A 144,179-nucleotide genomic window follows, 5' to 3' on the forward strand; every position below is an offset into this window, starting at 1 on the left:
TCCATAGGTGGAGAGGACTCGAACGGATGATCGAGATGGAGAGGTCCAGCAGGAGCGAGCTGGATCGAGGACTGATATCAGTGTTGCCCTACGCAAGCCCAAGAGGACCATCAGGCAATCAGACCGATATGGCTTCGAGGAGACACTGTCATATGCCCTGGTGATAGCGAATGGAGACCCATATATGTATCACGAGGCTATTGAGAGCTAGGACAGAGAGCGATGGATCCAGGCGATGTCCGAGGAGATGCAGTCTCTCCACCAGAACCAGACGTAGTGATTGGTGCAGTTTCCACAGGGGAAGAGGCCCATTGGCTGCAAATGGGTCTACAGTCGCAAGGAAGGGCCTTCAGAGCAGGGAGGTATCAGATTCAAGGTGAGGTTAGTGGCCAAGGGATACTCTCAGAAGGAAGGCATCAACTTCAGCGAGGTCTTCTCTTCCGTTGTCAGACATACTTCCATCAGAGTATTGCTGAGCATTGTAACAGCTCAAGATTTAGAGCTGGAGCAGATGGATGTCAAGACGGTGTTCCTCCATGGGCATTTGGAGGAGAGGATTTATATGGAGCAGCCACCTGGTTTCAGGGATCCAGGATCAGAGGGAAAGGTTTGTTTGTTACAGAAGTCATTGTACGGGCTGAAGCAGTCGCCGAGGCAATGGTACAAGCGGTTCGACTCCTATGTGCGCAGCATTGGACTTTCCAGGTGCAAGTTTGATCTCTGTCTTTATGTTCAATCTCTTGAGGATAGTTTTAGGATGTTCCTACTCTTGTATGTGGATGACATGCTTATAGCATGCAAGAGTAGGAAGGTTGTGCAGGATCTGAAGGCATCATTATCTCGAAAGTTTGAGATGAAGGATTTGGGCCCTGCAAGGAAGATCCTAGGCATGGAGATTTTCAGAGACCGAGCCCGGAGGGTGCTGCATCTATCTCAAGGGGGCTACATATAGAAGGTCTTAGAGAGGTTCGGGATGAAGGGAGCAAAGCCGGCGGAGCTGCCACTTGCCGGTCACTTCAGACTCTCGAAGACCATGGTGCCACAGACTGAGGTGGAGGCTCAGGAGATGGAGACGGTTCCTTATGCTTCAGGAGTTGGGATCTTGATGTATGCGATGGTCTGTTGTAGACCAAACATCGCTCATGCAGTGAGTCAGGTTAGCAGGTTCATGGTGCAGCCTAGCAGGGAGCACTGGAGAGCTCTAAAGTGGATATTTAGATACCTGGCGGGTTCAGTTGGAGTTGGCATCTGCTACGGACAGCGAGGAGGTGCAGTGGGATACTCTGACACATCCAGGGAGGCTTAGGGGCTGATTGGCGGTTATGTAGATGCAGACTTCGGTGGAGATGTGGATACCTGGAGGTCTACGACAGGCTTCATCTTTAGCCTGTATGGAGGTCCTATTTCTTGGAGATCGAGTCTGCAGTCTATCACAGCCCTATCCACTACAGAGGCAGAATACATCGGGCTGACAGAAGCAGCTAAGGAGGCAATTTGACTGAAAGATTTGTTGACGGAGATGGGCCTTACTCAGGAGGCCATTAGAGTGCACTGTGACAGCCAGAGTGTACTTATATTAGCACAGAACTCAGTCTATCATGCAAGGACAAAGCACATCGACATTTGGTATCATCGGATCAGGGAGCTTGTGAAGAATGGCAAGGTGGAGCTGGTAAAGGTACACACCAAGGAGAACCCAGCTGATGCACTTATGAAGGTACTTCCACGGGACAGCTTTCAGAGATGTGTTGAGCTGATGCGGTTGATGGACAGAGTGAAGCTGGTTGAGGCCTTGGGACACCAAGGTGGAGATTGTTATGATCCAGGTGGTGTGCCCAAGGCCCAGGGGACCAAGGCTAAGGTCAAGGTCCATCATTCATGAGGTCTTCATGGAGGCTCTAGGGCTAGTTGGGCCCTAGGTTGAAAGGCTGTGGGCCTTTCGGGTTCTTGAGGTCTAGGTTATGTAGGCCTCAAGGGACCAACTCTTTATGGGCCAGGTTTGGACCCAGGATAGGTGAGATTAGGGCGAGTCATGGGTGTACATGGGCTTGGATTAACCTAATCTTTCATAGAGTTGGTCAAGGGAGTTTTGGGTTTGGGTCACTTGACCCGGTGTTTATATATACATATACTTGTATAGGTTTGAAAAAGCCAAGTAATAGATGACTCTTTCTCCCAAATCTCTCTCTCTCTTCTCCCTCTCTCTCCAGTCATCTTCCACACCCCAGGAGCAAGAAATCCTAGGGTTTCTTGCCGCCAGGTCCAGATAAGGAAAGAAAGAAGGGAGGTGCTAGCCCCTTCCTCCTTGTAGCCGCCAACCAGATTGCTCCCCTCCTCTGTTGTTGTCATCCAAACATCAGGTTTAGGACTTGAAATCTCTTGAGAAGAGGTTGGTACAAGTCCCTCTCAGATCTGAAGTTGATCTGAGGTTGTTTGAGGTGCGGGTGAGATCTCCATCAACAGATCTACAAGAAAGGCTGCAGTAGGACAGATCTGCAAGGTCTATTTCCATCTTCCTTCTTTCCTATCTAGAATGCCTCAATTCGAGATCTATGAATTGGAGGACCTCAATTCAGGTCTGATCTAGTTGGGTACCAGATCTTGGATTTTTTAGAGGTGATTTCAGAGGTGTCCTTCGTCTGGAATGAAAGGCTGACGAAGAAGACAGTAACCAGGCTGATTTCGTCAAGGGCCTTGGATCGTGTCCAGAAGTCTCCAGATTTGTTCGTTGCTGGTTCTGCTGCACCAAAGGTCCGTGAGAGGAGCCGAGATCATGCTCCAACATGCCATGCTATGTATCAGGCCTGATGTAGCTTATGCTTTGGGCATAGCTAGCAGTTTTCAGGCTGATCCAAGGGATGATCATTGAAAAGCAGATGATAGCAAGTCGATATCAGAATATGTATTTATCCTAAATGATGAGGCAGTGAGTTAGAATAGTTTCAAGCAGCAAATAGTATCTCACTCAATTACTGAGGTAAAGTATATCACTACTAGTGAAGCCATTAAGGAAGCTGTTTGGATGAAAAAAAAATTCATCATGGATTTAGGAGTTGTTCTTAAGAATAAAGGACCGGTGTCACTCTATTATGATAACACTGGGGCCATTATTCAAGCAAAGGAATTTTGATCTCATTATAGATCCAAGCACATCCTCAGACGGTTCCATCTCATTAGAGATAAGATGTAGTCCTTGAATGAGTAGACAGAAAGAACAATATAGCAGACCCATTCACTATGGCCATACCATAGCAGCTATATGATCGCCATTTTGATTGTATGAGATACAAAAGAGATTGGCTTTAGTGCAAGTGGAAGATTGAAAGAAGAGTATCCTATAAGTCAATCGCAAGTGTGTTGCGATGGGACTTTTCTTTATAATTTTCCAACTAATGAAATGACATTTATTATTTAAGGAATTGATTCATCATATTAGCTGCATCTTATTATATCTAAGATTATGATGAACCCCAAAGATCAGGACAATGAGTTTAGGAGACATGAATGGGTCATGCTAGTAAGACCTAAAATTCTAAAACCCTAATCTTAAACATTCTTAGTTGTAAGAGCATTGAGTTGGAGATCAATATTTCGGATAGACAGGCACATCCTATGTATGCTCGATGGAGAGGGTGGCAGATCTCACTAGCCACTTGTGTGGGACACTAATACAAGGATGTGGGTGCTCATTTGGGAAATGAGTCCACTGAATTGACTCGATGAAAGAGAATATCTTATGGAAGCCTTACTTGCATATCAAAGATGGTTCCCTAAGTGAGAGTTGTGCAAGTGATTCTTAGACCTGAGACCACCATGGTGTTAGATGTGTGCCCTAGATGCCAGATTGGCTGACACATTCCTGTACAAATGTAAGGGCAAATTTATGATTTTGACTATAAATAAATAAAAGGGTTATTCTACTATCACATTGTGTACATTGTGTCTGTGATACATCTTTTGAGTTAGTAGGAATGTTAATTCATATTTTCAAGAGTTGAAAATTTAAGGCATGAATTTACATAACTAACTCATAAACAGCTCCTGACCATAGGATCATCACGAGGATGGTGATCGATTCGGAAGGTTGGTGTACGATCGCTTCCTTAGGGTAGATGTATCTTGAGTCTACGATGTGGAGACATCAGAGTGAGAGTACAGGTATTTGTTGAGAATAAGAGTACTGAGCGTGACCACCTCGAGCAGTCATAAGGAAATCTACCTTCTCGTTGATGACTAGCTCGATGCTACAGCTGTGTGTCTAGTTCTTTGACCTGAGGTACATCGATAGTTCACCTTGAGTGTGTTATAGTTTGACTACACCATAACTCAGTCTCCTAACCATTTGAAACCCTGAGGTGTATGTTGGCTGTAGCATATTCATTGTAGGAACCAGATCGCACCAAGAAGGGATCTATCATCCTCGGTAGATAAGAGGAGTAGTCCTATGATGATCGAAAGATCGAGTCCTTAAGCCCATATCCATGGCAGAGTGAAATAATTGAAAAGAGTTTTCCATTGGAGTTTCACATCGGACTCGGATCGATCGATTGATTCATATGACTGATGTTGGGTTTGACGAGTTCACCTTAACCCTAATTCAGTTGGGACTCATGATAGAAGAACTCAATCACACAGGTAGCTACACCGAGAGGTTTGTCTTCATTTCTGATGGGTTGCCACCCTATACTGCTAAGTGTTACTGATAGATTTTGAGAGTAATTAGAATGATCTTGATGATCGATCATTCTAATTGTCTGAATCAGAAGAGTTTTGATCCATTGAAAAGAGTTTCGATGATGTCGATGATGAGATCACGACATGTCTCATTACCATATAAAAATGAACCTAACTAGATCACACAAATAAGAGTTAGGTTCTGGATGTCATCAATTGAGCTAGCCCAATTCGATTGATTTGGATTAAATCCAATTAGGTTCAAGGAAATCATGCTAGCATACGATTGAGCCTAACTTTCTCCTCGTGTAATCTTTTCTATCTCGACTGAGCCAAATATGATTTGACTCACCCAGAGAACCTTGAGAAAATTTTTCACAGTCTGACTAGAGCCAATCCAGCTCAAAAAGAATTTATCTTAATTCATGAGATAAATTTAAGACAACACCTGCTAATTCCTGTCACCTGCCATTTCTGTTTTAGGACATTGGTCAAACGTTGACCCATGGATCTTGGACTGAAGGCCACTTGGCAAGAGGTCATTGAAAATTTTTTATGGAGTGTCTACCTGCTAAATTGGGCCTCAAATTGGGCACCATATTCAGGTTGGGCGTGTGCCCCAAGTGGATAAGGATAGAGTCCCATGAGATGAGGACTCTGATCCCTTGATCAACTTGGACTGTGGGGCGTCAATCTCACTGTACTTATCTAGTGTTGGCACCAACAGTAGGAGGGATTATGGGAATTCTTATCTCATATGATCAAATGACATCACTCCACCAATCAAAATTTTTTCAAAATTAATTAGAATTTTCTGATTGATCGAATGATGTGGCACTGCATGGCGCAGCAGGGTCTATTTAAACCCTGTCTGCGCCTAGGGTTTATAGACTCTGCTCAATAACTAGCAAAAGCCTAAATCCTCTCCACTTCTCCATACCCCCTCTATTCCTTTCCCTCCTCTCTTCATGTCCAAGAGGTTGGGCATCCATCTGGTGCTTGTCCAAGGCATGGTGGCTTCCTGATTAGAAGGCTGCAGAGATTTATCAAGAAGCTGCTGCTCCAGCTTCAAAAGATCTTTTGAAGATCTTCCAGATCAGATCCAGATCTAATTTTTAGAGCAAAGATTTGTGAGGAGAAGACAATCCAGATCCTACTCGAGTGGATACTAGTAGAGGCCAGGCGACTGTGTGGCTATTTTAGAACCTAGGGCATTGCTGTGATCATCTACAAGGTAATCTAGTTACCCTAGAGGTATTTCTCTATTCTTCATGTTTTCAGATTTAATTTTAGATTTAATATTAGATAATAGAAATTATATCTAATAGATCTTAGATCTAAAATATCGTAGGATAATTTTTTGAAATATTCCACCCCAGATCTCATTAGATCTGGAAGATCCTACAAGGAAAAAGTTGATTTTTTCTTCAACTGGTATCAGAGCTAGGTTGATGGCTCTATTTCAGATCTAATTTAGATCTATTTTTTTTTTATTTATCTAATATTAATGTATTTTAGATATTACATCAGATATGATAGGATCTAAAATCAAAAAAAATTAAAATTAAATCTAAGTAGATCTAACATGTATGAGATGCATGACTAGACTAGGAGTAGTTTGATCTATGAATAGTCTTATAGTTTTATATTTTAATATGATTAAAATATAAATTAGATCTAATTTATTCTCTATTTTTTTGATGTTATAAATATTATATTCAGATCAGAAAATAGAAAATAAAATTTTAATTAATACATAAGATTGATCTGTTGCATGCCTAGACTAGTTGTAGAATTGTTCTAGTAACTGTCTAGAATAAATTTTATATTGAATAGTTTAATTTAAATTATATGTTTTAGATGTTATATGTGATGTATCAGATCTGAAAGCATGCTAATTAGATCAGATTTTAATACATGAGATGTATGCAAAGCATGTATAAGTTAGATCTGAAATTAGATATGTGATATGTAACTTAGATCTAACTAGTTTTGTAGTTAAATTAATATTTCTGATTAAGATGTTCCTCATGACCGTCCGATCATGAGAACAAAGTAGGGATTAAGACCCTCTCCTCCCATTCAATGGGGTGTTCTTATGGTGTGTAGGGGTGCTGCACGTTCATCCTTAATCAGAAATTAAAATTTACTTTTCTGTAAAACCCTAGATCCTGAAACCCTAGGATTTATTTACATATTTTATTTGAATTAAGCTTATGAAATCAAATTAGGTCTAAAATTAAGAATTTCAAATCTAAGTCATTTTCATAAAATTGAGTGCGGGCTTGGGTAGCTCAATTGGGTCTAGCGGTTGACAAACCGAATCAAAAGTTAATTAGGTAAGATCATGAAAGCTAATAATTGACCAGCCTAATAAGATTAAGTCTGGGTCAAGGTCGAATCATATTTAGATGTGACTCGATCAAATTAAGACCTAATTTGGGTCAGTGGTTAGAGCCTGGATTGTAGACTAACCCAATTGGTTCTGGTTTGACAATTTGGTGTCTAAGGTAAGTTGGGCAGATGCGACCGACTGATTTTTAATTGGGAGCTACTCGACTAGAATGCGTTCTTGTCAAATAAATGGCATATCCCTTCCATCGATCTCACTTACCTGGCCATATGTGTCGATCCAGTTCTGATTTGAGGTGGCAACAATTTGAGCTAACCTATGTCACTAGGTTAGTCATAATTGTTATGACTATGTCAAGTATAATGAGACCTAAATCAAATCTCTCTAAGAAAATATTAAGTCTAAGGTCTTCCACCATTGTGGATGTGCGGGTCCTTCCCGGAGTTGATTGTTCTCGGCTAGTTACAGTGGCTCAGTTGCACCAAGAAGATGCAACCATGTCCATTAGGCATTGGATGCTATGGATTAGAGGACGGGTTGTGCTCAATATTCCAGATACGATGAGGGACCCAATCAGGAATCTAATTCGTGCAAATGGTGGGTCTGACTTAACTAAGGATTGGAGCAATATTTCGGGCATGGTGAGCTTCATGAATTAGAGATCAAGTTTTGGGTGCACCATGATTAGAGAATTATTGAACAAGTGTTGTCCACTCATCGGTTGACCCATCACCAATAACTATTAGGTGAGGTGGTGAGCCAGTTGGTGAGACTGCACCATCCACTAGAAATCACTAATCACGGAGATTTTCACATCTCTACCTAGGGAGTGTAGGGATCTGAAAAAATAGTGGGAGCCTAATTTGTTTAAAAATAAAATGCCTAAATAAATTGGTTAAGTTTGATTACAAAATCTAACTAGAAACTTTTGACTCTCTATAGGAAACATGTCTGCGTCCAACCCCCTGACCAAAATACTAGACATCCATAGATTGACTGGACCTAATTTCAAAGACTGGTTGAGGAACTACAGAATTATTTTGAGTTTCGAGCAACTAACTCATGTCTTGGACTAGGACCGACCTGCCATACCAGCACGTCCGACTACTGAACAGAGAGCGTCTCTGAAAAAGTGGATGGATGACGATAACAAAGCCAGATACTACATGTTGGGTGCCATGTCTGATGACTTACAGTGCCAGCATGAGAATATTATGACTACCCGCCAAATATTGGCTCACCTACAAGAGTTGTTTGGTGAACAAAGTCGCACAGCCAAGTATCAAGTCTGCCAAAGACTTTTTAAGGCTAAAATGCATGATGGGCAGTCAGTCCAAGATCATTGTTTGTCAATGATCAAGGACATTGAGAAGCTTGAGAAGCTCGATGTCATCTTAGATAGGGATTTTCAGATTGATGTGATCCTTCAATCCTTGTCTGATGCATATGGTCAGTTCATCATGAACTTCCATATGCATAAGATGCAATGTACCTTGGCTGAGTTAATGAACATGTTGGTTACGGCTGAGCTTTCTTTGAAGGGTTCAAAAGGCTCAGTCCTTACTGTGGAGCGGACTTCTTTCAAGAGAAAGTCTTTTGGAAAGAAGAAGAAGTCTGCAAAAAAGTAGAAGGTAGATGGGAAGAAGAAGAAGACGGAATCAAAGAAGAAAGCTGCTGAAAAGGGATGAACTTCCATATGCATAAGATGCAGTGTACCTTGGTTGAGTTAATGAACATGTTGGTTACGGCTGAGCTTTCTTTGAAGGGTTCAAAAGGCTCAGTCCTTACTATGGAGTGGACTTCTTCCAAGAGAAAGTCTTTTGGAAAGAAGAAGAAGTCTGTAAAAAAGTAGAAGGTAGATGGGAAGAAGAAGAAGACGGAACCGAAGAAGAAGGCTGCTGAAAAGAAAAAATATTTCCACTGCAATTCAGACGGCCATTGAAAGTGAAACTATCCTCAGTACCTGGCCACCCTGAAGAACAAGAAGGATGGTCCTTCTGGAGGTATGCTCATTATAGAATCTAATCTTACAATTTTCTCTGCATCCAGTTGGATACTTGACTCTGGTTTTAGTACTCATTAGTGTACTTCTATGCAGGGTCTTGAGGAGAGCAGGAGGCTGAGAAATGGGGATATGATCCTATGCATCAGGAACGGAGCAAGAGTTGCTGCTGTGGCCATGGGAACCTACCTTCTGCAATTACCGTTAGGATTAGATTTAGTTCTTAGAGATTGTTATTATGTGCCTGCAGCAAGCAGAAATTTGATTTCTATTTCATGTTTAGCACAAGAAGGCTATGTGATTAGCTTTCATAAGAACCATTGTAATATATTTTATGAAAATAATAAAGTTGTAAATGGTTTTCTTATTAATGGTCTCTATCAGCAACATATTGATGTATCTGTATTTCATATCGAGCAAAATGTGAATGCCATGGGAATTAAAAGGCCTAGAGATAGTCTAAATGATAGGTATCTGTGGCACCTAAGGCTAGGTCATATAGTGGAAGACAGGGTTAACAAATTGGAAAAATTCGGGCTATTGAGTCCGTTGACTTTCGAGTCATATTTAGTTTGTGAATCATGTCTTCAAGGCAAAATGACCAAGCTCCCTTTTACAGGACATGGGGAAAGGGCCATAGACCTACTTGCCCTAGAACATACAGATGTGTGCGGCCCATTTGATGTGCCGGCTAGAGGCAACTATGTCTACTTCATTACCTTCACCGATGATATTTCTAGGTATGGGTATGTGTTTCTAATGAAACACAAGTTTGAAGCCTTTGAAAAGTTCAAAGAATTCAGACATGAGGTAGAAAAATAAACAGGAAAGCCCATTAAGGTTCTTCGATCAGATCGAGGAGGCGAATACCTTAGTCGGGAGTTTCTAGACTATCTTAAGGACAATGGCATAGTCTCTCAATGGACTCCATCTGAAACGTCACAACTCAACGGGATTTCAAAATGGAGAAATCAGACCCTATTAGATATGGTCCGTTCTATGATGAGCTTCACGGACCTCTCTGAGTTTCTTTAGGGACATTGTCTCATGACAGCAATATATGTATTGAATATGGTTCGCTCTAAAACTGTTCCTACCACATCATATGAGATATGGCATGGTAAGAAGCCAAGTCTGAGTCATCTCAGAATTTGAGGTTGTCCGACTCATGTCAAGAAACAGCAGGCGGATAAGTTAGAGTTGAGGTCTTTTAGAGCTCGGTTCATAGGATATCTTAAAAAGTCATTAGGATACTATTTCTATATTTCAGAAGATCACAATGTGATTGTGAATTGATATGCTATTTTTCTTGAAAAATAGTTTATTCAAGATGGTGGCATCGAAAGAATAATTAAACTCAAGGAGAATGTCTCCCAAGAGCAACGAGCTAAAGAACTTGAGGAACCCAATCAATTAGAACCAGTCCTAACACAACCTCTTCCACCTCATAGATCGACTAGGGTTTTCCATCCTCCTGAAAGGTACTTAGGTACTATACAAGAGGAAGTAGAGAAAATGTTCCTCATGAAAAATGGGGCTCATGGTGATGACCCCAAGACCTATGACGAGGTGATATCAGATATCAACTCCGAGAAATGGTTAGAGGCAAAGAGATCAGAAATTGACTCGATGCACTCAAACCAAGTCTGGACCTTGGTAGATCCACCTGAAGGTATTGTACCTATTAGGTGTAAATGGATCTTCAAGAGAAAGATAGGTGCAGATGAAAATATGGAGACATTCAAGGTTAGGCTTGTAGCGAAAGGTTATAGTCAGCGCGAAGGCATTGACTATTAGGATACCTTTTCATCCGTAGCCATGCTAAAATCTATCCATACATTGCTTGCTGTTGCAGCCTATTTCGATTATGAAATATGGCAGATGGATGTGAAAATGACATTCTTAGATGGATATCTTGAGGAAGATATCTATATGGAACAGTCGCTTGGTTGCACATCCAGTGATGATGATCACAAGATCTGCAAGCTACAAAGGTCCATTTATGGACTTAAGCAAACATCTCAGAGCTGGAATACTCATTTCTATGATGTGATCAAAATATTTGGTTTCATCAAGATCGAGGAGGAACCATGTGTGTTCAAGAAGGTCAGTGGGAGCACAGTTGTCTTTCTCATACTGTACGTAGATGACATCCTCCTGATTGGGAATGATATTTTCATGATGACCTCAATCAAAATATGGTTGTCTAAGGAGTTCTCTATGAAAGATCTAGGAGAGGCATCCTTTATATTGGGTATTAAGGTCTATAGAGATAGACCAAATAGGATGCTGGGATTTTCACAGAAGATGTACATAGAGAAGGTGCTAAAAAGGTTTAGCATAAAAAATTCCAAAAGAAGTTTAGTACCTTTTAGACATGGCATTCATCTCTCCAAGAAGATGTGCCCTAGCACACCTGAGGAGATTGAACGCATGAGCAAGATCCCTTATGCTTCGGCAATATGAAGCCTCATGTATGCCATGCTATGTACACGACCTAATATAGCCCATGCCGTGAGTGTCACAAGCAGATATCAGTCGAATCCAGGCGAAGAGCACTGGACTTCTGTGAAATGTATCCTTAAGTACTTGAGAAGGACTAAGGATATGTTTCTAGTCTTTGGGAATGGAGAACTCCAGGTTCAGGGATTTACAGACTCAAGACTTTATGTCTGATATAGATAATCGAAAGTCGACATCTGAGAGTCTGTTCATTTGCAATGGTGGTGCAGTTAGCTGGAAGAGTTCCAAGCAGACGGTGATTGCTAATTCCACCATGGAGGCAGAGTATATTGCTGCATCGAAAGCTGTGAAGGAGGCATTCTGGTACAAGAAATTTGCCGCAGAGCTTGGAGTGATGTCATTGGATGTCATCCCTCTTTACTACAACAATAATGGTGCCATAGCCCTAGCTAAGGAGCCAAGGTCTCACCAGAAGTCCAAGCATATCGAGTAGCGATTTCATCTAATCTGTGATTACCTCGAAAAAGGTTATGTCGAGGTTAAGAGAGTCGACTCCACAGATAATGTGGCAGATCCACTGACAAAGCCATTAGGCTAGCAGAAGATCGAAGCCCACCTTGAGAAGATGGGACTTAAATATGTAGCCAATTGGCATTAGGTCAAGTGGGAGTTTGTTAGATGTGTGCCCTAGATGCCAGATTGGCTGACACATTCCTGTACAAATGTAAAGGCAAATTTATGATTTTGACTATAAATAAATAAAAGGATTATTCTACTATCACATTGTGTATATTATGTCTGTGATACATCCTTTGAGTTAGTAGGAATATTAATTCATATTTTCAAGAGTTGAAAATTTAAGGCATGAATTTACATAACTAACTCATAAATAGCTCCTGACCATAGCATCATCATGAGGATGGTGATCGATCCGGAAGGTTGGTGTATGATCGCTTCCTTAGAGTAGATGTGTCTTAAGTCTACGGTGTGGAGACACCAGAGTGAGAGTACAGGTATTCATTGAGAACAAGAGTACTGAGCGTGACCACCTCGAGCAGTCATAAGAAAATCTACCTTCTCATCGATGACTAGCTCGATGCTGCAGCTGTGTGTCTAGTTCTTTGACCTGAGGTATATCGACAGTTCACCTTAAGTGTGTTATAGTTTGACTACACCATAACTCGATCTTCTAGCCATTCAAAATCCTAAGGTGTATGTTGGCTGTAGCATATTCATTGTAGGAACCAGATCGTACCAAGAAGGGATCTATCAACCTCGGTAGATAAGAGTAGTCCTATGATGATCGAAAGATTGAGTCCTTAAGCCCATGGCCATGGCAGAGTGAAATAATGGAAAAGAGTTTTCCATTGGAGTTTCACATCGGACTCGGATCGATCGATTGATTCATATGACTGATGTTGGGTTTGATGAGTTCACCTTAACCCTAATTCAGTCGGGACTCATGATAGAAGAACTCAATCACACAGGTAGCTGCACCGAGGGGTTCATCTTCATTTCTAATGGGTTACCACCATATACTACTAGGTATCACTGGTGGATTTTGGGAGCAATTAGAATGATCTTGATGATCGATCATTCTAATTGTCTGAATCAGAAGAGTTCTGGTCCATTGAAAGGAGTTTCGATGATGTCGATGATGAGATCACGACATGTCTCATTACTATACGAAAATGAACCTAACTGGGTCACACAAACAAGAGTTAGGGTCTGGATGTCATCAATTGAGCTAGCCCAGTTCGATTGATTTGGATCAGATCCAATTAGGTTCAAAGAAATCGTGCTAGCACACGATTGAGCCTAACTTTCTCCTCGTATAATCTTTTCTATCTCAACTGAGCCAAATGTAATTTAACTCATCCAGAGAACCTTGAGAAGGTTTCTCACAATCTGACTGGAGCCAGTCCAGCTCAAGATTTATTTTAATTCATGAGATGAATTTAAGACAACACCTGCTAATTCCTGTCACCTGTCATTTCCGTTTTAGGACATTAGTCAAACGTTGACCCATTGACCTTGGACTGAAGGCTACTTGGTAAGAGGTCATTGAAGATTTTTTGTGGAGTGTCTACCTGCTAAATTGGGCCTCAAATTGGGCACCATATTCAGATTGGGCGTGCGCCCCAAATGGATAAGGATAGAGTCCCATGAGATGAAGACTCTGATCCCTTGATCAACTTGGACTGTGGGGTGCCAATCTCACTGTGCTTATCCAGTGTTGGCACCAACAGTAGGAGGGATTGTGGGGATTTTTATCTGATATGATCAGATGACATCACTCCATCAATCAAAATTTTTCCAAAATTAATTTGAATTTTTTGATTGGTTGAATGATGTGGCACTGCATGGCGCAGCAGGGTCTATTTAAACCCTATCTGTGCTTAGGGTTTATAGACTCTACTCAATAACCAGCAAAAGTCTGAATCCTCTCTACTTCTTCATGCCCCCTCTACTCCTTTCCCTCCCCTCTTTATATCCAAGAGGTTGGGCATCCATCTGGTGCTTGTCCAAGGCATGGTGGCTTCCTGATTAGAAGGCTGCAGAGATTTGTCGAGAAGCTACTGCTCCAGCTTCAGAAGATCTTTTGAAGATCTTTCAGATTAGATCCAGATCTGATTTTTGGAGCAAAGATTCGTGAGGAGAAGATGATCCAGATCCTACTCGAGTGGATACTGGTAGAGGCTAGGTGACTGTGTGGCTATTTTAGAATCTTGGGCATTGCTGCGATCATCTACAGGGTAATCTAGTTACTCTAGAGGTATTTTTCTATTCCTCATATTTTTAGATTTAATTTTATATTTAATATTAGATAATAGGAATTATATCTAATAGATCTTAGATTTAAAATATCATTGGATAATTTTTTAAAATATTCCGCTCCAGATCTCATTAGATCTGGAAGATCCTACAAGGAAAAAGTCAATTTTTCCTTCACATGGAATCTTGTGCACATGAACCCATATTTTGGTTCATATTCAGGTATGGTATTAAGACATGTATGAGGTATTCTAGATATGGTGGAGTGTGTATGGAGGTTGTAAGTAGGTCAATATGGAATCGATCACTCCTAGTAAGAGGAGATCGCATCCTGTGTATTCTCAATCCTAGAATGACTTGAGAAAAGTCTTTTGGCCAAAAGCAGGAAGGAGATTAGAAAAAAAATTTAATGCTTCTTTATCAGAGTCATTATTGGTTAATTGAGAATCAATATGAATATGTATTTGAGTTTGATATGATTCTATACTCATGAACATATTCAGGATACAGGGATGATCGAAGGATTGAATTGTATGGTAACTTACCACTGAAGGATATATTTGATATTTTTATCAAATTCTACATCTTCTGGATAGTCATGATGTATTGCTAAATATCAATCTTGACTTGTAAGTTTTTGATCAAATTAAAGAGTTTAATTCGATCACCAATTAGAAAGGATTCAAATTGTTGAACTCGGGTTAGCTCGATTGGACCTAAATCGATTAGATTGAAATCTAATCAAATTTGGTCAACTTACACTCAAACCTACTGTCAGCTAGATGTGGAACCCAATGGGTTACATACATATGAAAATTGGCCAATGACCCTTTTGAAAAAGGTTGATTGGAATTTTGGATTCAATCAAGGCTCCGGTAAGCATACTAGTACGTGTGGAACCCTTGCTCTTTTGGAGATCAATTTGGTCTCATCCCTTGCTAATTAGCTAGCCAAATTTAGTGGGTATTTAGGTTAGGTTGTGCTACCTAGAACCAGCCCAAATTGGGGTGCCACATCCCATTTTAATGCCAATTATGAAGAGTCCAAGTTGTGAAGGACTCTTGGCGTAAAACAAGTTTTGCGTACAAGTATTGGCGTGGACAGAAGAAAAGAGTCCTTCTGGCATGGGATTAAGATGCATGTGGTAGCCCATATCACCCTCCATCCTCTGGTGCACATCTCAAAGCATGAGATGTATTTTTTCTTTAATTTTTGGGGTAGAGAAAAATTGAAAAAAGGAAGGAAGTCTTGCACGCGCGCAGAAGCATCACTTCTCTCCAAGATTTGGAGAGTCCTTCTCTTCATCAAATGCTTTCAAAATAGAACAATTTTTGGTAATAATATTTCACATTTGATATGATATTTTTTATAATTTTTTTAGAATTTTTTCAGACTTACCTAGATGCCAAACGGATGCCATAAGTTCCTCCTCATGCCTGCACGTGTGGTGATCAGACTTCACATGAAAAGATGTGAGGACACATCTATTTGTGAGAATTTTTATATATTTATTATATGTTCTGGAATCAAGATTGAATCCTCTATCCACAAATTTTTGAGGATTTTTTTGATTTGAGAAGGGATGTGAAAACATCCCTTCTCTGGTCACACGTGCAGAGCAGGGTGCTGATCGATGTATCATTGATAAGAATCCTTCTGTTTGAAGGAATTCTTATATCTGACAATCAGATCAGATAGGCCTCTTGGATGAGGCACATCCCTCTCTTTTGGCATCCCTCTAGTAGCTATAAATTGGTCGGGATACTGGATGTCCAAAGAATTTAGAAAGAGTTTTCAATTTTGTCTCTGTTGCTCTCTTTTCTTTCTTACAACCTATCTTAGTTTTAGGACAAGGTTTTGAAATTTAAGATAAAGCCTTATCTGGTCCTAACAAGGGTTATGAGGGTTCTAAAGAAGGGAGATCAGAAGTCCAGTGGAGATTCTGAGAAGGTAGAGTCGGTTTCTTGGAGAAACCTGACCGGTATGAGGCTAGTCGAGTTCTAGTGGCTAAAACTCTTGAAGCAAAGTGAAGAAGGAGCACTGTCCTTGATTTAGTTTCCGTATGGATCACCATTGGAGGATGGACACTTGGATGCCTTGTGAAAATTGAGATTAGCACTACAGGTATTCTTCTTATCCTAATTTATATTGATTGTACTTTGATTATTATAGTCAAGAGTTTTTAGGTATTGGGGTTTCAGGTGCATTGGATATTTTGAATGAAAATTTTAAATATCTAATCCTTCCGCTGTACCACCCGAACTCAATAAGATTGAATCCTATTTAATCTCATAATGCAAGTCCTACTTGCATTAGGATTTCTATTAACTTAAGTTATCCAACTTACATTAGGAAGCCCATTAGGCGCTAACAATTAGAGCATTTGCACCCATAATTAGATATCCCAAAACACACCCAAGAGATGCCCCATATGAAAACAAAAGGCCTTCTAATCAATGGACATGCCCAAATTGATCAAATCAAGGTGGCGTCCCATAATAACTATCAAGGAGATTCATAAGGGACTTGCACCTTTAATTTATGTCATCCATAACCTTAGACACCCAATAATTGAAGTCTCATGAATCTTATTCATGTAGGTTATTAGCAGATAATTAAGTTAAAATTAACTTATCAAATAAATAATCCTAACGAAAATAGAAATTGGGTCCAACTATGTGCTAGCAAGGTTATCATGAATTCAATAGATTTCTCTAAACCCAATTGACACTTCATAAGCTCAATTACTTATTTCAGACCTAATCCTTTTGTTGTGTGACCTCATAGATTCAATTCTGTTTGGTAGTGAGACCAATAATTATCTCTATCATAGTATCATTGAAACTCTTTTCAATGGATCGGAATAATTTCACTCTAACTAAACAAGGATAGTCGATCCAGAACAATCCTAGTGAGCTCTCACAATCCACTAGTGACACCTAGCAGTATTTAGTGACAACCCAATAGAACTGAAATGAACCTCTAGGTGTAGTTAATGTGTGATTCAGTTCCTTTATCGTGAGTCCCGACTAGATGGCAGATCATGGATAAATTGTCAAGCCTCAATATCGATCATATGACAGATTCAATCAGCTTAAGTCTATATGTGATTCTATAAAAAAATTTTTCCATCAATCACACTGTTATGGCCATAGACTTAAGGACTCAGTCTCTTAAATCTCATAGGACTACTCCCTTCTGCTAGGATCGATAGATCCCATCTTGATGCACACCCATCCTATAGTGAACCAACTATCACCAACATCCACTACAAGAGCTCCTTGAGACCCATGTTGATGTGTCAGTCAAACTCCAGCAACCTCACTATGAGTAGTAGTGTCATCTCAGGTCAAAAGACCAGTCATACAACAGCAGCATCGAGAAAGTCACTAACGAGTGAGCAGACATCCATGTGACTTTTCATGTTGATCACACTCAGTGCTAGTTATTCTCTAACAACCAAGTGTACTTTCACTTCAGTGTCTCTATACTGCAGACTCGAGATCCATCTATCCGAAGGAAGTGATCTGTGCACTGGTCTATCTGGTTCAATCACTATCTCCATGATGATCCTATAACCAGGAGCAATTTAGGAATCAACCATCAATGATATATGCCTCAAATTCTCAACTTTTTGAGAATATGTGTCATCATCTTGTTAATCTCTTGGATGATTCATGGACACATAGACATAAATGGTAATATAACTGCCCAATAAGTATAAAATTATATCCTAAAAATATAAAATATGTCAGCGAAGATTGGCTTCTAGGGCATACATTCAACACCATAGCCTGTTAGTGTAATGTACACGTCTGACTAGCGCCTTAAATTAGATAATGTCACTAAAGCCTGCCTTTGGCATAATTGATTTAGTCATCTTTTATTGGAAAGGGTGAATAAGCCAATGATGTTCTGAGTTTGGTACATATTGATGTATTTACACTCATGAATATTAGTACCAGAAGAGGGCTTTACTACTTCATTAAAATTTCTGACATCTTATCTTGATATGGGTGCATCTTGCTTATGAAGCACAAATTTAAATCGATTGAAATATTCAAATAATTCTGTAATAAGGTAGAAAAACAAACTGCAAAGAGTATTAGAATTCATCGGTTTGACCGATAAAGTGTATATCTTTACATTAAATTTTTGACATGTCTTGAAGAGAATTGGATTGTCTCTTAATAGACCTCTCCTGGGACATCATTTTTTTTAAAAAAGGGATGTCTAAAAGGAGGAATTGAATCTTTTTAGACATGATTCGGTCCACTGTGGGGTTTGCTAGTCTGCCTGAGGTTATGGTTTAAAGACTACTTGATATGTGCTCAAGAACAATCTGAGCAAATCGATCATCAAAACTTCATATGGGATATAGACTTGAATAATATGATACTCTCTTACTTTAACATTAAAGATATCAAACTTATGTAAAATATTCATAAACTGACTAGCTTGAATTTTAATCTGATAAATATTATATTAAGGATATTTTTTCTACCTTCCTAATGGATATGAGATGTTCATGAATCTTAAGATATTCTTTTTGAAAAAAAAAATTCTTGATGAAGGAACTGATGCCATTAAGACCAAGCTTGGTGAAGCTTGATAGGTAGAGGAATCGACTCTGACACAAACCAACAGAACTAGAGTTGATTAGATCAATTTTGGAGCCCGATGTAAAGGTATCATTGAGTAGATATGGTAGAGTACCGTATCAACTGAACAGATACTTCAGTTTCTAAGTTTGAGATGGAGATTTAATCTCCCATATGGATGCAATATAGGGATCTAACCTTGAGAAGTGGCTTGAAGCCATTTAAATCTGAAATGAAGTCCATGAAGATTGACGATGTATGAACATTCATTGATTCACCTGAAGGGATAAGACCCATAGGGTGTGAGTGGATTCTAGAAGGATTAGAGGTGCAGAAAAAAAGGTGGAGACCTATTAATTCTATCCAGTTGCCAAAGGATTTCATCAAAGTTATAGTATTGACTATGATAAGAAGTCTTTCTTGTGACAATCCTTAAGTCCATTCGGATTGAATCAAATTTCTCGAAGTTGAAATATACATTTTGAACGTATGGTTTCATTGAGAATGAAATAGAATCCTGTATATACAAATGGGCTAATAGTTCTATAAAAGTATTCTTTGTGTTGTTTGGATGAAATTCTTTTAATCGAGAATGACATCCCTACATTATAGGGAATAAAAGTTTGGCTGTCATCTCTGTTCTCCATAAAGGTTTGGAAGCTTATTAGAACCATCCTTAAGTATTTGTGAAATACTAAGGACCAATAACTCGTTTATGGAGAGTCTGACTTAAAATCTATGGAATATTGATTCCAGTTTCTAGTCGGATCGAAATGATAAAGTTTAGTCAGGTTATGTTTTTATCCTATAAAGGAAGAGCGATATGCTACAAAGGTTCATACAATAGGAAGTAGCCAATTTTATTTGCAATACGGAGTTCTTTACGGTATTTGATGCTGGTAAAGAAGTTGTTTGATTATGAAAGTTCATCAGCGAGCATGGAGTGGCACCCTCCATTGATGGTCCAGTCTTTCTGTATTGACAGTAGTACTAGAGCCATAGCTCAAGCTGATGAATTGATGTTCCATCTAAGAATCAAATATTTTTTGTATTGCAATCAACTTGTTCGATAAGATCGAAATAAAGTCGACCTTAGGAAGATCGATTGAAAGAAGAACTTGACCGACCCATTGACTAGAGCAATCAGATCTAAAGAGTTCAATGATCTAAAATGGAAGATGGGTATTTGATACCAATTTGATTGGCTTTAGTTCAAGTTAGAGTTATTGAGAAATATATCCTAAAGTCAATCATCTAGGTTGTAGATGATTGTACTCCATACAAATATATGAATTATAAAATGATAAATGTTATCTGACAGATTTATCATAAAGAATACATCTTCCTAAATAGAACTCATATGTTATGATGAAGTACTTAGAGCTACTTTCAAAATGATAAAAGAGGATTTATCATGTAGTTCTTAAATCCTGCTCACGATCAAATGATACAATTATTATAAGGATGATAATTGTATCAAGTGTAGGTCGTTGTATGCCATATTAGTTGGTTGTTTTCTTAACCAAGGCGTGTAGTGACACGGGTATGGCATATGGGTGAGCTGTAGGAGCATATTTCACTAAGCGTGACCACTTTCGGAGCACTCTGCTATCAAGAGTTGCTCTGATGGGATATGGTTATAAGTGTCCCTCAGACCTGAGGCTGTCTCGGTGACTTGCAAGCAACTCACTGTGCTTTGGTGCCGGACTATCTGAATTTCTAATTCAGTAACAGAAGATTTCTGCGTATAGTCAAGTACTTGTGAAGTCTGAGTACGAGTCAAGATTTGATTGATCACTCCAAATAAAATTGGAGATGATGCATCACTGTATTTCAATTTAGCAAAACTTTGGCCAAAATAGTCTTAGTGAGGAGTCATAGGTTTTTTAAGGTCAAGACACAATGTGGACCACTCATTCTGGATTGACAGTTTAACCCTTAGTCATCCTTGAGCATCAAATATCAGAGGGATGAATTAAATGATAACTATATCCACATGGGTTCTAGAGTGTTGCTGAGTATATATTCGGCCTATCTGGACATTGGATCCCATTGCTATATGGTTATATCGATTAGTACAGAAATTATTCTTATGCTACCAGCTTAGGTTTGAATATATGGAGTCACACACATAGAAGTATTTATCTGATCAAATGGCTGATCGATGATTATAAATCATTGAAGGATTTAATTATCAATTTGATTAATGATTAATCCTATACAAAGATTGCAATAAATTATTTACTAATGATTGATAAATTAAAAAAATAATTAATTAACAATATGATTGTTAATTGACTCAATTTGATTGAGCAATGGAGATAGATTAGATCTAATTGAATTGGATTCAATTAAATTGATTTTGGATTGATTGGATACATCCCTATTAAATAATAGAGTTTGTTCCAATTGATCTCAGAGATGCAAATCATATTTTAAATTGAATATAATTCAATTAGTTTTATATAAGCTTGGATTGGATCTAACCCTATTGGATAATAGGCTTGATTGGATCAAGCCCCAATATCAAATGAATTCCCTAATCTCCATTTAGAAATAATCCTTGGATCAATGGGGTTTTAATCTAACTAATTCTCAATTGGATTGGGACATAATTGGATTCATAATTGAACTAGGACCTAATTAGTTAGTTTGTTATAACTAATTTTTAAATTGGTTAGAATTGGATCCAAGAATTAGTTAGAATTTGATCAAGATCTTGAGTCCTATTTGGAATAGGACTTAACCAACTAAACCAACCCATGTGCTACTTATTCCCACACCCCGCACCTCTCTTAAATGAGAGATCCCATGCCCTAAAAGTTTATGCGCCCTCTCCTCACTTCTGTGAAGAAAAAGAGGCATCCCTCCCTTCTTTCTTGCCACCCAAAGAAAAGAAAAGAGAAGGGGGCGTCCAAGAGTTGGACGCTCCATATCCCATGCACCTTGTCTCTTCTCTTCTCCTCCCTTATTAAAAGAATTTTTGAGATCTTTTATTTCTAGTTCTTAAGAATCAAAGAGGGCTTCTTTTATTGATTTTATAGTAAAAAATTAGAGAAGAAAAGTTCTTCCCAATGAGAGAAGAAGAAGGAAGAAGAAGGGTTTTCTTTCTTGTGCGCATCCTTGAAGAAGGAGTTCTTCTTCTAAATTTTTTTTATATTTTTTTTAAGATAAAAATTATATTAGATCTAATTTTTAATATAAAAATTTAGAGAAAAAATAATAAAAAAATTTGATTGGGCATTTGGGGCTTCCTAAAGTTCTAGATCAAAGAAGAAGAATGATCTTCTTTCTTGTGCGCAGCCTTGAAGGAGTTCTTCTTCTAGATTTTTTTTCTTTTTTTTAGGATAAAAATTAAATTAGATCTAATTTTTAATATGAAAATTTAAAATAAAAATATCAAAAAATTTGGTTGGGCGTAAGGGGCTTCCTAGAGTTCTAGATCAAAGAAGAAAAAGGGAGAAGAAGAGAAAAGAACGGTTCTTCTCTTGGATCTCTCTTTTAGATTTTTTTAGAGTTCAAGATTTTATATAATTTTTAGCATAAAAAATCAGATTAGATCTAATTTTTATCATAAAAAATTAGAGAAGAAAAATTCTTTTTAAGGGTGTGAAATGAAAAGAGAAAGGTTCTCTCTGGTGCGTGAAAAATTGAGAAGAAAGAGTTCTTCTCTTGATCTCTATTGTAGAGATCATATGCATAGATCCAAGAAGAAAAGAAGAGGGTCTCCTTATTCTTTATTTTTATATTTCCTCTTAGATCAGCTAATGCATGGTGTCTTCGTGAGCTAGTACTTTCGGAGAGATCGATCAGCACAAGAACTTCGTGTGGATACCCATAGTGGCTGGATGCATGTGTGGCTATCAAGCATCATGAAGAACCAAGTACTATGAATTTTAGATACGATGATCTGCTATCTGCACTCAGGTATGAAATTTTAAATTTAATTAATATTTAAATATGATCTAAATATAAATTAGATATGATCTATACTTACTGAATTTTAGATTTCAGATGTGTATACATGCATATTAATTCATATCATAGATCCTGTATGATGATTTTAGATTTGATCTATGTGTGCATTGTAGATTAAATTATTTAATCTATGTATGTTTCACTGCAAATTTTTAAAATCCATGTGCATCACCCACCACGCTTTCCTTCACAAACTCTAAGATAAGAAAGTATCAGCTTATGCTTAGTCCATATCTCATATATAGTCATTGCAACTGATTAATTTAGAACCTAGTTTAGAACATGACAAGTAGTCTCAGGAGCATAACCCTAAAAGAAGACTAGTGTTAAATGTATGTCCTAGAAGTCAATATGGCTGACACATTGTAATTAATCTAGGACACAATTTTGTACTTAATATATTGATATGATCAATAAAAAGATAAATTCTTTTTCATTCAAGTGTAATGTACTCCTGAATCATCCATAGAATTAGTTTCGATACATATTCTCAAGGTGTTTAGAATTAGAGACATGTATTTAATTTCTAAAGGCTCCCGATCATAGGATCATCATGAAGACGGTGATATATCCGGATAGACTGGTGTACAAATCACTTCCTTCAAGATAGATGGATCTCTAATCTACTGTATAGAGATACAGGATGACAAGTGTGGGTGGTTGTTAGAGAACAACTAGCACTGAGCATGACAATACAAGAGATCACTTGAATTTCTATTCAATCGTCAGTGATTGTCTCGATGCTGTAGTTGTGTGATTAGTCTTTTGACTTGAGATAGTACTACTGCTCGTAGTGAGGCTATTGGAGTTTGATAGACACATAAACATGAATCTCAATGAGCCTTTATAGTAGATATTGGTAATAGTTGATCCACTGTAGGAGTAGGGTGCGTATCAAGATAGGATCTATCAACCTTGATAGAAAGGAGTAGCCCTATGGGATTTGAGAAGTTAAGTCTATGAATCTTTAGCCACAGTAGAGTGATTGATAGAAAAGTATTTCCACAGACATCATATTTGGACTTGAGCTAATCAATCTATCATATGATAGATGTTGAAATTTGATGATTTATCCATGACCTGCCATCTAGTCGGGACTCACGATAGAAAGACTGAATCATATGTTAACTATATCTAGAAGTTCATTTTAGTTCTACTGGATAGCCACTATATACTGTTAGGTGTCACTGGTGGATTGTGAGAGCTCACTAGGGTTATTTTGGATCAACAATCCTTGATTGAGTTAGAGTGGAACTGTTTCGATCCATTGAAAAGAGTTTCAATGATACAATGATAAAGATCATTGTATGTCTCACTACTAGATAGAATTGAATCTATGAGATCACACAACAAAGGAATCATGCCTGAAATTAGTAATTGAGCTTATGAAGTGTCAATTGGATTTAGAGAAATCCATTGGGTTCATGGTAACCTTGCTAGCACATGATTGGATCCAATTCCTCTTTCAGTTAGGATAACTTATTTGATAAGATCATTCTAACTTAATTATCTGCTGATTACCTATATAAAAAAGATTCATGAGACTCTAATTGTTGGGTGTCTAATGTTATGGATCACATAAATTAAGGATGCAAGTCTCTTATGAATCTCCTTGATAGTTATTATGGGACGTCACTTTGAATTGTTCAATTTGAGCATGTCCATTGATTAGAGAGCCTTTAGTTTTCATATGGGGTGTCTCCTGGGTGCAAAAAAGAGTGTTTATTTATGGGTGCAATGGCTCCAATAGTTGATGCCAATAAGGATTTCTAATATAAGTTGGATAACTTAAGAAAAGAGGAAACCCAATACAAGTAGGACTTGTACTTTGAGATTAAATATGATTCAATCTTTGTGCCTATAAAAGGAGACCTCTCCCAAGGTCCTAAGACCATCTAAGCTGCTCCCTCTCCATGCCCAAAGAGCTCCCCACGCCCCTCTTCCTTCTCCCTTTCTCTTCTTCTCCCTTGGGTGTCCCATATACGCCCCATACTTAGGACGCATGTCCCAAGTGTTGCACACACCCAAGGTGTTGGGCAGCCCTTCATCTACTGGTTGTTGGTCTCTTGTAGCACCACAAGGCAAGGAGAAAGGTTAGAGAGGAAGAGAAGATAAGGATCAAGGAGAAAGATCAAATATTGATCGCGATCCAGGCTTCGTTCAGATTCAGCAGGTTAAATTTTGGAGAATCAAATTTCAGATCTTAGAAGACTGTTCTAAACTAATTTTGAGTGGATACTTGTAGAGGTCGGATACTTGTGTGGCTAATAGAGGGCCTCATCTCTTTCAGATCCAGATTTGAAGAAAAAAATTACGAAATAGATATGTGATTTGATCACAATCTAAATTTCTGCATATATCAATTTCAGTATATGAAATAGATCCATATAGTTTTATATTTTTATGTATGTAAAATTTAGATTAAAATTATTTTAATCTTATTCTCCACTGTGGTATTTAGAAAATTAAGTTTTTGAAACACAAATGCATGCTTCAATCCCAAATTCCAACAATGGTATCAGAGTCACGGATTTTCATATGCTGAATTTTGAAATACATATTTTTGAAAAGATTTCAAAATCAATTTTTTCTTTGATACATAAAATATATGGATGGATCTTCAAATCTAAAATTTAATTTTAGATTTAGTTTTAGAACATATAGTTGATATGTTGTTGAATGCATAGATCTGAATTTTGATCTAGAAAGAGTTCTAGTTAATGTTCATGTGAAATATAGATGCATGCATGAAATCTGAAATTTTTTATGATCTAAATTTTGATTCATATATGTGATATATGATTATATATTTAGATTATAAATTTATTTTTAATCTCATTCATGACTACTATACGAGATATATGATATCATGTTTAGATCTAAAATTTTGTTTAGATCTAATTATACATGCATATATATGATATATGTTTGTATGTTAAAATCTAAAAATATTTTTATATTTTAAAACTTACTTTCATACAAATAATTTAGATCTGAAATATGATTTTAAAATCTAAAATTTATGTTGGTGCATGAGAGTTTTGATCATGAAAAAATCAAAAATTAGGTCATGTAATAGGATTACATCTAAAGTTTTTGATTTGAGTCATATGGGTCTAATTTGATTAAGTAATTGGTCAAATCAAGTCAAGTATTAAATTGAGTTAGATCAATTAAGTTAATGATCATACAATTATTGTTGATCAAGTCGATTGAGTCCCATATGTAGAATCAATTTACCTAAGGACCTAATTTGGCTCGTTGGTTTAAGCCCGATTCGCTTGAGCTAACCAATTCTGATCAATCGATCTATTAGTGTCTAAGGTAAGTTAATGAGATATGATTATTTAATTGGTTTCGTTAGCCGACCTGATCAATTTATTGGTGTCTAAGGAAGGCAACCGAGGGATCCCCACTGTTCTCCACTTATCTGGCCAATTTGGAAGATTGGGTCTTGAATTAGGTTGCTTAGCAGTTTGGTTTAACCCATGCCAGTTAGATCAGTCATATGATGACTAATTAGATAAGACATAAATCCAAACCTCCTTATAAATATTAAGTCCATAGGTCTTCCACCATTGTAGATGTGCGGGCGTGTTACCGACGTTGATTGTTCTCGACTGGTCACAGTGGTTCAGTTGTATCGGAAACATGCAACCAATCTATTAGCAAATAATTGCTCCAAGATAAGGATGGGATTGGGCCCAATAACTGTTAGGTGAGGATCCAATGACGGTCTTGCACCTGCTTGTGAACGGTGGGTCGAGCTTAACTAAGAAGTGTGGGCAATAACTATTAGGTGAGCCTACATGACTTAAAGACCAAGTGGCTGCAACATGCTTAGTGAAGCATCTAGGCAAAGAGTTGTCTACACATCGGTGTGCATGTTACCAATAACTGTTAGGTGAGGTGCATGTCATCGATGGGATCGTAGCATCCACTAGGAATCTTTTGTCACATTAGGATTTTTATTTCCTTCTCGGGGAGTGGAGGGATCCAAAAAATTAGTGGGAGTCATTATTTGCATCTTAAAATCTCTAGAAGTAAATTAAAAATTTAGTACAAAAGTCTAACTTGAATCTTTACTCTTGCAGTTAAACCATCATGTCAGCCTCAAACCCTCTAAATCGCATCCTTGAAACCAATCATTTGATCGATAATAATTTCAAAGACTGGCACAAAAACCTCAGGATTGTCCTGACTTCAAAAAAGTTAAGCCATGTTCTCGATCAGGATCCCGTCGTATTGCCAAACCATCCTACTGTTGAGTAGAGAGCTACTTTTGAGAAGTGGATGGATGAAGATAGTCGGATTAAGTGCTATATGCTGGAGTCTATATCAAACGAGTTGCAAAGCCAGCACAAGCATATGCCCAATTTTTGGGCCATGATTACTCACCTACAAGAGTTGTATGGTGAGCAGAGCCATACTGCACGCTTCGAAGTGTCCAAGAGACTCTTCAACCTGAAGATGCGCGAAGGACAGTCTGTCCATGAGCACTGTATGACAGTGATCAAGGACATTGAGGAGCTTGGGAAGCTCGGGCTAGATATGCAAAACGAATTATTGATGGATCTGATCCTTCAATCTCTTACCAGTTCATATAGTCAATTCATTGTGAATTTTCATATGAAGAAACTTGACTACACTATTCTCGAGCTTGTCAACATGTTGGTCACAACGGAGGGTACCTTAAAGAGTTCAAGGGGCCCTATTCTTGCTGTGGAGCGGACTTCTTCTTTCAAGAAAAAGTCTGTTGAAAGGAAGAAGGCTAAATCCGCAAAGAAGCAGAAGAGAGAGAGCAAGCCAAAGAAGGATGGTCCTACGGTGGCTGAAGCAAAGGGAAAGTGTTTCTATTGCATGTTGAAGGAACCTAGAGGAGGAACTATTCTAAATACTTGGAGAGCCTGAAGACCAAAAAGGATGATAAACCTTCTGAAGGTATGCTCGTAATAGAATCTAACCTTACGATTTCTTCTACTTCTAGTTGGATATTAGACTCTGGCTTAAGTGCTCATATATGCACCTCTATGCAAGGTCTGATAGAAAGTAAAAGGTTGAGAGAAGGTGATATGATCCTTCAGGTCGGTAATAGAGCAAAGATTATGCAGAGGCTGTTGACACTTACCCTCTTCGATTATTGTCTGGTATTAGATTAGATTTAAAAAACTGTTATTATGTTCCTGTAGCTAGTTGGAATTTAATTTTCATATCTATGCTAGCACAGGAAGATTTTGAATTAGTTTCAATAAAGATTTTTGTTTCATTTATTTGCAAAATAAATTGGTTGCATGAGATCTTTTAGTTGACAGTCTTTATCACTTGCATATTGATGCGAACATGAACCTAAACAAGCAAATAGTGAGTGTCATAGGTCAAAAGAGATCCAAAGATGAAATTAACTAGAAGTACTTGTGGCACCATAGACTAGGTCATATTGGAGACAACAGGATAAACAAACTAAAAAAAGATGGGATCCTTGGCTCTCTTTGCCCAGAGTCATATCCAGCTTGTGAATCTTGCCTTCAAGAAAAGATGGCTAACTTACCCTTTGTAGGATATGGGGAAAGGGCCACAGAGTTACTTGCCTTGGTACACACCGATGTGTGTGGGCCATTTGATGTTCACGCTAGGAGTGGTTATAGATACTTCATTATCTTTATTGATGATCTCTCACGGTATGGGTATGTGTATTTCATAAAACACAAGTCTGAGGGCTTTGAAAAGTTCAAAGAATTCAGACATGAAGTAGAAAAGTAGATAGACAAACCCATTAAGGTTCTTCAATCTGATCGAGGAGGTGAATACCTTAGTCAAAAATTTTTAGGATATCTTAAGGACAATGGCATAGTCTCTCAGTGGACCCCTCCTGGAACACCTCAGCTCAACGGGGTATCCAAAAGGAGGAATAGGACTCTATTGGATATGGTCCGATCTATGATGAGCTTCACTGATATACTCTTATTTTTTTGGGGACATGCCTTGTTAACTGTAATTCACTTGTTGAATAGGGTTCTATCAAAGTCTGTTCCTACCACACTGTATGAGACATGGTTCGGTAAGAAGCTGAGTTTGAGTTATCTTAAGACTTGGGGATGTCCGATCTATGTCAAGAGACAGATGGTAGAAAAGTTAGAGGATAGATCTATTATAGTTCATTTTATAGGATATCCAAAAGAATTCATGGGATACTACTACTTTTCATAAGATCACAATGTGATTGTGAGTCAAAATCTCATATTCTTAGAAAAATAGTTTATCCAGGATGGCGGCAGTGGGAGCTTAGTGGGGCTTGAAGAGAAGGTCTCTGAAGAGCCCAGAGCTATAGATCCTTAAGAACCTATGATTCATGAGCCAGTAGTTGATGTTCCTCTACCACCTCATAGATCTAGCAGGGTCTCCCAACCTCTTGAAAGGTACATAGGTATGCTTACGAAGGAAGTGAAGAAAATGTTCCTTATGAAAAATAAGGGTCATACTAATGACCCTAATATCTTTGATGAGGTGATATCTGACATCGATTTCAAGAAGTGGTTAGATGCAATGAAGTCAGAAATTGACTCGATGCACTCGAATCAAGTCTGAACTTTAGTGGATCCACCTGAGGGTATTGTACCTATTGGGTGTAAATGGATCTACAAAAGGAAGATAGATGCCGATGGTAAGATAGAGACCTATAAAGCTAGGCTTGTGGCTAAAGGTTATAGTCAGTGTGAAGGCATTGACTATCAGGAAACCTTCTCATCCGTAGTCATGCTGAAATCCACCGCACTCTGCTTGCTGTTGTAGCTTATTACGATTATATAAAATCTGGTAGATGGATGTGAAAATTGCCTTCCTGAATGGATATCTTAAAGAAGATATCTATATGGAGCAGCTTATGGGTTTCACGTCCGGTGATGGTAATCACAGAGTCTGCAAGCTGCAAAAGTCCATATACGGATTGAAGCAAGCTTCTCAGAGTTGTATCATCATTTTGATGAGGCAATCAAATCGTTTGATTTCATAAAAAATGAAGAGGAATTTTGTGTATACAAGAGGGTCAGTGGGATCTTGATCACCTTCTTCATATTATACGTAGATGATATTCTTCTTATTGGGAACGACATTCCTATGCTGACCATGGTCAAATGATGGTTGTCCAAGGAATTCTCCATCAAAGACCTAGGGAAAGTGTCCTATATTCTTAGAATAAAGGTCTATAGGGATAGACCTAGATGGATGCTTGGCCTGTCACAAAAGCTGTACATAGAGAAGGTGCTGAAGAGTTTCAGCATGAAAAACTCCAAGAGAGATCTTTTACCTCTCAGGCATGGTATTCGTCTCTCCAAGATAATGTGTCCGACCACATCTGAGGAGGTTCAGTGCATGAGTAGGATTCATTATGCTTCGACAATAGAGAGCCTCATGTATGCCATGCTATGTACTTGACCTGATATTGCCCTTGCTGTGAGTGTCACGAGCAGATATCAGTCGAATCCAGGCGAAGAGCACTGGACAGCTGTGAAGAACATCCTTAAGTACTTAAGAAGGACTAAGGATTTGTTCTTGATCTTTGGAGGAGACTCTGAGTTATGAGTTGAGGGGTATACTAATTCAGACTTCATGTCTGATCTTGATGATAGAAAGTCTATATCAAGATATGTGTTCATTTGCAATGGTGGTATAGTCAGTTTGAAGAGTTTCAAGCAATCCATCATAGCGGATTCGACCACGAAGGCTAAATATATTGCTACTTTGGATGCTGCGAAGGAAGACTTCTGGTTCAAAAAGTTCATTGCAGAACTTGTGATTATGATATCGGATGCCATACCACTATACTGCGACAACAATAGAGCCATAGCACTTGCTAAGGAGCCAAGGTCTCATCAAAAATCAAAGCACATTGAGCAACATTATCATATCATATGTGACTATCTTGATAAGAAATATGTCGAGATGTGAAGAGTAGACTCAGTGGATAACGTAGCAGACCCATTGACTAAGCAGTTGAGCCAACCGAAAATGAAAGTCCATCTTGAAAAGATGGGACTTAGATCTTTAGTCCAAGCGGTAGATTGTTAAATGTATGTCTTAGAAGCCAATATGGCTGACACATTGTAATTAATCTAGGATATAATTTTATACTTAATATATTAATATGATCAATAAAAAGATAAATTTCTTTTCATTCAAGTGTACTGTGTCCCTGAATCATCCACGAAATTAATTTCGATACATATTCTCAAGGTGTTGAGAATTAGAGACATGCATTTAATTTCTAAAGGCTCCTGATCATAGGATCATCATGAGGATGGTGATAAATTCAGATAGACTGACACACAAATCACTTCCTTTGGGATAGATGGGTCTCTAATCTACTGTGTAGAGACACAGAGTGATGAGTGTGGATGGTTGTTAGAGAACAACTAGCACTGAGCATGACCATACAAGAGATCACTTGGATTTCTATTCAATCATTAGTGATTGTCTCGATGCTGTAGTTGTGTGACTGATCCTTTGACTTGAGATGGTACTACTGCTCGCAGTGTGGCTACTGAAGTTTGATTGATACATAAACATGGGTCTCAATGAGCCTTTGTAGTATATATTGACGATAGTTGATCCACTGTAGGAGTAGAGTGTGTATCAAGATAGGATCTATCAACCTTGATAGAGAGGAGTAGTCCTATGGGATTTGAGAAGCTAAGTTCATGAATCTGTGGCCACAGTAGAGTGATTGATGGAAAACAGTTTTCATAGACATCATATATGGACTTGAGCTAATCAAATCTATCATATGACTAATGTTGAGGTTTGATAATTTATCCATGACCTGCCATCTAGTCGGGACTCACGATAGAGGAATTGAATCACATGTTAACTATACTTAAAAGTTTATTTCAGTTCTACTGGGTTGCCACTATATACTGCTAGGTGTCATTGGTGGATTGTGAGAGCTCACTAGGATTGTTTTGGATCAACAATCCTTGATTGAGTTAGAGTGGAATTATTTCGATCCATTGAAAAGAGTTTCAATGATACAATGATAGAGATCATTGTATGTCTCACTATCAGATAGAATTAAACTTATGAGGTCACACAACAAAGGGATCATGTCTGAAATTAGTAATTGAGCTTATGAAGTGTCAATTGGGTTTAAAAAAACCCATTGGGTTCATGATAACCTTGCTAGCACAAAATTGGACCTAATTTCTCTTTCATTTAGGATTACTTATTTGATAAGATAATTCTAACTTAATTATCTACTGATTATCTTTATGAATAAGATTTATGAGACTCTAATTGTTGGGTGTCTAAGGTTATGGATCACATAAATTAAGGGTGCAAGTCCCTTATGAATCTCCTTGATAGTTATTATAGGACGCCACTTTAAATTGTTCAACTTGGGCATGTCCATTGATTAGAGGGCCTTTAGTTCTCATATGGGGTGTCTCTTAGGTGCAAAAGAGGATGTTTATTTATGGGTGCAATGGCTCCAATAGTTGGCGCCGATAAGGGTTCCTAATATAAGTTGGATAACTTAAGAAAAGAGGAAATCCAATACAAGTAGGACTTGTACTTTGAAATTGAATATGATTCAATCTTTGTTTCTATAAAAGGAGACCTCCCCTAAGGTCCTAAGACCATCCAAGCCATCCCCTCTCAATTCCCAAAGAGCTCCCCACGCCCCTCTTCCTTCTCCCTTTCTCTTCTTCTTCCTTAGGCATCCCATATACGCCCCATACTTGGGATGCGTGTCCCAAGTGTTGCACATGCCCAAGGTGTTGGGTGGCCTTTCATCTGCTGGTTGTTGATCTCTTGTAGCACAACAAGGCAAGGAGAAAGGCTAGAGAAGAAGAGAAGGTAAGGATCAAGAAGAAAGATCAAACGCTAATCACGATCCAGGCTTCGTTTAGATTCAGCAGGCTGAATTTTGAAAAATCAAAATTTAGATCTTAGAGGACTATTCTAGACTGATCCCGAGTAGATACTCATAGAGATCGGATACTGGTGCAGCTAACAGAGAGCCTCGTCTCTTTCAGATTCAGATTTGAAGAAAGAAATTGTGAAACAGGTATGTGATTTGATCATAATCTAAATTTCAGCATATATCAATTTCAGCATATGAAATAGATTCATGTAGTTTTATATTTTTATGCATGCAAAATTTAGATTAAAATTATTTTAATCTTATTCTCCACTGTGGTATTTAGAAAATTAAGTTTTTGAAACACATATGCATGCTTCAATCCCAAATTCTAATAACTGACAGACTTGTAAACCCTATCAAGGATCGGATTATGTTTCACAAAGTTGATTCCAATAAGAGAGAATCTTATTCTCTTCTAGATTAGTCAAAAACTTATCAAAAAGATATTCTCCTCCATGGTCTGATCAAAAATTTTTAATACTCTTCTTAGTATGTTTCTCTACCTTATTAAAAAATTATTTAAATATTTTAAATAATCTAAATTTTTGGCAAACATATTCGTAGATCCATTACATCAGTATGTATCAGACTCAGAATATCATTAGCTCGTTCATCTTTTTCAGCAAAAGATGACTTGATCATCTTACTAAGTAGGATTGACAGATTGACAATGATTCACAATCATTGACTTCGAGAATTATCTCCTGTTGATCCTATTCTTGTTTATATGATCGAGCCTAAATTGCCAAACATAGGCTTTCATGACATTATCTACTCTAAGGAGTTTGTTTGTTGTGTACAGTATACTAACAGGTTATATAAATGTCACTTCTTAGTTGTTCACATAATTTTGACATCATTCATAATGATATCACAAAATTATTAGACAATAGTGACAATCAGTAAAATGACATTGTTAGAATTGAAAATAGGCTCGATGATTTCTAAAATCAAGATTGGAACATAACTTCCATCTCTAATATTCAGGATCCTCTTTCTATTTTCAAACTTTCTACTAACCTGAAGTCGTTGCGATAATTTGTATGGACTTCTGATATCCAATACCGAGGCAGTAGTGTCATAGATAGAGAAATCACAAGGCGTTATCACCAGCAATGATTGCTGATTTCTCTTCCTTAGCCTGTTCAGATCAAGGGACTCTATCATACTAGGTCAATCTTAGATTTTTTTGTTAGGTCAGACTCATTAGCCCAAGCATGACTCTTTTGTATCTTTTTTTTCTTTTCTTTCTCAAAGATTATTGCCCACCGAAGATACATCTTCAGAGGTGCAAAAGAACTCCTTCAATATTTGAAAGATTTTCTCCCACTGAGCATCATCAAATTTACAACTAAATTTGTATTCTTTACTGCTCTCAAAAAAAATACCACATGGTGATATGATCATTTGGCCACTTACGATAAGTGCCTTTGATTGCATCATGTATGTTGGATGTGGGAATATTAGGTGCTGGATCTATAATCATATTTAGGATCCATTCATACTCTAGAACTATTTACAACTTTCGATACCATCGATCGAAGTTGGATCCTATAAATAACTCACTGTCAAATAGTAAACAGAGCAACAAACATCTAGCTATAACTGAAAGGAAAACACAAGATTTCTATGTTTATGAATTGATCAAGCCTAAAAACTTAAACTTTAGTCTAAAGGTTCTCTCATTATTTTATATGAATTGGTAGCCTCTACCTCCAATTGAAGAAATTATTTTAATCCCTTAGCGACTATTAGAATCCACACAGACTGCATACAGGTCCGAAGATTGCTCGATCAACCCATATGCACCTATGGGTAGGTTCTCAACCATTTATTTTTTTAAATAATTTTTAGTAGTTAATTTAGCCTCAGAATTTATTTCAGTAGGCAATGGGCCTCCACTAAAAGTTTTGGTTAGATCAAACTATTAACATGAATCTACTCGGTGATTCTGACTAATGAATGATCAAATCCAAGGATGGCTCGATCAATCCAACCATCATCAGATAGTACAACAGAGTTATCATATGATAAATAAAAATTCTATCATTCAGAGAGAACACCAGACGGATGGTGCCTGCAATGTCAATCAGAAATAATAGACCCATTACCATTCACCTTAATGAGAGGTTATGATCCAGTTATCCTCATAACTAGCTCATTTTATGGACCTAATAATTTAAAAAATTTAAGAATTAGTTTAGAGAAGATATGAGAAGAGATCAATCAACAGACCATAATTCTCCCACTAACTTCACCAAGTCATTGAATCGGAATAGGGTCATGCTGATTGAAATGGCACCTAGATCAGTCACACTGATCAACCTTAATGGCATGGGTCAACTCGAATCACTTAGCGGTCTAATCAAGACATAATCCATCAAATTGGTCAGGTAGGTGAGATCGATGGGAGGATCTGCTAAGCTTGCCTTAGATACCATCGAAATGGTCAGGTAAGTTGCTTCCAATTAAAAATCATCGATCAAAATGCCAAACTTACCTTAGACACTAATTGTTAACTAGTTTCGATTTGACCAGCCTAATGATTCGGATTCAAGCACTAGCTACAATCAAGATCTATTTGGTCTAATCAAAGACATGGACTTGAGCATCTACAACTATTATATTGATTCTAAAAAAATCTTGATTTAATCTAATTCAATATTTGGTTAGATTTAATCAATTTTTCTATATAGTCCATTAACTCTTTGATTCTAACCTTAGGTCTAATCCAATTAAGGGGACCTGATTTGAGCTAACCCATGCCCCCATATTTTATGCAATATCATTAAATCTTAAATCATAATTCTAGATCTAATCGATTCTATACTTAATTCTTAATTAAATTTTTGCATCAACATAGGTTTAAGTTTAGGTTTGAAATAATTTTAATTTTTTATTTTGTAAATAATTTACAACAAATTTTATGTAAAGATTTTTTATTCTAAAATTGGATTGACTCAATCAACATTGAACTGGCTATATAAGGGGACTGGGTCAACTCAGTTCAAAACTGGATCAGCTTAGTAATTATGCAAGCACGTTTCAGATTTGAAAAATCTTATATAATCTTAAAATAAAATTAATCATAAATATCTTTTCAGATCATATCTAAACTTATTATGATCTAAAATTTTATTTTCTCTTGATTAAAATAATTTTAATCATATAGATTAGATATTTTATTTTTTCTACAATTTTGTATCACGTACTACAAACTTAGGGTTTCAAGATCTAAGATTTTGTAGAAAAATAAGTTTTTCCTTTCGCATTCTTTTTCATGAGATCTAATCACATGGCACCCCTACACACCATAAGAGCACCCCATCGAATGAAAAGAGGAGGTCTTTAAATCCTTCTTGCTTCTATGATCGGATGGCCTGGTGATCAACCTAACCAAGTACTTGCTAATCAGATCATCTAATCTAATCACATATCATATATGTTTGAATTTAGATCTAATCTAAATTATATTAGATCTGATCACAATCTTAGATCATATCTAAATCAGATTATAAACATTACATGCAACATAAAAAATTAGATTTTATCAATGATCAGCGTAAATTAAGATAACCTTTTCACTGTAAGGGGTAAACCTTACAGCAAGATAATCTTATATCAGTTTGTACGATCAGCCATTAATTAAATTCATATCTAAGATATCACATATCAAATTTAAATAAAATTAAAATTCAGATTTAATATGCACATATAACATGTCATAATGAACCTAGGCTCTGATACCACTATTGGTGAACATAGACGATTTCATGCATGTATTTCAAAATTTTTTTGAATAAATTATAATAAAAAGTAAATATATTAATCATATTAATCTAATATGCATATGATTTAATCATCAAATCAACCTACTCTAGGATCTATGATATGATATGTTACATATAAAATCTAAAAAATACTGAAGATAAAATTTACATGCATGGATGTAAGTGGTAGATCATATCTACACCTATCTGAGTTCAGAACTCGATACTTAAGCATAGATCGATGATCATCACTGTTGAGAGATATGATAGAGATGATCTTTATCGGTTGCTCATAGCCACACATGCATCCAGCCTCTACGAAAAGTTCACTCGAAGTCCCAATCTGATCGGTCTTCTCGAAAATGCTAGTTCACGCGAAGACCTTCTTCTTGGCTGATCTGGATCCTTTCTTCAAATCTCTGAAACTTTTGTGGAAGTTGAAGATGGACTTTTGGAGGAAATGAAGAAGAAGAAGAAAGATGAAGAAGAAAATAATTTTTCTCTAATTTATTCTCTCTTCCCAAACCCTTAGGACTAAAAAACTAGAATTTAGATTTTTGCGCACACCCAAAGAGAAAGGACTCTCTTTCTCTTTCCATGCTATGAACTCACACTTAAGGACTTCTCACCATGAAAGCCCTTTTCTTTAGCCTCTTACACACACAAAAGAGAAGAAATAGACCCTTTTTTATTGGCATGTAATAGGGTTGGGTGAAGAGTCCTAAGGATCTTGGACTCTTCAAGATATATCGCCCTTCCATAAATTCCACGCCCCAAAAGAAACAAGGGATGCCCCTTCTTTTATTTTTTGACATGCAATTAGATCCTAATCTGATTTTTCATGATAAAAATCCTACTCAAAGTGTCGCACACATAAGGAGAAAAAGTAAGTTGGCATGTGGAGTGATTTGGATAAGAACAGATTCTCTTGATAAGGAATGTTTTGAAATCTAATTTCACAATCTTCTTTTTATCAAAACCAAATCAGATTTGAATGTGAGAAAGGGAGAGAGAAGTCCTCTTTGACATGAAAAAATCTCATGCAAAAACCTCTTGAGCATGGAGAAAGTTGGCATCAAAGTGGGAGGTGCATGGGGAGGAAGAGTCCAATCTTATATGGACTCTAGGTTTCCTTATTTGAATCCAAATCAAATCACATCTGATTTAGCCCAAATAAAATGTATAAAATCTAATATAATTAGATTTATAAACTTTTAATTAAATTAGAAATTGATTGAACCAAAATTTTGATCAAATTAGGGACAACTCTTTCTTAGCGATTAGATCATCTCACAACCTAATCAGGTCAAACCTAATTGAATCTAATTCAATTATGTTGGGTATAAAATACCCCCAGCTGAAGTTCGCAAAGGGCCGACCCTTCCAGGGCTTTTCCAGCTTCCGACCTTGTGTGGCATCTTTCTGAACTCCCTCGACCGTCCGAGCTTCCATATTACCATCCGGACTTCTCCGATAATGAGCTCCTCCATACACGTACCGGGCTGCTCCAAATGCTCTTTGGGCTTCAATATCAGCCAATTTTCTGCAGTGATCGACTATTCTTCGAATCTCTTCCAGACTTCTTTCAGCCATGCTCAACTCTACTCCAAACTTCCTCCAGACTTCGTCAATAGCCGAACTTCCCCAACAGCAGGACTTCTACAGTAACCAAACTCCATCCAAGTTTCTACGACGGTCGACCACCTTCTGGATTTCACCCGAGCTCTCATGAGAGCCGGACCTCTACCCCAAATTTCTATTGCAGGTGGGCTTCATCCGAACTTCTACCAGGGTTGGGCTCCATCCGAACTTCTATAGTGGATGGATCACAGATGAACTTCTACGATGAACAGCATCCACCAGCAGGATCTCTACTCCGAACCTCTACTACAAGCAGTCTACTCTAAACTTCTACTACGAGCAGTCTATTTCGGATCTCTACTATAAGTGAATTCCATCTGAGCTTCTACTGTAAATGAATTCCTTCCGAACTCCTGTTACAGGCGGACTTCAACCGAGCTTCTTCAATAAGCGATCCCCATACGAACTTCAACAACACCAACCGGACTTCCATAAGACCCTTCAGACTCCTTCAGTAGACGAACCTCCACAACGCCATCAGAAGTCCACTGCCGGTCGACCCTCTGTCGGACTCCTCATGAAACCGGACTTCCCCAACAGAAAGTCTCCATCCGAGCTTCTACAGCAGATGGTTCTCGCTTGCAGCATCAGTGCACTAGGCACACGACAACAGTAGACCCGTCAGCAACCTCGAAAACATCCGAGCTTCTCCTAGATTGATGAGACAGAGAGCCATTCCGCTCCATCAGACGTCCCAACTGAACTTCAATCGACAGATCTGAACTCTCCGGCAAGTCACGACAATGGTCACTACTCTACTCCACTCTCTGTAATAGATTCCACGTGGCTCCACCACTCTCTGGCAAGTCGCGACAACGGACACCACTCCACTCTCTATAACAAACTCCACATGGCCCTGAATGGCCCCTGACGCCACTACTCTCCGTAACAAACTCCGTGTGGTCCTGAACGGTTCACTACCAGGCGGTTACAGACGTCGCTGTCAATCAGTTACGCTCTTCATCTATAAAAAGGGACCCCCAGATACGTTCTCTCTAAGCTCAAAATTCTATCTCGAAACTCTGCTAAAATTCTCATTCGAGCACTCCATTTCTGTTGAGATAGAGTACTGACTTGAGTATCGGAGGGTCTTGTCAGAGCACCCCCAACTTCGATTTAGACTTTTCTTGCAGGTCCGGACGGTGGATGCGACCCCTCGACTCCAGCTTCTCTGACATCGACAAAATTCTGCACCAACAGAATTGGCACTAAAGGAAGGGCCTATGTCTTCGCAGTACCCTTGTTCTTAAAAGAGTGCCCAACAGGACTATCTCCGATCACCTTCTCTGACATCTTCTTCTCCTTCTCATCGAATGAATCTGTCGAGCTGACCTCGTCTGATGAGCTCCTCGATCTCGTCTCAGAGCTGAATGCACTCCTCCGTGTCATGGCCGTGGTCATGATGATAGAGGCAGAACTTGTTAGGGTTGCACTTCTCGGGGTGTGTGCTCATTCTTTCCGGCCTTGGTAGCTGCTCCCTAACCTCCATCAGCACTTGAGTTTTCGATACGTTGAGAGGGGCGTAGCTATGGAATCTTCTCGGGGGAGAGCCCCACCAAACTCTGCGATCCAGGCTTCTCTGCTTACGAGCCCGGGGAGGAGTCTGGACACGCTTGTGTCTGGAGGGAGTTCGAGAACGTGGCCGAGTTTCACTCGATCTTTTTTCAACTGCGGGCTTGCTGGAGTCTCCCGCTTGCCACTCCTTTGCGGCCTCCTCATCCTTCATCTTGAAGGCTTCTTCTGCTTGAGCATATCCTTCAACCCGAGCCAGCAAATCAGCAAAGTCTCTGGGATACTTCTTTTCCAGAAAAAATAAAAGATCATTCTTTTGAAGACCGCACTTCAGGGCGGCCATCGCGACCGATTGGTCTAAGTTCTGGACCTCCAATGCGGCGACATTAAAACGGTTGATGTAAGCTCGGATGGATTCTCCCTCCTTTTGCTTGATGTTGATGAGGGACTCCGAACCTCTCCAGAAACATCGGCTGCTGACGAAATGAGCAACGAACTGGTGGCTCATCTGATCAAAAGAGAAGATAGTACCCGACTTCAGTGTCGAGTACCAGTTTCTTGCTGCTCCCTTCAAGGTAGATGAAAAAGCTCGACACAGAATGGCGTCTGGCATGCTATGGAGTAGCATCATTGTTCAAAAGGCCTTCAGGTGGTCAATCGGATCTGAGGTCCCGTCGTAGCTCTCGAATTGGGGGAGCTTAAAGTTCGGCGGGATTGGCTCCTGCATGATCATTTGAGAGAAAGGAGGGTCAATGCAGATGTCCTCACCGTAAGTAGTGGGAGCATGGTGGAGCTCTTCGATCTGCCAATTCATCTCCCAAAATCTTTGATCCAAGAGGTCCTCTCAACTGCGAGTCTCGAGGGTCTTCCGGTGGAATGGAGGTAGGGACTCTTCGGGGGTGGAATCATGATCGGATGGAGGGCTCTCCGCCTTCTGCTTCCCCTTTTGGGGAAGATAGGGTGACTGGCCCAAGTGGCCCATCCGATCGTCAGATTCTGAAACTTCGACGATGCTCTTTTCAGCCGCACTGATGCCTGCGGCTGCTGCGGCTACTGCTGCATGGCCTGCACTGCTTCGGTGAGGCCCCTGACCTGCTGAACCAGCAAGTCGAACTGCTCCATGCTGACTGCCGTTGCCGGAGGAGGAGGAGCCTAAAAAATTAGAGACGAAGTCAGAGTTTGCGGAGCTCGCTGAGATCTGGCTGCGGAGGCCGTGGATCGCCTGGTGGATGCCTTTCGGAGAGGCATCAAATTATATCTTATTTAATCCTCTTTGCTCAATCAAATTGAGCTAATCAATAATTTAATTACTAATTAATCTTCTATTAATTTACTAATACTTGGTGAATAAATTTATTATAACTTTTGCATAAGGTTAACCATAAATCAAATTGATGATTAAGCCCCTGAACGATTCTTAATCATTGATCAACCACATGATCAGTTAGAAATTTTTTTTTGAGTGTAACTCCATAGATTCAAACCTAAGTCGGTAGTATAAAAATAATTTTATAAACCAATCGATGTAACCATCTAGTAATGATGACTCGATGTCCGAATAGGTCGAATGATGATGAAGCAATATTCAAGAACCTATTGATGTATGATTACCGTATAATTCATCCCTTTGATCCTAATGCTCGAGGATGACCTAGAATTTAACTGTCAATCCTAGATAAATCATCCACATTATATTTCAATCTTTCAAATCCATCACATAAATTATCTGAGTCAAATTTTGTTAAATTGAAATATATTGATACATTAATTTTTACTAATTCGGAGGGGTCAATCTCATCTTGACTCACGTACTGACTTGACAAGTATTTGAATGCACCCAAAAATCTTTCATCACTGAATTAGAAACTCAGTTAGTCTAACATCAAAGTACAGTGAGTTGCTTGTAAGTCACTGTGGTGATCTCAGGTCGGAAGAATACTTATACCCATACCTTTCATAAGCTACTCTTGATAGCAGAGTGCTCTGCAGTTGGTCACGTTCAATGAGATGTACTCCTACATCTCACTTGCATGCCATACCAGTGTCTCCACACCATTTGGTTACAAAGACAACCAACGTATATGGCACACAACGACCTATACTTGATATTTCTATCATCCTAGTAATAACGTATCATTTGGTCATGAACCAATTTAAGGACTACGTGATAAATCCTCCTTTATCGATCAAAGTAGTCCTAAGAACTTCATCACAATATAGGAGTTTGTTAGAAGATGTAACCTTGTGATGCAAAAGACCAAATATTTTTTATTATTTATCAATTCATATACATTTATAATTAGCACAATCATCAAATGATTGGCTTTCGAATATATTTTCCAATAAGTTTTTCATGACCTCCATTAAATTGGGACTTATGATAGAAGAACTGAATCATACAATAACTATACCTAAGAGTTCATACATTCATTCTACTAGATTGCTAATACATACTGATAAATATCATTGATGGATTGTGGGACTCATCGAGCATCATCTTAATGATCGATAACCCTCAAAGGGTAGAGTTAGAATTATTCCAACCCATTAAAAAGAGTTTTGATGATATTGTGATGGAGATCACAATATATCTCACTACCAAATAGAATGAAATCTATGGGGTTACACATTAAGAGATTTAATATTAAATTTATCAATTGGACTTATGAAGTTCTAATTGGGTTAAAATTTATTGAAATCTTATTAGGTTAAAGAGAATTATACTAGCACATAGTTAAATCAAATTCTTCTCAGGACTTCGATTGGATCAAGTCTATTACATTGAACCTAATCTAAATCCATTAGAATTTAGCGGAGCACCTAATTGTGAGTCCAAGAGGATTGGATTGAGTCAATGAGTTGGCTAAATTATCTTTTCATTATCTCTTCATTATCTCCTCATTCTTCTCATTTATTTTCTGATATTATGTGTGGAATTAAGGGAAAGAAGAGATGGTGCCATGCATCTCTTTTGAAAAGTCCAAGGGGTGCCAACCATGGATTGGCGTGAGGAAGATAGAGGGCCCCACCCCTCTCTTGCATTGGCATGGAAGAGGAGAGAGAGAGGGGCTACGCCCCCTCTCTTGTGCATGAAAAGCCCTAAGGGGCGCCAAGTGTTGGCACCCCATCTACCTACCCTCTATTATTAGGGGCGCCTACTCAATCTGCCTTATCTGACTGGGGTGCCTCATATGCTTACCAAAAGAGATTGATATCCTATCAATTAAGTCTAATTTTAATAAAAAATAATCAGATTAAAAAGGTAGAAATCTTTATGAGATAAGGACTAGCCTTTTTAAGTTAATTGGTTCTTGATTTGGATCAAGGGTCTATATAAAGAGACAGTCTCTTAGGGTTTTAGAAGAATAGAATTTTATGAAATCAAAATTTTTCTCTCTCTCTTCCCCACACCACACCCTCTCTCCCTCTTCTCTTTCCCATGCCCAAGGGTTAGGTGTCCATCTTCCATGCACCAAGAAGAAGAAGAGTCTCTTCTACGGCAAGGAACAAGGAGAAGAAGGCTGCAGTTCAAGGGTTGAAGTTGCAGTCAAGATCATTTACTGATCAAGGCTCAAAGAGGTATAGATCTTTCTTAGAGAAGAAGGATCTACCATAAGAAAAAAAATTCAAGATTGATCTCAATGGATATCGGTAGAGGCTGGATACGTGTGCGGCTCCAGGACTTTCGAATCTGAGATCATCGGTAGCGATGAATTTCTACCCACACAAAGGTATTGAGATTTGATCTCATACTTATTTTAATTTTTAGATTATATGCATGTCTTTATTACTAGGCTTGGGTAGGATTAGATGAGATCTAATGCATGTAGGGTTAAAGGGTTTAATTCGATTCATTTTTTCGCTACTCTTGTAAAGATTTTTAATACTGTGCAAACCCGATTTTCTAATAGTGGTATCAAAGCCACTGATTTTTTAAAGACATATATAATCTGGTTTTTGTCTTAGATCTAAAAGTTTTGATGATTTAAAATTAATCTTGTGCTGGTATAAGGTTGTCCTAGTATAGGGTTTATCCTCTTTATTAAAAAGATTGTTCTAGCACAAGATTGATCAATTTTAAAAATTATTTTTGAAATGATTAAATCAATCTTTTGGATCTAAAAATTGGTGTATGTGATATATCTTATTTTATCTTTAGATCTAAAATTAGAATGTTAAATATTCACATCAAACTGGTATAAGGTTATCCTGCTATAAGGTTTACCCCCTATATTGAAAAGGTTGTCCTAGTTTGGTGCGAATTGATTTTTTGAAAAGTATTTTCAAAATTATTTTAGATCTAATTATACATATATTTGATATATGTAATTTTAATTTTAGATCTAAAATTTAATGTATATGTGATACATATTTTAGTTTAGATCTGAAACTACATATATGTGATATATGACATTAGGTTTAGATCTGAAACAGTTTCAAGATCATAAGCCACTAATGCATGCAATGAAATATAATCTAAAATTATTTTTGAATCTAAAAATAATATTATTGCATGTGGGTATGGGATGAACAAATTAGGTCAAGTGATCAAACTACAATTAGAGATAAATTGATTAGATCATGCTAGAATCCTTGTCGATTCTGAGCAGTTGATTGAACCTAATCAATGGTTGATTATGATTAGGTCAAAGGGGCTCAAAATCGAGTTTAGTTGTAGTTGGTTACATTGATTCATATTTTGATATGAATTGATTGACTCAAGATCAAAGTTGGCTCAGTGGTTTAGGCCCATTTCAATAGGTTAATCTGATCGATTCTAATCGATCAATTTGGTGTCTAAGGCAAGTATTTAGATGATGGTTATTTAATTAGTTCCATTGCCTGATCTGGCCAATTTGATTGGGGTCTAAAAAAAATAACAGGGGACCCCCACTCATCTTAACTTACCTAGCCATCTTAGGTAATTCAGTTTCTATTAGAAAATTAGATAGGCAGCATGTATATATTTTAAAACATTTTTGAACGTAGTGGAAAACAAAAAAGTTAAACCCTTTAACCCCACATGCATATGATCGAATCTAATCCTACCCAAGTCCATGAGAAGAACAAACACAAAATCTAAAATTTAAAAATAAATATGAGATCGAATCTCAATACTTTAGCACGGGTAGATATTCACTGCTACCGATGATCACAGATTCATAGATGATCGAGTCGCATACGTGTCCGACCTCTATGGATATCCATCGGTATCAATCTCGAACTGATCTCCTCGTAGTAGGTTCTTCTTCTCCAAGAAGAATCTTAGCCTTAGAACTTAGATCAACTTCTTGATCTAGAGTTGATCTAGACTGTGGGATCAACTCCTTAATCTGTAGCCTTTTTCTTCTCCTCGTTCTTCGCTGTAGATGGACAGCACCTCTACTATTGGCATGTAGAAATATGGGATGCCCAATCCTTGAGCGTGGAAGAGAAGAGAGGGAGGAGGGGAGACATGGAGAAGGGAGAGGGAGAGATTTTTCTCACAAAAATTCTATCACCTTTGAAATCATAGAAACATTCTCTTTATATAGACACTACTCTGACTCATAATAGGAATCCAATTATCTTAAAAAAGTATATTCTTATGTCATAAGAATCTTTCACCTTTTTAATCTGATTTTTTCTCAATAAAATCAGATATAATTGACTTTCAGCCCCTTAAGGTAGGTACAAGAGGCACCCATAAAATATAAGTCAGGTAGTTGTTAGCACCCCACATTAGGATTTTGATCAAGAGAGGAGGCATGGCCCCTCTCTCTCTCCTCCATTCCATGCCACATAAGTGGGGCGGGCCTCTCTTGCAATATCCTAGGATTTGATGCCCCATTTCTTGTCAAAATTGAAGGAAGGCGCCACCCATTCTTTCCTTTTATTCCACACACCACTTAGAGATAATTAGGATATAATGAAGAGATAATGTTAGGATAATTATGCCAACTAATTGACTTAATCAAATCTTCTTGGGCTCTCAATTAAGAGCCCAATTAAAATTCAAATAGATTTAAGTTAGGTTTCAGGCTATAGACTTGATCAAATCGAAGTCCCGAGAAATATTAAGTTTAACCATGTGCTAGCATAGTTCTTATAAACTTAATAGGATTTCAATAAACCCTAACCCAATTAGAACTTCATAAGTCTAATTGGCAAATTCGAGATTAAGTCTCTTAATGTGTGACCTCATATATTTCATTCTATCTGGTAGTGAGATATATTATGATCCCCATCATAATATCATTGAAACTCTTTTCAATGGATTGGAACATTTTCAATTCTACCCTTCGAGGGTTATCGATCATCAAGACGATGTCCGATGAGTCTCACAATCCACCAATGACATCCAGTAGCATATAGTGGCAATCTAATAGAATGAAAGTATGAATCTCTAGGTGTAGTTATCATATGATTCAGTACTTCTATCATGAGTCTCGACTTGACAGAGGTCGTGGAAAACTCGTCAGATTCCATTATCAGTCATATGCAAGATTAGCTCAACTCAAGTTCATTTGTGAATCTCATAGAAACTCCTTTCTGGTATTCACATTTGCTTTGGTCAAAAATTTTTGAAACTCAATCTCGCAAATCACATAGGACTTCACTTTTTCTACCAAAGTCAATAGATTCCTTCTAGGTGTATCCTACTCCAAACAGCGAACCTGAACCTACTAAAGCCAACATACACAACAAGGATCCGAATGGCTAGGGACCAAGAGAACGTCAGTCAAACTCAGTAGTCTCATTGTGAATAGCCAATGACACCGTAGGTCAAAAAACCACCCACACCACTGTAGCATCGAGAAGTCCACTGACGAGTGAGTAGACATCCATATGGTTCTCGTGTTGGTCACGCTCAGTGCATGTTGTTCTCTAACAACCACTCTTACCTTCATCCTAGTGTCTCTGCACCGCAGACTCGAGACTCATCTGCCCATAAGAAAGGTGAACTATACATCGATCTCAAATGGATTGATTACTATCCTCTATGACGATTCTTTGATCAAGACCATTTAGAAATTAACCACTAATTAATATAAGTCTCAAATTTTTAACTCTTTAAGAATATATAAAAATCATCTTTGTTAATTTCTAAGATAAATCATGGACACATAAAGATGATTGAAAAGAAAAAGGCCTTTATTGATAATAAAAAGATTATAAGTACAAATTTAAGCCATAAATTTATATAATGTGCCAGCCAACAATTGGCTTCTAGAGTACAAATCCAACAAACTCACACTTGACCTAAAGCCAATTGGCCATATACCTAAGACCCATCTTCTCAAGGTGAGCTTCAATCTTCTGTCGGTTGAGAGATTTGGTCAGTAGGTCCACCACATTCAGTACTAAGTCAACTTTCTGCACCTCGATGAACTTCTTCTCGAGGTATTCGTGTATGATGTAAAACAGCCGCTATATGTGCTTGGATTTCTGGTGAGACTTGAGCTCCTTAGCGAGGACTATTGCACCGTTGTTGTCACAATGCAATGCAATGGCATCTGATGGCATCACATCCAGCTCCACAATGAACTTTTTGAACCAAAAGGCTTCCTTAGCAGCTTCAGAAGCGGCGATGTACTCGGCTTTCATGATCGAATCTGTAATGATCAGCTGCTTGAAACTCTTCCAGCTAACCGCACCACCATTGCACAAGAAGATACACTCCGATGTAAATTTTCTATCATCAATATCAGTCATAAAGTCTGAATCGATGTATCCCTCAACTTTTAGCTCTGATCCTTCATTAAAGACCAACATCAAATCTTTAGTTTTTCTCAATTACTTAAGGATGTTTTTAACAATAATCCAGTATTCTTTATCTGGATTCGTCTGAAATCTGCTCATGACACTCACGGCAAGTACTATATCAGGACGTATACATAATATGACATACATGAGCCTCCCTATTATCGAAGCATAAGAGATCTTGCTCATGCACTGGATCTCCTCAAGTGTGTCAGGGAACATCTTCTTGGAGAGATGAATGCCATGTCTAAGGGGCAAAAGACCCCTCTTGGAGTTTTTCATGCTGAACCTTTTCAGTACCTCCTCTATGTACATTCGCTGTGAGAGTCCTATCATTCTCTTAGATCTATCTCTATAGACCTTTATATCAAGAATGTAGGATGCTTCTCCTAGGTCTTTCATGGTGAACTCTTTCGACAACTATGCTTTGACTGACATTAGCATGAAAATATCATTTTCAATCAAGAGGATGTCATCTATGTATAATATGAGGAATGTGACAGCGCTCCCACTGACCCTTTTGTACACGCATGGCTCCTCCTCATTTTTGATGAAATCAAACATTGAGATCACATCATTGAAGCGAGTGTTCCAACTCTGAGATGCTTGCTTGAGTCCATATATGGACCTTTGCAGCTTGTAGACCTTGTGATTACTATCACTGGATGTGAAACCTAGAGGCTGCTCCATATAGATATCTTCCTCAAGATATCCATTTAGGAAGATAGTTTTCACATCCATTTATCAAATTTTATAATCATAAAATACTGCTATCGCAAGCAGAGTATCGATGGATTTCAGCATGGCTACGGATGAAAAGATTTTATGATAGTCAATATCTTTATGTTGACTATAACCTTTCGTGACTAGTCTTACCTTATAGGTCTCTACCTTACCATCCGACCTAATTTTTTTTTATAAATCTATTTACACCCAATAGGTACAATACCTTCAGGTGAATCTGCTAAGGACCAAATCTGGTTGGAATGTATCGAGTCAATTTCTGACTTCAATGCTTCCATCCATTTCTCAGAGTCTATATCTAACATTGCCTCATCGTATGGTTTGGGATCATTCCTAATATCCCTATCTCTCACAAGGAATGCTTCCTCTAAATCCTCTGTAAGAATACTTAGGTATCTTTCAGGAGGACGGGAGATCCTACTTGATCTATGAGGTGGAGGAGGTATCACATCTACTGGTTCATTACTGGGTTCAGGTTCTTGGACTCGATACTCTTCAGAGACTTTCTCTTCGAACTTAATCTTTCTCGCACTACCTTCATCTTGGATAAACTCTTTTTCTAAGAAGATGGCATAACGGCTCACAATCACATTGTGATCCTCAAAAAGATAGAAGTAGTATCCCATGGTTTCCTTAGGATACCCTATAAAATGAGCCCTAAAGGACTTAGCCTCTAACTTGTCCACCTGCTGTCGCTTGACATGAGCCAGACATCTCCATATCTTGGGATACTCAAGAGTTTGCTTCTTACTATGCCATAACTCATATGGTATGGTAGGAATGGATTTAGAGAAAATTTGATTCAAAAGATGAATCATAGAAAGCAAAGTATGTTCTCAGAAAAAGATAGAAAGGTCTGTGAAGCTCATCATGGATCGGATCATATCTAATAAGATCCGATTCCTCCTTTCGGATACCTCATTGAGCTAAGATATCCCTGGAGGTGTCTACTATAAGATAATACCATTATCTTTAAGATAGGTCTGAAATTTTTCACCAAGGTATTCCCCTCCTTGATCTAATTGAAGAACCTTTATGGATTTTTCGGCCTGTTTTTCTGCTTCATGTCTGAATTCTATGAATTTTTTCAGACTTTTGATACATCAAATAAATAAACCCATACCATGAATAATCATTGGTAAAGGTTACGAAGTAGATATAGCCACCCCTAGCTTGTACATCAAATGGACGACCCACGTCAGTGTGTACCAGGGCAAATATCTCAGTAGCCCTTTCTTTTTGTCCCACAAAAGGTAGCTTGGATATTTTTTCTTGAAGACACGATTCATAAATCGAACAACACTCGAAAGTCAATGGTCTAAGAAAACCATCTTTCTCCAATTTGTTGAGTCTGTCCTCTCCAATATGGCGTAGCCTAAGGTGCCACAGATATTTTTAGCTAATTCTATCTCTAGGTCTCTTATTCTCTATGGCATTCACTATTTGCTTGTTAATATTTACACTCGCATCTGTATGCAAATGGTAAAGACCGTCAATCAAGAAAGCATGTGAAACAATTCTATTTTTGAAATAAATGGAACACATATCTTTATTGAAATAAAAATTATGGTTATCTTGTGCCAGCACAGAGATAGAAATCAAATTTCTACTAGCTATAGGTACATAATAACAGTCTTTTAAAAATAAACTAAGTCTTAATGGTAGTCGCAGAGGGTAGGTTCCGACGGCCACAGCAACATCCCTTGCTCCATTGCCGACTCAAAGAGTGATCTCACCTTCCCTCAGTCTCCTTATTTTTTTCAAGATCCTGCATAAAAGTGCACAAATAAGTACTTGAACCAGAATCTAGAACCCAACTAGAAGAAGAAAAAATTATTAGATTAGTTTTAATAACAAGCAATTCATATGTACCTTCAGAAGCCCCATCCTTCTTCCTACTTGTTGGTGCAGAAATCTGCCGGCATCGGAGAAGCTAGAGTCGAGGGAGTCGCGGTCGCCGTCGGGACCTACAAAGAAAGTCTAAACCGGAGTTGGGGGTGCTCCGGTAAGACCCTCCGATACTCAAGTCAGTTCTCTACTTCAATAAGAATGGAGTGCTCGAACGAAAATTTTAGCAGAGTTTCGAGATAGAAATTAGAGCTTAGAGAATAACGTATATGGGGTCCCTTTTTATAGGCAGAGGGTGCAACAGACTGACAGCGACGTTTGTAACCTCCTGGTAGTGGGCCGCTCGGGATCAGGAGGAGTTTGTTATGAAGAGTAGTGGAGTGGAGTCGTGGCTATCACCGTGGCCTGCCACGTGGAGCCTGTTGTGGGGAGTGGATCAGTGTCCGTTGTCGTGACTTGCCAGAGAGTGGTGGAGCCACGCAAAATCCATCGCAGGAAGTGGAGCAGAGTCGTGGCCATTACTGTGGCCGCAGAAAGTGGAGCGGAGTCGTGGCCATTACTGTGGCCGCAGAAAGTGGAGCGGAGTCATGGCCATTACTGTGGCCGCAGGAAGTGGAGCAGAGTCGTGGCCATTACTGTGGCCCGCCTAGGAGTCCAGGCCTGTCGGTCGAAGCTCGGTTGAGGTGTCTGGCAGAGAGAGGCAGCTATCCATCTGAGAGGAGCTCAGATGTTGCTGGCAAGCTTTCTACCGTTGGCTGCTTTGGGCGTTAATACTGCAGGCGAGGGTCATTTGCTGTAGGAGCTCGGTCAGAGGCTTTCCGTAGATGAAGTTCAGTTTCACACAGAATTCGACAGAGGGTCGACCGGCAGTGGGTGTCGGATGGCGCTGGAGAGGTTCATCTGCTGGAGGGGTCCGGTTGCTGGAGTCCATGCATCGTAGGAGTTCGTCCGGAATCTGTCCACTACAGAAGTTCGGTCGGAGTCCGATCTCCGTAGAAGTCTGAATGGGGATCATTTGTCGAGGAAGCTCAATCGAAGCCTGCAGTAGAAGCTCGGAGTAGATCGCTTGCAGTAGAAGCTCGGAGTAGATCGCTTGCAGTAGAAGCTCAGAGTCCGGCCCTTGTAGGAGTTCGGATAAGGTCTACCTGCAATAGGAGTTCAGGGCAGAAGTTCGGCTCCCGTAGGAGCTCGGATGAAGTCCACCTGCAATTGGAGAAGAAGTCCGACTCCCGTAGGAGCCCGGATGAAGTCTACCCGCAGTTGGAGAAGAAGTCTGGCTTCCGTAGGAGCTCGGATGAAGTCTACCCATAGTTGGAGAAGAAGTCCGACTCCCGTAGGAGCTCGGATGAAGTCTACCCGTAGTTGGAGAAGAAGTCCGGCTCCCGTAGGAGCTTGGATGAAGTCTACCTGCAGTTGGGGTTCGGGGAAGGAGTCCGACTCCCATAGGAGCCCGAATGGAGTCTAGAAAGTGGTCGACCACCACAGAAACTTAGATGGAGTCCGTCCATCACAGAGAATCCGGTCGACACTGATGGGGGTTTATCCGTCGGCAGAACTCGGGAACGTTGTGGAGGCTTGACCGTCGGAGAGGTTCGAAAAGATGTCATCGAAGGTCAGACGTCGGTAAAATCCCCGGAGGGTCACTCCTAACATGAACTTCGACTGGGGGGTATTTTATACCCAACACCAGTCTCCCTACTTCTGAGTTTGAGTTTCGAATGAAGAAAGTATAGAGAAATTTTTACAGCCGAAGTTGCCCCCTTGAATCCTGTGCACGACCGCCCTCAGAAATCCAGACATTTAATGCACGCGTGCTGGAGTCTTTTCAAATCAGGGCGATCCGAAGAGACCTTTCAAAATTTTCACTGGAGCGTTGCCCCAAGCACCACACCATAATGGTCCCGCCGGCAGTCAGCTCTACGCCACGGTGAGTGGGATGCGTGGTGGGCATTGGTTGACCTAGGGATTCTGCCACCATAACTGTGTCAGGCCCCGTCGCTTATTTAAGTCCCCTCCTTCCCTCCAGGGACTTCATTTCGCCTGAGAGTCCAGACGGCGCCTTTCTTCTGCCTGAGAGTTTAGCCACCCATCAGTGCCCTTTTCGACCCTAAGCATTCTTCGCGCCAATCTTCGCCATTTCTGCTGGCTCCCCGCCGCCTTCCGTCTTTCGAGCCCTTTCGAGGAATTCTCCCATCGGAGCTTCTGCGCCGGAGGTCAATCTCGAGAGGATGCTGTGGATCGAGAGGAGTAGGAGGGGGAAACAGTGGCCTGCAAGTTCAGCGGCTGTCGAACTGCCACCGAGGGCTCCCACAGCTTCGAAGGGGGCTCGAGGGAGAATTCCTTCAACAACAGAGATTTAATAACGGAACCAGTCAGTGAGCGCGTCCTACTCGAGAATTTTGAAGTAGTTGAACGGGACGACATCGGTCAAGGGGGTAGAGTTGCCGTCATAAGCTGTGGCGGGTTCCTTGACGTCGTCGGGGTCGAGGGACCAGAGGCGGTCGGTGCTGACGGCGGGACAGTAGAACTTGTTGCGGGGGTGGTGGAAGTAGCGCATGCCGACCTCGCCGAAGTACCTAGGATGGTGGTTGTCAGGGAGCACGCGGTGGTGGTGCATGCCTCTGGCGTCATCGCAGCCTCCGGGGTACTTTCGGTTCTTCTCGATACAGGTCGTCGCTGTCGTCGCCCCTTGAATTCTATCCCCCCTTTTCTCCCTAGGGTTGGGGTTTCGGCAATGGTGTGGAATGAGACGGGGGGCAAGAGCCGATGGATTCATCACACGTGCTGGGAGATACTGCTGAGAAGGATGGAACCAGAAGGAGAAGTTGAAAGCTTGGAGTGGTCTCTAATGTATTCTTTTCAAGTCTTGTAGTAATGTTCTTTTTTCCTTGGTCCTCAGGGCTTTGTAATGTACACCTTGTTAATCAAGAATGAAAAGGAGATTTTTGTTACCTTGTCCGCACTTTGCGTCAAATTGTCGCCTGCCGAACTTCTTTCATTCACTATTGTTATTGTTGTATTCCCCTCCCCTTTTTTTTTTTTTTGTTCGATGCCGATGTTGTCTGGAGGTTCCTGATCATTGCCACGTCGGCTTGTTTTTCTTGTCATCTTTCTTCTTCAGCCTCAAGGGCCCTGTAATGCATACTTAGTTAATGGCATGAGAAGAGAATTTTTTGTTACCTCTTTTACTCACGTGTTGAATTATCGTTTGCCGAGCTTCTGCGTGATATCGATGCCGTTCGAAGGTACCCGATCACTGTCGCATTAACCCATCCTTTTGTTTATGGCCGCATGTTTGTCCAAGACCATTCGAGTTTGATGCCTCCTTTCAGAGTTCGAGCTCGGAGGTCTGAGCTTCTCGTCGCCCCGAGGAAGCCATCTTATCCTTGGACTGTGTTGAGAGCTCTCTTGGAGATCGAAGATTTTGATAAGAACCCCAATCCTCGCTGGGATGAGGCTCCCTGTGTCTTTGATGTAATTTATTTGCCATTTATCGCTAATGTAGTTCGTCACTTTCCTTTTTAACCCCCCTCTCCTTTTTTTTTTTTTTTCTTGAGTGAGGGTTTTCCCTCTGCCCTTAGTGGTGTCGCGGGAGCATGGAGGGGCCATTGAGAAGGTTCCCTTTTTCTTATCTGGTCTTGAATGACCAGACCTTAATTGGTGTCAGGATGAGGTCCTTCCTCTATTTCTGATGTAATCGACTTCAGCTCAGGTTAGGACGAGGCTCTCCTTCTATTCCTAATTGGGCTGTGGGGGCACATATGGGCATTGCAGGACCTCTCCCCCCATCCGGTCTAAGGGTAACCGGGCATTCGCCTTTGCTCATGTTAGGGCGAGGTTCTCCTCCTGTCCCTAACAAGGCGGTGGGGGTACATATGAGCGTTGCAGGACCTCTCTCCCCATCCGGTCTAAGGGTAATCGGGCCTTCGACTTTGCTCATGTTAGGGCAAGGTTCTCCTCCTGTCCCTAACAGGGCTGTGGGGGCACATATGGGCACTGCAGGGCCTCTCCCCCCATTCGATCTAAGTGTAACCGGACCTTCGACCTTGCTCCTGTTAGGACGAGGTTCTCCTCCTGTCCCTAACAGGGCTGTGGGGGTGCATATGGGCGCTGTAGGGCCTCTCCCCCCATCCGATCTAAGTGTAACCGGACCTTCGACCTTGCTCCTGTTAGGGCGAGGTTCTCCTCCTATCCCTAACAGGGCTGTGGGGGTGCATATGGGCGCTGCAGGGCCTCTCCCCCCATCCGATCCAAAAATAATCGAGCCTTCAATTGTGTCGAGACGAGGTTCTCCTCCTGCTCCCGACACAGTTTGTTTTGATTGTCTTGTCGATATAGGCTCGTGCCAAGAGAGAAGACATGTGGATATAAAACTTTTATTTAAAGTAAAGTTATTGGTAATACATTCGTAAATTTTTTGAGCTCCATGATCGCGGGAGGTCTGCTTCTTCGAGCTCCTTGAGGTAGTAAGTTTCGGGCCAGACTAGCTCCTTGACTTCATATGGGCCTTCCCAATTTGAGGCAAGCTTTCCTCGATCCTGAGGTTGCGAGATAGTGGCTCGTCGAAGCACCAGGTCTCCTACTCTAAAGACTTAGTTTTTGACTCGGGAGTTGTAATAGTGGGCGACTTTCTGTCTGTAGGCTGCCATCCGAACTTGAGCTGCCTCCCACTTTTCTTCTAACAAGTCGAGGTGGGCTTTAAGGCCTTGCGAATTGTGATGTTCGTTGAATGCCACGACTCGTGCCGATGGGAGTTTGAGCTCAATTGGGATAACAGCCTCTGTTCCAAAGGCTAGAGCGAAGGGGGTTTCCCCCGTGGGCAACCTTTGGGTAGTTCGGTATGCCCACAACACATGATAAAGTTCGTCTTCCCAAGTTCCCTTAGCTTTTTCGAGCCTTGTCTTGATTCCTTACAGCAGAGTTCTATCGGTCACTTTGGCTTCACCGTTGGCCTGAGGATGGGCTATCGATGTGAAGTTGTGGGAGATGTTTAGGTCTTCATAAAATTCGATGAATCTCGCTCCCGTTAATTGCCACCCATTATCAGTAATTAGGGTTCTCGACAGGCCGAACCTGCAAATGATGGACTTCCAGATGAAGTCTTGGACTTTAGCTTCTGTGATTTTCGCCAGTGGTTCGGCTTCAACCCACTTGGTGAAATAGTCAATTGCTACCAGGAGGACTTCCTCTGCCCCGACGCCACGGGAAAGGGTCCAAGGATATCCATTCCCCATTGCGCAAATGGCCATGGGGCGCTCAAGGGTGTAAGCTCGGAGGTAGGCTGTCTCTGGATGTTGGCATATCTCTGACATCGGTCACACTTTCTGACGTATTCAATAGAGTCACGATACATTGTCGGCCAGTAATACCCTTGGCAGAGCAACTTATGGGATAAGGATCTAGCCCCCAGATGGCTTTCACAGATTCCTTCGTGCACCTCCCACAAGGCATAATCAGCTTTCGAAGGCCGGAGATATTTTAAAAGGGGCAAGGAGAATGATCTCTTGTACAACTTGTCCTCATAAAGGATGTATCGGGAGGCTTGATTTCTGAGCTTCTTAGCCTCTTTTGCATCGTGAGGGAGAACCCCGTCTCTGAGATATGCCACCAATGGGTCGATCCAACTAGGTTCATGGCTAATTTCCATCACGGGCCACGATTCTTCTATACTTGGGCACTTCAGAACCTCAAAGAGAACATCCTTGGGCAATTCAGTCGGAGCCAGCATAGCCAATTTGGAGAAAAGATCAGCCCTGGTATTTTTCGTTCTTGGAATCTGCCTGATGTTGAAGCTACTAAAGGCAGGGACGAACTCCTTTATCTTTTCAAGATATTTAGCCATGCTGTCCTCCCATGCTTCATAGTTTTCACTGACTTGTCCCACTACCAATTGGGAGTCGCTGTAAACTTGGAGCCGATCTACTCCTAATTCCTTGGCGATCCTCAATCCTGCGATCAGAGATTCGTATTCTACTCCATTATTCGTTATAGGAAATTCGAAGCGCAGTGCGTACTCCACGACGATCCCCTCCGGACTGATCAAAATCAGTCCCACACCTGCACCCGACATGTTGGAGGATCCGTCCATATAGAGGGCCCAAAAGCAATCAGGGGGGTCTGTTTCTTCTTCAGAGGAGTTCAGTCGGGACTTCAGGCCGTCAACTTCACCTTGTTCAGGTTCGGCCCCCTCCGAGATAGTGCATTCTACTATAAAATCTGCCAGTATCTGGGCTTTTAGTGTCGGCCTAGGTTGATAGTTGATATCGAATTCTGTGAGCTCGATCGCCCATTTTGCTATCCTCCTGGAAGCATCCGCCCGTGCAGAATCACCTTAATCGGCTGGTCGGTGAGCAACGTTACGGTGTGCCCTTAAAAGTAAGGTCGGAGCCTCCGGACTGCAATCAACAGGACGTAAGTTAGTTTCTCCAATTTAGTATACCTGGTTTTAGCATCTCTCAATGCGCGACTGATGTAGTAGATCGGCCATTGAATTTTTGCTTCTTTCTTGACAAGAACTGCTACGAGGGCCATAGGGGAGACCACCAGGTACAAGAACAACTCCTCCCTGAGTTCAGGCTTCGCCAATAGTGGAGGCGAGCCGAGGTAGCTCCTTAGTTCTTCGAACGCCTGTTGACACTCAGTGGTCCAACAGAAGTTCTTCGACCACTTGAGGGTTTAGAAGAAGGGTAAGCACCGTTCGACCAACCTCGCAATGAAGCGATTCAGGGCTGCCACCCTCCCTGTAATGCGCTGAACCTCTTTTATCGACTTCGGGGCGGCCATCTCCTGGATGGTGTGAATTTTCTCTAGATTGGCTTTAATCCCGTGCCCCGATACCATGAAGCCCAGGAACTTCCCCGAGGTCACTCCGAAAGCGCACTTAGTCGGGTTCAGCTTCATCTTATATTTTCGAAGGGCGACGAAGGTCTCCTCGAGGTCGGCGACATGGTTCGTTGAAGATTTGTTTTTTACGAGCATGTCATCCACGTAGACCTCCATGTTGCGGCCAATCTGCTTCTTAAAGATTTTATTCACCAACCACTGATAGGTCGCACCTGTATTTTTGAGACCGAAAGGCATGACCCTGTAACAGTAAAGACCATGGTTAGTAATGAAAGCAGTCTTTTCTTCATCTTCTGGTGCCATTCTGATTTGATTATAGCCGGAGAATGCATCCATGAAGGTGAGAAGCTCATGGCCCGAGGTTGCATCCACCAGTTGATCAATTCTGGGCAGAGGATAGCTGTCCTTTGGGTAGGCTTTGTTCAGCTTTTTGAAGTCTATACACATCCTCCATTTGCCGTTTGCCTTTTTGACTAGGATAATGTTGGAAATCCAGTCAGGATAATTGACCTCTCTAATGAACCCGGCTTTCAGGAGTTTACCCACTTCCTCGGCTATCACTTTTTGCCTTTCCAGTGCATGACCTCAAATTTTTTCTTTCATCGATCGATGCTTTGGATCAACGGCCAGACAATGTTCCATGACCTCTGTATCAATCCCCGGCATGTCTGCTGAAACCCAAGTGAAAACATCCGCATTCTTTCGTAGGAAATCAATGAGCTGCATCCGCACCTCTTCCCCTAAGTTGGAGCTGATCTTCACCACATGCTCTGTATTCCCATCATCCAAAGGGATCGAAACCAGATCTTCGATTGGCCCACCCCTTTCCTCAGCGAGTTCATCGCGGGCGTCCAATCCATCGACCATACAGAGGTCGGGTTGGTCACTTCTTTGCAAGGCTATGCTGTAGCAGTGTTTGGCCAGGGCTTGGTCTCCCTTGACTTCTCCGACCCCCTGCTTAGTAGGAAATTTCAATTTCAGATGATAGGTCGACACCACGGCCCGGAGGGCGTTGAGGCCAGGTCGGCCGAGGATTGCGTTGTAGGCTGACGGTGCCTTCACCACCAGGAAATCCATCAAAGCTCTGGATTGTCTTAGATATCGACCCGTAGCTACAGTCAAAGTTATAACTCCCTCCATCGGGATAGCATCGTCGGTAAATCCTACTAGAGGGGAGCTAATCGGCCCCAAGCGACCATCAGGGATGGACATTTTGGAGAAGGCATCGTAGAATAAAATATCGGCCGAGCTTTCATTATCGACAAGAATGCGGCGCACATCGTAATTAGCTATATTTAAAGAAACTACAACCGCATCATTGTGGGGGAATTGAACTCCCCGAGCATCTTCCTCGGTAAAGGTTATGGATTCCTCAATCCTTTGTCGCTTGGGAGGTCCGGCCAATACATCGGTTGTTCCCTGTCGGGATTCTCTCGAGATGATGTTGGTGAAATCGGTCGGAGGCTGATCATCGGACTGCTCCATGCCGACTGCTGTCGCCGGAGGAAGAGGAGCCTGGGAAACTGGAGATGGGGCCGGGGCTTGCGGAGCTAGCTGGGATTTGGCTGCGGAGGCCGTTGACCGCCTGGGGGATGCCCTTCGGGGAGGCATCAGGTGGAGATCAGGTAAGAAATCGGAGGAGAAGATATCGGAGAAGATGATCGGAGGCGGTCCCGCTGAGCGCTCCTTTAAGAACAAGGGCACTGTGAAGGTTCAACCCTTCCTCTAGCGCCAATCCTGTTGGTGCAAAAATCCACCGACGTCAAAGAAGCTGGAGTCGAGAGAGTCGCGGTCGCCCTCGGGACCTGCAAAGAAAGTCTAAACCAGAGTTGGGGGTGCACCAGCAAGACCCTCCGACGCTCAAGTCAGTTCTCTGCTTCAACAAGAATGGAGTGCTCGAACGAAAATTTTAGTAGAGTTTCGAGATAGAAATTAGAGCTTAGAGAATAATGTATCTGGAGTCCCCTTTTTATAGGTGGAGGGTGCAATAGACTGACAGCGACATTTGTAACCGCCTGGTAGTGGGCCGCTCGGGGCCAGGAGGAGTTTGTTATGAAGAGTAGTGGAGTGGAGTCGTGGCTATCACCGTGGCCTGCCACGTGGAGCCTGTTGTGGGGAGTGGATCAGTATCCATTATCGTGACTTGTCAGAGAGTGGTGGAGCCATACGGAATCCATCGCAGGAAGTGGAGCAGAGTTATGGCCATTACTGTGGCCGCAAGAAGTGGAGCGGAGTCGTGGCCATTACTGTGGCCGCAGGAAGTGGAGCAGAGTCGTGGCCATTACTGTGGCCCGCCAAGGAGTCCAGGCCTATTGGCCGAAGCTCGATTGAGGTGTCTGGCGGAGAGAGGTAGCTATCCATCTGAGAGGAGCTCGGATGTTGCTGGCGAGCTTTCTACCGTTGGGTGCTTTGGGCGTTAATACTGCAGGAGAGGGCCATTTGCTGTAGGAGCTCGGTCAGAGGCTTTCCGTAGATGAAGTTTGGTTTCACGCAGAATTCGACAGAGGGTCAACCGGCAGTGGGTGTCGGATGGCGCTGGAGAGGTTCATCTGCTGGAGGGGTCTGGCTGCTGGAGTCCATGTGTCATAGGAGTTCGTCCGAAATCTGTCCGCTACAGAAGTTTGGTCAGAGTCCGATCTCTGTAGAAGCCCAGATGGGGATCATTTGTCGAGGAAGCTCAGTCGAAGCCTGCAGTAGAAGCTCGGAGTAGATCGCTTGCAGTAGAAGCTCGGAGTAGATCGCTTGCAGTAGAAGCTCGGAGTCCAACCCTTGTAGGAGTTCGGATGAGGTCTACCTGCAACAGGAGTTCAGGACGGAAGTCTGGCTCCCGTAGGAGCTCGGATGAAGTCCACCTGCAGTTGGAGAAGAAGTTCGGCTCCCGTAGGAGCCCGAATGAAGTCTACCCACAGTTGGAGAAGAAGTCCGGCTCCCATAAAAGCTCGGATGAAGTCTACTCGCAGTTGGAGAAGAAGTCCAGCTCCCGTAGGAGCTCGGATGAAGTCTACCTGCAGTTGGAGAAGAAGTCTGGCTCCTGTAGGAGCTCGGATGAAGTCTACCTGCAGTTGGAGTTCGGGGAAGGAGTCCGACTCCTGTAGGAGCCCGGACGGAGTCTAGAAGGTGGTCGACCACCGCAGAAACTTAGATAGAGTCCGTCCGTCGTGAAGAATTCGATCGACACTGATGGGGGTTTATCCGTCGGCAGAACTCGAGAATGTTGCGGAGGCTCGGCCGTCGGAGAGGTTCAGAAAGATGTCACCGAAGGTCGGACATCGGTAAAATCTTCGGAGGGTCACTCCTGACATGAACTTCGGCTGGGGGGTATTTTATACCCAACACTACTCTTGACAGTCGTCAAGTAGGCCGGACAGTTTCTTCTCTAGTGGCCTTCGACGTTGCAATAGAAATATTTTTTATTATCGTCGGCCTTCTTTGGAACTTATTTTTTGGGCTTGGCCTTGTTCTTCTATTTCTTCGTAGGCTTCTTCTTCTTCTTAAAAGAAAATTTTCTTTTGGAGGAAGCCCGCTCCATAGCAAGAACTATGCCTCTTGAACTCTTCAAGGTGTCCTTTGCTGTTACCAGTATATTCAATAAGTCGAGCAAAGTGGCATCGATTTTATTCATATGGTAGTTCATGATGAACTATCCATATGAATTAGGAAGAGATTGGAGGATTAGATGCACCTATAATTCTTGGTCTATTTTCATCTCGAGCTTCTAATGCTCTTTTATATCCTTGATCATTGTCAAACAATGTCATTGACGGACTGCCCATCATGCATCTTCACTTTGAAAAGTCTTTGGGAGGCCTCAAAGCGAACTGTGTGACTCTATTCACTGTATAACTCTTGTAGGTGAACTAGCATCTCTCTGGCAGTCCTCATGTCTTCATACTATTGCTGAAGATCATTGGACATGGATGCTAAGATGTAATACTTTGCCTTGTTATCTTCATCCATCCACTTCTCAAGTGTGGCTTGTTGATCAGGGGATGGACGAGCAGGTAACATAGGTGCATCTTGGTCAAGGACATGGGTCAGCTTTTCGTAGTTGAGAATGATTCTTAGATTTTGAAGCCAGTCTTTATAATAAGTACCGATCAACCTGTTGGTATCGAGGATATGGGCTAAGGGGTTGATACTCGACATGATTATCTATAGAGAAAATAATTTCTAGTTACATATTTGTACTTATAAAATTATTTGTTTAAGAGACTTTAAAAATAAACAAAAGTGAATCTCTCACTATTTTCTCGAATCTCCCACACTCATCGGATGGAGAAATGAAAATCTATACACGATCGGTTTCAAATGGGTACTACGGTCCCATTAATCTATACATGTCTCACCTAACAATTATTGATGAGTACAGACCAATGAGTGGACAACACTTTGTCCATTACTTCACTAAGCAAGATACAATAGGCTTGGTCTTTAAGTCCTGTGGCCTCACCTAACAGTTATTGATATATTTCTTAGTTAAGTCAAACCCATCATTCACTAGCGGGCGCAAAGCCATCATTGAGACCCTCACCTAACAGTTATTGGACCCAACCCCATCTCTACCTCAGGATATCAAATGTCAATAAAGTGGTTGTACCTTTTCAATGCAATCGAACTACTGTAACCAGTTGAGAACAATCAATGCCAGGAAGGCACCCGCATCTTTACAATGATAGAAGACCTCTAGACTTAATATTTAGTGAGAAGATTTAGATTTATGTCTCTTCTAAATTAGTAGATCTGACATCTGACTGATTAAATTTAGGTTAGTGCATCAACATATCTGACCAGTCTAGTCGGCAAGGGTGAACTCGAGTCAACAAGTAACCTAACATAAAACTTAATCTCCCAAGATGGCCAGGTAAGTTAAGATGCGTGGGGGTCTCCCTGTTGCTTTCTTTAGACGTCAATCAAAATTGATCAGGTCAGATAACGGAATCAATTAAATAACCACATCTAAATACTTGCCTTAGACACTAAATAGGTCGACTAGAATCGATTAGGTTAACCTATTGAAATAGGTTCGAACCACTGAGACAAATTTGATCTTGAGTCAATCAACTCACATCAAAATGTGAGTCAATGCGACCAACTATAACTGAACTCAACTTTGAGCTCCTTTGATTTAATCTTAATTAACCATCGATTAGGTTCAATCAATTGCTCAAAATCGACAACAGATTCTAGCCTGATCTAATCAATTAGATTCTAATTGTAGTTTGATCACTTAAACCTAATTTGTTCAACCCATACCTACATGCAACAACATAATCTTAGATCTAAAATAGTTTTTAGATTATATTTCATTGCATGCATTAGTGGCTTATGATCTTGAAATTGTTTTAGATCTAAATCTAATGTCATATATCATATATATGTAGTTTCAGATCTAAATTAAATATGCATCACATATACATCAAATTTTAGATCTAAAATTAAAATTACACATATCAAATATATGTAAAATTAGATCTAAAATAATAATTAAAATATTTTAAAAATATCTTTTTAAAAAATCAATTTACGTCAAACTAGGAGAACCTTTACAATATAGAGAGTAAACATTATATCAGGACAACCTTATATCAGTTTGATGTGAATTTTTAATCATTCTAATTTTAGATCTAAATTTAAAATTAAATATATCAAATATGCTAATTTTTAGATCTAAAAGATTGATTTAATTACTTTGAAAATAATTTTTAAAATTGATCAAACTTTTGCTAGGATAATTTTTTTTAATATAGAGGGTAAATCCTACATCAGGACCACCTTATATCAGCATAAGATTAATTTTAAATCACTAAAACTTTTAGATCTAATAGAAAAACTAGATCATATATGTTTTTAAAACCCTGTAGGTCTGATACCACTGTTAGAAAATTAGATAGGCAGCATATGTATATTTCAAAATATTTTTGAACGTAACAAAAAATAAATGGGTTAAACCCTTTAACCCCACATGTATAAAAATAAATCTAATCCTACCCAAGCTCAAGAAAAATACAAACATATAAATTGGAACTTAAAAATAAGTATGAGATCAAATCTCAATATCTTAGCGTGGGTAGATATATTAACCACTTCCGATGATCATGGATTCATAGATGATCGAGCTGCACATGTATCTAACCTCTACGGATATCCATCGAGATCAATCTCGAACTGATCTCTCGTAGTAGGTTCTTTTTCTCCAAAAAGAATCTTAACCTTAGAATTTAGATCAACTCCTTGATCTAGATTGCGGGATCAACTCATTGATCTACAACTTTCTTCTTCTCCTCGTTCTTCGTGGTAGATGGACAGCACCTCTACTATTAGCGTGTGGAAATATGGGATGCCAAACCCTTGAGCATGGAAGAGAAGAGAGGGTGGAGAGGAGATGTGGAGATGGGAGAGAGAGAGAGAGATTTTTCTCACAAAAATTCTATCACCTTTGAAATCCTAGAGACATTCTCTTTATATAAACACTATCCTGACTCATAATAGGAATCCAATTATCTTAAAAAGATACATTCTTATCTCATAAGAATCCTTTACCTTTTCAATCTAATTTTTTTCTAATAAAACCAAATATAATAGGCAAATAATCAGCCCCTTAAGATAGGAACAAGAGGCATCCATGGAATATAAGTCAGGTAGTTAGGGCGCCAACTCTTGGCACCCCACATTAGGGTTTTGATCAAGAGAGGGGGTGTGGCCCCTCTCTCAAGTTGGCACCCCACATTAAGGTTTTGATCAAGAGAGGGGGTGTGGCCCCTCACGCCCCCTCTCTCTCCCCTCCATGCCATGCCACAGAAGAGGGGCGGGCCCCTCTTGCAATATCCTGAGATTTGGCACCCCATTTCCTACTAAAATTGAAGGAAGGTGCCACCCATTCTTCCCTTTTATTCCACACACCATTTAGAGATAATTAGGAGATAATGAAGAGATAATATTAGAATAATTATGCCAACTAATTGACTTAATCAAATTCTCTTGGGCTCTCAATTAAGAGCCCAATTAAAATCCAAATGGATTTAGGTTAGGTTCCAGGCTATGGACTTGATCAAATAGAAGTCTCGAGAAGAATTAGGTTTAAACATGTGCTAGCATGGTTCTCATAAATCTAATAAAATTTTAATAAATTCTAACCCAATTAGAACTTTATAAGTCCAATTAACAAATTCGAGATTAAATTCTTTAATATGTGACCCCATAGGTTTCATTCTATCTGGTAATAAGATATATTATGATCTTTATCACAATATCATTGAAACTCTTTTCGATGGATTGAAATATTTTTAATTCTATATTTCGAGGGTCATCGATCATCAAGATGATACCTAATGAGTCTCACAATCCACCAGTGACACCTAGCAGTATGTAGTGGAAACTCAGTAGAATGAAACTATGAACCCTTAGGTGTAGTTATCATATGATTCAGTTCTTCTATCATGAGTCCCGACTTGACAGAGGTCATGGAGAACTCGTCAGATCTTATTGTCAGTCATATGCAAGATTGACTCGACTTGAGTTTATTTATGAATTCGGTGGAAACTTCTTTTCGGTATTCACACTTATTTTGATCAAAGACTTTTTGAACTCAGTCTTGCAAATCACATAGGACTTCATCTTTTCTACCAAGATCGATAGATTCTTTCTAGGTGTATCCTACTCCAAACAGTGAATCTGAATCTACTGAAACCAACATATATAGTAAGGATCCGAATGACTAGGGACCAAGGAAATGTGTAGTCAAACTCAGTAGCCTCGTTGTGAATAGTCAATGACACCGTAGGTCAAAAGACCACTCACACCACTGCAGCATCGAGAAGACCACCGATGAGTGAGTAGACATCCATGTGATTCTCGTGTTGATCATGCTCAGTGCAAGTTCTTCTTTAATAACCACCCGCACCTTACTCCAGTATCTCTACACCGTAAACCCGAGACTTATCTACCCATATGGGAGGTGAACCATGCACCGATCTCAAATGGATTGATCACTGTCCTCCATGATGATTCTTTGATCGAAAGTATTTAGAAATTAATCACTAATTAATGTATGTCTCAAATTTTTAACACTTTAAGAATATACAAAAATTATTTTTGTTAATTTTTAGGACAAATCATGGATACATAAACATGATTGGAAAGAAAAAGCCCTTTATTGATAATAAAAAGATTACAAGTACCAATTTAAGTCCTGAATTTACATAATGTGTTAGCAACAATTGACTTCTAGAGTACAAATCCAACAGTTTCATGTTAAGTTACTTGTTGACTCGAGTTCGCCCATGCCGACTAGGCTAGTTAGACATGTGGATGTGCTAACTTGAATTTGATCAGTTGGATGTTATATCTACTGATTTAGATGAGACCTAAATCTAAATTTTTTTACTAAATATTAAGTCTAGAGATCTTCCATCATAGCAGAGATACAGGTGCCTTCCTGGCATTGATCATTCTCAGCTAGTTATAATGGTTCGATTGTATTGGGAAGGTACAATCACTCTATTGACATTTGATGTCTCGGGATAGAGATGAGGTTGGGTCCAATAACTGCTAGGTGAGGATCTCAATGATGGCTTTGCATCTGTTGGTAAACGATGGGTCTAACTTAACTAAAAAATATGCCAACAACTGTTAGATTAGGCCATAGGACTTAGAGACCATTCCCACTGTATTTTGCTTAGTGAAGCAATGGACAAAATATTGTCCACTTATTGGTCTGTGCTCACCAATAACTGTTAGGTGAGGTGTATATAGATTAATGAGATCGTAATACCCACTTAAAATCGATCATGTATATGTTTTCATTTCTCCATCCAAGGAGTGTGGGAGATTCGAAAAAATATTTGGAGTCTTTGTTTATTTTTAAAGTCTCTAGAATAAATATTTTTTATAAGTACAAACATCTAACTAGAAACTATTCTCTCTGCAGATAATCATGTCGAGTTTCAACCTCTTAACTCGTATCCTCGAAATCAATAGGTTGATCGGTACAAACTATAAAGACTAACTCTGAAATTTGAGAATCATTCTCAGTTCTGAGAAACTTACCTATGTCCTTGACTAGGATGCACCTGTGTTACCAGCTCATCCATCTCTTGATCAACGAGCCACACTTGAGAAGTGGATGGTGTAGGAACCAGATCTAGAGTTTCAGGGTTAGATCTTGAAACTTTTTCAAGATCATACAGCGGAAGACTAAAATAAATCAAAATTTATTTTTTAAAATCAGAGAATCTTTAGATCTAAGATCTTATTACATAATTATTACATAGTATTAAATCAAAAATTAAAATATATAAATATAGCATGAACTACATGTTGATCATATCAACATGTTTCTATACTACATCTAATGTATGTATTAAACAAAGATCAGATCTATTACCTTGCAAGTTAGACGTTCTAACCTCGTTGATCTGGGCTTGAGGATGATGTTGCAAGCCGCACATGCGTCCGGCCTCTAGGAGTCGTCCACACGAGCCCATGAATCTCGATCAGAAGTCCTGCTTCAGGAAATCAGCACAGTATGCTAGTACTGCGCTGATCCTTCTTTGATGGTTGATCAGGTGCCTCCTTCTTCTTGATTTGGACTCTTCCAAAGATGAAAAGTATAAGGAAGAGTTTCAGATCTGAGATGCTCTCAGGAAACTTAAGATGGAGGGAGGAAAGATATGAAAACAAATAACCCTAGAAGAAGACTCTCTTCTTCTTCTCGTTTTTCTCTCTAGACATCCTAACTTGTGTCTTTTATATCTCCACGACCCAAAAGTCTTTCCCTCTAATTTTTGAATGGCTCAAAGGTCTCTCAAATCTCTATCTTCAAAAATTTCATGAAGAAACTCATTTTACACAGAGAGATATGATAGAGTCCTTGTCTAGGTCAAATACCTAGTCAAGGCTTATCCAAACATGGCAAGATAAGGGGCGCCCAACTCTTGAGCACCTCCTCCTTATTTTCATGCATGGATTACTAGAAAAGGGTGCACAATGTATACCCTAAAATCCACAAAAATTTCAAAAAAAATTTGGATAAATTCGGTGCAAAATTGAAAGAGTTTTGGATTTCTAAAACTCTATCTCATAGAATTCGAAATCCAAACTTATTCCTTTTTGATTTGATCCAAACCACCTTCCATGTAAGAAAGAAGAGAGGAAACCTTTTGTGAACGTGGGAGAGGACTTTTGTCGCACAAAATAAGTGGAGATTGGCGTTGAATAAGAGAGAGGGCGTGGGGAAGGCTTATGTGGCGCAAGGTGGAATCCTAGTCTTACTAGGATTCTATCTTATGACTTGTTTTAATTTGATTTCTCAAACCAAATCAAACCAAAATTAGATCAACCTAATTAAAATAGGTCTTAACCTAATTAAAAACCTAATTTAATCAGATTAAATTAGATTTAAATCTGATTTAATTTTCTAATCAAATTAGAAATTAGATTGACCCAAGTCCTAGTTGAACTAGGACTAGTTTTTCCTTGCACTTGGCTTATCCAATAAATCAATTGGACTTGATCCAATCAAGCCCAAACCAAATCTAATTAAATTATATTTAATTAGACTTAATCTCAGCCCATTTTCTTAATCAAATTAAGCCAATTAGGAATCAAATTGCTAATCGATCCTCCTGTAACACTTGCACTGGGTTAAATGTCAATCGTATTGATCATTTAACCCTAGAACGATTCTTAATCATTGATCAACCATCCGATCGGATCATGAACTCTAATGTGTGTGACCTCATATATCCGAATCTAAGCTGGTAATACAGGAATAAATTTTTGTACCAATCAAAGTGACCATCTAGCAATGGTACCCGACGATCGGATAGGTCGAATGTGTAGAACAACATCCTTAGAACCCATGCGGATATAGTTTTCATATAATTCATCTCCTTGACCAAAATGATCATAGGACATCCCAGAGTTTAACTGTCAACTCTGATCAGGTCGTCCACATTGTATTTCAAAATATCAAATCCATCTGATGGATTACCCTGGCCAAGGTTTTGCTAAATTGAAATACAGTGACTCATTCTTCTCCAACTCTTGGAGTGGTAAATCCCATCTCGATCACACTCTGACTTTGTAAGTACTTGACTATGCCCAGAAGCCTTCCATCCCTGAATTAGAAATTCAGTTAGTCCAGTACCAAAGCACAGTGAGTTTCTTGCAAGTCACTGAGACGATCTTAGGTCTAAGGGACACTTATACCTATATCCCATCAGAGACATTCTCGACAGCAGAATACTCTGGAGTTGGTCACGTTCAATGATGATGTACCCTTACATCTCACCTGTATGCCATACCAGTGTCTCCACACTCTTTGGTTAAGAGGACAACCAACCCATATGGCCTACAGTGACCTATGCTTGATAGAAGCTGTCGTCCTTATTAACAGCCTATCATTTGGTCGTGAACAGTTTTAAGGACTAATCGATAAATCCTCTTTTTATCGAATCTAAATAGTCCTAAGGACTTCATCATAACAACGGAGTTCATTAGAAGATGAAAGCTTATGATGAAAATGCCAAATATATTTTATTTATTAACAAATCAATTACAATACTTGGTTGCTCAACCGTCAACAGCTTAACGATTGGCTTTTTTGGGACACATTTCCCAACAGATGGATGAGGATAACAAGGCAAAGTGTTATATTTTAGCATCCATGTCCAATGATCTTCAGTGATAACATAAAGACATGAGGACTGCCAAAGAGATGCTGACTCACCTACAAGTGTTGTACGATGAGTAGAGTCGCACAGCTCACTTTGAGATCTCTTGAAGACTATTTAGAAGGAAAATACATGATGAGCAGTCTATCAATGGTTATTGTTTGACAATAATTAAGGACATTAAGGAGCTTCAGAAGCTCGACCTGAATATGGACAAAGAATTATAGATAAATCTAATCCACCAGTCTCTTCTTGATTCATATGGACAGTTCATTATGAACTACCATATAAACAAAATTGATAACACCTTACCCAAGTTACTGAACATACTGGTAATAGTAGAAGGCACCTTGAAGAATTTAAGGGGTACAGTTTTGGTTGTGGAGCGGGCTTCTTCTAAGAGAAAGTCTTCTTTCAAGAAGAAGAAGAAGCCTGTGAAAAAATAAAAGAATGAGGCCAAGCCTAAGAAGTAGATTCTGAAGAAGACTGATGATAATAAAAATTATTTTCATTGCAACATCGAAGGCCACTGAAGGAGAAATTATCCGACTTACCTGACGACTGTCAAGAGCAGGAAGAAGGATAGGTCTTCTAAAGGTACGTCTGATATGCTCATTATTGAAACTAATCTAACGATTTGCTCTTCTTCTAGTTGGGTTCTTGATTCTGGTTCAAGTGCTCAATTGTGCACTTCTATGTAGGGTCTTGAAGAAGTGAGAGGGCTAAGGGAAGGCAAGATCACTCTTCGGATCGATAATAGAGCAAGAGTTGCTGCTGTGGCTATTGGGACCTACCCTCTGCGATTTTTGTTAGGAGTTAGTTTAATTCTTAAAGACTGCTATTATGTATCTGTAGCTACTAAAAATTTGATTTCCATATCTATGCTGGCACAGGATAATTATAATTTTTATTTTAATAAAAATATGTGTTGGTTTATTTCAAAAATACAGTTGTTGCACGTGTTTTCTTGATTGATGGTCTTTATCATTTGCATATGGATGTGAGTGTAAATATTAATAAGTAAATTATGAATTCCATAGAGTCTAAGAGACTTAGAGATAGAATTAGCTAAAAGTATCTGTGGCACCTTAGGCTAGGCCATATTGGAGAGGACAGACTCAACAAACTAGAGAAAGATGGTCTTCTCGGACCATTGACTTTCAAGTCTTATCCGATTTATGAATCGTATCTTCAAGAAAAAATGGCCAAGCTATCCTTTGTGGGATAAGGAGAAAGAGCCACTAAGATATTAGCTCGGATACACACTAACATGTGTGGTCCATTTGATGTACAAGCCAGGAGGTGGCTATGTCTACTTCGTAATATTTACCGATGATTATTCACGGTATGGATTTGCTTATTTGATGTACTATAAGTCTGAAGCCTTTGAAAAGTTCTTAGAGTTTAGACATGAAGTAGAAAACAGATTGAAAAATCCATAAAGGTTCTTCGATCAGATTGAGGAGAATACCTTAGTAAGAAATTTTAGACCTATCTCAAGGATAATGGCATAGTCTCATAGTGGACACCTCCAGTGATGCTTCAGCTCAACGAAATATCCGAAAGAAAGAATCAGACCCTATTAGATATGGTCTGATCTATGATGAGCTTCACAAACCTTCCTATCTATCTGTGGGGACATATATTACTTTCTGCGATTCATCTTTTGAATCGAGTTCCCTCTAAATCTGTTCCTACAACACTATATGAGTTATGGCATGGTAAAAAGCCAACTCTTGGGTGCCTTAAGATTTAAAAATGTCTAACCTATGTCAAACAACAGCAGGCGAATAAGTTAAAAGCTAGGTCCTTTAGGACTCACTTTATAGGGTATCCTAAGAAAATCATGGGATACTACTTCTATTTTTTTGAAGATCACAATGTGATTGTGAGCCATTATGTCATCTTCTTAGAAAAGAAGTTTATCTAAGATAGAGGTAGTGGGAGGAAGATTGAGCTCGAAGAGAAAGTCTCTGAAGAGCATTGAGTCCAAAAACTTGAACTCAGTAGTGAGCTAGTAGATGTGATACCTTCTCTACCTCATAGAATAAGTACGGTCTCCTATCCTCCTAAAAGGTACTTAGGTATTCTTACAAAAGATTTAGAAGAAGCATTCCTTATGGGAGATAGGGACATTAGGAATGATCCCAAGACCTACGATGAGGCAATGTTAGATATAGACTCTGAAAAATGGATGGAAGTGATGAAGTCAAAAGTTGACTCCATGCATTTCAACCAGATTTGGTCCTTAGTAGATCCACCTGAAGGCATTATACCTATTGGGTGTAAATAGATTTATAAAAAAAAAATTGAGTCAGATGATAAGGTAGAGACCTATAAGGCAAGACTAGTCGCAAAAGATTATAGTCAATGCGAAGGCATTAGCTATCATGAAACTTTTTCGTCCGTGGCCATGCTGAATCTATCCATACTCTACTTACGATAGCAGCCTTTCATGATTATAAAATTTGATAGATGGATATAAAAATTACCTTTCTAAATGGATATCTTAAGGAAGATATTTATATGGAGTAGTCTTTGGGTTTCACATCCAATGATAGTGATCATAAGGTCTGCAAGCTACAAAAGTCTATATATGGACTCAAGCAAGCATCTCAGAGTTAAAATACTCGCTTTAATAATGTGATCAAAATATTTGATTTTTTCAAAAATATGAAGCTCTGTGTATACAAAAAGATTAGTGGAAATGCTGTCACATTCCTAGTATTATATGTGGATGACATCCTCCTGATTGGGAATGATATTTCCATACTAACATCGGTCAAAGTATGGTTGTTAAAAGAGTCTGCCATGAAAGACCTAAGACAAGCTTCCTACATTCTTGGTATAAAGGTCTATAAGGATAGATCTAAGAGAATGATTAGACTCTTACAGCGAATATACATAGAGAAGGTACTAAAGAGGTTCAGTATGAAAAACTTCAAGAGGAGTCTTTTACCCCTTAAACATGGCATTCATCTCTCCAAGAAGATGTGTCCTGACACACCAGAGGAGATCTAGCACATGAGCAAGATCCCTTATGCTTCGGTAATAGGGAGTCTCATATATGCCATGTTATATACATGACCTGATATAGCCCTTGCCATGAGTATCACAAGAAGATATCAGGCGAATCCAGGTGAAGAATATTGGATTGCTATTAAAAATATCCTTAAGTACTTGAGAAAGACTAAGGATTTGTTATTGATCTTTAATGGAGGATCGGAGCTGAAAGTTGAGAGATATATCAATTCAGATTTCATGACTAATGTCGATGATAGAAAGTCTATATCGGGTGCATTTTCTTACGTAATGGTGGTGCGGTTAGCTGAAAGAGTTTCAAGTAGCCGATCATTGTAGATTTAACCATGGAAGCCGAGTACATCACCACCTCTGAAGCTGCTAAGGAAGCTTTTTGGTTTAAAAAATTTATTACAGAGTTGGATGTGATACCATCAGATGCCATTGCACTGCACTGTGATAACAACAGCACCATAGCCCTCGCTAAGGAGCCTAAGTCTCATTAGAAGTCAAAGTATATAGAGCGACGGTTTCACATCATATACGAATAGCTCGAGAAGAAGTTCGTCGAGGTGTAGAGACTTGACTCCATGCTAAACATAGCGGACCTGCTTACCAAGCCTCTCAGCTAGCAAAAGATTGAAGCTCACCTTGAGAAGATGGGTCTTAGGTATATGGCTAATTGGCTATAGATCAAGTGAGAGTTTGTTAGATTTGTATCTTAGAAGTTTATTGTTGACGGACACATTTTGTAATTCTAGCGCTTAATCTTGTACTTATAATATTTTTATTATCAATAAAGGACTTTTTCATTCCAATCATGTTTATGTGTCCATGATTTATCTTAGAAATTAACAAAGATAATTTTTATATACTCTTAAAGTATTGAAAATTTGAGACATACATTGATTAATGGTTAATTTTTAAATGCTCCCGATCAAAAAATTATCATGGAGGATAGTGATCAATCCATGCACAGTTCACCTCCCTTGTGGGCAGATGAGTCTTAGATCTGTAGTGTAGGGACATTGGGGTGAGGGTGCGAGTGGTTGTTAAAGAATAACTTATACTGAGCGTGATCAATTTGAGAAAAGACTTGGATATCTACTCACTCATCAGTGGTCTTCTCGATGCTGCAATTGTGTGAGTGGTCCTATGACTTACGATGTCATTGGTTATTTGCAGTGAGGCTACTGAGTTTGATTGCATGTTCCCTTGGTCTCTAGCCATTCGGATCCTTGTTGTGTATGTTGGCTATAGTAGGTTCAGGTTTGCTGTTGGGAGTAAGATGCACCTACATAGAATCTATCGATCTTGATAGAAAAGGAGAAGTCCTAGACAATTTGCAAGACTAAGTTCAGAAAGTCTTTGGCCAAAGCAAGTGTGAATACTGAAAAAAAAATTTACGAGATTCACAAATGAACTCGAGTCGAGCCAATCTAGCATATGATAGATGATGGGGTCTGACGACTTCTCCATGATCTCTGTCAAGTCAGGACTCACGATAGAAAGACTGAATCATATGATAACTGCACCTAGGGGTTCATACTTTCATTCTACTGGATTACCACTATATATTGCTAGGTGTCACTGGTGGATTATGGGACTCATCGTGTATCATCTTGATGATCGATGACCCTCAAAAGATAGAGTTGAAATTGTTCCAACCCGTCGAATAGAGTTTTGATGATATTATAATGGAGATCACAATATATCTCATTACCAAATAGAATGGAATCTATGGGGTCACACATTAAGGGATTTAATCTTTAATTTATCAATTGGGCTTATGAAGTTCTAATTGAGATAAGATTTATTGAAATCTTATAGGGTTAAAGAGAACCATGCTAGTACATGGTTAAACCTAATTCTTCTTAGAACTTCGATTGGATCAAGTCTATTACATTGAACCTAACCTACATCTATTAGGATTTAGCTGGGCACCTAATTGTGAGCCCAAAAGGATTGGATTAATTCAATGAGTTGGCTAAATTATCTCCTCATTATTTCTTCATTATTTCTTCATTATCTCCTCATTTATTTCTTGATATTGTGTGTGGAATTAAGGGAAAGAAGAGATGGCACCATGCATCTCTTTTGGAAAGTCCAAGGGGTGCCAACCTTGGATTGGCATGAAGAGGAGAGAGGGGCCCACCCTCTCTTGCATTGGCATGGAAGGAGAGAGAGAGGGGCTACACCCCCTCTCTTGTGCATGAAAAATCCTAAGGGGCACCAAGTGTTGGCGCCCCATCTACCTGCCCTCTATTATTAAGGGTGCCCACTCAGTCTGCCATATCTGATTGGGGTGCCCCATATGCTTGCCAAAAGAGATTGATATCCTACCAATTAAGTCTGATTTTAATAAAAAATAATCAGATTAAAAAGATAAAAATCTTTATGAAATAAGGACTAGCCTTTTCAAGTTAATTGGTTCTTGATTTGGATCAAAGAAGGATCTATATAAAGAGACAGCCTCTTAGGGTTTTAGAAGAATAGAATTTTATGAAATCAAAACTCTCTTCTCTCTCTTCTCCATGCCACACTCTCTCTTCCTCTTCTCTTTCCCATGCCCGAGGGTTGGGTGTCCATCTTCCATACGCCAAGAAGAAGAAGAAGAGTCTTTTCTACAGCAAGGAACCAGGAAAAGAAGGCTGCAGTTCAAAGGTTGAAGTTACAGTCAAGATCATTTGCTGATCAAGGTTCAAAGAGGTATAGATTTTTCTTGGAGAAAAAGGATATACTATGAGAAGAAGGATTCAAGGTTGATCCTAGTGGATACATGTAGACGACGAATATGTGTGTGGCCCAAGGATCTTCGAATTTGAGATCATCGATAGTGGTGAATTTCTACCCATCCAAAGGTATTGAGATTTGATCTCACACTTATTTTAATTTTTTGATTATATGCATGTCTTTATTCCTGAGCTTGGGGAGGATTAGTGAGATCTAATACATATGGGATTAAAGAGCTTAACCCGATTCATTTTTTCACTACTCTTATAATGATTTTTGAAATCTATGCATGCATCCTACTCAATTTTTTAATACCAAGAAGGATGACACACCTTCAGAAGATATATCAAGTATGCTCGTAATTGAATCTAAGCTAATAATTATTTTTACTTCTAGTTAGGTATTGGACTCTAGTTTTAGTGCTCATATATGTACTTCAATATAGGATCTAATAGAAAGTAGGAGGTTAAAGAAAAGTGACATAATCCTTCGGATCGATAATGGAGCAAAAATTACTGCAGAAGCTATTGACATTTACCCTTTTCGATTACCATCAGAATTTAGATTAGATTTGAAAGACTGTTATTTTATACTTATAGCTAGTTGGAATTTGATTTTCATATCTGTGCTAGCACATAATGATTTTTATTTCAATTTCAATAAAGATTTTTATTTTATTTATTTATGAAATAAATTGATTGCACGTGGTCTTTTGATTGACAGTCTTTATCACTTGCATGTTGATGCAAATATAAATATAAATGAGCAAATAGTGAGTGTCATAGGTTGAAAGAGATCCAGAGATGAAATTAATCAGAAGTACTTGTGGCATCATAGACCAAGCCATATTAGAGAGGATAGGATAAACAAACTGAAAAAGGATGGGATCCTTAACTCTTTTGGTTCGGAGTCATACTCAGCTTGTGAATCTTATCTTCAAGAAAAAATGATCAAGTTATCTTTTGTAGGATATGGAAAAGGGCCACTGAGCTACTTCCTGCAAAGAAAGTCTAAACCGGAGGTGGGGTTGCTCCGACAAGACCCTCCGACGCTCAAGTCAGTTCTCTGCCTCAACAAGAATGGAGTGCTCAAACAGAAATTTTAGCAGAGTTTCTAGATAAAAATGAGAGCTTAGAGAATAACGTATCTGGGGTCCCCTTTTATAGACGGGGGGGGAGCAGCGGGTTGATAGCGACTGTTTATGATCGCCTCGTTGTGGGCCGTATGGGTCCAGGAGGAATTTATCATGAAGAGTAATGGGGTGGAGTCGTGGCTGTCACCATGGCTCGCCATGTGGAATCAGTTGCGGGTCGTGGAGTGTCGTCCGTTGTCGTGACTCGTCAGGGAGTGGTGGAACCGCACAGGATCCGCCACAGGGAGTGGAGCAAAATTGTGGCGTTACTGTAGCCTGCCAGGGAGTAATGGAGCCGTGTAGGATCTGCAGCAGGGAGTGGAGCAGAGTCGTGGCCGTTACTACGGCCTGCCAGGGGGTAATGGAGCCGCGTAGGATCTGCTGCAGGGAGTGGAGCAGAGTCGTGGCTGTTACTACGGCCTGCCAGGGGGTCCAGACTTGTCGGCTGAAGTTCGGTTGGAGTCTGTAGTTGGAGTCAGAGGTGAAGTCCGGCTCCCGTAGGAGCTCGGACGAGGTCTTCCTACAGTCAAAGTTGGGGATGAAGTATGGCTCCCGTAGGAGTCCGAACGGAGTTTGTCTGCAGTCAGGGTTGGAGATGAAGTTCGGCTCTTGTAGGAGTCCGGTCTGCAGTCGAAGTTGGAGATGAAGTACGGCTCCCATAGGAGTCCGGACGGAGTTTGTCTGCAGTCGGGGTTGGAGATGGAGTCCGGCTCTTGTAGGAGTCCGGATGGAGCTTACCAGTGTTTGAAGTCGAGGATGAAGTCCGGCTCCCGTAGGAGTCCGGACGGAGTCTTCTTTTGATCAAAGTTGAGGGCGAAGTCTGGCTCCCGTAGGAGTCCGGACGAAGTTTGCCTGCAGTCGAAGTTGGAGACGGAGTCTGGCTCCCGTAGGAGTCCGGTCTGCAGTCGAAGTTGGAGATGAAGTATGGCTCCCGTAGGAGTCCGGACGGAGCTTGTCTGCAGTTGAAGTCGAAGATGGAGTCTGGCTCCCGTAAGAGTCTGGACGAAGCTTGCCTGTAGAATCTCCAAGGGGTCACTCCAGACACGAACTTCGATTGGGGGGGTTTTACACCCAACACCAGTCCTCCCACTTTCGAGTTCGAGTTTCGATCGGAGGAAGTACAGAAAATTTTCACAGCCGAAGTCGTTTCCTTGAATTCTGCACACGACCGCCCTCGAAAATCTTGGCATTTAATGCACGCATGCTGGAGCCTTTTTTCGATTAGAGCGACCCGAAGAGTCTTTTCGAAACTCCCACCAGGACGTGATCCTAAGCGTCGTGCCATGAAAGTCTGCGAACGGTCAACCCTATGCCACGGTGAGTGAGACACGTGGTGGGCACTGGTTGGCCTAGGGACACCTGCCACCATAACTGTGCCAGGCTCCGTTGCTTATTTAAGCCCCCGCCTTTCCTCCAGGGGCTTCACTTTGCCTGAGGGTCGACGTCTTTCTTCCGCCTGAGAGCTTAGCCACTCAGCCACTCCATCGGTGCCCTTTCCAACTCCAAGCATCCTTCGCATCGGTCTTTGCCATCTCCACTGGCTCTTCGCCGTCTTCAGTCCCCCGAGTCTCTCCGAGGGGTTCTCCCGCTGGGGCCTCCACCCCAGAGACCAGCCTCAAGAGGATGCCACAGACTAGGAAGAGTGCGAGGAAGAGAACAGCGGTCTGCGAGTTCTCCAGTTGTCAAACTGTCGCTGAGGGTTCCCATTGCCTTAAAGGGGGCTTGAGGGAGAATTCCTCCAACAACAGGGGTTTAATAACGGGGACAACCGGTGAAGGTGCTCCGCCTGAGAATTTCGGAGTAGCTGAACGGGGCGACATCGGTCAAGGGGGCAGAGCTGTCATCACAAGCCATGACGGGATCCTTGATGTCATCGGGGCCGAGGGACCAGAAGCGATCGGCGCCGACGGTGGGGCAGTAGAACTTGTTACAGGGACGGTGGAAGTAGCGCATGCCGACCTTACTGGAACACCTAGGATGGTGGTTGTCGTGGAGCACACGGTGGTGGCGCATGTCTCCGGTGCCATCGCTGCCTCCAGGATAACTCCGGTTCTTCTTGAAACAGGTCGTCGTCGTCGCTGCCGTTGCCTTTGCTGCCCCCTAAATTCTATCCCATCCTTTTCCCCCTAGGGTTGGGATTTCGGAGATGGAACGGAACGAGGTAGGGGGCGAGAGCCGAGAGGCTTGTCACACGATTGAAAAATGCTGCTGGGAGGGACAGAACCGGGAAGAGAAGTCTACAGCTCGAAGTGGCCTCCAGTGTATCCCTTTCGAGTCTTGTAATATTGTTTTCTTTTTCTGACCCTCCAGGTCTTGTAACGTACATCTTCATCTTGTTAATCGAAAAATGAGAAGGAGATTTTGTTACTTCATTCGCACTTTGCATCGAATTGTTGTCTGCCAAACTTCTTTCCTTTACCATTGTTGTTGTTGTATTCCCTTCTCTCTATTTCTCTTCTTTTCTTCTTTTTCTCCTTTTTTTTTTTTTTTTTGACGTCGTCCGTAGGTTACCGATAGTTGTCACGTCGGCTTGCCTTTCAGTTGTCCTTCTCCCCCAACCTCAATGGCTCTATGATGTATATTTGATGAATAATATGAGAAGAGAATTTTCTACTACCTCTTTTACTCATGTGTTGAATTGTCGCTTGCCGAGCTTCTTTTCGGCCTTTGCGTCGTTCGGAGGTACCCGATTGCCATCATATCGACTCATCTTTTTCGTCTGTGGCCATAGATTCATCTGGAGCCGCTCGGGTTTGGAACCCCCCATCAGGGCTCGAGCTCAAAGGTCTGAGCTTTCGTCACCCTGAGGAAGTTGTCTCATGTCGGGCTTGCGTTGAAAGCTTCCTTGAAAGCTGGGGTTCTTGATAAGAACCCCAACCCTTACTGAGATGGGGTTCTCTGCATCTTTGACGCTGTTTGTTTTTCATTCGTCGCTGACGTAGTCCATCACTTTCCCTTTTAACTTCTCTCCCCTTTTTCTTTTTCGAGTGGGATTTTTCCCTCCGCTCTTGGTGGGGCTGCGGGAGTCCGGCTCCCGTAGGTGAAGTCGGGGTGAAGTCCGGCTCCCGTGGAAGTCCAGATGGAGTCTACCTGTAATTGAAGTCAGAGGCAAAATTTGGCTCCCGTAGGAGTCCGGGCGGAGCTTACCAACGGTCAAAGTCGGGGATGAAGTTCGGCTCCCGTAGGAGTCCGGACGGAGTCTTCCTTCGATCAAAGTCGAGGGTGAAGTCCGGCTCCCGTAGGAGTCCGGACGAAATTTTATTGCGAAGGGGCCGCTGGGGAAAGTCCCCCTTTTTCTCATTTGGTCTTGAATGACCAGACCTTAATTGATGTCGGGGCGAGGTTCTTTCCCTATTTCTGTCGTAACAGGTTTCAGCTCTGGTTAGGATGAGGTTCGCCTCTTGTCTCTAACGCGGCTGTAGGGGCACATATGGGTGTTGCTGGGCCCTTTCCTCCATCCGATCTAAAGAGAACCGGACCTTCGACTTTGCTCAAGTTAGGACGAGGTTCTCCTCCTATCCCTAACAGGGCTTTGGGGGTGCATATGGGCATTGCAGGGCCTCTCCCCCCATCCGATCTAAAGAGAACCGGGCCTTCGACTTTGCTCAAGTTAGGGTGAGGTTCTCCTCCTATCCCTAACAGGGCTGTGGGGGCGCATATGGGCGTTGCAGGGCCTCTCCCCCCATCCGATCTAAAAAGAACCGGGCCTTCGACTTTGCTCAAGTTAGAGCGAGGTTCTCCTCCTGTCCCTAGCAGGGCTGTGGGGGCGCATATGGGCGTTGTAGGGCCTCTCCTCCCATCCGGTCTAAAGAGAATCGGGCCTTCGACTTTGCTCAAGTTAGGGTGAGGTTCTCCTCCTGTCCCTAACAGGGCCGTGGGGGCGCATATGGGCATTGCAGGGCCTCTCCCCCCATCCGGTCTAAAGAGAACCGGGCCTTCGACTTTGTCAAGATGAAGTTCCCCTCCTACTTCCGACGCAGTTTGTTTTGACTACCCTGTCGATATAAGTTAGTGCCAAGAGGGGAGACATGTAGATATGCAATTTTTATTTAAAATAAAGTTATCGGTAATACATTCGTAAGTTTTCCAAGCTCCATGGTCGTGGGAGGTCTGCTCCTCCGAGCTCCTTGAGGTAATAAGTTTCAGGCCGGACTACTTCTTTGACCTCATACGGGCCTTCCCAGTTTGGGGTGAGCTTCTCTCGATCCTGAGGTTGCGAGACAGCGGCTAGTCGAAGCACTAGATCTCCTGCTCTAAAGGCTTTATTCTTGACCCGGGAGTTGTAATAGTGGGCAACCTTCTGTCTGTAGGCTGCCATTCGAACTTGAGCTACCTCCCGCCTTTTTTCCAGCAAGTCGAGGTTGGCTTTAAGACCTTGCGAATTTTGATGTTCGTTGAATGCCACGACTCATGCCGACGGGAGTTTAAGCTCAATTGGGATGACGGCCTCTGTTCTGAAGGCTAAAGCAAAGGGGGTCTCCCTCGTGGGCAGTCTTTGGGTAGTTCGATACGCCCACAGCACATGATAAAGTTCGTCTGCCCAAGTTTCCTTCGCCTTTTCAAGCCTTGTCTTGATCCCCTGCAGTAGGGTTCTATTGGTCACTTCAGCTTCGCCGTTCGCCTGAGAATGGGCTACTGATGTGAAGTTGTGGGAGATATTTAGATCTTCATAGAATTTGACGAATTGTGCTCCCGCGAATTATCGCCCATTATCAGTGATTAGGGTCCTTGGCAGACCGAACCTGCATATGATCGACTTCCAAACAAAATCTTGCACTTTAGCTTCTGTGATTTTTGCCAGGGGTTTGGCTTCAACCCACTTGGTGAAGTAGTCAATCGCTACCAGGAGGAACTTCCTCTGCCCCGACGCCATGGGAAAGGGTCCAAGGATGTCCATCCCCCATTGCGCAAAAGGCCATGGGGCACTCAAGGGTGTAATCTCGGTGGCGGGTTATTTCTGGATGTTGGCATATCTCTGGCATCGATCGCACTTTCTGACATATTCAATCGAGTCATGATGCATCGTCGGCCAGTAATATCCTTGGTGGAGCAACTTGTGGGATAAAGATCTAGCCCCCAGATGGCTTCCGTAGATTTCTTCATGCACCTCCCACAAGGCGTAGTCAACCTCCGAAGGCCGGAGACATTTTAAAAGGGGCAAAGAGTATGATCTCTTGTACAACTTGCCCTCATAAAAGATGTATCAGGAGGCTTAATTTTGGAGCTTCCGAGCTTCTTTCACATCCTGGGGGAGAGCCCCGTCTCTGAGATATGTTATCAGTGGGTCGATCCAGCTGGACTCGTGGTCAATTTCTAACACGAGCCGCGATTCTTCCGTACTCGGACACTTGAGCACTTCAAAGAGAACACCCTTTGGTAATTCAGTCGGAGCCAGCATTGCCAGCTTGGAGAGAAGGTCGGCCCTGATATTTTCCAACCTCGAAATCTGCCTGATGTTGAAGCCGCTGAAGGCGGGGACGAGCTCCTTTACCTTTTCAAGATATTTAGCCATGCTGTCCTCCCGCGCTTCGTAGTTTTCGTTGACTTGTCCCACTACTAGTTGAGAGTCGCTGTGGACCTGGAGCCGATCTATTCCCAGCTCTTTGGCAATCCTCAGTCCTGCGATCAGAGCTTCATATTCTGCTCCGTTGTTTGTTGCGGGAAACTCAAAGTGCAGAGCGTACTCCATGATGATTCCCTCTGGACTGATCAAGATCAGACCCGCATCTGTGCCTGTCGTGTTGGAAGATCCATCCATGTAGAGGACCCAAAAGCAATCAGAGGAATCTGCTTCTCCTTTGGGGAAGTTCGGTCGGGATTTCGGGTCGTCAGTTTCGCCTTGTCCAAGTTCGGCCTCCTCTGGGATAGTACACTCCACTATGAAATCTGCCAATATCTGGGCCTTCACTGCTGGCCTGGGTTGATAGTTGATGTCCAATTCTGTGAGCTCAATTGTCCATTTTGCCATCCTCCCGGAGGCATCCGCTCGGTGTAGAATCGCCTTGATTGGTTGGTCGGTGAGCAGCGTTACGGTGTGCCCTTGAAAGTAGGGTTGGAGCCTCCGAGCTGCAATCAATAGGGCGTAAGTCAGTTTTCCAATTTAGTATACCTGGTCTTGGCGTCTCTCAATGCGTGACTGATGTAGTAGATCGGCCGTTGGACTTTTGCTTCTTTTTTGACAAGGACTGCCGTGAGAGCTATAGGAGAGACCGCCAGGTATAAAAATAGTTCCTCTCCAGGCTCTGGCTTCGCCAGCAGCGGAGGTGAGCCGAGGTAGCTCCTTAGTTCTTCGAATGCCTGTTGGCACTCAAGAGTCCAATAGAAGTTCTTCGGCTGCTAGAGGGTTTGGAAGAAGGGTAAGCACCGTTCGACCGACCTCGCGACGAAGCGATTCAGGGCTGCTACCCTCCCTGTAAGGTGCTGAACCTCTTTTATCGACTTTGGGGCGGCCATCTCATGGATGGCGCAAATTTTCTCTGGATTGGCTTCAATTTCGTGCCCCGATACCATGAAGCCCAGGAACTTTCCTGAGGTCACTCCGAAAGCACATTTAGTCGGGTTCAGCTTCATTTTATATTTTCAGAGGGCGTCAAAGGTCTCCTCAAGGTTGGCGACGTGGTCCATGGAAGATTTGCTTTTTACGAGTATGTCATCCACGTAGACCTCCATGTTGCGGCCGATCTGCTCCTTGAAGATTTTATTCACCAATCGCTGGTAGGTTGCGCCTGCATTTTTGAGGTCGAAAGGCATGACCCTGTAACAATAAAGGCCACAGTTAGTAATGAAAGTGGTCTTTTCTTCGTCTTCCAGCGCCATCCTGATTTGATTATAGCCGAAGAATGCATCCATAAAGGTGAGGAGCTCATGGCCTGAGGTCGCATCCACCAGTTGATCAATTCTGGGCAGAGGGTAGCTGTCCTTTGGGCAGGCTTTATTCAGCTTTTTGAAGTCTATGCACATCCTGCACTTGCCGTTTGCCTTTTTGACTAAGACAACGTTGGAAATCCAATCAAGATAATGGACTTCCCTAATGAATCTGGCCTTAAGGAGTTTGTCCACTTCCTCGGGTATCGCCTTCTGCCTCTCTGGTGCATGACCTCGGATTTTTCTTTCGTCGGTCAATACTTGGGATCGATGGCCAGGCGGTGCTCCATGACTTTCGTGTCGATCCCCGGCATGTCCGTCGGAACCCAAGCAAAGACGTCCGCATTCTTTCATAGAAAATCAATGAGATGCATCTGCACCTCTTCCCCCAGGTTGGAGCCGATCATCGCCACATGCTCTGCATTCCCGTCGTTCAAAGGGATCGGTACCAGATCTTAAGTTGGGCCGCCCCTCTCTTCAGTGAGGTCATCGCGAGCATCCAGCCCATCAACTGGACAGGGGTCGGATTGGTCGCTTCTTTGCAAGGCTATGTTGTAGCAGTGTCTGGCCAGGGCTTGGTCTCCTCTGACCTCTCCGATCCCCTGATTGGTAGGAAATTTCAACTTCAAATGGTAGGTTGACATGACGGCTCAGAGAGCATTGAGGCCAGGTCGGTCGAGGATTGCATTGTAGGCTGACGGTGCCTTCACCACCAGGAAATTCACCAGAGCCCGGGATTGCCTTGGATATCGACCCACGGCCACAGTCAAAGTTATCATTCCCTCCATCGGAACAGCATCACCGATAAACCCTACTAGAGGGGAGCTAATCGGCCTCAAATGACCGTCAAGGATGGACATTCTTGAGAAGGCGTCGTAGAATAAAATGTCGGTCGAACTTCCATTGTCGATGAGAATGCAGCGGACGTCGTAATTTGCTATATTCAAGGAAACTACAACCGCGTCGTTATGAGGGAATTGGACTCCCTGAGCATCTTCTTCAGTAAAGGTTATGGGCTCCTCAATCTTTTGTCGCTTGGGGGTACGGCTAGTACGTTGGTTGCTTCCTGTCGGGATCCTCCCGAGATGGTGTTGACGAAATCCATCGAAGGACGATTGTCCGACCGCTCCATGCCGGCCACCGTTGTCGGAGGATGCGGGGCTTGGGAAACTGGAGGCGAGGATGAATCCTGAGATCTGGCTGTAGAGGTCATGGGTCGCTGTGTGGATGCTTCGCGAGAAGGCATCGGGCGAGGATTCAGTGGAGGAAGGAGGAGAGGACGTCGGAAAAGATGCCTGAAGGCGGTCCTGTTGAGCGCTCCTTTAAGAACAAGGGTACCATGAAGACACACCCTTCCTCTAGCGTCAATCCTGTTGGTGCAAAAATCCGCCTGCGTCGGAGAAGCTGGAGTCGAGGGAGTCGCGGTCGCCGTCGGGACCTGCAAAGGAAGTCTAAATCGGAGGTGGGGTTGCTCCAGCAAGACCCTCCGACGCTCAAGTCAGTTCTCTACCTCAACAAGAATGGAGTGCTCGAATGAAAATTTTAGCAGAGTTTTGAGGTAAAAATGAGAGCTTAGAGAATAACGTATCTGGGGTCCCCTTTTATAGACGGGGGGGAGCAGTGGGTTGATAGCGACTGTTTATGATCGCCTCATCATGGGCCGTACGGGGCCAGGAGGAATTTATCATGAAGAGTAATGGGGTGGAGTCGTGGCTGTCACCATGGCTCGCCATGTGGAATCAGTTGCGGGTCGTGGAGCGGCGTCCGTTGTCGTGACTCGTCAGGGAGTGGTGGAACCGCACAGGATTCGCTGCAGGGAGTGGAGCAAAATCGTGGCCATTACTGCAGCCTGCCAGGGAGTAATGGAGCCATGTAGGATCTGCCGCAGGGAGTGGACCAGAGTCGTGGCCGTTACTACGGCCTGCCAGGGGGTAATGGAGCCGCGTAGGATCTGCCGCAGGGAGTAGAGCAGAGTCGTGGCTGTTACTACGGCCTGCCAGGGGGTCCAGACTTGTCGGTTGAAGTTCAGTTGGAGTCTGTAGCTGGAGTCGGAGGCGAAGTCTGGCTCCCGTAGGAGCTCGGACGAGGTCTTCCTGCAGTCGAAGTTGGGGATGAAGTACGGCTCCCGTAGGAGTTCGGATGGAGTTTGTCTGCAGTCGGGGTTGGAGACGGAGTCTGGCTCTTGTAGGAGTCCGATCTGCAGTCGAAGTTGGAGATGAAGTATGGCTCCCGTAGGAGTCCGGACGAAGTTTGTTTGCAGTCGAAGTTGGAGACAGAGTCTGGCTCTTGTAGGAGTCCGGACAGAGCTTACCAGCATTCGAAGTCGAGGATGAAGTCCGGCTCCCGTAGGAGTCCGGACGGAGTCTTCTTTTGATCAAAGTTGAGGGTAAAGTCTGGCTCCCGTAGGAGTCCGGACGAAGTTTGCCTACAACCAAAGTTGGAGACGAAATCTGGCTCCCGTAGGAGTCCGGTCTGCAGTCGAAGTTGGAGATGAAGTATGGCTCCCGTAGGAGTCCGGACGGAGCTTGTCTGCAGTTGAAGTCAGAGACAGAGTCCGGCTCCCGTAGGAGTCCGGACGAAGCTTGCCTTTAAAATCCCCGAGGGGTCACTCCAGACATGAACTTTGGCTGGGGGGGGGGTTTACACCCAACATGGAGGATGTAGAGAAAATATTCTTTATGGAAGATAAGGATCATGGAGATGAGCCGAATACCTTTGATGAGGTGAGGTCTGATATGGATTGTGAGAAATAATTAGATGCAATGAAGTTATAAATTGACTCAATGCACTCGAACCAAATATAGACCTTAGTGGATCCATCCGAGGATATAGTACCCATTGGGTGTAAATAAATCTACAAAAAAAAAAAGGTATGGATGATAAGATAGAGACCTATAAAGCTAAGCTCATGGTAAAAGGTTATAGTCAATGCGAAGTTATTGACTATCAAAAAATCTTCTCGTCTATAACTATACTAAAATCCATCTGCACTCTGCTTGCTATTGCAGCCTACTATGATTATGAGATCTGACAGATGGATGTGAAAACTACTTTTCTGAATGGATATCTTGAGAAAGATATCTATATAGAGCAGCTTTTGGATTTCACATTCGGTGATGGTGATCATCGAGTCTGCAAGCTACAAAAGTCCATATATGAACTAAAGCAACCTTCTTGAAGTTGGAACCTTTATTTTGATGATGCAATCAAATTATTTAATTTCATCAAAAATGAGGAGGAACTCTGTGCATATAAAAAGGTCAGTCGGAGTGCAATAGCATTCTTCATATGATATGTGGATGATATTCTCCTTATTAAAAATAATATTCCCATATTGACCTTGGTCAAAAGTTGGTTGTCCAAAAAATTTTTTATAAAAGACCTAGGGGAAGTATCCTATATTCTTGAAATCAAGATCTATAGGGATAGATCTAAAAGGATGCTAGGCCTAACACAAAAGCTATACATAAAGAAAGTGCTGAAGAGGTTCAGCATGAAAAACTCTAAAAGAGGACTTTTATCTCTTAGGCATGGTATTCGTCTTTCCAAGATGATGTGTCCGACCACATCTGAGGAAGTTCAGCACATAAGTGTGATTCCTTATGCCTCAGTCATAGGGAGCCTCATGTATGCCATGCTGTGTACTCGACCTGATATTATCTTTGCTATGAGTATCACGAGCAGGTATCAGTCAAATCCAGACGAGGAGCACTGGATAGCTATGAAGAACAATCATAAGTACTTGAGAAGAACTAAAGATTTATTCTTGATCTTTGGAGGAAGTTCTGAGTTGCAAGTCAAGGGTTACACTAATTTAGACTTCATGTTTGATTTTGATGATAGAAAGTCTATATCAAAGGATGAGTTCATATACCATTATAGCGCATTTAGCTGGAAGAGTTCCAAATAACCCATCATAGCGGATTTGACCACAGAAGTTGAGTATATCGCTACTTTGGATGCTGCAAAGGAAGGCTTCTAGTTCAAAAATTTTATCACAGAGCTTGAGGTAATGACATCGGATGCCATACCACTATATTGCGACAATAATAAAGCCATAGCACTTGCTAAGTAGTCGAGGTCTCATCAAAAATCGAAGCACATCAAGCAGCGGTTTCAAATCATACACGACTACAACAAACGAAGGGGGTGGAGGGAGACCGAAGAAAGAAGAATTATACTGAATGCTACACTGAGATCAGCAGCTTCCAATGAAGACCAAATGGGTTGGGCAGGAGGAAGTTGGAGGATCGGGTGGGGAAAATGGGGTTCGAACCCGCAACTAGCCCTCGATCTTTCAAGTACACTCAACTGAGGAATGGTGATCTTTCCATCATTCCACTTTGTTTGTGGATTCAAGGTTAATCTTTTTGATTGATTGGCCTAAAAAAATATACCGAGTTGTGAAGAGTAGACTCCATAGATAATGTGGCAGATCTGCTGACAAAGCAATTGAGCCAGCCAAAGATGGAAGTCCACCTTGAGAAGATGGGACTTAGATTAGTAGGCAATTGGCTTTAGTTTAAGTGGGAGATTATTGGATGTATGTACTAGAAGACAATATGGCTGACATATTGTAATTACTCTAGGATATAATTTTATATTTAAAAATATTGATTTGATCAATAAAAGGATAAGTTTATTTTTATTCAAGTGTAATGTATCCTTAAGTCATCCATGAAATTAATACTTATGGTATATATTCTCAAGATGCTGAGAATTGGAGGCATGTATAATTAATTTTTAAATTACTCTCGATCATAGTATCATCATGAGGACGTTGATCGATCTGGATAGATCGGCATACAAATCACTTTCTTTGAGATAAATAAGTCCCTAATCTATAGTGTAGAGACACCGAGCGATAAGTGCAGGAAGTTTTTAGAGAACAACTAGTACTGAATGTGACCATCAAGAGATCATGTAGATTTTTACTCGATCATCAGTGATTATCTCGATGCTGTAGTTGTGTGAATGATCTTTTGATCTACAATGGCACAGTTGCTCACGGTGAGGCTACTGGAGTTTGACTATATACAAACATGGACTCTTTGAGTCCTTGAAGTGGATGTTGATGATAGTTGATCCACGTAGGAGTAGGGTGTGCATCTAGATAGAATCTATCGACCTTGACAGAAAGGAGTAGTTCTATATGATTTAAGAGGCTAAGTCCATTAGTCTGTGGTCACAGCAGTATGATTGATGGAAAAGAGTTTTCATGAGAATCATAATTAGACTTAAGCTAATCGAATTTATCATATAACTGATGATGAGGTTTGATGATTTATCCATAATCTACCATCTAGTTGAAATTCATGATAGAGGGAGTAAATCACATAAGAACTACACCTTGAGGTTCATTATTCAGTTATGTCAGATCACCACTACATACTGCTAGATATCACTAGTGGATTGTGAGAGCTCACCAGGACTGTTCTGGATTGACGATCCTTGTTGAGTTAGAGTGGAATCATTCCGACCCATCGAAAAGAGTTTCAATGACATCATGATAAAGATCATAGTATATCTCACTACTAGATAGAATTGAATCTATGGGGTCACACAAACAAGAAAACTAATTTGGATTGACTAATTAGACTTAAGAAGTTTTAATTAGATTAGAATTTAGAGAAATCCTATTGGATTTAAAAAAGCCTTGCTAGCACATAGTTAAACCCAAGTCCTCTTTAAACTTAGATTTTTTATTTGATAAGGACTAAAATCAAGTTAAATTACATGCATTAAACCTAATTCAAATTGAATTTGGAATTGGGTTTATGGAGCTTAATTGTTGGGTGCCAACATGCTTTGGATCAATCCTTCATTGTGTCATTTGATTTGATTAAATTGGGTGCATTATATGGGGTGTAATTAGAGGGACCATGCCCCCTTAAATCTGATTAAGGTGTGGGGCTATGGAATAGCATGGATGGGGTGCAACCCCATCTCCTTGTGTCATGAGGACATAATGCCTTCCCTTGTCCTTATGAGATAAGGATTAAGTAATAGGTCATAAGGCATTAACAGAAGGAGTCCTAATGAGATCAGGAATCTTCTTTAAATAAAGATTTAGAGTTTAGTTAGGGTCAAAAGCCTAAATAAAGGAGCCATCCCTTGACCTTTAGGAGCAATCAAGCCCCAAGCAATTAGCCCACAACCACCTCCCTATGCCTCCCCTCTCTCCCTCTCTTTCTCCAATGCCCAAAGGGTTGGGCATCCACCTCTCCACGCCCAAAATCAGGTTGGCTGTCACCTCTTACTTCCTCTCTTTAGTTGGTGGCTGATCTACATCAAGGAAGATTTAAGGAAAGGAAAAATACTAATCAAGGAGTTGATCTAGAGGTCCAAAGACTGATCAAGAGTTGATCAATTGCTTATGAAGAAATCAAGAAGATCAATCCATCTTGTTCTTGCGTGGATATCTGTAGAGGCCGGATGTTTGCATTGCTAAAGTTGAACATATTCTTCTTTTAGATCCAAGGTTGAAGAAAGAAAAAGTGAAATAGGTATATGATTCGATCACATAATTTTATTTTCAGATTAAAATCAGCACGTTTATTTTCAGCATATGTACTAGATCTTTAGGTGGTTTGATCACATGTATATATGTTTAGATTAAAAGAAGTTTTGATCTATTATTTTGCTATGTTATTACTTCAAAAGAGTTTTGAAATCTACATATATCAGCACCATACAGAATTCCATCAATTTATTATAAGTTACTGAATTATCTGTCTACATGACTATGTTATATTATCCTTGTAAAAGGGCCAAAATTATGTATTTAACCTCGATGGATTAGGTCCAAAATAGATCTAAAATACTATATATAACTTCTATGAAGTCAGTCCAAGGTATTTCATTTAACCATTGCATAGTAGGTCTAGAATGCCACACTTGACTCTGGTACAATAGGCCCAAATTGATCAAGTGCTGGAATGATCAAGTGTTGATATATAATCCACGAATTAGCAAGGTATAAAATGTAGCGAGATTGAGAGTACAAAATAGACAAATCACTATTTCAATGTTGTTAACTTCAATTTCATCTTGCTTTCCAAACTATAGTAATAACTCGAGCCTTAAGGAGGGTAGCAAACTTCCAAATTATACATAACTTATCGAAGAGTTTAAAACAAACATTGTTTTAAGGAAGAATATAAAGCACATTCAAAGGTACACAGTTTCAAGTTTCAATGAAAAATTTTTTGAAAAGTCAAATATTTTTTTAAACATGTCTAATAAACTATAATTGTAAAAAACATAATTTCAAAAGAAATTTAAGATTTTTAATGTAACAATCTTCACTTTCCTCATCCAATTATATGCATATGAAGGAACATTTTGAAAGAATAAAGGTTGAAGGTTTTTAGTTTGCATTGTCATGCCAGTTCTAACTAGTGCCTTTCTATATTGTAATGAGAATAACACATCTCGATGAGAGAGCACCAGTGCAAATGTGTGCCAATGATAGCACATATCATGTACCAACAGTGGCAGACACAAGTGGGAAAATATGGGGTCAATTGACTTGACAAAAAAAATTTACACACACACATGAAATTCACCCCACACACAAAATAAAAAATTGACCGCACTACAAAAAAATTGATCCCAAAAAAAAAAAAAATTGCCCGCTCACTTGCTCATGCACCCCTCCCCCCCACCCCCACACACATATATATAATAGCAAAAAAAGCCATGCTGACTAGTGCGAAAAGCCAACATTGACCCCACAACATTAGGTATTTATATATACTAGTACCAAAAATAAAAATTGACTCTACTAATTTTATGAATTGACTTCATATCTCATGTAAAATTTTGAAGAAGTAAATGATAAAAAAAATATATCAAAAGAGTAATTATGACCTACATTCTCTCTCTTTAATGACTCACATATCTTATCTCTTTCTTTCTCTCTCTTTTACACTACTTTAACTTCTTTTTCTCTCTCTTTTTCTTCATTAATTATTTTTTTATTTATTTTCTAATACCTTATCCCAGTTCTATCCGTCTACCTCTTATATTTAAACTTCATATCAATTTATTTTTTATACCCTAAAAAGATCACATCAAAAGATAAAAAGAGTAATTATGACATACTTTCACTCTCTTTAATGATTCACATATCCTACCTCTCTCTTCCTCTCTTATACCATTTTGACCTCTCCCCCCTCCCTCATTCTTTCTCTTTTTTATTTATTTTTTATTTATCTTTTAATGCCCCACACCAACCACGTGGTCTCTATCTATCTACCCTTATATTTAAATCCCACATCAATTTTTTTTTAATATCTTAATCAATCTAATTACAATTAAAAATTATATGTTCTTCTTGTCTTTCTTCTCAATCTAAATTACATATGTCTTTTTTAGTTTCTTTTTTTTTACAACATTCTTTTAGTTTTTTCTGTCTGCTCCTTTTCTTCACTTATATCAAATATATATGATTTCATTAATTTTTAGTTAGTCATTATAATTTTAATATTTAATAATATCTAAAATTTTGATATGATATTTTTTTATAATATTTATTATAAAAGATATTTAAAAATTATAAATTATTATTTTTTATATATTTTATTATTTTTAAAAAATAATATTTTAGTATATTGACCCCATAAAGTAAAATTTCTAGATCTGCCACTGTGTACCAACCAGTATTTTATGCCAATATGTAGCAACATAGTCTGAAACTTTTAGCATTTTGAAAAGAATATGCATTTCATCAAAAAGAGGTGTTTTATAAGATATAATCCATGATTTTAAAAAAATAATAATAAATTAGAATAAGTGTATATTTTAAGGATATAGAGTTAACTCTCTATGTAGAGGTTAGCTTGATTTAATAAGCAAACCCCTTCAACTCAATCCAATTTCTCTAACATCAAATAATTATAAATAGCCTAAAAATATCAAAATTTATTCTCTAGATCACCAAGACTAAGCATCTTATCAAAACCCATGCAATTTCCTAATTTAGTTATATATTCGCTAAAAATTCAATGCAAGATATAGAAATTCATAATTAATAAAATAAATTATAAAGATTGTGAAGCTCAACTAGAATATATATACATACAAAAGAGCTAATTTATGCCTGATTTTAGCCAATGGAGAGGTCCCGACGAACATTATTGACCTTAGGTTTAGGTTTTCTCTAAGACCAAAATGGTCCATAAATATTGAAATATATCATAAAAATTTTGATGTTTATTTTATATAACCTTTAGAATTATATATATGTGACTGTTGCTGGAAGCTCAGTAGAGTTGACTAGTGAAACTAGCTGGATTTTCTTGTTCTAGATCTTCCACAGAGCTACAATGTTCAATTAAATTAATGATAATGAGGTTCAAGTTTACCTTGATGAGGCCTCTAGCTGGAAATCAGGACCTCGAACTTAATTTCTCCATATCTAAGGTATCAATGACTTCTTATTATTCATGGAGATAGGAACTAGTGTTAGAAAAAGGTAAGAAGAACTACAATAGAGAGGGAGAGAGAGATAAAAGATAGATCTTACTAATTAGATAGAAAATAGTAAAAAATTGGAGAAGAGAAGAGAGGAAGACATGTGACTTAGGGGACAAAGTGACAAGGGAGGAAGAGATGGGGTGTTGGAGAAGGTAGATTAGGGTTAAAGAGATAGAAATGGAAAAGATAAGGAAAGAAGGCAATAGATTATAACAAGTGGTGGTGGAGTAATGGAAAATGGTAGTGGTTGCACTTGGGTGAAAAAGAAAGGAAAGTGCTTGAGGCAATTGCATGAGAAGAAAAATGATTAGGGGTGGTGTGGCTAGGTTCCAAAAAAGGAAGGGGCCTCAGCAAATTGGTTTGGCTAGATCCAAGACCAAGCGAAGATGGACCTAGGTTTCTTCCCTTTTTTTCTTTTTTTTTTTCTGTGGTGGGTGATTGAGGTTATTACATACTCGACTCCTTAAAGAATTTCATCCTCAAAATTTACAAACCTAGCTACTCAAAAAGCTAAGGTTACTTGATCCTTATTTCATCCTTAAGCTTCCAAGTGGACACTTTGATATAAGGAATAGTATGCTACCTTAAGGTTTGATAGAGAGTTTGACATAAGGAATAGTATACTCAACAGCCTTCAATGCTTCTATTTTAAGAATTGAATATATTGGTTGACTCTTGCTTAGCTTAGATAGGGTGTTTCTGATGTTTCATTGAGCCATCAATAATGTAGAATGCTCTTAAAATTTAGTAACCCTTCACTCATTAGGATATATTTGAATCTGTCATAAGGAATTGAAGTCTGTCAGAGTGGATCAGGGTCTCAAGATGTGAAGCAAAAAGGAGATCAAAAATATGCCCAAGAAAGAAGGACACTAGGAGGGGTTAGGGACCTCGAGGTGCCCAGAAGGGCAAGTGAAAATTGACAACAAAATGAAGGTCAAATTATCCTACATAAATCCCCACAATCCACTAAATCTTTCTCATTGACTCTTCAACATGGGGCCTGAAGTGCACAAATTGTCCTGTCTGGGAAGGCCAGTCAAATACTGAGGTGATCCGATCAGGAAGAAAAAAAACTTTTGCAACCTGCTCAACTCAAATCTTATAAAGAAAGGTACAACAAGAAGAAGAATGACTGCACGCCCAATCGATCAGATCAGGATGCAACGGACTTCAAAAAATTTTTCTCAATCTGACATGCGATCAGATCAAGACCAGACTCAATCATGGCCCGATCGATCATGCATCTAACATTAAAAATATAAAATTAGAGATTTAAACTACTTTAAATTAGATGATAATCATATCACCTTGTGTAGGTAGACGAACTCTGCAATTCGATGATCCGTAGATTTTCGAGGTTCACTGTTGGGCCACGCACATGTCCGGCCTCTATAGATATCCACTAAGACTCAGACTAGGATATTTTTTTCTTGATCAATCCACCTACTCCTACACAGATCAGCAAGCTCCTTGGTCTGCTTTTAATCTGATCTTCAGTAGAGCTCCGATCAGCCTTCGATCATAGCCTTCTTGCTTTTTTGTGCAGATCTAACAGTTTTTGATGCTTAGAACCCACCAAATTAAAAGGAATATGTCCTATAAGCCAATCAAAATTTATATTTTGATGAATTTTTTTTGTAATCTTTCTGACTCATGTAACACTTTATGAATAAATAAAAATTATTTATTTTTCATCATATGCTGTATCTTACCTTTGTAATGATTATGATGAACCCCATAAATCAAGGTAATGATTTTAGGATTATGATGAGATCATATCTATAAGATCTAAAATCTTGATTTAGAATATTTTTAGTCATAGAAGTATTGAGTAGGAGATTAATGTTCTGGATAGACTAGCAAATCTTATGTATGCTCGATGGTGAGTGGCTAATCTCATAAGCCACTTGTGTAAGACACTAATATAGAGATGTGGGTGCTCAATAGAGAATGAGTTCACTAAATTGATCTAACTTAAGAAATATCTTATGGAATCTACTTACCTGTCGATGATATTTTCTTATAATGAGAGTTGTGCATATAATCTTTTGACCTGAGACTACCATAGAACCTTGTCTACATGAATCCATATTTTGGTTTATACTCATTCATGACTTACTCATGTATAGGATATTCTGGATATGGTGGATTGTACATGAAAGTTGTGAATAGGTTAACATGGAATCAATCACTCGTAGTAAGAGGAGATCACATCCTACTTACTCTAATCATATGATGATTCAAGAAGACTTTGATCAAAGAAGAATGAAAATTAGAAAGGATTTCTAATGTTTCATAAATCAAATCATCATTATAAGATTGAGAGAGGTATGAATATGAAATTGGATTTAACATGATTTCATATCCATAATCATATTCGAGATGCGGTGAGATCGCAGGATTGAATTGCACGGTAACTTACCACTGAAGGATATTTTTGATATTTCTATCAAAATTTTATATCTTTTGGATAAACATGATATGTTGCTAGATGTCAATCTTGTCTTGTAAGTTTGATCTAATTAAAGAGTTTAATTTGATCACAAATTAGAAAGAGTTCTAATTATTGAACTCGAGTTAGCTCAATCAGACCTAAATCGGTTAGATTGGATTCTAATCAAATCAGGTCAAGTTGCATCTGGACCTACTATTGGCTAGATGTGGCACCCAATAAATCACACATAAAGAAAATTGATCAAGAATCTAATTAGATTGGATCATGTTTGTAGGATGAATATACTAGCACATGTTGCAAACCCTAACTCCTAGTTTCAAATCGGATTCAAAATTGGTTCTGGATTGGGCTAATTAAATCTAATTAAACTCAAATCTGATTTGGGTCTAACTTGGGCTAATCTTTGGCTGATTGAGTCAAGGTTATTGGCACATAATTTCTGGCTTCCACATCCCAAAAAATTTTATCTATTTCATGGAGAGTTTCAAGTGTGCTCAGATTTGAGATTGGTGTCCCATGGGATGAGATGCCCCTTCCTAATGTTTATCTACTTTGGTTCATGCTAAAAATACTTGGGGCATGAGGTGTTTTGGTCAGCCATCTGATGGATTGGTTAAGTGGATAAAGATAAGAATCAAATTTGAATTTGGTTCAAACCCTAGCTGCACCCTAATCCATGCGCCACATATAGTCCAATTTGTTATGGTCCCTTAAATTTATGACACGCCAACCTAATCTCAGATTTTTTCTATGCCTAAACCAGATTGGCACCTCCAATGATAGCCCTTGGATGGGTTTTCATGCACAAATCAAGGGTGGAGAAAAATGAGCGCTCTGTAGAAAGCTTCGCGACCTTTCAAAAAAAATTTGATGAATTAATTCTAAAGAGTCCTTCTGCGTGAAGCAACCCTTGAAAATAATTCTAAAATTTTCCACATATCATAGATGCTTGGACCAATGTGAGATGCTTGGACTGATGTGAGATAAGCATGAGATATTGCGTGGAAGGGCACGAGTTGAGTGGATAAGCATCTGATTGCTAATTATAAATAAGGATGCGCATCAGAGTATTCCACTCATCCGAAAGCTCTTATCCTTCCTTTCTTACATAGGCTCCTAGGTGTCTGAATTTTTCTCTTCCTTTCCTTGTTAAGACCAAGTCTAGATTAAGACAAAGGGTCTGCTTTAGGACAAAAGCTTAGGAAGAGAAAAAGGAAAGGCAAGGAGAATAGAAAGGAGGAAAAGAGAATGCCAGGGAGAGAGGAAGTCCTACAGTAGTGCTGCCCGAAGAAGTTTTTGGAGTTAGATCTTGATCAAAGTCCTGTGTGGATCAATGTTAGAAGGCAAATGCTTTGGCTCCTAGTGGAAAGATCAAATACTGGCTTCTTCCTATCTACATCAGCCTTAGGTATGATATCTGTCATCACCATATTTGTAGTTTATATGATTGAATGTCATCAAGGGTTTCTTGGGTTTAGGGTTTGAATAATTTAGGATTTCATCATGCTATAAAAGAAATTAAAATCCCTTATGCTTTCATGGTGTATGTTATTATCGAACCCTACAGTGGTACCAGAGCACGACCTTGTTTGGCCCATTCATATGTTTATATAAATGCTCATAGTATCAAATTGCAGCATGCTATGAATTGTGCTATAATCATGTTTATGATTATGTTTTCAAATGATGATATGAACTAATGCATATTTGATTCTCCTCTCCAACATTCTAAGATTGTCCTAGCATAACAAGGTTATGCTATAAGGTTGTCCTAAAATGATGAAAGTTTATATGTTACATCGCACGTTTTAAATGTTTAACATTTATATGCATTAGCAAGCATTAGTGTCATAAATTCGAATGTGCATGAGACCAATAAAGCCCTCATTTAAATTATACTAAGTAGTAGTGATAGCAACTATAGTGGGACCCCCACCAATCTTGTTTAACACTTTTCTGACCAATTGGATTAATTCGAATCTTGAATTCGGATTGCATGATGTTGAAAATCACTACTTATGGCCTTCCTTCATGCTAGGTCAATATTATATCGAGAACCATAGCAGATTTGTTGTGTTACCATAAGGCTGGTTATGGGGAGTGATGTAATATAGTCTTGGTGCATAGAAAATGCTTACGATAATTTTGGGTATGATGCTTTATTGTGTTACCATAAGGACAGTTATATTCAAATTTGATTGTATGAAAATGAAATATCTTACTTAACTAAAATATTATAGTTTGTTGTGTTACCACAAAACTATTAATATTTTAGAAGTCAAGTTAAAGTTAGAAATTGCATGAGATACAATTGGAAAGAGTTTTCTATCTAAGAACTCATCAGAATTTGTTGTGTTACCATAAGATCTTTATGAGAAATTAGGATCTCAATACCACTACGATAAATATTTAGTGTGTCCCGTTCATCATAGAAGAGGGTTATGATGTTCGATAAAATAGTGAGAGACATAATTAAACCTAAGATCTTATTTAATTATGTGTGTCATCATGAGTTGTTTGCTTATATTATATTTTTTATTTAATGTAGATTAAATTCTACAAATGGCATCTTTATTATCATTATGAAAAATTTTAGATTCCAATAAATTGACTGATCCCAATTATGTGGACTCTTTGAGGAATTTAAAAATAGTGCTCATTCAGGAGAAATTTCATATATTCTTGATGTCTCTGAACCAGAGGAGGTTGGGGATGATGCCACTAAGGAAGAGGTATCCATATATAAGATGTGAAAGAATGATAGTTTGAGTGTCAAATATATCATATGGGCCTCTATGAGCAATGAATTAAAAAGGCAGCATGATAGCATGGATACTCAATCCATACTCCTAAATTTAAAGGAATTATATAGAGAATTGGATTATTCCATGCTAGAATGATGGAAGGGTCATCCGTACAAGATCATATCCTTAAGGTCATTAACTTGATCACTAGATTGGGACAATTGAATTTTATGACGGATGAAGAATTGAGTCAGGATTTGATCCTACAATCTCTTTCTGAATCATTCACTCAGTTTATTTTGAATTGTCACATAAGCAAACTGAATACCTCTTTGCCTGAGGTATTAAACATGCTCAAAACAGCTGAGGGCCACACTAAAAAGGAGAAGACTCCAATTCTTCTTGTGGATAAGACCTCTAAGAAGAAATAGGCATGAAGGGTTCAAAGAGATAATTGAACCCTAAAATGGCAAGATGAAGAAGAAAGAGAAGAAAGCCTCCGAACAAAGTACTTACTTTCACTACAGTATGGCAAGACCTGGAAAAGAAATTGTAAGGTTTACCTTGCATCTATAAAGACTGGTGCAAGCAATGCATCAAAAGATATGTATCAGATACATACAATTTTGTCGTTAAGTTTTTCTGATTCGAACTCTTGGGTATTGGATACCATCTATGGTTCTTATATTTGCAAGTCATTATAGGAGCTACAGAAAATTAGAATTTTGAAGAAGGGTGACTTCAAGCTCTAGGCACTGGAGGAGAGTCCATCTAAGTGGAAGCTGTGGGGACATATATCTTGAAGCTACCTTCTGGAAAGATCTTAGAGCTAGAAGACTGTTATTATATACCTAAAATTATTATAAATATTATTTCTGTACCATTGCTATTGCATCAAGGATATGAAATAAATGGAAAAGATAATAGTTGCTTAATTTTTTTTTTAATAAAATTTTTTGTCATGGCATGCTGAATAATATCTTCTGATTCTATCTCTTAATGACAATATATTTCATATTGATGAAAGAAAAAAGTGAAAGAGAGAATAATCGTTGTCGTAGGCATCAAAAATAAATCACTAACTTAAAACTATGTAGATAATAGTGAGTTGGGATCGAATCCATAGGAATCAATGAGATTATGTTTACTTTTAAGTAAAAATCCTAAGAATTTAAATTAGATTGCAAAATAAAGAATATAAATTTGGTTAAAAAAAAGCAAAAGTTCAAATTAAATGAAAATTATAATTAATAAGCAAGCAATTAAGAAAGAAGTTCCAGGATTTTGATTCTATTTCTTTTAAAATATAAGTTAATTCCTTATCATGTAATTATTAAAAGTATGATTGATCTCCGATCATAACCTATCTCATTGAGTACAAATCATAGTACCTTGATCTGCTGCTATGTAGTCATAGATTATTCTAAGTATCAAATCATAAAAATAAATAAAATATCTTATAATCAGATCCCGATCATAGTCTATCTCGCGAGCATGAATCGTATCCTTAGATCACGACTCATCTCTACATAGCCATAAGCTATTCAAAGATCTAAATTATAGTTCAAACATGAAGCACAATTTTGGAAGTAATGAAAAAAGAATTTTATTCATGAAAGAAAAGATCATTACAATCAAGATCTAGTTACATGACAAAGAAACTAAAATATAAATATTAAAAGAAAATCTCATCTCTTTTCTGGAGACTCAGAGTTTTAGCTACACATGGTGTCTGCAAACATCATCTTCATGAAAAGAAGAAGTGGAAGAAGAACCCCAGCAACCATGCTCTTTTTCTCTCTAAAAATTTTTTACAAAAGCTTTAAAATAAAAAGAGAATAAAAAATTGAAAATGGATGCTCTCTGCTGCCTGTTTGCTACTGCTCCCCTCCATAAATTATCCACATTCCCCTTGTTTTATAGGTGAAAACTGGGCTTAATTTGAGTTAAGATCGGATTTTTAATCATTGTTAAACTCATAGACCCCTACCAGCCATCGGATATTGATCAAACAGCTTGAAAATGCATTCAAATCATCCTAAACCCAGTTGGCATCGATTCTAGCCATCGAATCAAATGTCAAATCAAATTACACCCATTGATCAGTGCATAAGAAAGCTTTAGAACTATATTCACCATCAAAATCAACCTTAGTCATTGGATCTCAGTTTGGAGCATGCTGGGCCATCGGATCACGCAACTAAAGCTTCTCTGATTTATTCTCTCGATCAGCAACTCCTGAGACCATCTGATCAACCCCAAAATCCAATCTGGGCCACCCGTCAGCTCCAAACCTCAGCCTACTCCATGCACCATGACCGTGCACTGGCAAAAAATTCTATAGACTGCACTATTGAATCTGTGGACTGAGCAGTCGGTCCATCGTGCACCAGCCAGCTAATTAGGTTTGGGTTCAAGCCATTTCGACTTGATTTGGACTGATTTTGAGCCCAATTTGGCTTGGATTTGAGCTTGTCTTTGTCTCTCAATTAAGGATCCATTTTGAGTTCAATTTGCTCCAAATTTTAATCATTCTAACCCTTGAATCAAGCTCTTTTCATTGACAACCATTTTTCTCACAAAAGATCAATAGAAGCATCAATTTTTAAAAATAAAAATGAATTAATTAATAAATTAATATTTTTATTAACATGTTTAATGTACTTATCACACCCTTCAACTTAAATTTTACTCATCCTCGAGTAAAATATGTAAATCAATAATATGTACTGAATTATCCTTGAATTGAAAGTTATCCTAAGCATTCATAAAGGCAGCTAATACCCAGTTAGACCATTAAAGAGGTACTTCATTGGATTATTAATTTGACTCAATTAGTGGTTAAGTAAAACCCATAAAAATTTTTAAACTTTTTCCTTTACCAACTTTCCACCTTACTCTTTAAATCTTCTAACTTGCTATGGGTTTGGTATGGTGTCATTTTATAGTTTAGTCCCTTTATTCTTTTTTTTTATATATATTTATATATATATACTAGGGGGACTTGTAGAAGATCTTGTGAGGGTATGGTAGGGGTTGCTTCTTCTACAAGTCCCTCTAGTATGTTTACTTCGCTAAACTCTTCACTTTGAGATCCCATGATAGCATTAAACACATTCAACCTTAACTTTTTATTTCCAAACAATATGTCCATGGCTCCTATCCTACAGTTAATGTATGCATTGGCTGTGGCAAGAAAGGGTCAGCCTAAAATGATTGCGATTTGGCTAGGGTCACTTCTAGATTCCATCTCCAAAATAAAAAAGTCTATGAAGAAGTAGAACTCATCCACCTTGACCAACACATCCTCAATCATCCCAAGAGGTATCTTAATGGATCTATCAACTAATTGTAAGGTAACTGGCATGGGTTTTAATTCTTCAAAACTAAAAAATTCATATACTGAGCTCAAAAGAAGGTTGACACTCGCCCCTAAATCTAACAAGACTATTTTTTATGGTCAGGCCACCTATGACATAGGAGATGATAGGGACACCAAGGTCCTTAAGTTTGAATGGTGTGGTATGTTGGAAGATTGAGCTGGCTTGTTCAGTGAGATAGACTTTCTTGGGGATGTGTGCTTTAGATTTTCATTTTTGTGTGCACAAATCCTTCAGAAACTTTGCATACATCGGGACCTATTTGATGGCATCTAAAAGAGAAAGGTTCATATGGACTTTTAAATAGTTCAAGCATTTCTTTCATCTTGACCTCTATTTTGTCTGAAGGTAAAGGTGTTTCTAGAGCACTTGGGAACGAAACTCTAAGTACAGGTGCTGAGAAAATTGGTTCATCCCTCTCCTCAGGGTCTTCCTTATTGTCAGGTAATTTGGTCTGAGTTTGAGTTCCTGACGTATTGGCTCTTTCTAGGTGTTCTAAGACTTTTCCACTTCTAAAGATCATCACAGATTTAGCTTGCTCAGAAAAGATTTCATGGACATTCAAGCTTTCAGCCATATACTGCCCCTTAGGATTGCTTATGGATTGGCTGGGTAGTTTTCCCTTTTCTCTTCTACTAAATGCTGTAGCTAATTGACCTATTTGGGCCCCTAGCTTAGCAATTGATTGTGTGTGAGAGTGAAGGATCTGGGTATTGGCTTCCAATTGTTCCAGCTCTTTCAAGACCTTCTCCTCAAAAGCTGAACTATGTCTAGTGGTGGAAGGTTGTGGGGCATTTTGGTAGTATGGTCCTTGCCTATGTGTTGGGTCCTAATAGTTAGGTGCAGGGCCAACCCCTAGTTGTGGTCTCCAAGAAAAATTCAGATGGTTTCACCAACCAGGGTTATATGTGTTTGAATATGGATTGTTTCTTGATTTACGAGCTGGTTGGGCTTGAGCTTGCTGGACTTGGTCATGTATGAACTCAAGAAATTAGGATGCAGTTGGACACTCAGTAATGAAATGGGTTGGGCTTGAGCAAATGGCACAAACATCCAGGACTTATGTGGATTGGGAAGAGTTGATCTGTCTGACTTGCAGTAATCGATCAAGTTTTTGTGTCAATTCATCCACCTTGCTGAGTTTTTATGACAATTCATCTACCTTGCTGTGGATGTCTAAGAAATGGCCTACCTCATACATTCCACCTCTTTTTGGTCCAATCATGGGAGGATCTCTATGGGCGACAGACATGTGGTGTCGAAAATTTTTGCTAAGGGTCTCGAATAGTTTCCAGGCCTCATGTTCATTTTTTAGCATGAATATTCCACCACACGAGGCATCAACCATCTGCCGATGCTTTTCGGAGAGACCATCATAAAAGCACTGGACTAGTTGCCATTTGGGTACGACGTGATGTGGACATTTACGAATTAGATCTTTGAGTCTCTCCCAAGTCTCATAGAACATTTCCCCATCCATTTGGGAAAAACTGATAATGGTTTTTCTAATCTAGTTTGTCTTTCTTATGGGAAAGTATTTATTGAGAAATACTCTCTGAAGTTAGTCCCAGGTTGAAATGGTTATCGAATCTAAAGAGTTTAGGCAATGCTTGACTTTGTCCTTAAGGAAAAATGGAAACAATTTTAACCTAAGGGCATCATCAAAGAAATTTTAGATTTTGACAGTAGAGTGTATCATAAGAAATTCGTCCAAGTGTTTGTAAAGATCCTCATTCGACAATCCATAAAAAGATGGTAGCATTTGAATAATGCTGGACTTGATTTCCTATTGTATTGCTTCTATAGGAGGAGGCTGTTGTGATCCAGGTGGTGTGCCCAAGGCCCAGGGGATCAAGGCTAAGGCTAAGGTCCATCATTCATGAGGGCTTCATGGAGGCTCTAGGGCTAGTTGGGCCCTAGGTTGAAAGGCTGTGGGCCTTTCGGGTTCTTGAGGTCTAGGTTATGCGGGCCTCAAGAGACCAACTCTTTATGGGTCAGGTCTGGGCTTAGGATAGGTGAGATTAGGTCGAGTCATGGGTATACATGGGCTTGGGTTAACCTAATCTCCCATAGAGTTGGTCAAGGGAGTTTTGGGTTTGGGTCACTTGACCCGGTGTTTATATATACATGTACTTGTATAGGTTTGATAAAGCCAAGTAATAGATGACTCTTTCTCCCAAGTCTCTCTCTCTCTTCTCCCTCTCTCTCCAGCCATCCTCCATGCCCCAAGAGCAAGAAACCCTAGGGTTTCTTGCCGCCAGGTCCAGATAAGGAAAGAAAGAAGGGAGGCGCTAGCCCCTTCCTCCTTACAGCCGCCAACCAGATTGCTCCCCTCCTCTCTTGCAGTCATCCAAACACCAAGTCTAGGACCTGATATCTCTTGAGAAGAGGTTGGTACAAGTCCCTCTCAGATCTGGAGTTGATCTGAGGTCGTTTGAGGCATGGGTGAGATCTCCATCAACAGATCTACAAGAAAGGCTGCAGCAAGACAGATCTGGAAGGTCTGTCTCCATCTACTTTCTTCCCCATCTAGAATATCCTGATTTGAGATCTATGAATTGGAAGACCTCGATCCAGGTCTGATCTGGTTGGGTACTAGATCTTAGATTTTTTAGAGATGATTTCAGAGGTGTTCTTCATCTGGAATGAAAGGATGACGAAGAAGACAGCAACCAGACTGATTTCGTCAAGGGCCTTGGATCGAGTCCAGAAGTCTCCAGATTTGTTTGTTGCTGGTTCTGCTGCACCCAAGGTCCGTGGGAGGAGCTGAGATCGTGCTCCAATAGAGGCTAGATACATGGTGAGTAGGTGTAGGTTGAAAAAGTAAAGTACTCCTTCAATTGCCATGATGGATCAGTTTCTTGGTTTGGATCTATGGTTTTGATTTAGTTCGTTCTAATCATTTTTTTTCTAGTTCTAGGTCCAATGAGTGTAAATTAGGTTGTAATGATCGACGTCCTAGCATGCACCCACAAGATCAAATTGAGTTCAAATTTCAACAAATTTTTTTTCTGGAAGAGAAGAGAAGAATAGGAGAAGAAAGGGAGAAAAGAGTTCTAAAGAAAAGGACCTAAGGAGTCCTAAATCTAGAGACCATAGAAAAGAATGCTTTTAATTAGATTAAAATTTTCAATAGCAAGCAAGTTTTGCAATCAATCCTAACTAAAGATTATCATAGATCTAGACAGCTCCTAACTGCCAAGGTCACCTTCGAGCATTCTAGGTAAAAGATTAGCCACCCAACTAGTCAGATAAGTGTAAGGTTGGTGGAGATCTTGTCTCTGAACCACTTTCCTAGACATCATCAAAATAACTAATCCTAATCCGATCCAACTCTTAGGATTCCTTGTCCTATTGAGCTTGAGAGTCCTTAGAGGCCAACATCTAATTGATTTTAGATTAAAGTTTAGATCAATGCAAATAAAAGGTGGTGGTTTGTGGGCCATAGAAGGATGATAAAATCTTCACCTTATGTTGATTAGGGTTTGTGCCCTTAAAATATTTTATAAAAATATGTAATACAAAAAGAAAAGATGTCCAATACAAGTGAGAAGCTTTTAAGGTTTAATTAATTTCTCTATTTTAGTTAGGTGTTATATGGTGTGTCTTTGTTTTCCTTTTATGTTATGTTATCTAAAATAAGAAGAATAAAAAGTAGGTTTTAAATTAGATTAATTAGATGTGAAAAGACTTATTAAATCTAACTAAATAGAAAGTAAATTATGCTAAGATTAAAAGGCAAGTAGGTAACCTACAAATAAAGAAGAAATCAAATCTACTATTAGAGTAGTAAATTTCTCTAAATTATAAAAAGTAGTAAATCACTAGGCTATAAGAAGCAAAAAATATTTCTAAACATACAAATAAAATAATCTAATTAGAAAAAAAATTGATTTTTTTTATGAACTAACCATACCAATTAGGTTCAGGTTTGGGACATTTTGACTTGATTTTGGGCTAATTTTGAGCCCAATTTGTCTTGGACTTGAGCTTATTGTTGTCTCTCAATTAAGGATCTGTTTTAAGTCTGATTTGCTCCAAATTTGAATCATTCTAACCCTTAAATCGAGCTCTTTTCATTGACAACCATCTTTCCTATAAAAGATTAATAGAAGCATCAATTTCTAATAATAAAGATGAATTAATTAATAAATTAATATTTTTATTAATATATTTAATGTACTTATCAAAGAACATATAAATAACACTTTACTCTGTCATTATCGACTTGGTCATATAAGTGAGACAAGAATTAACAAGTTATACAAAGAAGACTTCTTTGATCTTTATGATTATGAATCATTAGGAACTTGTGAATCTTATCTTATGAAAAAAATGATCAAGACTCTATTTAGTAGATATGGAGAAAAAATAAATGAGTTATTAGAACTTGTACATACTGATGTATGTGATCCTATGACAACTGAAGCCAGAGAAAGATACTCTTATTTTATTACATTCACTAATGATTTATCTAGGTTTGGATATATGTATTTTATGCAACATAAATTTGAAACCTTTGATAAATTTAAAGAGTATCAATGTATGGTCAAAAAATAAACTGAAAAATATATTAAAATTCTTCAATCTGATGGAGGAGGAGAATACCTATCTAGTGAATTTCTAGATCATCTTAAAAAAAAAGAGATTCTCTTAGAATGGACCCCTCCTTATATACCGTAGTTAAATAGTGTAGCTGAAAGAAGGAATCACACTTTATTAGATATGGTGCGGTCTATGATGTGCTTTACAGATTTATCTATTTTCTTTTAGGGATATGCTCTAGAGACTGTTGTACATATCCTGAATAGAGTACCTTCAAAATCTATGCCAAGTACTCCATATGAGATTTGGAGAGATAAAAAGCTTAATATTAAGTATCTTAAGATTTGGAGCTACTCGGCTTATGTAAAAAGAAATTTTGGACATAAGCTAAGTGCTAAGATAGATAGATGCTTATATGTAGATTATCTTAAAGAGAATATAGGATACCTCTTCTACCATTATACTGAATATAAGGTATTTGTCAGTAAGCATGCTACTTTTATGGAAAAAGAGTTTATCCTAGAAAGGGGCAATAGGAGGAAGATTGAACTTGTTGAAGTTCAAGACCTACAAGTAGAAACACAAGATATTCCTCAATCAAAAGTACCCATTGATGAGGTGCAACCATAAAACACACCTCCTCTTTGAAGGTCGGATAAAGTGTGAAATGCACCTCTAAAGTATGGATTTATTATTGAGGATAATGAAGCCCACATTATTGAGAATGATGAACCTTTGACTTATATGGAAACTGTCATGAGTAGAGACTCAGAAAAATGGCTAGAGGCTATGAAATCTGAAATAGATTCAATGTACTTTAACCTAGTATGGACTTTGATTGATGCATCTGAGGGTCTGACACCTATTGAGTGCAAATGGATCTATAAAAAAAAGATTGGAGTAGATGATCAGGTTGAAACCTATAAAGCCATATTGGTGGCTAAAGATTTTAGGCAAAAATAGGATATTTCTTATGATGAAACATTCTCACCTGTTGTCATGCTCAAATCTATTCAGATTATACTTGCAATAGCAGTATACCATGATTATGAGATTAGACAAATGGATATGAAGACCATCTTCCTTAATGGTTATCTTGAGAAAGAGATCTACATGTCTCATGTGGGAGAGCAAATCAGGTATGCAAGCTTAAGAAATTTACTTATGGATTAAAGCAGGCTTCAAGGAGATGAAACATTCATTTTGATGTAACAGTCAAAGAGTTTGACTTCATCAAAAATATGGATAAATATTGTATGTATAAGAAGACTAGTGACAGTGCTATTGTCTTCTTAATTTTGTATGTAGATGACATACTTCTCATTGAAAATGATATCCCAATGTTACAATCAGTCAAGACATAGCTATCAAGTAAGTTTTTTATAAAGGACTTGCGTGAAGCATCCTATATACTTGGTATAAAGATCTATGGGGATAGATTTAAGAGAATGTTAGGCTTGTCTCAATCCAAGTACATAGATCTTGTGCTGAAGAGATTCAGCATAGATGAGAGCAAAAAAAATTATTTACCCATGAGTCAAGACATACATCTCTCTAAGAAGATGTCTCTTAAGACATTGAAAGAGAGAAAAAGAATGAGTTCTATGTCCTATGCTTCGGTAGTAGGATCAATCATGTATGCTATGCTATATATCAGGCCTGATCCGGATAAGGATCATTGAAAAATAGTAAAAAATATTCTTAAATACTTAAGAAGGACTAAAATTTTTTTTCTAGTATGTGGAGGATCTGATCTAAAACTAGAAGGATATTTTGACTTTAGTTTCCAATAATATCCTGATGATAACAAGTCCACTTCAGGATATATCTTTACTCTAAATGGTGGAGTAGTGAATTGAAAAAGTTCTAAGCAGTAGACTATAGCTGACTCAACCACTGAGATAGAGTACATAGCTATAAGTGAAGCCATCAAGAAAGCATCTAGATGAAGAAGTTCATTAATGAATTAGATGTCGTTTCTGAGATTGAGAACCCAGTATCATTTTACTGTGATAATACTGGAGCCATTGCTCAAGCAAAAGAATCAAGGTCTCATCATAAATCTAAGCACATTCTAAGGTGCTTCCACCTCATTTGTGAAATTATCGAGAGACAAGATGTAGTCATTGAACAAGTAGATACAAAGAACAATATAGCAGACCTGTTCATTAAGGCTCTACCACAGCAGCAGTTCGATCGCCACCTCGATTGTATGGGGATAAAATTTAAGGGCAATTGGCTTTAGTGCAAGTGAGAGATCGAATGGAATATATATTATAAGCCAATCAAAATTTATATTTTGATAGATTTTCTTTGTAATCTTCCGGACTCATATAACACTTTATGAATAAATAAAAGATATTTATTTTTCATCATATGCTGTATCTTATATTTGTAATGATTATGATGAACCCCATAAATCAAGATAATGGTTTTAGGGCAACCATGAGAACATACCTATGAGACCTAAAATCCTAAACCTTGATTTAAAATATTCTTAGTCATAGGAGCATTGAGTAGGAGATCAATGTTTCAGATAGACTAGCACATCCTATGTATGCTCGATGGTGAGAGCAGCTGATCTCATAAGCCACTTGTGTAAAACACTAGTACATAAATGTGGGTGCTCATTAGAGAATGAGTTCACTGAATTGATCTGATTTAAGAAACATCTTATAGAATCTACTTACCTATCAGAAGATGTTTTCTTATAGTGGGAGTTGTGCATATAATCTTTTGACCTGAGACTACCACAGAACTTTGTATACGTAAATTCATATTTTGGTTTATACTCATTCATGACTTAGTCATATATAGGGTGTTCTAGATATGGTGGATTATACATGAAGGTTGTGAGTAGGTCAATATGAAATCAATCACTTCTGGTAAGATAAGATTACATCCTACTGGCTCTAATCATATGATGATTCAAGAAGACTTTGATCAAAGCAAAATGAAAATTAGAAAAAAATTCTAATATTTCATTAATCGAATCATCATTAAAAGATTGAGAGAGGTATGAATATGAAATTGGGTTTGACATGATTTCATATCCATAATCGTATTCAAGATGCAGTGAGATCGCAGGATTGAATTGCACGACAACTTACGACTGAAGGATATTTTTGATATTTCTATCAAAATTTTATATTTTTTGGATAGACACGATACATTGCTATATGTCAATCTTATCTTGTGGATTTGATCAAATTAAAGAGTTTAATTCGGTCGCCAATTAGAAAGAGTTTTAATTATTGAACCCGGATTAGCTCGATTGGACCTAAATCGGTTAGATTGGATCTAATCAAATCAGGTCAAGGTGCACCCAAGCCTGCTGCTAGCTAGATGTGGAACCCAATAAATTACACACAAAAAAAATTGATCAAGAATCTAATTGGATAAGATCATGTTTGCAGGATGAACATGATAGGATGTGTTCCAAACCCTAACTCCTAGTTTCCAATCGGATTCAAAATTGATTTCAGATTGGGCTAATTAAATCTAAATAAACTCAAATCTGATTTGGGTTTAACTTGGCTAACCTTTGGTTGATTGAGTCAAGGTTGTTGGTGCATAATTTTTGGCTTCCACATCCCAGACAATTTTATCTGTTGCATGGAGAGTTTCAAGTGTGCGCAGATTTGAGATTGGCATCCCATGGGATGGGATGCCCCTTCCTAATGTTTATCCACTTTGGTTCATGCTAAAAATATTTGGTGCATGAGGTGTTTTGGTCGGCCATCTGATGGATTGGTTACGTGGATAAAGATAAGAATCAAATTTGAATTTGGTTCAAACCCTAGCTGCACCCTAATCCATTCACCACATTGAGTCCAATTTGTTATGGTCTCTTAAATTTATGACATGCCAACCTAATCTCAGACTTTTCCCATGCCTAAACCAGATTGGTGCCTCCAAACCCTTGGATGGGATTTTGTGTGCTGATCAAGGGTGGAGAAAAATGGGCACTCCATAAAAAGCTTCGCGACCTTCCAGAAAAATACCAATGAATTAATTCCGAAGAGTCCTTCTGCATGAAGTGACCTTTGAAAATAATTTTGATGTTTTCCACATATCGTAGATGCTTGGACCAATGTGAGATGCTTGGATTGATGTGAGATGGGCATGAGATATTGCATGGAAGGGTGCAAGTTGAGTGGATAAGCATCCGATCGCTAACTATAAATAGGGATGCACATAAGAGTATTCCATTCATCTGAAAGCTCTTATACTTTCTTTCTTACATAGTCTCCTTGGTGTCTAAATTTTCCTCTTCCTTCTCTCGTTAAGACCAAGTCTAGATTAGGACAAAGGATCTGCTTTAGGACAAGGGCTTAGGAAGAGGAAAAAAAAGGCAAGGAGAATAGAAAGGAGGAAAAGAGAAGGCTAGGGAGAGAGGAAGAATGTCCTACGGTAGTGCTACCCGAAGAAATTCTTGGAGTTAGTATCTTGATCAAAGTTTTATGTGGATCAATGTTGGAGGGCAAATGCTTGGGCACCTAGTGGAAAGATCGAATACCGACTTCTTCCTATCTACATCAACTTGAGGTATGATATCTATCATCACCATGTTTGTAGTTTATATGATTGAATGTCATCAAGGGGTTCCTGGATTTAGGATTTGAATAATTTAGGATTTCATCATACTATAAAAAAAAAAAAATTGAAATCCATTACGCTTCCCCAATGTATGTTATTATTGAACCCTACATAAATGGCACACCCAACACTCTTGGATGTAGAAAAAGGTCTGAGATTAGAGAGAGGAGAGGGAAAAGGCATGGAGAGGAGATGAGAAGGTGTGGGAATTTTCTATCTCATGAAAATCTATTTTGCCAACCAAAAGGGGACCCATTGTATAGGCATCTGATCAGATCAGATGCCTTAAAACAGAAGGACTCTGCTAAGGCACGATCCACCACAAATTTTTCCTCATTTTGTCATACAAAATCATCAAGAAACATCAAATGTCATGGAGATAAGATAAGGTGGTTATCACCCCATTCAATCTCCTCAGTTTCAAATTCGAACAGTTCACATTTGAATCCAAATTCAAATTCAGATAGAGGTTTATCTCTTATCCTCTAATCAAATTTGAACTCTTCAAATTCAAATGAAGATGAAGCTCTTATCCTCTCACCCTTATCCACAAGTGGTGCCACCTCTTGGAGCTTTTCCATATGAGGTGCCACTCCATCTGCAAACAAAACTCATGATGAAAAATATGGGGCACCAACCTCCCTATCTTTTAATTCTTACATGGAAGGTTTGCTTCAAGGACTCCAACTCTTGATGTCCAAAATGAGCTTGCTACAATTTGGTTTAGCCCTATCTAATAGAAAACCCAAATTAGGTTGGAGAAAATGGATTGAACCATGTGCTAGCATGGCTTCCTTAAACCCAAAGCTAGGACTCAATTGATCCTAATCCAATCCGACTACACTTAGTCTAATTGTGTAATCCTAGACCAATACACTTGTTTGTGTAACCCCATAGGTCCAACTCTATTTGATAATGAGATATGTTGTAATCTCCATCAACAACATCATCAAAACTCTTTTTGATGGATCGAAATTCTTTCCAATTCAACCAATTAGGAATCATTGATCATCAAAATGATTCTAATTGATCCCACAATCTATCAATGACACCTAGTAGTATGTGATGACAACCCAGCAGAACTAAATGATGAACATCTAAGTACAGTTATCATGTGATTCGATTCCTCTATCGTGAGTCCCGACAAGACATAGATTAACGATAACTCATAAAATCTGATTCTTATCATATGTTAGGATCAATCGACTTGAGTCCGATGTGAAATCCAATAGAAATACCTTTCTATTTTTTACATTACTATAGCCATGGGCTTTAGGACTTAGCCTCATGATCTATATAAGACTACTCATCTATCAAGATCGATAGATCCCATCTTGATGCACACCCTATTCTTATAGTAAGTCTATTGCAGCCAATAATATCTCAAGGCTGCGTATGACAAGAAGATTGAGTTATGATATAGTCAAACTATAGTAATCTCACTATGAACAATCAAGGTACCGTAGGTCAAAGAACTAGTCACACTACCGTAATATCGAGTTAGTCACTGATGAGTAAGTAGACATCCCAGTAACTACTCGTATTTGGTCACGCTCAGTACCCTTGTTCCTAACAAGCACTTGTACTCTCGCTCTGATATCTCCACACTATAGATTCAAGACTCATATATCTCAAGAAAGTGAGTGTGCACCAATCTCTCTGGATCAAACACCATCCCTGTGATGATCCTATGATCAGAAGTAATTTATGAATTAATTATAATGACACATGTCTCAAATTCTCAACTCTTGAGAATATATATCATTATACCCATTAACTCAATGGACGATTCAGGACACTTAACAACACAAATTTGAATGAAAATAAATTTAATTTATTAATTATAAGTCCATATTACAAAATATGTCCTAAGAAAGTATTATAAGTGTCAGCTAATCTAGCTTCTAGGGCATACATCTAACAACCTCCCACATGATCTAAAATTAATTGGCTACAAATCTAAGTCCCATCTTCTTAAGATGGGCTTCAATCTTTTACTAGCTCAATTGCTTTGTCAGTGAATTAGCTACGTTATTCGCAGTGTCAACTCTCTTCACCTCGATGTATCCCTTCTCGAGGTAATCACAGATGAGGTAGAATCGTCACTCGATGTGCTTGACTTTTGATGAGATTTTGGCTCCTTAGCTAGTGCTATGACATCATTGTTATCGTAGAAGAGGAGGATGGTATCTGATGGCATCACACCTAGCTCCGCAACGAACTTCTTGAATCAGAATGCCACCTTAGCAACTTCCGATGCGGCTATGTATTCTACTTCCATGATGGAGTCTGCAATAACAGATTGCTTAGAACTCTTCCATCTTACAGCACTATCGATGAACAAAAAAAATACTATCTGATGTTGACTTTCAATCATCAAGGTCAGATATAAAATCTAAGTCAGTATAATCTTATACCCTCAATTCTCCATTACCAAAGATCAGAAACATATCCTTAGTCCTTCTTCTTAAGTACTTAATGATATATTTCACTGAAGTCCAATGTTCTTCCCTTGGATTTGATTGATATCTGCTCGTGACAATCATAGCATGGGAGATATCAGGTCGTGTACAAAGTATGGCATACATAAAGCTCCTAATAGCCAAAAGCATATACGATCTTGCTTATGCATTCTATTTCTTCCGATAAGTTGGGGCATATCTTCTTGGAGAGATGGATTCCATGTCTGAAGGTTACAAGTCCCCTCTTCGAGTTCTCCATGCTGAACCTCTTCAGCACCTCCTCAATGTACATCTTCTGTGAAAGGCTTAGCATCCTTCTAGATTTGTCTCTAGACCTTAATCTCCAAAATAAAGGATGCTCCCCCTAAGTCTTTCATGAAAAATTTTTTGGACAACCATAGTTTTGAAAGAAGAGTATCCTACAAGCCAATCGCATGTATGCTACGATAGAATTTTTTTTTTTGATAATTTTTCAACTCATGTAATGACATTTATTATTTGATAATAAAATGGGACATTGATTCATCATTATAGCTACATCTTATTATATCTAAGATTATGATGAACCTCCAAGATTAGGACAATGATTTTAGGAGACATGAATGGGTCATACAAGTGAGATCTAAAATCTTAAAACCTTAATCTTAAATATTTCTGATCGTGAGAGCATTGAGTTAGAGATCAGTATTTTGGAAAGACTGACACACCTATGTATGCTCGATGGAGAGGATGGCTGATCTCACTAGCCACTTGTGTAGAGACACTAATACAAGGATGTGGGTGCTCATTTGGATATGAGTCCACTAAATTGACTCACCAACAAGAAACATTTATGGAAGTCTTACTTGCATGTTAAAGATGGTTCTTTAAGTGAGAGTTGTGCAAGTGATCCTTAGACCTAAGATCATCATGAAATTTTATGCACATGAACCCATATTTTCATTCATATCCAAGTATGGCAGTAAGACATATACAAAATGTTTTGGATATAGTAGAGTGTGTATGAAGGTTATGAGTTGGTTAACAAGGAATCGATCACTCCTAATAAGAAGAGATCATATCCTGTAAATTCTCATCTCTAGATGATTCGAAAAATCTTTTGGTTAAAAGTGGGATGGAGATTAGAAAGAGTTTCTAATGCTTCATCATTGGAGTCATCATTGATTGATAGAGAATCAATATGAATATGCATTTGAGTTTGACATTATTTCATACTCATGAACATATTCAGGATGCAGGGATGATCGAAGGACTAGATTGCACGGTAACTTGTCACTGAAGTGTATATTTGGTATTTTCATCAAATTTTATATCTTTTGGGTAGTCATGATACATTGCTAGATGTCAATCTGGACTTGTAGATTTGATCAAAAGAAAGAATTTAATTGGATTGCCAATTAGAAAGGATTCTAATTGTTGACTCGGATTAGCTCGATGGGACCTAAATCGATTAGATTGGAGTCTAATCAAATTAGATCAACTTGCATCCAGATCTATTACTGGTTAGATGTAAAATCTAATGAGTCACACATAAAAAAATTGACCAAAGACCCTTTCGATAAGATTGATTGGAATTTTGGATCCAATCAGGATCTCTGGTAAGTATGCTAGCATGTGTGGAAACCCTAGCTCCTTGAATCGGATTCAAATTTGGTTCAAATCTTATTTTTTGATCAAATCAAATTGAGTCATAGGCTAATTTAGATTTGGATTAGAGTGTAGCAGCTTTGGAAAATGCCACATTGCCTTGTGGGGCATCCTAACCAAGAGTCCAATCTTGGTTGGACTCTTGGTGCACAAAAGATGAGGGCACACATGTATTCGCATGAGCAGAAGGATGGAGTCCTTTTGGGTTAGGATTCAGACATATGTGGTAGCCCACATACCCTCCATCCTCTGGTACATATCTCAAAGCATGAGTTGTAATTTTTTGAATTTTTTGGGACATTAAAAATTGGAAAGAAATCTGGATACTTAGCGTGCGTGTAGATGGACTCACGCAACTCCTCACATTCGGAGAGTCCTTCTGCTGATCAAATTTATTTTAAATAGAATGCCACTTATTAGATAATATTTCTCATTTGATCCACTTATATATGGATAATTATCTAGAATTTTTTTAGATATATTTCATGGTCAAATGGACACCAAAAGTGACCCTTTGCGTGCGCACACGGTGATAAGAAAAGAGGGTGGATGGACACAAAATTAAATCCTTCTAAAGGAGGTGTCTCCCCTTTCTTTATCTGATGCTTTGGATTTTTCTAATTTTTGATGGGATGTGAAAGCATCCCTCCTCGGATGCACGCTCGAGTAAGAATTCAGATCAACGTATCAAGGCTGAAGAGTCCTTTTATCTAAAGACTCTTAAATCCTTGATATGCAGATCAGATAGGATATTTGAAATGGAGCATGTCTTCTCTTTTGGCATCCCCCTGACACCTATAAATAGGTGGCATGTTGGATGTTCCAGACATTCAATCTGCTTTCCATTTTTCTCTCGGTTGCTCTCCTTTCTTTCTTACATTCCCTCCTAGTTTTAGGAAAAGACTTTGGCACTTAAGACAAAGTCTAATCAAATCCAGACAAAGATGGAGAAGGTCCTAAAGGAGGGAATTCAGAAGTCTAAAGAAGGTTCTGAGAGGATCGAGTCAGATTCTTGGAGAAACCTGATCGATACAAGGCGAGTCGAGTTCTAGGGGCTAGAACTCTTGAAGCAAGGTTCAAAAAGGAGTGCTATTCTTGGCTTAACTTTTGTATGGATCACCATTGGAGGACGAACACTTGGATGCCTAGTGGAAGCTCTGTCAGAATTGAGATTAGCACTATAGATATTCTTCTTATCCAAGTTTAATTTAATTATTGTTTGATTGTTATAGTTAAGGGTTCCTGGACATTAGGATTTCGATGCGTCAGGTATTTTGAATAAAAATTTTAAACACCCAATCCTTTCACTGCACCACTGAAATCCAACAGTGGTATTAGAGCCTACTTTGATTTATACAATCAAAGATTAGAGTATTGTCTTGATTGTGATCAAGCTTGATTTTTTAGTTTGGTTCAAGTCAGATCAATGGTTGAACCCAATTGAACATCCAAACCCTAGCATGTCTTCGAGATATATTTAGATACTTAACATTATGTTTAAATGCATGATGTATGGATTCTATATATATATGTAGATATAAAATTTTTCTTAGTAGCCTAGTACTCAGATTGGGGTTCATCACCCAGCTATTCAATCATAAGAGCAAGTAGGGTTCAAAGACACTCTCTTCCCATTTCATGGGGTACTCTTATGGTATATAGAGGTGCCACTGTGATGTCCCAAGAAGAAAAATCATAAAAAGAGTGTTTTATATTGATGCATGCTATTAGTACTACATGCATATGATATGCTTAAGTTGCTATGAAATAATCATGTTGTATAATTATGATTTCATATCTTAGATATATAATTAGATGCCATGATTAGTTGTTATGTTTATGAAGACACAACTATAATAGCACATCGTTATGATTGGTTTAAATTAGAATGTGCATGAGATCATTAAAGCCCTCCTAAAAATTATATTAAGTCATAGTATTGTGAACCAGTAGCTGACCAATTTCTTGAATCAATTAATCAATTGATGTCTAAGGAGTGTTTCAAGTATGGTGGTTTTTTAATTGATTCCGTTCACTAACCTGGCCAATTTATTGATGTCTAAGAAAAGCAACGGGGGGGACCCCCACCAATCCTAATATTTTTCTGACCAATTGGATTAATTTGAATCTTGAACGAAGGTTGCTGAATATTTTGAACATTATATGTGCCTTCCTTTATGCTAAGTCAATATCCTATCAAAAATCATAGTCGGTTTGTTGTGATATCTACAAGGATTGCTATGGAGATTGATGTGGAGTTGTCTTGATGCATATTAGATACTTTACGGTATGTTTTGGATATATTGCTTTGTTGTGATATCTACAAGGGCAATATTTTTCAGATATGACTGTATAAAAATGAAGGATCTGACTTAACTAAAAAAAAATACTATAGTTTGTTGTGATATCCATAAGGCTATGAGTATTTTTTAGAGGCAAAGATTATGTTGAAAATTGCATAAAATGCAATTGGATATGTTTCCCAACCTTTCAAATCATTGAGGTTTGTTGTCAGATCCATAAGGCTTCATTGAGAGATTAGGGTCTCAATCCCATTAAGAAATCAGATTATGATTTTTCGTTTACCATAGGAGAGGGCTATGGTATCCGATAAAATAGTGAAAGACATAACTAGTCAAAACACCTCATCTAGTTATGCATATCAAATTTGAATGGTCTACTTATATTATTATTTTTTATTTATGTAGAATTCATTCTGCATTATGGCTTCTTTATTTTCACTGCATGAAATCATAAATAAAAATAAATTGATCGATCCAAACTATGTAGATTGGTTGAGAAACTTGCAAATTAGGTTCGTATCGAAGAAGAACTCTGATGTTCTCGATATTTCTGACCCTGATCAATTAGTAATAATATTTACAAAAATAAGAAGGCAAAAGATATTCACTCGGATATCATCAGTTCATTTTGTAGCAAATTTAGATATTAGAAGGATGTGGGTGCTCATTTGAGAAATGAGTCTACTAAATTGACTCGATGAAAGATAACATCTTATGGAAGCCTTACTTGCATGTTAAAGATGGTTCTCTAAGTACAAGTTGTGCAAGTGATCCTTAGACCTAAGATCATTATAAAATCTTGCGTACATGAATTCATATTTTAGTTCATACTCAAGCATGACTTTAAGACATGTACGGGGTATTCTGGATATGGTAGGAGTGTGTACGAAGGTTGTGAGTAAGTCAACATGAAATCGATCGCTCCTAGTAAGAGAAGATCGCATCCTGTGTATTCTCATTCATAGATGACTCAAAAAAAAATTTTTGGCCAAAAGTAGGAAGGAGATTAGAAAGAGTTTCTAATGCTTCTTCATTGGAGTCATCATTGGTTAATTGAGAATCGATATGAATATGTATTTGAGTTTGACATGATTCCATACTCATGAATATATTCAGGGTGCTGGGATGATCGAAGGATTGTATTGCATGGTAACTTGCCACTGAAGGATATATTTGATATTTCTATCAAATTTTTATATCTTCTAGATAGTCATGATATATTGCTAGATGTCAATCTTGATTTATAAGTTTTTGATCGAATTAAAGAGTTTAATTCGAATGCTAATTAGAAAGAGTTCTAATTACTGAAATCGGATTAGCTCGATTGGACCTAAATTAGTTAGATTAAATTCTAATCAAATTAGGTCAACTTGTATCTAGACCTACTACTAGCTAGATGTGAAACCCAATGGATCACACACATATAAAAATTGGCCAAGGAACCTTTTTAAAAAGGTTGATTAGAATTTTGGATTCAATCAGGGTTCCGATAAGCATGCTAGCATGTGTGGAATCCTTAGCTCTTTTAAAGATCAATTTGGTCTCATGCCTTGCTCATTTGCTAGCCCAATTTGGTGAGCATTTGGGTTAGATCAAGCCACCTGGAAGAAGCTAAAAAGAGGTACCATATCTGGTGCACACGCCAAATAACTAAGAGTCCAACTTAAGAAGGACTCTTGGCGCTAATATGCAGAATGCATGCGCACTTTATTTGAGGCATGGAGAAGGACTAAGAATCCTTCTTTTTTGGGCCTCTATTTTTATGACAAGTAGATCAGATGATGAGTCACCTAGAATACCTTTTTAAGTATGAAAAATCTATCAGATTGCATATAAAAAAATTGCTTGAAACTTTGTTGCATGTGCGACAGTTTTTTCTGGACACGCGAAGGGATGCAAAGACTCATTCTATTTAGGGAGTATTAAGTGACTTTTTTATCTGATAATTTTTGTGATAATGATTAGTTTTAAGTGTTGATCATGTGGTAAAAATATGAAAAATTATCAGATTAAGAAAGGTTGCTTTTCACACCCTTTTCTAGGCGTGCACACGCGTGATAGGGAGACGGTGCTCGCATGTCTCTTCGGTGAAGAGTCCTTCTCACATATGAACTCTTATCCAAATAATGTGTCATTTGGTGATAGCCTTCCTATTTAGACAAAGGTTTATGTGGCAAAATTTCATACTAATCTGATGTGTAAAGAGATGTGAAAAGCATCTCATTCTGGGTGTGCGTGCGTGAGAAGGCAGGAATCGACGTATCACCCCCTAAAGAGTCCTTCTGTTTAAGGACTCTCAGATAAGTGATATGAGGACTTGATATACCTTTTCAGATGAGGCATGCCTTCTCTATTAGTAACTCATCTAGTGCTATAAATAGGGGATGGCAGATGGGGTGATCATTCAATTCTTACATCCCCTATCCACTCCCTCTCTTACAACTCTAGGTTTTAGAACAAGGCTTGTTCTTTTAAGACAAGCCTAATCCTAATAGCTCTAAGGGTTTAAAAGGTTTAGAAAAAGGTGGTCAAGTCTAGTGAATAGTTTAGAAAGGTTCAGACTCAGTTCTGGAGGAAGATTTGATCGATTGGTGGCTGGTTGAGTTCTAGGGGCTAGAACTCTTGAAGCAAGGTGAAGAAGGAGCGCTGTTCTTGGTTCAATTTTCGTGTGGATCACCGTTGGAGGGTGGACACTTGGATGTCTCATAGAAATTGGATTAACTTTATAGGTATTCTTTTGATCCAAATTTATTTTATTGTACTTTGATTGATATAGTCAAGAGTTTCTGGGCATTAGGGTTTTTGGTGCATCGGGTGTTTTTAATGAAAATTTTAAACACCTAATCCTTTCGCTGTGCCACTGGAACCCAATAGTAGTGTCAGAGCCTACCTTGATCTATATAATCAAAGGTTAGAATGTTGTCTTGATTGTGATCAAATATGGATTTTTGGTTTGGTTCAAGTCGGGTCAAGGGTTGAACCCGATTGAACATTCAAACCCTCGCATGTCTTAGAGATATATTTTTAAATATAAAATGCATGATGCATGTATAAAATCTTTTTTAGTAGTTAATACTCTAATTGGGTTCATCACTAGGTCGTCCGATCATAAGAGCAAGTAGGGTTCAGAGACCCTCTCTTCCTATTCAATAGGGTACTCTTATGGCGTGTAGGGGTGCCACCGTGATGTCCCAAGAAGAAGAACTGTGAAAAGAGTATTTTGTATTCATGCATGTTATTAAAACTTCATGCATATATGATATGCTTAAAATGCTAGTTATAGTAATATTGTATGATTATATTTTTCATATCATAGAGATATGACTGGATGCTATGTTTAGTTGTTATGATTTTTAAGATACAACTATATTTGTGCATCATTGTGATTGATTGATTTAGAATGTGCTTGAGACTATTAAAGCCCTCATAAAAATCATATTAAGTCATAGTGTAGTGACCTAGTAGCTGACCTATTTTCTTGAATCTATTAATTAATTGGTGTCCAAGGACTGTTTCAAGTACAGTAGTTATTTAATTGGTTCTGTTGCTGGTCTGGCCAATTTTATTGATGTCTAAGAAAAGCAACAGGAGGACCCCCACCAATCTTAATACTTTTCTGGCCAATTAAATTAGTTTGAATCTTGAATGAAGGTAGCTCAGTGTTTTAAACACTACTAGGAGCCTTCCTTCATGCTAGGTTAATGTTACGTTATGAACTATGGCTAGTTTGTTGTGTTACCACAAGGCTTGTGATAAAAATTGATATAACATAATCCTGGTGCATAAAAAATACTTACGGCAATTTTAGATATACTGCTTTGTTATGCTACCACAAGGGCAGTTATATTCAATTTTGACTATATCAAAATGAAGGGTCTTACTTAACTAAAATATTATAGCTTGTTGTGTTAACACAAGGCGAATAATATTTTAGAGGCCAAGATAAAATATTGAGAATTGCATGAGATGCAATTGGAAAGAGTTTCCTACCTATGAACTCATAAGGGTTTGTTGTGTTAACACAAGATCATTATAAGAAATTAGAATCTCAATCCCACTAAGATAAATATAGAATATATCTCATTTATCATAGGAGAGGGCTATGGTATCTGATAAAATAGTGGGAGACATAACTAATTTTAAAAGTTCTCATCTAGTTATGCATATCAAACATGAGTGATCTGCTTATACTATTATTCTTTATTTATGTAGATTTAAATCTACATTATGGTTTCTTTATTTTCACTGTATGATATCATAGATAAAAATATGTTGATCGATCTAACTCTGTGGATTGGTTGAGAAACTTACAAATAAGGTTCGTATCGGAGAAGAACTTTAATGTTCTGGATATTTCTGACCTTGAAATGGTCAGTAATAATGAGAAGGAAATGATGTCCATATGGATATTATTTGTAGCAAATTTGAACATTGGGAGTATAATTGCAAGAATTATCTTACAAGATTGAAGCAGGGTGCAAGTGTACCACCAAAAGTTGTGTATATGATACAGACCTATTTTTCATTGAGTGGTTCAGACTCTGATATTTGGGTATTAGATACCGCTTGTAGATCGCATATTTGTAATTCATTACAGTGACTATAGAACATCGAAGGTCTGAAAAGAGGTGACCTCGAGCTGTATAGCACAAGTGGAGAGTCCAATAGCACAGAGACTGTGGAAATCTGTATGCTTGATTTTTCTTTGGGCAAAACTTTAGAATTAAAAGACTATTTTTACATGCCAAAGATCATTAGAAGCATTATTTCTATGCCTTTGTTATTAAAACAAAGTTATGAAATAAGGCTAATAAAAAATGGATGCTCTATTTTCTTTTCTAATGATTTTGTGGTAGTGGTTATATTGATAACAATCTTTTAATTCTTGCACTCAATGAAAATATTTTTTATATTAAAAGAAATATGAAAAGAAAGAGAGAAGATGTGAATATCACATATCTCTGTTATTGCCGCCTTGGTCATATTAGTGAGTCAAGGATAAACAAGTTATACAAAGAGAAATTCTTTGACCCATATGATTATGAATCATTCGAAACTTGTGAATTTTGTCTCATGGGTAAGATGACCAAGGCTCTATTTTCTGGATATGGAGAGAGGGCAAGTGAGTTATTAGCCCCAGTACATACGGATGTATGTGGACCAATGACAACTTAGGCTAGAGGTGGATACTCCTATTTTATTATCTTTACAGATGATTTATCAAGGTTCGGATATGTGTATCTTATGGAACATAAATTCGAATCCTTTGATAAGTTCATGGAGTATCAATGTATGATCGAGAAATAAACTGGCAAAGGTATCGAGGTTCTTCGATCTGATCGAAAAGGAGAATACTTATCCAATGAATCTCTTGATCATCTTAAAAGTAAAGGTATTCTCTATGAATGGATCCCTCCTTATACACCCCAATTAAATGGTGTAGCAGAAAGGAAGAATCATAGTTTAATAGATATGGTGCAGTCTATAATGTACTTCACTAATCTTTCAATATCTTTCTAGAGATAATGCCCTAGAGACTGCCACATACATATTAAATAGGGTGCCTTCAAAGTCTATTGCAAGCACACCATATGAGATATGGAAGGGAAAGAAGCCTAATCTTAAACATCTTAAGATTTCAGGCTGTCCTGCTTATGTTAGAAATATTTTTGGACTTAAGCTTAGTGCTAGATCAGATAAGTGTAGGTTTGTAGGGTATCTTAAGGAAACTAATGGACACTACTTCTACCACCTACTCAATAAAAAGTGTTTGTTAGTAGGCACGCCACTTTCTTGTAAATGAACTCATCCAAGAAGGAGGCAGTGAGAGGAATAATGAACTCACTGAAGTTCATGATCTGCAAATCAATCCAGAAATATCAGTAGTTGGACCATAAGAAGATCCTCAATCAAAAGTACCTAAAGATGAGGTACATCCACAATACACACCTCCTCTTCGAAGAGCAGATAGAGTGCGTCAAGAACCTCTGAGATATGATTTTATCATTGAGAATGACAATTCGATCAATATCATTCAAGATGATAAACCACTGACCTATTCGGAAGCTGTCATGAGTAAAGATTCAGACAGATGGCTGGAAGCTATGAAATCTGAGATGGACTCGATGTACACCAAGTGTGGACCTTAGTTGATGCACCTGAGGGTGTGACCCTAATAGGGTGCAAGTGGATCTTCAAAAAGAAGATCGGAGCAGATGGTCAAGTAGAAACCTACAAAATTAGGTTAGTGGCGAAGGATTTCAGACAAAAGCAAAGAATTGACTATGATGAAACTTTCTCACCAGTGGCTATGCTCAAGTCCATCAGGATTTTGCTTGCTATAGCAACATGCTACGATTATGAGATCTGACAGATGGATGTCAAGACTACATTCCTCAATAGTAATCTAGAGGAAGAAGTCTATATGACTCAGCCAGAGGGATTTGTCTCAAGAGAGAGGGCAAATCTAGTATGCAAGCTTAAGAGATCCATCTATGAATTAAAGTAGGCTTCGAGGAGTTAGAATATCCAAATTGATATGACAGTCAAAGAGTTTGGCTTTATCAAAAAATAAGGATGAAACATGTGTGTATAAGAAGATAAGTGGGAGTGTTGTTGTCTTCTAGGTTTTGTATGTCGATGACATACTGCTCATCGGGAATGATATCCCAATAATGCAATCAGTCAAGACTTGGCTATCGAATAAGTTTTTCATGAAAGATTTAGGTGAAGCATCCTATATACTGGGTATAAAAATCTATAGAGATAGATCTAAAAAGATGTTAGGCTTATTCAAGTCACGGTACATAGATCTCATATTAAAAAAGTTTAATATGGAGGCTAGTAAGAGAGGTTACCTACCTGCAAGTCATGGTATACGTCTCTCTAAGAAAATATATCCTAAGATATCAGAAGAGAAAAAGAGGATGAGTGAAATTTCTTATGCTTCAGCTGTGGGATCAATTATGTATGTCATGCTATGTACCAGGCCTGATGTAGCTTATGCTTTGGGCGTAGCTAGCAGATTTCAGGCTAATCCAAAGGAGGATCATTGGAAAGCAGATGATAGCAAGTCAATATCAGGGTATGCATTTACCTTAAATGATGGGACAGTGAGTTGAAAGAGTTTCCAGTAGCAAATAATATCTGACTCGATTACTAAGGCAAAGTACATCGCTGCTAGTGAAGCCATTAAGGAAGCTGTCTGGATGAAAAAAGTTCATCATAGATTTAGGAGTCATTCCTAAGAATAAAGGACTGGTGTCACTCTATTATGATTACACCGAGGCTGTTATTCAAGCTAAGAAACTTAGGTCTCATTATAGATCGAAGCGCATCCTCAGACGCTTCCATCTCGTTAGAGACAAGATGTTGTCCTTGAATAAGTAGACAGAAAGAATAATATAACAGACCCATTCACTAAGGCCATACCAAAGCAGCTATATAATTGCCATCTTGATTGTATGAGATATAAAGGTGATTGGCTTTAATACAAGTGGGAGATTGAAAGAAGAGTGCCCTATAAGCCAATCACAAGTGTGTTGCGATGGGACTTTTCTTTATAATTTTTCAACTCATGTAATGACATTTATTATTTGAGGCATTGATTTATCATATTAGCTGCATCTTATTATGTCTAAGATTATGATGAACCTCAAAGATTAGGGCAATAGTTTTAGGAGACATGAATGGGTCATGCTAGTGAGACCTAAAATCCTAAAATTTTAATCTTAAATATTTCTGATCGTAGGAGCATTGAGTCGGAGATCAATGTTCCGGATAGACTGGCACATCCTATGTATGCTCGATGGAGAGGGTGGCAGATCTCATTAGCCACTTGTATGAGACACTAATATAAGGATGTGGATGCTCATTTGAGAAATGAGTCTACTGAATTAACTCGATGAAAGAAAACATCTTATGGAAGCCTTACTTGCATGTCAAAGATGGTTCTCTAAGTGAGAGTTGTGCAAGTGATCCTTAGACCTAAGATCACCATAAAATCTTATGCACATGAATTCATATTTTGGTTCATACTCAAGCATGGCTTTAAGACATGTGTGGGGTGTTCTGGATATGGTAGGAGTGTGTACGAAGGTTGCGAGTAAGTCAACTTGGAATCGATCGCTCCTAGTAAGAGGAGATCGCATCCTGTGTATTCTCATTCATAGATGACTCAAAAAAAATTTTTTAGCCAAAAGTAGGAAGGAGATTAGAAAGAGTTTCTAATGCTTCTTGATTGGAGTCATCATTGGTTAATTGAGAATCGATATGAATATGTGTTTGAGTTTGACATGATTCCATACTCATGAACATATTCAGGATGCTAAGATGATCGAAGGATTGTATTGCATGGTAACTTGCCACTGAAGGGCATATTTGATATTTTTTGAGTAGTCATGATACTTTGCTAGATGTCAATCTTGACTTGTAAGTTTTTGATCGAATTAAAGAGTTTAATTCGAACACTAATTAGAAAGAGTTCTAATTACTGAAATCGGGTGAGCTCAATTGGACCTAAATTAGTTAGATTAAATTCTAATCAAATTAGGTCAACTTATACCCAGATCTACTACTAGCTAGATGTGAAAACCAATGAGTCTCACACATATGTAAATTGGCTAAGGACCCTTTTTAAAAAGATTGATTGGAATTTTGGATTCAATCGGGGTTTCGGTAAGCATGCTAGCACGTGTAGAATCCCTAGCTCTTTTAGAGATCAATTTGATCTTATGCCTTACTCATTTGCTAGCCCAATTTGGTGAGCATTTGGATCAGGTCAAGCCACCTGGAAGCAGCCAAAAAGAGGCACCATATCTGGTGTACACACCAAATAACTAAGAGTTCAACTTAAGAAGGACTCTTGGCACTAATATGCAGAATGCATGCGCACTTTATTTGTGGTGTGGAGAAGGACTAAGAATCCTTCTGTTTTGGACCTCTATTTTTATGACAAGTAGATCAGATGATGACCCACTTATAACATCTTTTGAAGTATAAAAAATCTATCAGATTGTGCATAAAAAAATTGCTTGAACCTTTGCTGCATGTGCGATAGTTTTTTCTGGATGCACAAAGGGATGCGAAGACTCCTTCTATTTAGAGAGTCTTAAGCAACTTTTTATCTGATAATTTTTATGATAAGGATCAATTTTAAGTGCTAATCATGTGATAAAATTTTAAAAAATTATCAGATTAAGAAAGGTTGCTTTTCACACCCTTTTCTGGGCATGCGCACGCGATAGGGAGAAGGTGCTCGCGCGTCTCTTCGGTGAAGAGTCCTTCTCACATATGAACTCTTATCCAAATAATATGTAATTTGGTGATAGCCTTCCTATTTAGACAAAGGTTTATGTGGCAAAATTTCATGCTAATCTGATGTGTGAAGAGATATGAAAAGCATCTCATTCTGGGTGTGCGTGCGTGAGAAAGCAGGAATCGATGTATCACCCCCTGAAGAGTCCTTCTATTTAAGGACTCTTAGATAAGTGATATGAGGACTTGATATACCTTTCTAGATGAGGTGTGCCTTCTCTGTTAGTGCTCCATCTGGTGCTATAAATAGGGGATGGCAGATGGGGTGATCATTCAATTCTTACATCCCCTATCCACTCCCTCTCTCCCTCTCTTACAACTCTAGGTTTTAGGACAAGGCTCGTTCTTTTAAGACAAGCCTAATCCTAATAGCTCTAAGGGTTTAAGAGGTCTAAAAAAAATGGTCAAGTCTAGTGGATGGTTCAAAAAGGTTTAGACTCAGGTCTGGAGGAAGATCTGATTGATTGGTGGCTGGTGAGTTCTAGGGGCTAGATCTCTTGAAGCAAGGTGAAGAAGGAGCACTGTCCTTGGTTCAATTTTTGTGTGGATCATCATTGAAGGGCGGATACTTGGATGCCTCATAAAAATTAGATTAGTGTTATAGATATTCTTCTGATCCAAATTTATTTTATTATACTGTGATTGATATAGTCAAGAATTTCTAGGCATTAGGGTTTTCGGTGCATCGGGTATTTTTAATGAAAATTTTAAATATCTAATCCTTTCGCTGTGCCATCGAAACCCAACAGCAGAAATCTGTATACTTAATTTACATTCGAGCATAATTTGAGAATTAAAAGACTATTATTACATGCCAAAGGTCATTGAAAATATTATTTCTATACCTTTGTTGTTAAAACAAGTTTATGAAATAAGGCTAATGAAAAATGGATGCTCTATTTTCTTTTCTAATGAATTTTATGATGATAATTATATTGATAACAATATTTTAATTCTCGCACTCAAAAAAAATATTTTCATATTGAAAGTAATATAAAAAGAAAGAGAGAAGATGTAAATATCATATATCTCTGGCACTGCCACCTTGGTCATATTAGTGAGACTAGGATAAACAAGTTATACAAAGGTGAATACTTTGACCCATATGATTTTCAATCATTAAAAACCTGTGAATCTTGCCTCATAGGTAAAATGACTAAGACTCCATTATCTAAACATGAAAGAGAACAAAAGAGCTATTAGCCCTAGTACATTCAGATGCATGTGGATCAATGACAACTCAAGCCAGAGGAGGATATTCCGACTTTATCATCTTTATGGATGATCTATCAAGATTTAGATATATGTATCTTTTGAAACATAAATCCAAAGCCTTTGATAAGTTCGAGGAGTATCAAAGTATGGTTGAGAACCAAACTAGAAAAAATATCAAGATTCTTCAATCTGATCGAGGAGGAGAATACTTATCCAATGAATTTCTTAATCAATTAAGGATAAAAGTATTCTCTCTGAGTGGACCCCTCCTTATATACTGTAGTTGAATTGTGTAGTAGAAAGAAGGAATCGCACTTTGATCGATATGGTGCAGTCCATGATGCATTTCATTGATCTCCCAATATCATTTTGAAGATATGCCCTAGAGACTGTCGCATATATTTCAAACAAGGTGCTTTCAAAGTCTGTTGCAAATACTCCATATTAAATATGGAAAGAAAAGAAGCCTAATCATAAACATCTTAAGATTTGGGGCTGTCTTACTTATATTAAAATTTTTTTTAGATATAAGCTTAGTACTAGATCAGATAAGTGAAGGATTGTAGGATATCTTAAAAAAACTAATGGATACTATTTCTATCATCCTATTGAACAAAAGGTATTTGTTAGTAGGCATGCCACTTTTTTGAAAAATAAATTCATCCAAGAAGGAGACAGTGGGAGGAATATGAACTTATGGAAGTTCAAAATCTACAAACCAATCCAGAAATACCTGTGGTTGAACCACAAGAAGATCCTCAACCAGAAGTATCCAAGGATGAGGTACATCCACAATATATATCTTCTCTTCGAAGGTCAGATAGAGTGCGTCAAGTACTCTAAGATATGGTTTTGTCATTGAAAGTGATAATTCAATTAACATCATTCAAGAAGATGATCCACTGATCTATATAGAAGCTATCATTGAAAAAATAATATCCTATAAGCCAATCACATACGGGATGTGATAGGATATTTTTTATAATTTATTTTTCAAACTTATGTAATTGACATTAATATTATTAATAAAATAGATATTTTTGATTAATTATATGTTGCATCTTATTAATTTTAAGATTATAATGAACCCCATAGGTCTGGGCAATGGTTTTAGGATCGTGGTGAGATCACGCCAGTGAGACTTAAATCTTTGATAGCCCTAACCTAAAATATTTCTAGTCATTGGTACATTGAGTCAGGGATCAATGATACCGATAAGACTGGCATGTCTTATGTATGCTCAAAAATAAGGGTGGTTGATCTCATAATCACTTATGCGGTAACACTAACACAAGGATCTGGATGCTCATTAGAGAATGAGTTCACTGAATTGACCTATGAGAGAATATCAGATGGAGTCTTATTTGCATGTCAACTGATGATTCTCTAGTGGGACTTGTGTAAGTGATCCTTTGATCTGAGGTCGTCATGGTACCTTATGTACATGGATCCATATTTTGATTCACTATCTAACTTGATTCTCTGATCCTTATGTGGGGTGTTCTGGATATGGTAAAGTATACATAAAGGTTGTGAGTGATCAATAAGAGATCGTCACTCCTAATAAGGGGAGCGAACATCCTATGTGATCTCTTAGGACAGTGTTTTGAAAGTCTTTGGCCAAAGCAGGGTGATAATTAGAAAAGTATTTTTAATGTATCATTAACTGAATCATCACCTTCAGATCGAGATACATAAAGATAAGTGATTGGGTTTGACATATTTTTATACCCACAACTCATCTGGGATGTTGTTTCACTGAAGGATTGAATTACAAGAAAACTCGCCACTGAAGGATATTTTGATAATTTTTTATCAAAATTTTAAATCTTTTGGATAGTCATGACATATTGTTAGACATTAATTTTGACTTGTGGATCCATCAAAATTGAAAGAATTTAATTTTGAAATCAATTTGGAAGAGTCCAAGTTGATTGGGACTCTTCAGGTAACCTAATCTCATCGAATTAGGGTTATGTCGAAAGTCTGGGTCCACTACTAGTTAGATTTGAAACCCAATGGATCACACACTTTGGGATTTGACCTTGGTCTAATCTAATTAAAGTTTAAGATAAAGTCTATGGGTTAATTTGATATGCTAGCACATTGTATTAACCCAAGTTCCTAAATTAGTTTAGTTCAAAGTGTTTGAGCTAACCTAGACCAGTTGCCTTTGACCTAATGGGATTGGATCAATTTGGATTAGATCCTTATCCAACTTGAATTAGTTTCAAGTGAAGAAGGACTCCTTTGTGCCACTAGAAGCCATGACAAAAAAATAAATGTCGCCCACCTCTTTTTAGCATGTGAAGTTGAAGAGTCCTTCTTCATGAAGGCTCTTAATTATACGCATTGCTTTTATTTCTCAACCAGATATCCTATGATTTAATGCCAATTTAATGTAAAATTTTTATAGAACATAGAAGGGGTCTTTTTATTTCAAGCATCTGATGTTTCAAAAATTCTACATGGTAAATTTACTCACCATGTGAGAAGTTGGAGCACCAAAGGTTGGCGCCCCTTCATCCCTTGTGATGTCTCTTGGTCCCCTATTTATAGGGGATGCCCCACATGGTTTATTGTAGTGATTTTGGGTTAAAACTAGAGAGGAGATATGTGGTAATCATAGAAAAAATTTTGGAAAAAATATGAGAAGAAGGCAAGGGAAAATTGAGTGGCAAAAATTGCAAGAAGGGTGGTGAGATTTTTAAAAAGTGTTGCTAGTATGCCCAAGGGTTTCATTTTTTCATGTGTTGGAGCTAAAAATCAAATCTTAGATTGTAAGACATCTGAAGAATGTCTTCTTATTGTCATTCTGGTGGCAAATTTGGAAGCAACTGGGCTTTGGCGCAATCATACCATAAGTTTGAAGCCAGCAGTATTCTTAAGAAGACAAGGCTACAGTAGCGCACCGATTGGGAAGGACTTTGGCCAACTTTCATGTGGATCACTATTAGATGACTTCTACTTTAAAGTCTCATGGAGAACACAAATATGCCACTTTTTTATTTTAATAAAAGTATAAAATTCTATCTCTTTGCATGTTTGATTTTTCTTTGATCGATATCGACAAGATGATCTAGGGTTTGGATTCTGACTCGATAGTTTTATTTGATAAAGCTATTGATTTGCTTATTTTTAAAATTTTGAAAATCACTTTTCACTATATAGCTAAAACTCAATAGTGGTATTAGAGCCACCCTTGTCTGATTCGATCAAACAAGTGCAAATTAGTAGCATAGAATCATTCTTGTGCATTTCCTGCAAAAAATTTTGCATTGATTTTTAGCATCGATCCTTTAAACTCAAAAATTATTTTTAACTTTATATATATCATGATATTAAATTTTAATTATTAAATTATGAATTTATAATAATTTTAAAATTTACATTATCATTATAGCATGATGCTTATATCGATGTATGGTTAAGGGTGTTATGCATGCCTAATGCGATTAGGGTTTGTTATATTTCTTCGATATACTTGTCATATATTTTGATCTCAATTGCACCCTTATATATTTTTGGCATGATTATATGTTTGCAATTATAAATTGTAGAAGCATTGCATAATATGTAAAGTACATTTTATGTAGTCATAGTTAGGATGTGCCGAGACCAGTTCAAACACCCTCTTAAAAATTATATTAAGTTGTAATGCTGGGATTCATATTTTAATCAAAAATTGAATTCATTTGATCAATCGGTGTCGAGAAAAGTATGAAAGATGATTTTCTAATTAGGTCCGTATGCTAGCCTGGCTAACTCTATTGGTGTCTAAGAAAAGCTACAGACAGCCTCTCACCTACTTACCTGATCAATTTGATCTTGTTGAATTTCAAACTTAGATTGATTAGTGATGTAGACACTACAAGGGCCTTCCTTCAAACTTGGTTGATAGAGTATGTCAAGATCTTAGTGAGCTTGTTGTGCTATCCATAAGACTTACTATAGAAATTGACATGATGTTGATCAAATGCATCTTGATGTTTATGGCATATTTGAATAGTATTACTTTGTTGTGCTATCCACAAGGGTAGCATTGTTTAAGTATGACCATTTGGGATTTAAGAGTCAACTTAACTAGAATACTATAGTTTGTTGTGCTATCCATAAGACTATATGTGATCTAGAGGCCAGAGTGAAAGATGTTAAGAATTGTAAAGGTACAATTGATAAAGTGTTACCTACTCTTGAACTCATGAATACTTATTGTGTTATCCACAAGGTGTTTGTGAGGAATAGAGATCTCAACCCCACTAAGAGACATTAGTATGTTTCTTAATTTTTATATTTGAGGGATATGAAGTTCGATAAAATAGTGGGAGACACAATTAAATAAAAGTCCTAATCTAATTGTGCATGTCATTATGAGTTATCTGCTTATATAATATTTTTATTATTGTAGATTAACTATACACATGGCATCCTCACTATCACTTAGGGGTATCCTAGATGCAAACAAGTTGACTGAACCTAACTATATCGACTTGTTAAGAAACTTGAGAATTATTCTCACTTAGGAGAAAGTCTCCTACATTCTGGATACACCTGCTCTAGATTCTCTTAGGGAAGATGCTTTCGAGGAGGATAGGGCTACATATAAGATGTCAAAAGATGACAGTGTGACTGTCAAATACATCATGCTTGCCTCCATGAGCAATGAGCTTCAAAGGCAACATGAGGATATAGATGTTCCCTCTATACTCCTTAATCTTAAGAAATTATATGGAGAACAATGTCAAACTGCTCGATATGAGATATCAAAGTAATTGTTCCATGCCCGCATGACTGAGGGCACCTCCGTGCAAATACATGTCCTTAAGATGATTGATTTGATCACTCATCTGAAACAGCTAGGTTTTGCCATGGATGGCAAACTGAGCTAGGATTTGATCCTGCAGTCTCTCCCTCACTCTTTTTCTCAGTTTGTTATTAATTATCATATGAACAAACTGAACACTAGCCTGTCTGAGCTACTGAATATGTTGAAAATAGCAAAAAATTATTTCAAAGGTGAAAAAGCTCAGGTCCTTCATGTTGATGAGATCAGCAAGAAAAAGGCAAAGAAAGGTTTCGAGAAAAAGCTGAACTCTAAGGTTGGCATCTCCAAGAAGAAGGCGAAGAAGGTTTCTGCCAAAGGTACTTGTTATCACTATGGCAAAGAGGGTCACTGGAAGAAGAATTGCAAGGAGTACCATGCAATCATGAAATTGACAAACGTTTGTATATGGTACAAACTAATTTATTATTAAGTACTTCATTTTCAGATTCTTGAATATTGGATACCGTCTGTGGCTCACATTTTTGCAAATCATTGCAGGGTCTACAGAAAATAAGAAATCTGAATAAAGATAACTTCGAGCTGTTCGGTGCTAGTGGAGAGTCCATTCAGGCTAAAGCCATAGGAACCAGGATTTTGAAGTTGCCTTCAGGCAAAGTTTCAGAACAGAAGACATGTTATTATATTCCTGATATTGTTAAAAATATTATTTCTGTGCTATTGTTATTGGAACAAGATTTTGAAATAATTACAAAGAACAATGGTTGTTCTATATATTTTTCTAATGAATATTATGGAAGTACTTTTATTGATAATGATCTTTTGTTTCTTTCACTTAATGATAATGTGCTTCATGTTGAAAATATGAAGAAGAAAAGAGAGAAGATGTGAATTTCACATACCTCTGGCACTGCCGACTTGGCCATATAAATGAGTCAAGGATTAACAAGTTATACAAAGATAATTTTTTTGATCCTTATGATTATGAATCATATGGAACTTGTGAATCTTGCCTCATGAAAAAAATGACCAAGACTCCATTTACTAGACATGGAGAAAGGGCGAGTGATATTTTGGATCTTGTACATACTGATATTTATGGTCCAATGTTGACTCAAGCCAGAGGTAGATACTCATACTTCATCACATTTATTGATGATAGGTCAAGGTTTGGATATGTGTATTTAATGAAATATAAATTTGAAGCCTTTGACAAATTTAAAGAGTATCAAAGAATGGTCGAGAAACAAACTGGTAAAAGTATTAAAACTCTTCGAAACGAGGAGGAGAATACTTGTCTAGTGAGTTTCTCAATTATTTAAAATAAAATAGAATACTCTCTCAATGGACACCTCTTTATACTCCATAATTAAATGAAATTACGGAGAGAAAGAATCGCACCTTATTAGATATGGTGCGGTCCATGATGTGTTTCATGGATCTTCCAATATCCTTTTAGGGATACGCCCTTGAGGCTGCAGTGTATATCTTAAATAAAGTACCTTAAAAATCTATTTCTAGCACTCCATATGAAATATGGAAAGGAAAAAGATCTAATCTTAAGCATCTTAAGATTTGGGATTGCATAGCTTATGTAAAAAATGTTGATGGACATAAGCTGGATGCTAGATCAGAAAAATATAGGTTTGTAGGTTATCCCAAAAAGAGTATAGGATACTACTTCTATAATCCTACTCAATAAAAGGTGTTTGTTGGTAGGCATGCCATTTTCTTAGAGAAAGAGTTTATCCAAGGAGGCAGTGGGAGGTCTGTTGAACTTGAGAAAGTTCAAAACCTATAATCCATCTAAGATTCACAAAATAGTACTCAACCAGATGTGCCCATTGTTGAGGCATAGCCACTACATACACTTCCTCTCCGAAGGTCGAGTAGAGTGCGTAATATACCACTTAGGTATGGATTTGTCATTGAGAATGACAATACAACCCACATCATTGAGAATGATGATCCAACGACCTATTCGAAAGCTGTCATGAGTAGTGACTCTAACAAGTGGCTCAATGCCATGAAATCTGAAATGGACTCCATGTATGCCAACCAAATATAAACTTTGGTTGAAGTGCCTGAGTGTGTGACCCCAATAGGCTACAAATAGGTCTACAAAAAGAAGATTAGAGCAGATGGCCAGGTAGAGACCTATAAGGTCAGGCTTGTGACAAAAAGTTTCAGACAAAAATAAGGTGTTGATTATGAAGAAACCTTTTCATCGGTAGCCATGCTCAAGTCTATTCGGATAATACTCGCTATTACAGCATACCATGACTATGAGATCTGGCAAATAGACGTTAAGATTGCCTTCCTCAAGAAAAACCTTGAGGAAGAAATCTATATGACTCAGTTAGAGGGATTTGTCTCAAGTGAGAGAGCAAATCAGGTATGCAAGCTGAATAAATCTATTTATGGATTGAAACAAGCATCAAGGAGCTGGAACATCTATTTTGATGAGACAGTCAAATCGTTTGGCTTTATCAAAAATATGGATGAATCTTGTGTATACAAGAAGACTAGTGGGAGTGCTATTGTCTTCTTAGTTTTGTATGTGGACGACATACTGCTCATTGAAAATGATAATCCGATGTTGCAGTCATCAAAATTTGGCTATCACAAAAGCTTTTCATGAAAGAGTTGGGTGAAGCATCCTATATACTTGGTATAAAGATCCATAGGGATAGATCAAAAAGGATGCTAGACTTGTCCCAATCTAGGTACATTGATCTTGTGTTGAAAAGGTTCAATATAGAGGGAAGTAAAAGAGGTTACTTGCCCATAGGTCATGGCATACAACTCTCTAAGAAGATGACTCCTAAGACACCTGAAGAGAGAAATAGAATGAGTTCTGTTGGTACAAAAATCCGCCTGCGTTAGAGAAACTGGAGTCGAGGGAGTCGCGGTCGCCGTCGAGACCTGCAAAAGAAGTCTAAACCGGAGGTGGGGTTACTCCGGCAAGACCCTCCGACGCTCAAGTCAGTTCTCTGCCTCAACAAGAATGGAGTGCTCGAACAAAAATTTTAGCAGAGTTTTTAGGTGAGAAAATGAGAGCTTAAAGAATAACGTATCTGGGGTCCCCCTTTTATAGGTGGAGGGGGCAGCAGACTGATAGCGATGTTTGTAACCATCTGGCAGTGGGCTGCCCAGGGTCAGGAGGAGTTTGTTGCGAAGAGTAGTGGAGTGGAATCGTAGCTATCACCGGGACTTGCCACGTGGAGTCTGTTGCGGGGAGTAGAGCGGCGTCCGTTGTCGCGACTTGCCAGAGGATGGAGGAACCGCGCGGCATCCATCGCAGGAAGTGGAGCAGGATCGTGGCCATTATTGTGGTCTGCCAGGGAGTGATGGAGCCGCACGAAATCCATCACAGAAAGTGGAGCAGAGTCGTGGCCGTTGCGACGGCCTGCCAGGGAGTGATGGAGCCGTGCAGAATCCGTCGCAGGAAGTGGAGCAAAGTCATGGCCGTTGCTGCAGCCTGCCAGAGGCTCCAGTCCTATCGACCGAAGTTCGGTTGGAGTCCGATCTCTGTAGAAGCCCGGACGGGGATCATTTGTCGAGGAGTCTCGACCAAGGCTGCTCGTGGTAGGAACTTGAAGTAGATCATTTGCAGCGGTAACTCAGAGTGGGTCGCTTGCAACAGGAGCTCGAAGTCCGGCTCCCGTAGGAGTTCGGACGAAGTCTTCCTACAATTGGAGTTGGGGGCGAAGTCTGGCTCCCGTAGGAGTCCGGATGAAGTCTACCTGTAATTGAAGTCGTGGGCGGAGTCCTGCTCCCGTAGGAGCCGGACGAAGTCCGCCTGCAGTCGGAGTCGGGGATGAGGTCCGACTCCCGTAGGAGCCGGGCGAGGTCTACCTGCAATCGGAGTGGAGGGCGAAGTCTGGCTCCCGTAGGAGTCTGGATGAAGTTTACCTGTAATTGAAGTCATGGGTGGAGTCCGGCTCCCGTAGGAGTCCGGATGAAATCTGCCTGCAGTCGGAGTCGGGGACGAGGTCCGGCTCCCTTAGGGGTCCGGGCGAAGTCTGCCTGCAAGTGAAGTTGGGGGCAAAGTCCGGCTCCCGTAGGAGTTTGGATGAAGTCTACCTGTGATTGAAGTCGTGGGTGGAGTCCGGCTCCCGTGGGAGTCCGAACGAAGTCTGCCTGCAGCCGGAGTTGGGGACGAGGTCCGGCTCCCGTAGGAGCCGGGCGAGGTCTATCTGCAATCGGAGTGAAGGGCGAAGTCCGGCTCCCGTAGGAGTCCGGACAAAGTTTACCTGTAATTGAATTCATGGGTGGAGTCCGGCTCCCGTAGGAGTCCGGACGAAGTCTGCCTGCAGCCAGAGTCGGGGACGAGGTCCGGCTCCCTTAGGAGCCGGGCGAGGTCTAGAAGGTGGTCGATCAACGTGGAAACTTTGTTGGAGTCCATCCATCGTGAAGAATCCGGTCGACGTCGGTGGGTGTTTATCCATCCGCAAAACTTGGGAGTGTTGCGGAGGCTCGGCCACCAGAGGGGTTCGGAGAGATGTCGTCGAAGGTCGAAAGTCTGTAGAATCCCTGAAGGGTCATTCCCATCACGAACTTCGGCTGGGGGATACTTTATACCCAACACCAGTCCCCCTACTTCCGAGTTCAAATTTCGAACGAAGGAAGTACAGAGAAATTTTCACAGTCGAAGTTGTCTCCTTGAATCCCGTGCACGATCGCCCTCGGATATTCTAGCATTAAATGTGCGCGTGCTGGAGTCTTTTCAAATCGGGGCGATCCGAAGGGATCTTTCGAAATTCCCACTGGTACGTTGGCCCAGGCACGGTGCAGTAATGGCTCTGTCAGCTGTCAGTCGCTTTTAGCCGCCTGCGGTGGCGAGTGGGACACGTGGCGAGCGTGGGTCGGCCTGGGGAGATCAGCGATCATTATAGTGCCGGATCCCAGGGTCTGTTTAAACCCGCCTTTCCGCCTTCAGGGGTCCCATTCCACCTGAGAGTTCCATGGGTGTCTGCCTTCTCTCCGAGAGCTCTGACCCCCTTTGGCGTCCGCCTTGGCCCTAAGCGTTCTTCGAGTCATCCCTGTCCTCGCCCCTCTGCATCCTTCAGAGCGATCTAGGTTACTCCTGAAACCTTCATTTTTCTTCTTGCCATTTAGGGGCCTTTTCTCCTCCATTTTTCTTCTGCCACCTTCCTCTGGTTTGGTCTCCCGCAAACCTTTTGCCCCTTGTCCCACCTGATTTCTTCGGGATCTTTAGGGTCTTCGTTTGAAATGTCTTCCGACACCTCCGCCTCTAGTGGCTCCAGGAGTTCATCCGCGTCAGCCCCCCAGGACCCCCATACTGTAGACGAACCGACATCTAGGGCTGGGGCTCACCCGATTTTTGTGTCGGGTACCATACCTTGTTCTCTGACTCCGGACGAGCTTCTACTGATAAGGGTTTAGTATGGAGTTCCTCCAGAATATGATCTGGAGCTTCCTGGTCCCTCCGACCGGGCTAGCACCCCCCCACCTGGTCATTTCTACCTGTATCAGGAGGCCTTTCATGCTGGACTCCGACTTTCGCTTCCGCCTTTCGTCGTCGCCCTCTTCCCTTTCTTAGATATTTCTTTAGCTTCAGTAGTGCCGAATTCTTTTAGGTTTTTGATAGGGTTCCTCTCCCTTTGCCATGTAGTCAAAGTTCAGCCATCTCTTTCTTTGTTTAGGCACTTTTACACCTTCAAGCGTCACCCCTCGGCAAAGGACTGGTGATATTTCTCCCCCCAGTTTGGCAAGAAGGGATTGTTGAAAGGTGCTCCCTCTTCAATCCATAACTAGAAGGGGAAGTACCTCTTCGTCCATTGCCCGACCTTGAGGCTAGGATTGCCCCCTTGGGGCTCCCTAAGGGACTCTGTCCGTCGGGCTCCTAGCCTGGGGGAGGACAACCTTCAGGCCGCCCGGAGGCTTCTTGGTTATTCGGCTCCTTCCCTTCCCAACCTTCTGAAGGAGCAGTTTTTGTTCAACATCGGCCTGAGTCCCCTGGATCCTGCGAGTATCCCATCTTTCCTTTCCTCTTCTTTTTTTTTTTTTTTTTTACGTGCCACTTCTTCCTTTTTTATCCCGTCACTAATTTTTCTTCTTTTTTCTTACTTTTTCTCTTTTCTCTTTTTTTTTTTTTAGGGATGGACGTTGAAGCAGCATGGATGCTCGCCAGGGGTCTCAAGGCCCACAAAAGAAAAGGCGACGCGACCTTCGGATCGACGAAGAAGGCCAGAACAGAGGAGACGAGCTCGGCCATGCCTGCCCAAGCGGCCTTCGCAGTCGAAGTTCCTTCGGACGCCGAACCTTCGGCTCCCCGGGCCTCTTCTAGGAGTCCCCCCACTGAGGTTCCCGTTCTGGGGGTCCGTTTCACGGAGGCGCCCGGGGTCGAGAGGGAGAGGAGAAGAAAGTCGATGGCCCGCAGGGTGAGTAGCCGTCGGGCCGCCATCGAAGAGTCCCACAGTTTTGAAGAAGAGTCGGGGGAGAATCCCTTCAATGATAGGGACTTAATAAAGTGGCTGATTGACGGCTGCATCCTGCCCGAGGTCATCCAGAGGATTGATTGCGTCGATCCCGAACAGCAGGTTTGGGACTCCCTTGGGTCCTTTCTTGAGGTAAGCAGATTCACCTTCCACCCCCTCCTCGCTCCTTCATTTAATTAGCTTCTCGACCTTTGTTCCGACCTCCTAACCGCCCTTGCAGATCGGGTACCAGCTCCTTGCCAAAATCGAGGCGACGAACTGGGCGAGGAGGGATGCCATCCAGATGGAGGAGAGTCGTCGGGCCGAAGTTGCTCGCCTTAAAGAGAAGGCAGCCGAGGTAGTCACCCTCCAAGAGGCCCTGGAGAAAGAAAAGCAGGCCTTGGAGAAAGAGAAGCAGACCTCGAAGGAGACGGCGAGGAAGGCGGAGGCTGAGGTCGCAAACTTGGCGGAGCAAATCCCAGTCCTGGTCTCGGAGGCTAGGGTTCTAGCGGTGGAGGAGTTCAAGGCCTCTGCGGAGATGAGGGATCTGAACATCAAGTTCGGCCAAGAAGCATTCATCAAAGGATTCAAGCTCTGCCAGGAGAAGGTAGTCCAGAAATTTCTCGAGCTCGACCTCAGCTTCCTGGACGAGGCATCTGAAGATGAAGCCGGTCCCTCTCCCACTGCTACTGCCACCGCAGCTCCCCTTCCGGGAACACCGAGCTCTCCAACCCCTACCTCAGAGGTCTGAGACCTCTGACCTTGTATTTTTTCTTTATTACAATTTTTTCTTTTCCCTCTTGTCCTTAAGAAATATTTATTCAATAAAATTAGGTTTCTCCTTTTGGAGGGCTTCTCCACTCTGCTCCCCCTCTCTTTTCTTTTTTTTTTGCAATGAGATGCGCCTTGATGCTTTTGCCTCCCAATGGCAGTGTCCTGCCGAAGCGCTTTCCCTACCACAGGGAATTTTGCTGAAGTCCATGATCCAATGTCTGAAGAAGAAAGTTCATCATTTGACAAAGAGGTCGAAGAAGATGGATGGCGAACTTCGCAGGTTGAGGGAGAGCCACTCTGAAGCCACCGCGGAGGCCATCCGCTTTCGGAACCTCCATATGAAGGGGATCATGGAGTACAGCCGGAGGAAAGCGAACTTCGAGAAGGAGCTTGAGGAACACAAAAAGTGCACCAGCGATCAATCTTGGGCTTAAGCTGCCAAGATCAGTTCCCTCAGAGTGGAGCTGTCGGCTGCACAGGAGAGGATTATCCAGTTGGAAGGAAGCTCATCCTGGCTTCCTACTCGGGCTGACAGCGACTGAGAATGGTTGAAGAAGGTCTCCGACCTTCAGCAGCAGCTCCAGAATGTCGAGGCAAGCTATGACGTGTACTGGGCCGACTAGTGCAGGCAGGTGGATGAATACAGGGGGAAGCTCAGGATGGTGACCGATGAGGTTGCCCACCTTCAGAGGCAGCTAGCTGGAGGGGCTCAGCTTGCTCCCGCTCTGGATTCCAGCGAACTCCAATCCCTGAGAAGAACCGTAGAAGAGCTATCTGTCGCCCTTAGGGAGGAGAAGGCTGAGCTACAGCAATTGAAGATCCAGTTGGTATGCGAGCAGCAGGCCGTCAAGGATGCGGAGGCGGAATCCGAGGTCCTGAGAAAAAGGCATCGAGAGGCAGAGAATGAAAGCCAGCGATTTCACCGAAGATACATGGAGATACTAATGGGAGAGAAGGAATTGGAAGTAGAAGTCAAAAGTTTAAGGCGCTCCCTGACGAGGGTCGAAGCCAAAAGTTCGAGGTCGGAGGAAGCTGGGCCCCCTTAGGGTTCTTTTTATCTTTCTTCCTCCTATATGTCTCCTTTTGCTGCTTGTTTGTTTGTTGGTGTTGTAGCTTTTCTTTTTCTTTTTGATGCTGATGTCGTCTAGAGGTTCTGGGTCGTCGTCGCATCGGCTTGCTTGTCTTGTCATCTTTCTTCTTCAGCCTCAAGGGCTCTGTAATACATACTTAACTAATGCAAAGGGAATTTTTCGTTACCTCCTTTACTCACGTGTTGAATTGTCATTTTCCGTGCTTCCTTCAGCTTTTGCATTATTCGATATCGATGCCGCTCGGAAGTACCCGATCGCCGTCGCATTCACCCGCCCTTCTGTTTATGGCCGCTGGTTTGTCCGAGACCACTCAGGTCTAACGCCTCCTTTCGAAGTTCAAGCTTGGAGGTCCGGGCTTATCATCGCCCTGAGGAAGCTGCCTTATCTCTGGCTCGTGTTTAGAGCTTTCTTGAAGGTCGGGGATTTTGATAAGAACCCCAATCCTTGCTGAGACGAGGTTCCTTACATCTTTGATGCAATTTATTTTCCATTCATCGCTGATGCAGTCCGTTGCTTTCCTTCTTAACTCCCCTCCCCTTTTCCTTTTTCTTTTTTCGAGTGAGGGTTTTCCCTTTGCTCTTGGTGGGGTCGCGGGAGCGCGAAGGGGTCGCTGGGAAGGTTCTCTTCTTCCTATCTGGTCTTAAATGACCAGATCTCAACTGGCGTTAGGACGGGGTTCTTCCCCTATTTCTGACATAATCGATTTTAGCTCAGGTTAGGACGAGGTCCTCCTCTTGTCGCTAACAGGGCTATGGGGGCGCATATGGGTGCTGCGGGGCCTCTCCCCCCATCCGATCTGAGTGTAACCGGGCCTTCGACTTTGCTCATGTTAGGACGAGGTTCTCCTCCTGTCCCTAACATGGCTGTGGGGGCACATGTGGGCGTTGCAGGGCCTCTCCCCCCATCCAGTCTAAAGAGAACCAGGCCTTCGACTTTGCTCATGTTAGGACGAGGTTCTCCTCCTGTCCCTAACATGGCTGTGGGGGCGCATGTGGGTGCTGTTTGGCCTCTCCCCCCATCCGGTCTAAGAGGAACCGGGCCTTCGACTTTGCTCATGTTAGGGTGAGGTTCTCCTCCTGTCCATAACATGGTTGTGGGGGCACATGTGGGCGTTGCGGAGCCTCTCCCCCCATCCGGTCTAAGAGGAACCGGGCCTTCGACTTTGCTCATATTAGGGTTTGTTTTTGTTGCCCGAAGGGGTCGTCCCCTGTTGTTACAAGTCCCTGCCAAAAAGGAAAAGATGTGCAGATCTGAAAGGAATCTTGATTTAAAATAGAGTCGTTCGTTATACATTTACAGGTTTTCAAATCCTAGCACTGTGGAAGGTCTGCTTCCTGTCGAGGTCCTCCAGAGATAGAGTTGATGATCCCGATTGGAGGCCGATCTTCAGGCTGCTCTTCCCTCCTTGACGGCTCAGGCTGCGGCAGGGCCCTTGGCCGATCGTCTCTACCTTCAGGCCGGCGCCGAATGAACCTATCAAGTCGACCCCGTCAGATGAGCTCCTCGATCTCATCTCGGAGCTGGATGCATTCCTTCGTGTCGTGGCCGTGGTCATGATGGTAGAGGCAAAACTTGTTAGGATTGTGCTTCCCGGGGTGCGTGCGCATCCTCTCTGGCCTTGGGAGCTGCTCTCTGACCTCCATCAGCAACTGAGTTTTCGACGTGTTGAGGGGGGCATAGCTGCGGAATCATCCCGGGGGAGAGCCCCGCCGAGCTCGGTGCTCCGAGCTTCCCTGCGTGCATACTCGGGGAGGAGTCTGGACACGCTTATGCCCGGGAGGAGTTCGAGAATGTGGCCGAGCTTCTCTTGGCCCTTTTTCGACTGCGGGCTTACTCGAGTCTCCCGCCTGTCGCTCTCTCGTGGTCTCCTCATCCTTCATTTTGAAGGCTTCTTCCGCTCGGGCGTACCCTTCGGCCTGAGCCAATAGGTCAGCAAAATCCCTGGGATACTTCTTTTCTAGGGAGAATAAAAGGTCGTTCTTTTGAAGGCTGCCTTTCAAGGCGGCCATCGCTACCGACTGGTCCAAATTTCGGACCTCCAATGCGGCGACATTGAAACGGTTGATGTAGGCCCGAATGGACTCCCCCTCCCTCTGCTTGATGTTGATGAGGGACTCCGAACCCTTCCGGGGACACCGGTTGCTAACAAAATGAGCCACAAACTAGTGGCTCATCTGATCAAAGGAAAAGATGGTACCCAACTTTAGCATCGAGTACCAGTTCCTCGCCGCTCCCTTCAAGGTGGATGGGAAGGCTCGGCATAGAATGGCATCGGGTGCGTCATGAAGCAGCATCATCATCCGAAAGGCGTCCAGGTGGTCAACCGGGTCTGAAGTCCTGTCGTAGCTTTCAAATTGAGGGAGTTTGAAGTTCAGCAGGATCGGTTCCTGCATGATCATTTGAGAAAAGGGAGGATCAGTACAAATGTCCTCACCATAAGCGGAGGGAGTTTGGCGGAGCTCTTCGATCCACCTGTTCATCTCCTGGAGCCTCCGATCCAGGAAATCCTCTCGACTACGGGTCTCGAGGGTCTTCTGACAGAATAGAGGTAGAGATCTTCCAGGGGTGGAATCGTGGTCTGATTGAGGGCTCTCCACCCTTGGATTCATCTTTTCGGGAAAGACGGGGCGGCTAGCCCAAGTTGAAGGAACCAGATCTAGGGTTTCAGGGTTAGATCTTGAAACTTTTTCAAGATCATACAGCGGAAGACTAAAATAAATCAAAATTTATTTTCTAAAATCAGAGAATCCCTAGATCTAAGATCCTATTACATGATTATTACATGACATTAAATCAAAAATTAAAATATATATAAATATAGTATGAACTACATGTTGATCATATCAACATGTTTCTATACTAGCTACATCTAATGTATGTATTAAACAATAGATCAGATCTATTACCTTGCAAGTTAGATGCTCTAACCTCATTGATCCGGGCTTAAGAATGATGTTGCAAGCCGCACACGTGTCCAGCCTCTAGGAGTCGTCCACACGAGTCCACGAATCTCGATCAGAAGTCCTGCTTCAGGAAATCAGCACAGTATGCTAGTACTGCACTGATCCTTCTTTGATGGTTGATCAGGTGCCTCCTTCTTCTTGATTTGGACTCTTCCAAAGATGGAAAGTAGAAGGAGGAGTTTCAGATCTGAGACGCTCTCAGGAAACTCAAGATGGAAGGAGGAAAGATATGAAAATAAAAACCCTAGAAGAAGACCCTCTTCTTCTTCACGTTTTTCTCTCAAGACACCCAAACTTGCATCTTTTATATCTCCACGACCCAAAGGTATTTCTCTTTTATTTTTCGATGGAAGAAAGGTCTCTCAAATATCTATCTCTCCTTAAAATTTTATAAAGAAACTCATCTTATATAGAGAGATATGATAGAGTCCTTGTCTAGGTCAAACACCTAGTCAAGGCTTATCCAAACATGGCAAGTTAAGGGACGCCCAACTCTTGAGCACCTCCTCCATATTTTCGTGCATGGATCACCAACAAAGGGTGTACAATGTAAACCCTAAAAGCCACTAAAATTCAAAAAAAATTTGGATAAATTCGGTGCAAAATTGAAAGAGTTTTGGATTTCTAAAACTCTATCTCATAGAATTCAAAATCCAAACTTATTCCTTTTAGATTTGATCCAAACCACCTTCCATGTAAGAAAGAAGAGAAGAGACCTTTTGTGAACGTGAGAGAGATCTGGGAGAGGGCTTTTGTCACACAAAATAAGTGGAGATTGACGTTGAATAAGAGAGAGGGCATGGAGAAGGCTTATGTGGCGCAAGGTGGAATCCTAGTCCTACTAGGATTCTGTCTCATGACTTGTTTTAATTTGGTTTTCCAAATCAAATCAAATCAAAATTAGATCAACCTAATTAAAATAGGTCTTAACCTAATTAAGAACCTAATTTAATCAGATTAAATTAGATTTAAATCTGATTTAATTTTCTAATCAAATTAGAAATTAGATTGACCCAAGTCCTAGTTGAACTAGGACTAGTCTTTCCTTGCACTTGGCTTATCCAATAAACCAATTGGACTTGATCCAATCAAGCCCAAATTAAATCTAATTAAATCATATTTAATTAGACTTAATCTCAACCCATTATCTTAATCAAATTAAGCCAATTAGCAATCAAATTGCTAATCGATCCTCTTGCAACACTTGTACTGGGTTAAATGTCAATCGTATTGATCATTTAACCCTAGAACGATTCTTAATCGTTGATCAACCATCCGATCGGATCATGAACTCTAATGTGTGTGACCTCATAGGTCCGAACCTAAGCTGGTAGCATAGGAATAAATTTTTATACCAATCGAAGTGACCATCTAGCAATGATACCCGACGATCGGATAGGTCGAATGTGTAGAACAACATCCTTAGAACCCATGCGGATATAGTTTTCATATAATTCATCCCCTTGACCAAAATGATCATAGGACACCCCAGAGCTCAACTGTCAACTCTGATCAGGTTGTCCTCATTGTATTTCAAAATATCAAATCCATCTGATGGATTACCCTGGCCAAGGATTTGCTAAATTGAAATACAGCGACTCATTCTTCTCCAACTCTTGGAGTGGTCAATCCCATCTCGATCACACTCTGACTTCGCAAGTACTTGACTGTGCCCAGAAGCCTTCCATCCCTGAA

At 39.7% G+C, this 144,179-nt stretch overlaps 1 non-coding gene across 1 annotated transcript; it reads left to right on the top strand.

Moving 5' to 3' along the window:
• The first annotated feature begins 101,750 nt into the window (after positions 1–101,750).
• On the top strand, positions 101,751–101,857 carry LOC114913327 (small nucleolar RNA R71). The gene has a single exon (XR_003799343.1). It is a non-coding gene; the product is annotated as a small nucleolar RNA R71 (small nucleolar RNA).
• Positions 101,858–144,179: the final 42,322 nt, after the last annotated feature.

Source organism: Elaeis guineensis, chromosome 16 (genome assembly GCF_000442705.2).
Source record: "Elaeis guineensis isolate ETL-2024a chromosome 16, EG11, whole genome shotgun sequence".
NCBI lineage: Eukaryota > Viridiplantae > Streptophyta > Magnoliopsida > Arecales > Arecaceae > Elaeis > Elaeis guineensis.